The 140,686-nt window shown below is 47.4% G+C and overlaps 7 protein-coding genes across 26 annotated transcripts in view; 3 read left to right on the top strand and 4 right to left on the bottom strand.

Moving 5' to 3' along the window:
• The window catches only part of RNF24 (ring finger protein 24), a 98,057-nt gene extending 88,623 nt beyond the window's left edge, over positions 1–9,434 (top strand). Inside the window, exons 5-7 of one of the 2 annotated variants that reach the window (XR_009048317.1) lie at positions 2,288–2,367; positions 3,071–3,524; positions 7,526–9,434. Coding sequence is in view for 1 of the 2 variants with exons in the window: in XM_057700856.1 (XP_057556839.1) it covers positions 2,288–2,367; positions 3,071–3,209 (219 nt within the window). In the remaining variant the exon portion in view is untranslated. Of the gene's footprint in view, positions 1–2,287; positions 2,368–3,070; positions 3,929–7,525 lie in introns of those variants that run through there. The other variant, XM_057700856.1, reaches the window with a different exon arrangement.
• Positions 9,435–12,712: 3,278 nt separating this feature from the next.
• Positions 12,713–40,718, bottom strand: PANK2 (pantothenate kinase 2). The gene is made up of 8 exons (XM_057704082.1): positions 40,668–40,718; positions 39,373–40,240; positions 26,368–26,720; positions 22,109–22,362; positions 20,882–21,058; positions 18,218–18,341; positions 16,060–16,185; positions 12,713–12,982 (listed from the first exon to the last, which is right to left on the bottom strand). Exons 1-8 carry the CDS (start codon positions 40,716–40,718, stop codon positions 12,932–12,934), a joined length of 2,004 nt encoding a protein of 667 aa, XP_057560065.1. The 3' UTR covers positions 12,713–12,931.
• A 24,152-nt stretch (positions 40,719–64,870) lies between these two features.
• MAVS (mitochondrial antiviral signaling protein) lies at positions 64,871–102,008 on the bottom strand. Of its 10 annotated transcripts, XM_057701971.1 has the most exons (10): positions 101,876–102,008; positions 98,710–98,803; positions 98,032–98,133; positions 87,479–87,598; positions 79,372–79,566; positions 77,926–78,100; positions 76,450–76,622; positions 75,564–75,720; positions 73,174–73,688; positions 64,871–72,311 (listed from the first exon to the last, which is right to left on the bottom strand). In XM_057701971.1, the coding sequence occupies exons 5-10, from the start codon at positions 79,486–79,488 to the stop codon at positions 71,862–71,864; spliced, it is 1,587 nt and encodes a 528-aa protein (XP_057557954.1). In that variant the 5' UTR covers positions 79,489–79,566; positions 87,479–87,598; positions 98,032–98,133; positions 98,710–98,803; positions 101,876–102,008; the 3' UTR covers positions 64,871–71,861. The 10 variants fall into 10 exon arrangements, with proteins under 10 accessions (XP_057557954.1, XP_057557956.1, XP_057557952.1 ...); XM_057701973.1 differs by lacking the exon at positions 98,032–98,133; XM_057701969.1 differs by lacking the exons at positions 87,479–87,598; positions 98,032–98,133; positions 98,710–98,803; positions 101,876–102,008 and adding exons at positions 80,388–80,504; positions 81,447–81,580; positions 82,860–82,874.
• Positions 98,666–104,900, bottom strand: AP5S1 (adaptor related protein complex 5 subunit sigma 1). 2 transcript variants are annotated; one of them, XM_057701977.1, is made up of 4 exons: positions 104,702–104,900; positions 103,548–103,736; positions 101,876–102,228; positions 98,666–98,803 (listed from the first exon to the last, which is right to left on the bottom strand). In XM_057701977.1, the coding sequence occupies exons 1-4, from the start codon at positions 104,713–104,715 to the stop codon at positions 98,721–98,723; spliced, it is 639 nt and encodes a 212-aa protein (XP_057557960.1). In that variant the 5' UTR covers positions 104,716–104,900; the 3' UTR covers positions 98,666–98,720. The 2 variants fall into 2 exon arrangements, with proteins under 2 accessions (XP_057557960.1, XP_057557961.1); XM_057701978.1 differs by lacking the exon at positions 98,666–98,803 and having other exon boundaries at positions 101,139–102,228; positions 104,702–104,896.
• Positions 104,901–112,899: 7,999 nt separating this feature from the next.
• On the bottom strand, positions 112,900–123,137 carry CDC25B (cell division cycle 25B). Of its 6 annotated transcripts, XM_057703118.1 has the most exons (17): positions 122,833–123,137; positions 122,025–122,451; positions 121,178–121,284; positions 120,516–120,567; positions 118,710–118,751; positions 118,490–118,526; positions 118,115–118,237; positions 117,878–118,000; positions 117,554–117,688; positions 117,020–117,100; positions 116,722–116,901; positions 116,448–116,543; positions 115,849–115,911; positions 115,608–115,706; positions 115,260–115,393; positions 114,430–114,541; positions 112,901–114,254 (listed from the first exon to the last, which is right to left on the bottom strand). In XM_057703118.1, exons 2-17 carry the CDS (start codon positions 122,222–122,224, stop codon positions 114,114–114,116), a joined length of 1,725 nt encoding a protein of 574 aa, XP_057559101.1. In that variant the 5' UTR covers positions 122,225–122,451; positions 122,833–123,137; the 3' UTR covers positions 112,901–114,113. The 6 variants fall into 6 exon arrangements, with proteins under 6 accessions (XP_057559102.1, XP_057559103.1, XP_057559104.1 ...); XM_057703119.1 differs by lacking the exon at positions 122,833–123,137 and having other exon boundaries at positions 112,900–114,254; positions 117,878–117,982; positions 122,025–122,742; XM_057703120.1 differs by lacking the exon at positions 122,833–123,137 and having other exon boundaries at positions 112,900–114,254; positions 118,160–118,237; positions 122,025–122,742.
• A 7,148-nt stretch (positions 123,138–130,285) lies between these two features.
• On the top strand, positions 130,286–133,152 carry CENPB (centromere protein B). Its single transcript, XM_057703492.1, has one exon. The coding sequence runs from the start codon at positions 130,505–130,507 to the stop codon at positions 132,326–132,328; it is 1,824 nt and encodes a 607-aa protein (XP_057559475.1). The 5' UTR covers positions 130,286–130,504; the 3' UTR covers positions 132,329–133,152.
• A 1,864-nt stretch (positions 133,153–135,016) lies between these two features.
• SPEF1 (sperm flagellar 1) lies at positions 135,017–139,765 on the top strand. 4 transcript variants are annotated; one of them, XM_057700813.1, is made up of 7 exons: positions 135,017–135,650; positions 136,764–136,875; positions 137,226–137,382; positions 137,557–137,596; positions 138,046–138,169; positions 138,379–138,502; positions 138,603–139,765. In XM_057700813.1, exons 1-7 carry the CDS (start codon positions 135,542–135,544, stop codon positions 138,708–138,710), a joined length of 774 nt encoding a protein of 257 aa, XP_057556796.1. In that variant the 5' UTR covers positions 135,017–135,541; the 3' UTR covers positions 138,711–139,765. The 4 variants fall into 4 exon arrangements, with proteins under 4 accessions (XP_057556796.1, XP_057556798.1, XP_057556795.1 ...); XM_057700815.1 differs by having other exon boundaries at positions 138,004–138,108; XM_057700812.1 differs by having other exon boundaries at positions 138,004–138,169.
• Positions 139,766–140,686: the final 921 nt, after the last annotated feature.

The following is a 140,686-nucleotide window of genomic DNA, read 5'->3' as shown; positions in this document are numbered from 1 at the left end:
GACCACGTTATATGATACCATGTTTCATGATTCCATTTTGAAATAACCAGAATAGTCAAATCCATCAAGACAGGAAGTTGATTAGTGGTTTCTGGGGAGGAGGCGGAGTGGGGAGTGACTGCTTATGGACATGGGCTTTGGGGGCAGGTGATAGAAATGTTCCAGAATTAGTGGCAATGGTTGCACAGCTTTGTGACTATATGGAAAACTGCTGAGTTGTATACTCTACAGGGATGAATGTTATGATGTGTGAATTACATCCCCATTTTTAAAAAGGAATGAAAGAAACAGTCTTGTTGAAATACTGGAAAGTAAAGCTTATTTGCAAAATATGATCTGTAAATTTGTAAAATTAGTTTGACCCGTGAAGGAACTTCTAAGTCAGATGTAAGGCTTTTCTCTTCGGGTGATTGCCCTTGGCTTTTGGTCACCTTTGGCACTTAATGTCAGAATTTATCTTTTTTTTTTCTCAGGTGACTATGGTTTTAGAATTTTTTAAGAAGAACGTAATAGCCATTAATAGTAACTCCATTTGAAAAGCCTACAAATCTAATTTTGGATTCTGGAAAAATAACCAAATAAAAATGAATGACTCCTCCAGTGTCTTGCCCTTTGGTAGGGTCAGCACTGAAGCTCTACAGGGCAGAGCCAGCAGTCCTCACCCTGCTTCAGAAGGCTATGCTGGGAGGGGAGCTGGGTGTGTAAGGCCAGAGGACCCATTCACACAGTGTAGGAGGTGGGAAGATCATCTCCCCTTACAGATGGGAAGCTGAAGCCCAAAAAGATCACCCCAAGGCTGGAACTACTAGTTTCTCATCGTCACCCGCAGCTTCTTCTTAACCTTCCTCCAGAAAACAAAAATGGGCTTGAAAATATTGCTCCCATCACTAAATTTAAACATGAATAAAAACAACTGGTATTGGTAGACTGCCTTACTGCCTCCTCAGGCCTGCCCCCAGCCCGAGCTGATGACAGTCCCAGGCAGGGGGGTGGGGGCACGTAGTGTCCTCTCTCTGCAGATGAAGGAACAGAGCTTGAGAGGCCTCGTGATGGCAGAAGTCACACAGCTTGGATGTCTGAGCCAAGGCCAGCCATCTGTCCTGCCTTTCTTCCTGCTCCCCAGCTGTCTCAGCAGTAATGCCAAATCTGATAAGACAAGTTATCCGTTCTCCTCCTCCTGTGAAGATCTTGTCTGCTCTATACACAAGGCCCTGAGAGCTCCCTGGAGAAGAGTGTTGCAAGACCAACATTCACAGCACTGGCCACGGGGCACCAAGAGCCATGTGTCTTGTCACATAACCTAAGAATACTGGGTTACATGTTAGAGCTTAAGAAACAGGTAACAGGGAGGCAGACCAGCAGTCTGGACAAGAAGTGGTGATGGTTGAATGAGGATCCCTGGAGATGGGTAGGGAAGCAAGCAGGGAGGAGTTCAAGCTTTGGGCGGATGGAAGTGTGACAGACATGGGTCCCCAGCCAGGTCTGGCCACTCACCAACTGCATGGCCTCAGGCAACATGGTTACAGCTCTGAATTTCTGTTTTCCCATCTGTGAAGTGAGTAAATGGGACAATACTTGGTGTCCCTGGGCACTGGTAAGTGCCCAAAAGTAGTGGTTGAAACCCAGCATCTGGGTTTGAAGAAGGCTTCTTTCCAAGCAGTGGAGCCTAGCCACCTGTCAGAGCAGTGCTGGCCCCATCTGCACATTTTCATAAGTTTAAATTCAGTGACTCTTAAATAACTTTTTATATGACAGACACTGACAGAAGGACAGTGCCAAAGTAAGGGGCCCCAGGAACTATAAGAAGCATATTGCTACAGGCTGTGCCACAGTTTATAGTCTCCACATTATGAAAACTGGAGAAAGGAGAGCCCAGGGCCCACCCCAGGGTGCGAGCAGTCCCTTCAGGGGCCCTGCTGCCGAGCAGGCAGAGCATCCCCTGCAGAAAGTCAGCCCCTTGGCGCAGCACGGAAAAGTACCTTATGCTCTGTCTGTCTGCTGAGCATAAACCTAAGTCAGACTCTCCTGATGGACGGAAGTAAAGGAACCTGCCTCTTGCTTTCTGTCTTCTCCCATCTGCCCTCCATCTTGAAGACACGTGACAGGAAGAGCAGGAGACTCTTCTTCAAAAGACCTTGCCCGTTCAAGCCTGTTTCTTTCACTTAAAGAGCTATGGGACATTGGAAGTCATCCCTTCAAATGGCTGGGCCTCAGGGGCCTGCACTTTACGTGGGCCTGGGAGAGGACGTGGCAGGTACTTTGCCTCATCTCTGAATCTGTCTTTCAGCTCTGTGCCGTGTGTCTAGAGGACTTCAAGCCTCGAGATGAGTTGGGGATTTGTCCCTGTAAGCATGCCTTCCACAGAAAGTGAGTATTGGTGTGGAACTGTTTAAGAGGACCTGAGTTAGAGGCACATTGACCAACTCCCCTGTGGGCTTGGGGCAGTGCCAGACAAGCTTGATGGCTTCATGATTGGTTTATAATGGAGAAAGCTGAAAGAACACTGCAGGCTGCCGTGTGCTCGTGTGCGTGTGCGTTGGGGGGGGGGGGGATTACGAGGGATCAGGGTGGTGGAACATGACTACCAAGGCAGGGCTTCAGGCAGAGAGCCAGACAAGCCCACACCTCCTTGGAGCCCAGGCTATACAAGAATTTTAAATCAAAATAAATAAATCTGAATGTAAACAGTAGTGTAGGACCATCTCCTCCCACTTCCTACAGACATATTTAATATTCCCCCTTCTCTTGCAATTTTATGTGTTCTGTATTTCTATTAGAAAACTTTATCTCTCCTCCGTCCCACCACCCTCCTCAGGGTATTTCATTCTTAAGAAGTCATGCATGACTGGGGGTATAGCATGCTGACTGTAGCTTCTTGGAAAATTGGAGTCTCTGGTTCCTCCAAAGGGTGAAATGCATTCTCCACCCAGTGGTAGAACTCTGCAGAACCTGGCTGTTCTCTCCAGTCCCCAGCTCTGGACAACAGATATGTTCAACATGTGAGCACGTGGGCAGGGGCGCCACGAGCACGGGGCTGACATCTTCCTTCTTGTGGTATCTCGTTCTGCAGGTGCCTTATTAAGTGGCTGGAGGTTCGCAAAGTATGTCCACTGTGCAACATGCCAGTTCTGCAACTGGCCCAGTTGCACAGTAAGCAGGACCGTGGACCCCCCCAGGGGCCCCTCCCTGGGGCAGAGAACATTGTATAGCTCATCACAAGGATCAGACGGTTGCAGGATCCGACGTCTGTGTGGAGCCAGGAGGAGCGCAAGCAGTCTCTGTGTTGGCTGCTCTGCCTGGGGCACCAGCTGCCACTTCCTTTGTCTCATAAAGGAAGAACTCTCGGGCCAGCTAGGCTGGGAACCCAGACTTCTGCGTCTTGTGACAACCAAAGTATTCGGACACTACCCCATGCCAAGAGAAGAGGAGTGGATGAGCCTGCGGGTTTGGTTCAAGAAACCTCATGAGGGTCTCTCGCTCACTCCATTACACTCTGTCTCCCAGACACTTATCTCCATATCAAGGTGAATCTTTATCAGCCAGAAGGGAAGATTAACACAAGTGTTAGAGAAGGGAACTGAGGGCAGGTCTTTAAAGCCAACCCCCCCACCCCCACCCTGTGGACACATGAGCTTCTATGCAGACCATGCATGCCTTTGCAGCAGCAAACCCTCCTGGCAGCCCCTGAGCCAAGTAAAAACAGCAGTTACCTCAGCCCAAGCACAACCGGTTGCAGTGCTGGAGGCAGTGCCAACAAGGCTTTTCACCTTACAGTTCCTTTGATAATGCCATCTTGGAACCCAAGGGCTTTGGTTACAACAAAGCAGCAGTACCCGTCGCCACTGGTTCTCCCTCGAGTTCACAACACTTGCTTACCAAATCATCTCAGCTAAAAACATTAGATGTGCTTGGAAAGGTCTGGTCAAAAGCCATTTCCTCTTATTTCCCCCCCCCACCTCACCAGTGAGGCACAGCCAAGCCACCATCACGAGCCCCAGGGGGCCTCTGCGCCCGTGCATCCCTGTGTGACCCGGGGGCCTCAGGGTGCTACCCGCGCCCCCACACATGCAGCATGGTTCCAGCGTAGCTGCTGGTTGTGGCCCACTGCCTCAGCAGGAGGCTGCTGTGAGCCCTCACGTGGCTCCGAAGAGCAGCATCTCTCCGATAAGGGCCAGTGCTCCTGGCCCTGCCGCGCTGAGAGGAGGACACGAACCCCTTGCCTCTCCCCGTCCTCCTCTCTGGGCTCGTCCCTCTTGCCCTGTCTCTACTTCTACTCAAGAGAAAATACCCATCGTTGACTTTTTAACAATTTAAAGCATCCCAAATAAGATCTCTATGTAATTTTGAAGCCAGGGATACACTTGAAATTGTAAATAGTTTCTGGAAGCTCCTGCAGGACTATTCACCATTGGTGTGTGCTTCAGTGTTTGGACTTGGATAACTAATTGAAAGTGTCTTTATAGGAGAGAAATGCATGCTGCTCTTTGGCTCTTTCTGCCCAACTTTTCTAGAAATGACTCAGAGTCCAGCAGGATTCATGACTATTTCATGTTAGCTACGTGAAGCAGCATTGGGTCGGACAGAAAATTCTTTCCCACAGCCCTACTCTCCACCTCCTTCCATCATAAGGGTGGACTCCTCATCAGCAGCTTTGCCTCTCGCCTCCATCCCACAGGTGTGAGTGGGGGCAGTCTCTCACTGGAAATACAGCCTGCGTGATATGGAGGAAGGGTGGAGGAGACTTTGCTACTCTAGCCTTGGCACGACTCCAGGAGTTTATTTTGGAATCCAGCCTCTATCGTGTAAGAATGGGAGAGGGAACCTGTCCTTGGCTCAGGTGGCTGGGATCAGATGAGGAGGAAAATTCCCATTAGCCTAGAAAAGTGCTGGGCAGAATCCAGTTTGGAAAATTACAAATCCAGTTGGTCAGAGTTGGCTGTGCCCTATGTTTGACCTATTCGTGGTATGCCAACTGGACTGCGTCTTTAAACAGGGCAAGGGAAGTGTGGAATATTTTTATATGAAAGCCTTAGTCTGTGTGGCACCCATGAAAAGAACTATTTGTACACTCCCACTTTCACCCTGTTTCTGCATTCTCTATTTGTAGCACAATAGAGTTGAATGCTGCAAAGCCCCCAGTTTACAGTGAAATGTTTTCAGTGACCAGTGTCAGCAGTAGGCTTGCTTCTGGACTAGCCTCATTAATAGCCAGCACTCACCATTTTCATGTAACAGCTTTGGGACAGATGTCGCCTCCTTGTTATGAGGTTCCAATAGGAACAAGAATTTTTCCCTTCAGAGGAGGAATTCTTGTGTTCTGTGCTGCAAATTATTTCATCTCACAGCTTTCGTAGGATTATAGCCTTTCAGTGTGTCAGTACCAAGGAGACAGCCTCACAAAGTCCCTGTATTTATAGGGAGGCAGATTAATTCATCTCACTGTGTCACAGCTAAAGGCAAGTTGGACCAGAGGTTGAAAGCCCATCCATTAGAGGAAAGCTCGAGAATGCTGTGCGCTCTCCACTGGGCACCGTCATGAGTCTGCTTTACCCCATGACCTCAACACTTGTGAACGTGCAGGGCTTTTAAAAACCTGGCTCTTCCACTGAGGTGGGGCTTGACACTAAGTCCCCTCTGCCCCTAGTCACCTTCCCCTCCTTGGCCTGGTGTCCTTCTACTGCAGTATGGCCAGTGTCACCACAGTAGTTATGACTCTTAGCAACACAACGCAGATGTGTTTGCTCCCCACATCCGGGTCCCCCTCCAGGATGTCACTGTGCTGTGCTGCTGTAACTGAGAATGGCCAGGGAATTTACATCCTCCTTTAATTCTGATTAAAATCAGTTTTGTGTGAAGGACAAGGTCAAATCTCCATTCGAATTTTCTTAAGAATGAGTTAAGGATCCCTTATTACTCTTTGATCAGGCTTACATGTCACAGTGAGACCAGTGAGGCTGCCCTGTCCAAATCTATCTCCATGAGTTGTTGTTGACGTCTTGTTAATCTGTAGACACGTGAGGACTCTGGTCTGCTTTGGAGCCACTGGCAGGTGACGTGATTTTTTTAACTTGGTCTTAACGTGTCTTAAGTAGCTCAGAGATTGGGTGTTGTGTGCTGTGGGTTAGTGCAGCAGAACTCAGCCTCAGCTGGACTCCGTGGGTGGGTGAATCATTACCTAGTTGTTCCTAGTGGTACAGCTGAATTCAGCTCGCTTTAGGAACGGAACAAAACCAGCCTGAGTTGATTCCCGGTTGAGTGGGCATAAGACACTAGTTGTCATCTGCCGCTTGTGTTTGCCAGTGATTTGTTCAGGCCTATTCCTAGTAGGTAAGGCCCTAGCCAAGGAACAGGACAAGACAGTAATGGCCAGATGGGAGCAGGCAGCCCATGGGAAAGTCCAGGCTGAGGGATACAGAGGACCTCCCACCACCGTCAAATACCCTGTTCCTGACAAGTCTCAACAACGATCCTTTCCCTAGCGCCTAGCCCCTCAGATCCACCAGAGGGATGACCTCAGGCCCTGTTCCTTTCCACATCCCCATTCCAAAGCCTGTCATCTTCATGGCCTGATCCCACTCTGCTAAGCTACTCCCAACAACTGTAGTAATTCTCTCTCTAAGAGGTTTTCCGGGAATGACGACGTGCACACAGGGAGGCATCCCCAGGGCTCCGGGCAGAAAAGGTGCTCAGGTTGACTGGACTCGCCCCCTTGCCCCTTCTAGCCACGTGCCTTGCAGCGAGGTAGCCTCCCAAAGCCTGTTTCCTTACGCACCCACCCAGGGATGCTGGTAAGGGCATCGCCACCAGCTCTTGTGGGCACTGGCCACCGTGTCTGGAGCCGGGCAAGCAGGCCTGGGGTCACGGGAGCTGGTGCTACCAGGGGGCCACGTGGGGCTCCCCTGTTGTCCCAGCAGAAGCCACCTCAGCGCAGTGCCTCCTGAGATGTAGGGGCTCTCCCCTGGGCCCCAGTCCGCCTGGCTGCCTTCCGTTCCCCCTCCTGATCTTCCTTAGTCACTTCCGTTGCCCACTGCCCGCGGTGCTCCCCAACGTGGTTGCTCAGTGCTGAATACGCCTCAACTTTCTGAATCGGTAATCCCTTCACGTGGCTCACACACTGTAAAGTCAAGTCTTCCTTGCATCCCAAGTTTCTCACCCCTTGAGCACCTGTTAGTCTGTTCCTTGTGGAACCTTCCAGAGATCATTTATGCATGTACAAGCAAGTACACACACACAGTACGTGTGTAGGTATGTGTGTGTGTACATATATACACATACAGTTCACCCTTGAACAACACAGGTTAGGGCACTGACCCCCTGTACAGCCTGTGCGTAACTTTACAGTCAGCCCTCCGTATCCACAGTTGTGCATCTGTGGATTCAACCAACCGTGGATCGTGTAGCATGTATTTACTGAAAACAACCCACGTGTAAGTAGACCTGCTCAGTTCAAACCCATGTTGTTCAAGAAACAACTGTGTGTACATGTATAATTTTTTCTTCTCTTTTTTTACTTATGTAATACCAGACAAGTATATTCAAGGAGCATTCCTAGTCATGTGGGAAGAACCATCCCAGAAGTCAGAATTCTGTCTGTAAAAGGTGAGCCCAGAATTGGGGGATGTTTCTGTAATTACACTCCTTTTGAATAAGGCATATTTTCCACTGATTGCAGCATGAAGAAATTCTAGTTTTCTATACAGATCAAACTACAGTCCTTCCCCGACCCTAACCACAGATGCCCAAATAACAAGAGAGCTCAGCCAGTTCCCAGCCTGAGCCTCTGACAGGACACTCAAGAGCAGGCTCCACAGCCGAAAGTGACAGCACAGTCCAGCTGCCTTTGCAGGGGACCGGACAGGCTGCAGCCGCACCCCAGCCCCCAGCCCAGTTTGAAGTAAGGACCAAGAGCCCAGCAGTGACATCTGGCTACAGCTGTCATGGTTTCTTAGGCAAGCCCATGTCTTTGAGGCAGGAGTTTGAGAAGCAACACTAACTGAAGGCTGAGGCATCCTTCCGTTTTGTGGGGCAGATGTCTCAGATGTTGCTAAGCAAATAGGTGGTCAGCTGCCTCAGAGTTAACAGATATGGCTGTCCATGTTCAAGTTCATGAACCTACTCCTTTTCCCTTGCCACTCTATGCACACACTAAAATGTTCCCACAGAATTTCCTCCTCCCCCATTATTTCCAGTCACAACAGAAATTACCCAACCAACATTTTCTTCTAAAAAAAATTTAAGGTCATTCTTGCCCCTGCATGAGATCAGAGTTAAAAGCCGTTTCCTCCAAGCAGCTCTGTGGGGAGGGACACGGACTTGTGCCTCTGCTTCCTCACCCACCTCCCTGGTAGCCTGCCACCCAGAGCAGCAGCCCAGGGATCCCCTAGATTAAAAGTGCAGCTTGGGCCCCTGACCTGAACTTGGAAGGGAATTGTATGTGAAACTCCACCCTTCTGTCATTTGATGAACCTCTTGCCCTGGGTTAGTCATTTAGGCATTTGAGTAAAGGAGATGAATGTGTCTAAACTCTGGTGAAATCTGCAGTTGAGAACTGGAAAATGCTGGGTCATGTTCCTTTAGTAGATGAGACTAAGGAAGGCTCCCGTGGGCCATGGAATGTGCTTCCATTTGACTGGGAACATGAGGAAAACAGAGGGGCTTGTTCAGTAAATGTCACTATTCCAGTTTAGCTTCAGAGCCTGAACTGTGGTTGCAAGATGCAGAGTTTTATTCCACATTCATGCTAAGTATCAGCACACTTGGCTTACCAACCCAGCACTCACTTCTGTGGCTACAGTATCAGGGCCTCCCTGCTCCAGGGACATGTACCTACAGTGTGGGCCCCACCAGTGTCAAGGGACTTGTCTACACTTCGATGAAGCCCTCGCAGCTCCCTGAGCCAGTGCAAGCCTGGCAGATCTGCGACTCGGGCCAGGTGCACGCCATCCCCCCATCCACCCCTTCCCTCCCAGGCCCTGCTAGAGCAGGAGAGGCAGATGGGGCTAGTGTTAGGAAGTCCTTCCTAGTGACAGCTCAGTCTTCCAAGAGTGTTCCTGAACTGTCATCTCTGGGTCTCTGGACAGATCATTGCCAGAAAGAGGGGATACTAGTCTTGTAGTTTTAAGTTCATTGGGGTTTATTCACTAGATATCGTATAACTCCCTCAAAAAAAAGGTTTATGAAATGCTGAGCCTCAGGTTTCAGACATGTTTGTACACTAAGAATTATGCAGCAGAATATTTTTAAACATTCGCAGTTTTTTTGTAAGCTATATATTTTTGTATATTCAATTGCTATTTTAAAATTTTAATGCATTTTGCTAAGTACTCTTGTTTAAAAAAATAGAACATGCATGTAATTGACTTAAATGTAAATAAAAAGCAGATTTTAAAAATACTTTGTGCTGAGCACGTACACACCCTTTGTCACCCACATCCCTCTTAAGCCCATGTAGCAAGAGCTGAAAAATCAAGGTGAGTGGTTCTGAACAAATGGAAATGGTCACCAGCAGCAGGTGATTGTGATGGAGGAACCCGGCTTGTCTCCTCCGTGGTGGGGGGTGCTGGTCAGGGTTGATGAGTAGAGCACCAGGCCACAGCAAGGGAGAAGGCAGAGAGGCCACCTGGCCTCAACACCGCAGGTGTGGCTGGACATAGTCAAGCAGTCTCCCAAATGTGGACACTAGTGCTCAGGAGGGCTGCAGTGGTGGAACTAGCCCACACCTCACCCCTCTAGCTATATCCCAGGCCTGGAAATACCAACTATTCTGTTGGAGGGAGAAAAAACAGCCCTTGGTCCAAAGCCATCCTGTGACAGCTGTTTCTACTCACCAACCCTCACTAGGACCTCTGCAGCTCAGCTCTGGCCCCATAGCTTCAGGGAAAATGCTCCCCCTCAAGGACATCCATGACCCTGCAACCAAATCTGTGCCACCTCTGAAACCTCCTCTTAAGGCAGGTGCCTGGAAGGCTCTCCCCTCAAGTCTCTGGAGCAACAGGCCCCCTGCGCTAGTCCCCTCTGACCACTCTTCAGTGTTCTTAGCAGCCTTTTCCTTCTCTGGCACCTCTTGTTCTCCCTTGGGATTCAGTAAATTCTCACCTACATTTTACCCACCCATATGCACACCATTCTCAGGTTGTTATCTCCTACCTAAACATCCAGCTGCCTATTTGGCACCAAAACTCAGGCAGCCCAAAACCAAGTCTCCCCAGCAAGCCTAGGTGCCCTCACAGAACCTCCTTCCCCCACTTCCAATCTCCACATCTCTAAACTCAACCCTCTAAAGCATCTCTCTCTACCTGGCCATCCACTGCTCCCATCTTGGTTTGGCCACCTGGACCATGACCACAGCCACTACCACGCCCACTGCCTCTACTGGGGGAGTGTGGGATGGGACCCTCAGGCTACCATTTGGAGGCCAGACTGGAAGGGATAATTGCTGAGATGAGAGAGAGCAGTGGCTTAGACCAGGGTGGTGGCTACGGTGACAGATGGAATTTATATCAATTTGTACATCTCACAAACTGGAGGTAGTTAAGTGGCAGTAAACTGGGAGAGGATGCTGGTAGAGGTTCAGGGGAGAGGATGGAGACATTTCTGTGTAAAGATGGCCTTGGAGATACAGAAGAGAAGGGAAGGGGGAAGAAGGGAAGAGAAGGCAGTCACTGCCTTAGGACTGGAGCTCAGAGGCAAGGGCTGGACCAGACATGCTACCTTGGAAATCAGAGTCAAGGAGCGTGCTGGCGACGGCTTAAGGACATCAAGGACTGAGCCTGAGCGCTGGCAATATCTGGTTGTCTTCAGTGGAGGATAAATTAGCAGAGACAACGTGGCCTAGGAGATAGAAGGAAAAGCAAGAGGGGTCTGCAGTGTTAGAACTGAGGAAGATGAACATGAAATGTCCACTAGATTTAGCAACAAGATTCACTGGGATAAAAAGATGGGCTGAGCACAAAGCACGAAGGGAAAAGTCACAGCGGCCGCCTCTCACGCACAGCAAGTGCTGAGTCCCCATAGGTGGAAGGAACTGCAAGGCAGGGCAGGAACGGGGGCTCTGGCAGGTTCTAGTGGTGTGACTTCGGGCAGGCTCCCCCTCTGTTTAGTTCTGGGGATGACAAGAGCTGCATGACACGACCCACACAGAGAACTGGCACAGCCTCAGGAGCACAGGAAGTGCGGGGAGAGCAGGCGGGAGGAAGCAGGAAGGAGGGTCTGGGGCACGAGGGGCTTGAGAAGCGTGACTATGGTCCCAGTGAGTGGGCGGTGGCAGAGGTGCTGACTCTGGCGACCATGGGGGGCAGTGAAGGCTGCTACGCACATGGCTGGTAGGGGCAGAGGGACAGGACTGGAGGTGACAGCCTGAGGCCAGAAGGAGCAGCAGCAGAGGAGGCTGATTATTGCCACAGGCCAAAATCCCCACCCCTCCAGCTCCGCGGCCTGCACCAGCCAGCAACACCCACAACCCACACATGCCCAGGAAAGTGTGCACAGGCGGGCACCCTTGGGAAATGGCACTGGGCTAACCCCACCCTGGCTGTGCCCTCCCTGCAGGTGGGCGGACCATGACTCTGACAACAGGCAAGCCTCTGCTGCCCCCAGGCTGTGGACCAGGGAGGGGAGCGTGAGGTCAGGGCCCCTCCTACCTCAGCAACCCAACCCCCCTATCCTGCGCCCCTCTGGCCCTCGGAACCTTGCCTCCCATATGTGGACCCCCCAGGCCAGTCTCCCCGCCTGAAGCCAAGGGGCACAAAGAGGCCACAGAGCCTTGGGGTTTCCTTCTCGTTCAAAGGCTGCTTTATACAGACCCTTCATTGCCTTCAACAGGGATGCAGGCATCAAATAATACAAAAAATAAAACACAAATGTCGCTCTATCTCCAAGGAGAAGGCTTTTTTAATTGTTCTGCACAGCAGAAAAAAAAAGGGTTCAAAGTCAACCTCTACCAAGACTCCATCTAGAAACCTCTCTCCTCAAGCAGCCTTTTGAGCCCCCCACATGCAGCCCTTCCACTAGATCCAACTGAGCCAGCCCCTCAGGCAGCTTCCAGCGTGCACAAGGCAGGGAGGAGAACGCAGGAGAGCTGCCCTCCACAAGCTCATCAACGGTCACCTCAATTCCTCCCTTTCTACTAGTCTGAAATAACTAGACTCCCCCCATTCCTTGAAAAGGTGCCAACACCAGCAGCCCTCTGTCTGCTTTTAGTCTTCCAGATGTGCTTTCTCTACTAGCTTACTCACTTCCATCACATCAATAATCCCTCCACTACCCACGGAAATTCTGCCCAGGGGAGAAGTCCTGTCCTTCCAAACAGACCTTCGTTCCCAGGATCTAGTGTAAACAACCTGGAACTGCCCTTCCCAAAGGTGCTTAGTTCTTAAAAGTTACAGGCACAGAATCAACCCACCCAATAAGTTTGCAGAACCTTAAAACATGTTTTCCAGTACATTCACACAACGCTAAATGCACACCAGAGTTAATGCGCAGAAGATGGTCTCCAAGGCCACACTGACAACATTGTGATTAGATTATAATACACTGTATCGACAGCTTGCCTTACATTTAGCAAGTTCAAGAGGACACAAACCACAGCCAGCTGAACGGAACAGCTCTCCCCTGAAGCAGCTGGGCTGAGTGATGCTCGATTTTAAAAATACACAGCAAGTTGAACAAGGCTATACTGGAGAGCAACTTAAACACAGAGAATCCTCGACATGGACATGGTCCACTTTTTTTTTTTTAATATATATCTCCCCTTACTGGTTATTAGTTTGACTGAATTTTAAGGATTTATCTTGATGACTTAGAAAAATACATTTGTCCTTTCTTGCTTTGATTCAGGTAGTACACAATCATAAAACTGAGTAAGTCTCTTAAAAAAACAAAAGTCCACAGATCCCATTGTGGAAGGTTTCAGGAACTCCTGCCCAGGTAACAATCAGGGGATCTTCAATAGCTCAAGGAGTGCTCCAACGGCTCCAAAATAACCCTGAAAAAAAAAAGAGAAAGAAAGAAAAATAAGAGCAATTTTCTTTAGATTTAAATTCCCATAAATATGACTACCAGCATTACAGCCGACACAGCCATTAATTCCTGACACCCATTTTGCTGGGAGCAGGGAAGCTCTGAGGAGCTCCCAGGCAGAGAAGGACACTCTGGCACCAGACCCCGCAATGGCAGCTCCACAAATGATGAGGCCCGGAGCAGTCCAGTTACCGCTGGTAAAGGATGGGACCTGGGCCGTCTCCTGGGGAATGAGGCAGTGAGAAGCAGCAGGGACTGGAGCATTTCCAGACAGCTCTGGAATGAATGGAAGATGAGACATGAAGTGCGACAAAGGAGAAGCAAGGACAGGTCACAGTGGGTGAGGGCCTGGCTGAGCTGGGGGTGGGGAAAGAAGACCAAGAAGTGGGTGGGATGGGTTCAAGACTCGCCTGAAGAAGGGAATGAGGGTGGCAGAGTGGTTGAGATCCTTCCCACGCATCTGGGCACACCACCCCTGAGAACAAGGACACAAGAGCAAGAGAGGTGGAGATCAAGGAAGGGGGCGCCATACAAGATGTGCGACGCTGTGGTGCCCCAGACAGCCAGGCAGCCACACCCAGGAAGTCACCGGCTGTCTGAATCTGGAGCGGGGCAGCATCGGGGCAGCATCGGGGCAGCACTGGCAGAGGCGAGCAGCAGAGGAGTGGACGACAGAACCTTCAGGCAACGTGCAGAGAGGGCTGAGGACAAAGGAGCAACATCTCTGTTGAAGAACAGACGGGGCGGGGGGGAAGGCAGAGGAGTGAGACAGAGAGGCAGTGGCTGACGGAACACAACACTGGACCATCTCCTGAAGTAAGTCATCGAGGTCAAATACAACCAAGACACGACAACCCAAAAAACGAAACCTAAACAAGGATTAAATATAAAAGAAAATGAGACAAAACCCATACTGGCAGAAAGAGAATGCCAGCTGGAATCAGAGAATAATCATACAATGACACAGAATCCATCAAAGTCTCCAAAGGGTGTGATCAGACAGTAAAGCACTGTAAGAAAGAAAGAAGTGACTGAAAAAGGAATATGGGAAGATTCTGAAAGACTTGCTGGGGATTAGAAGAACATATAAGAAGTCTCTGAAATATCATAAATAACTAAAGTTCAGTCTATTTTCCAAGAAAAGCTTCTCCAAAGAACAGGTGGACACACAACAGAGAGGTCTGCCCTTCACTCTTTCTTGGCTTTAAAAATAAGCAGCCCCATGGATGTATTATAAGAGAAAGTCAGAAACTATAGAAAGCACACAGCTGAGCAAGATCAGCCACACTCAGAAACCCCCAATCACAGCCAGAGGCTAGAATTCAAGGGTGTTCACTTTATTTTTTTTTTTAATTTTTTTGGCCACACCACGCAGCATGTGGGAACTTAGTTCCCTGACCAGGATTGAACCCACACCCCCTCCAATGGAAGCATGGAGTCTTCACCACTGGACCACTAGGGAAGTCCCAAGGGTGTCTTTATTATAGTTAGCTATACTCTTTGTTTTATGTGGTTTTCTGTATTTCTGTGTTATTTTACTACAAAAGATGGAGGGATAAAGTTAACCATTATACTGAGTTCCACTGAAGACCCAAAATCTACTGTTTAGTAAAAGACAGAGGTTGTTACAAGCCAAGAAGAATAAGATGAGAACAGTAAACGATGAAAGAGAAAGGGTTGAGAAGAATCTATACAAAGCTTTCACAATGGTAGTCACAACACTGACTTCAGTGTACAGGCAGGAGGATGTTTCATGACTCAGAGAATCTAAAATAATCAGAGTTCCACAAGTACAGAGATCAACACTAGAGCCAGAGGCCTGAACGTAAATGGAAAACACAGAGACACACAGAGCCAACAGGCTAACCAGAGAAGTCAAAATGGGAAAACGAAAACTTCATAAAGAGTTCACGCCATAATTATTATGATATGAAGGCTTAAGTCAAAAAAAAAAAAGTTAACCTAAGAAATCTCCACATTCTGCCTAGATAAAGGTTCAAAGGAGGTAGAAACTCAGCAGGAAGCAAGTTATACTAAGATATAACATTAAACAGGGTTTTTTATTCTAATATTAAGCAAAATAAAACAGGTCAAAGATCACAAAAAGTGAGATGTATATAAAAGGTATAAGAAACTGATAATTCAGTACCAATTTACTAACATAGTAAGATTAGAGGTAAAAAGAAAATTAGATGACTTAAACTTTAAGCTTTTTGATATGGGGAATTAAGCACTTTGGGTTTTAACTGTGAATTTAAGCAACTTAAGAACTGAAAGCAACCTTAAAAGAAAAAGCAATCAGTTTTTATCACTTCAAATCCTACTTTGATTTCTGTCAATTCATAGACACACTATTAAAGTAAATATGCAAATACAATTCTGAAGAGTATTCACGAGAACAGGATCTACAATTCACTTTAACACCTGAAAGAGTCCAACTGCCCCACAACCAAGGCGAGGAAAGAGAAAGTCCCTTCCATAGTTCTGATTCTACTGTTCCTCAAAGTGAAAAACAAAAAGCCACTTTCCAAATAGGACATCAGGTTAAGCAATTCAATTATGCTTTTCCACATAGCCTGCTATGTGTTAAGTTCTTAAGACAGTGTGGCTCTAATCCTGGAATGTTTTTTTACTGATTTAGTTGTTTTTAGAACATACATCTTAAATAACTGGCATATGAACCATAACAATACATAAAAACTGACATCGAAAAATGAAAAAAGAACTCAGTAAAAGCATTTACAAAGTAAGTGCAAACTGCAATGGGGAAAATATAAAGGACAGTTCAGAAAAGAACATGGCATCAGTAACACAGCTGATGGTCATGAAGACTTTCTTCTTTAAAAACTGCTGAAGCTCACAATTAAATTAACCAAATATCTACCTTACATTAAATCGGGTAAGAAACAGCTTTTGAACATGACCAAAGTTAACCCATATTATACAAGTACAGAAACAAGAAGTACTGCTTCAAATTCCAGCGCAGTGTCAACTGCATGCCCTTTAAGAAGGTAACATGTCACAGGAAGTAAGTCTGCTTACCTCGTGTTCCGAAAAAAGTGCTTTCAACTGTCCCTTGGACCAATAATCCAAAGCATAGGCCAAAAGCCGCATGGCGATCGTATTAATTCTCAAGAAATTTCCAACAAATACCACCTGGTTAATGTTCTGAGCACATCAAAAAAAAGGCAATTAGTTTTCATCTTTCTGTTCTCTCTTAAAAACTACCCCAAAGAGAGTACCACATACATAGTTTTTAGCAGCAAGTTGACTGCTGGTCCAAAAAAGTATTTACATTTAATCCAGTTGACCCAGGGCTACTTAAATTTGATCCCCAAACAACTCTAAATCTACTTCAAAGCATGCCAGAAAATGTCGCAGGAGAATACAGATTAGGAAAAAGCATTTAAATTAAACATGACAAACAATAACAATTAAATAAAAAGCTTTATACAGATAAGTAGAAAAATATTAAGACCCAATTCAAAGAAGAAAAGTAACACAAATAGGCAAATTATACAACAAATATCACAAAAAAATTAAACCTCACTAAGTGAGCAAAAAAGTAAAATTTTAGACCCATTAAAAGTTAGCAAAGAACTCCAGATGTTGGCAGCTTCCAAGAGCTTACATACTGCAGAGAAGGAAGAATTTGAACATCAGCAGAAGGAGCTGGAAAAAGTCTGCCACTCCATCATTACCAAACTGCACCAGAGTGCAGGAGGCATGCCAGAAGGAATGCCTGGGGGCTTCCCCAGTGGTGGGGCTCCTCCATCTTGCGGGCCCACCATTGAAAAGGTTGACTAAGCCAACCTAGTATAGACTTAGCACTGTTTCACACAAAACACTGAAGGACCCAAATGTGTAGCAAATTCCAAGCCAGTTTTAAAGTTGAGCTGCTATAGTAAACAACTGGGTATGCTTGATACTTGAATATGTGCACAGAGAAAGGAAATAACATTGCACTTTATAAGTACTATATTGTAAGTGGAAAATGCAATGTCAAATAAAACTGTATTTTAAATTGGCATCATAAAAAAAAAAAAGTTAGCAAAAACAACTAACTGAAATTCTACCCCCAATAATAGTCGAGTTGTGGTAAAACCAATCCATTCATTCACTGCTAAAATAATCTAAACCGGTGCAGCCCTTGTGTAAAGCATCTTGGCAATACCTATCAAGATTCATAAGCATGATATACTTTGGATGAGAAATCTCACTCCTGAATAAGTCTCTTATCAAGCATAAATCCATCCAAGGAATAGCTTCACACTTAAAAATGCTTTACCGCAAAGCTATCACTGTCAAGCAACCAAATGCCCAGGTCTATGTGAATAACTTATGATATAAAAAAATCAAATATACAACCATGCAATTTATAATATTTTAGTAAAAACAAAAAATGCTATGTATACCAACTAAAATATCTTAAAATACATAAGCAGAGGAAAAGGAACGTGCAACGAAGTGTTAAAATACTCAAAGAATTTTAATTTCTTCATGCCGATACAGTGTCTTTTCAGTTAAAAATGAGACAATCCTTTTGTACCTTTTGAGGTTTCCTTTTTTAAGCACATGTCTATAGTATCTATTTAAAAGAATAATTTTAAACAAAAGTGTATCAACAGGGATAAGCTATAAACCTGCACCAACTGGATCCCCAAGGGAAGGCCATTCTTAGTTCTTTCATAGCCCTGTACAATGCTGCTTGACCTGAATGCTACAAGGCAGCACTGTAAAGAAGCTGAAAGCACAAAGACAGCTCTGCTGCAGCGGAGGGGGAGCAGGGTGGGCATTCCTCGGCCCACTCCGTCTTCTCCCAGCTTCAGTGCCTTCCTCTGGAGTCACTCCCAGGGACCCTAGAGCTCAACAGTGAGCGTGGCATCTAGATTCAGCGTCCCCCTCCATCAACACCACCCAACAGGTCCCATCATCTGCAATACTGGCTACGTTCCCTACCTCCCTCGACTTTCCCCTCTGCTTCTAGACAGTAGCAGTGTTTATCTTGAGTAAGAGAAAAAATTCTATTAAGATTAATCTACACATGAAGCATTTTAACTTTGCCAATGAAACAAACTCCACCACTTACGACTACATTTAGGCACGGTTCGGAGAAGACAGACGTTGTATGCAAGGCAGGGCCCACACAGTAAGTTCTGTATTTTCCTCAGAGCAACTAAAGAAATCCATGTCCCCTTACTTCATTAAGGGCACACATTCTTGCTATTGAGCCAATGTTGTTGGTGATGGTGATCAGAGTCGCTCTGGCAAGGTCCTCTTTACTGACAGCCTCTCGCTTCTCCTTGCTCACCATGTTTCCGAAGCTGTGACAAAAAAACATCCCATTGTCAAACCAAAGGCAACACAGCCCAACAGTACTAACGTTACTCTACTAAGATAACAGTAACTTTCAGGGTAACATTGTTCAAATCTTCAAACTTTTCACTACAAAAAAACAGCATTTGCTCAAAGAGAAATGCAACTTCAAGAACTCAAGCTTTTTTTTTTAAATAATAGGACACAGAGAGAATTTCATTGTTTTTTTCCTCAAATTTTTTAAATGAAACTTTATTTATTTATTGGTTTATTTATTTATCTATTTAGGCCACACTGCATGGCTCTTGGGATCTCAGTTCCCCAGCCAGGGATCAAACCCATGGTCCTGCAGTGGAAACTTGGAATCCTAACCAGTGGACCGCTAGGGAATTCCCAGAACTCAAGGATTCTGAATGAGCAAATGGATTTCCCTATGGTTTCCACTGAAATCTAGCTTTGACACCAGTTATCCGCACATTCAGGTGCACTGAAGACACCATGCTGCTTCTGCAACCAGGCTAAGTTCCTGGAAGATTCCTCAATTAGCAATTCACCCCAAACTGCATAGCTGTTCCACTCAGCTGAAAAGTCACATTCACAGCTGGTAAACTGCTTTCTCTGAGCAAAATATATATATATATATGCAACAGAAATGAGAGCCCAAAAATAAACCCATACATTTATGGTCAAGTGATTTTCAAGAAAGGAGCTGAGAGAATTCAATGGGGAAGTAACAGTCTATCCAACAAATGCTGCTGGGACAGCTATATATCCTATACATCCATATGCAAAAGAACGAATTTGAACCTTACCTCACACCATACACAAAAATGAACTCAAAATGGATCACAGACCTAAATGTTACAAAATGCTTAGAAAAAAATACAGAAATAAATCTTCATGATCTTAGGTTAGGCAATGATTTCTTACATGTGACACCGAAAGCACAAGTGATGAAAGAGAAGACAGGTGAGAATGACTTCATCAAAATTTAAAACTTCTATGCTGCAAAGGCCACCATCAAGGAAGTGAAAAGACAATCAACAGACTGAGAGAAAATATTTGCAAATTACATTCCTGATAAAGGAGCTGAACATTTAAGAATTCTTACAATTCGATAATAAAAAGACAAAGAATCGAACTAAAAAAAGAGCAAAGACTTGAACAGACATTTCTTCAAAGAAAATGAGTACATTAAAAGATGTTCAACATCACTGGTCATCAGGGAAATGCAAATCAAAATGAGAGATCCCAAAAAAAACGAAAATGACAAAAAGAAAAAAGAAAAAAAAAAAAAAGAGATCCCTCTACACCTATTAGGGCAATTAAAACCCAAAAGACAGACAATCATAAGTTTTGGCAAGAATACAGAGAAATTTAAACTCTTATATACTGCTTGTGAGATTGTGAAATGGTACAGCCACTTTGGACAATAGTCTGACAGTTCCTCAAAAGATTAAACAGAGTTACCATATGATCCTGCAATTACACCTCCAGGTATATACCCAAGAGAATTAAAAACATATGCCCACACAAAGACTTGTACATGAATGTTTATAGCCCCATTATTCATAATAAACCAAAGAACTGAAACAACCCAAAAGATAACCAACTGATACATAGATAAACGCAATGTTGTACAGCCACACAACAGAATATTATTCAGCAATAAAAAGGAACAAAGTACTGATTCATGCCACGACATGGATGAACACTGAAAATATCATACTAAGTAAAAGAAGCCAGTCACAAAAATTCACATATTGTATGATGCCACGCAGAGAAAGAAAACAGACTAGTGTTTACCAGGGACTGTGGGTGGGGGGATGGGGAGTGACAGCTAATAGATACAAGGTTTCTTTCTGGGATGATGAAAATGTTCCAAATTTGTACCCTGAAGATGGTTGCAAAAGTCTATAAATATACTAGGAACTACTAAATTGCACACTTTAAACAGGTGACTCCATACTTTACCTAGTACATAAAGGTATTTAAAGGGTAAAAGGTATACCCAATACTTAATATTTTATTCCTGTTATTTCTTTTTTTTTAATTGGGGTATAACTGATACACAATGTTGTTAGTTTCAGGTATACAGCAAAGTGAATCTGTTATACAAATACATATATCCACTCTTTTTTAGATTCTCTCCCCATATTACAGAGTATTGACTAGAGATCCCTGTGCTATACAGTAGGTCCTTATTAGTTACCTCTATTTTATATATAGCAGTGTGTATGTGTCAATCCCAATCTTCCAATTTTTCCTTCCCCCCTCCCCTACCCCCCACCCTGAAACCGTAAGTTATTTTCTACATCTGTAACTCTATTTGGTTTTGTAGATAAGTTCATTTGTAGCCTTCTTTTAGATTCCACATATAAGCGATATCATGATATTTGACCCTCTCTGTCTGAACCTCATTCAGTATGAGAATCTCTAGGTCCATCCATGTTGCTGCAAATGGCATTATCTTGTTCTTTTTTATGAATGATAACATTCCACTGTATAGCCTGTATTTCTTAGAGCACACACACACCCCATTCCTTACCTTGAAGCCACAGCCCAGCCTGGCAGTCCAAACCTCTCATAGTCCCCTCCATAAATGTCTCGCACTAGTTTATCCACTTTGGTGCTATCTCCACGTGACGCCATTTCAAGAGCTTCTTCAAATGTGGTACAGCCAGTAAGAAGACAGCAAAGACCAAAAAAAGTTCCTCCTCCAAGGCTGTGATTAAAAACAAACATCGTATTACAATATTTTTCAAAATAAGAATAGGAAGGTAATATTTATGAACCCAAAACCATATTCATGTATCAACCCACTCTTTCCCCATCCCAATCATGCAGATGCCACTAGTAGGAAACAAGTCTGTGAAAAGATAAAAATCAAGTGTCTAACAGACACCGTGAAGATACCATATTCACAAAAGCCAAGCAAATGAAGTGGCAAAACACAGGGCCCACCTCCTTACCCACATCCTCAGTGCAGTCTGCAGGTGCAGACCAGCCCACCAGGGCCGCAGTGGCACCTCTTCCCTTTCTCTCTCCAAGTGCAAGCCCCAAGTCATCCTCATCCAAGCATCTTGTCACCTTGGTTCATCAGGCGCCCTCTACCCCGCTAGAACTCCTCCACGAATGTGTTTTTCTCTCCCAAAATTACTCCTCTCATTCTTTAACTCACACCTGTTCAAAAACTTGCTTATCTCAATCCCTGGCTCCTGTTTTTCCTCAAGTGATCGCCAATTCCTACACCAAAAGGAATTTATTCTCATCTGCCACCTAATCCTCACTTTTCATACTGCCCTCCCAAATCATTTTTCTACTGCTCAGTACCTCAACTTCTGGATCTCACAACATCCCCTGGCCATGTGTATGTGTGTATATACATACATGTAAAATCTAAACCAGTTTCAAAGCTGGAATCTTGCCTTCCCTTCTCCTTATAAATGCTACCTAGTAGCTTTGGTTACTTTACAGTATATGCACACCATACAGTATCTGAGGGCAGGGACCATGGGCTCAATGAGTCTGCTGATGAGATATTTTATGAAACTATGGTAATGAAATCTTCAACAATAGAGATTAAAGAAAAGTAGATCATGAAATTAGAATTTCTAAAGAGAAACAATATTCGCTTGCATAATCCCAGAGAGACATATCTTTCACATAATTTTAACAGGTTCTTAAAGATGTACTTACATGCAATACCTGAAAACTCAGTTTTAAACCATTATGATATCAAGAATAAACAATGACCATTATATAAAAGACCTACCTGGTACCCGTGACTCGCTTGTAATTATCTTTGGAATATACTGCTAAGATGCTAACCCCAGAGCCAATGTTCACCAGTAGCAGAGGGTAAGGATTTTTCAAAGTAAATGGTAACTTCTGACATTTTTCAGCATCAGCAGGGTTTTCAAAGTAATAGCACTGTGATCGTCCATTGAATCCAACTGAGTCAATGTATAAAATTCCCTTTATTAAGCAATCTAGTTCATCAAGTTTGCAAAGCTGAAGATCACCTATCTGTAATGAAATAAAAACGCATTCAGGTTTTTTAACAAGTCAAGCAGAAATAAAAGCTGTTTAACAAGGCACCCCCTACATAAGACAAACCGTAAAAGTGCTCATGAATGTGCGCTATCTGTGCATGCTTTACAGAACACAACTGGAGACAACAAATACAGGGATGGACTGACAAGACAGATTCCCACTCCCACAGACCCAATACACTCCATCTGCAAACCACCGCAGCAGCTGGAGAAATGCGCCAAAAACCCAAGCAGAAAACAAGATGTCTGCTTACAGGGACCATGAGGCAGGAGCACAGCTGAGGTCACAGCCCCATCAGAAAGCAGACTCTAAGACATCTAAATGATGCAAGGACCTGGAAACACATGGCAGGAGTCACATGGGATCTAACATCTACCTTCCAAAGACCATCTTCAAGGCTATAGAGCAGTATCAAAGTGGGCCACGCTTTATTATTAATAACCTGCAGCCAAAGGACTGAAAGTGTCCAATTAGAAAGTAAAATATTTCACTATTTAAACTGGTTATAGCCTCAAAGGATGGGGGGAGTTTAGCAGAATCAATATTTAAAACATTTCTGGGACTTCCCTGGCAGCACAGTGCATAAGACTCTACGCTCCTACTGCAGGGGGCCCGGGTTTGATCCCTGGTCAGGGAACTAGACCCCACATGCATGCTGCAACTAAGAGTTCACATGCTGCAACTAAGGAGCCCTGGAGCCACAACTAAGGCCCAGCACAACCAAAATAAATAAATAAATAAAAATTTTAAAAATTTTAAAACGTTATCAACTTAATTTCATTTAAATAATTAAATGATTAAATTATTACTCATAATATGGAACACTGTACAGCAGTTAAGAATGAAAAGAATCATATATATATATAAAAACACACACATACATATATATACATATATATATACACACACACACACACATTTTATTTTTTTGGCCACACTGCATGGCATGCAGGATCTTAGCTTCCCAACCAGGGATCAAACCCATGCTCTCTGCAGTGGAAGTGCAAAGTCTTCACCTCTGGACCACCAGGGAAGTCCCAAGAATGAAGAGGATCTTTATTCAATTAAGAATTGAGGTGAGAACTCCAAGACATGTTTTTAAGTCAAAAAAAAAACAACACAAAACAAGCTGAGGAATATTTTATAAGATATAATCCAGGGACTTCCCCTGGTGGTGCAGTGGTTAAGAATCCACCTGCCAATGGAGGGGACACGGGTTCGACCCCTGGTCTGGGAAGATCCCACATGCCACGGAGCAACTAAGCCCTTGCGCCGCAATTACTGAAGCTGCACACTGGAGCCCGCAAGCCACAACTACTGAAGCCCAAGTGCCTAGAGCCCATGCTCTGCAACAAGAGAAGCCACCTCAATGAGAAGCTCACACACAACGAAGAGTAGCCTCTGCTCACCACAACTAGAGAAAGCCCACACGCAGCAACAAAGACCCAATGCAGCTGTAAATCAATCTTAAAAAAATATGATCCAATTTGCCTATTTTTAAAACCATGTTTATATGCACATGTATATGTCATACCGTTATGCACAGAAAAACTAAAGAGATACATACACTTTTTTTTTTTAAACTGTGTTTTGTTGTGGTGGGGATTGGGGGGGGCGGTTGCTGCACTGGGTCTTCATTGCTGAGCATGGGCTGTCTCTAGTTGCAGTTAGTGCCCCCACTGAGGTACTCTGACTTCTTATTGCGGTGGCTTCTCTTGTTGCAGAGCACTAGCTCTAGGCACGTGGGCTCAGTAGTTGTGGCATGTGGGCTTAGTTGCTCTGTGGCATGTGGGACCTTCCCGGACCTGTGACTGAACTCAGGTCCCCTGCACTGGCAGGTGGATTCTTAACCACTGCACCACCAGGGAAGTCCGATATATAAACTTTTAACTGTGGTACTTTGGAGAGATGATATAAAGAAACTTTCACTTTTTACTCTATGAACTTCTACCCCATTTGAATGTTACCAGCATATCTAACTACTTAATATACGTGACAAAGATGCCTCAACTCCCTAAAGTATCTATTTCTGTTTACAACCAAGTTTAGCCCTCCAAGTCCTCCCCCTTTAATTCAACTCTCATTTGATTACATTTATACTCAATTTATTTTGATCCAAAGGAGATGGAAGTTAATAGGTAACTTCATTTTAATCCTTAAGTCATCCCTAATTATGAATATTAAGTTATTCTTCTGACAAAACCCAAGCCCTTGAAAATGTACATCTCTGTCCTTATCTCATCTGCTTATGCCCTCCCTGCCATGATGAATTCAATTCTGACTTCCTGACACTTGAATCTCAAGTGCCAGCATTTTCATTTCAAAGCCAAATTGTTTTACACTTGTGGCCTACTGGATTCAAAGCAGTTTTCTGCCACTTTATGTCAAACCAGAATCTCCTTTTATCTTTCCCATAATTCATGTTATCCTGAAGTGTCCTGCTGCGCTTAAATTCCTAATGACTCCCAGCCTAATTGATAGCTCAAGATGACTGAATACATAGGGCATTTCACTAACTCAAGTTACTCATAATGTATGTGTTGCCCCCACAAGCAGACTCGATGCAATGTGAGAAAATCTGATTCACATTAAAAAAGCAACAGGGTAAACTCCATATTTTTAAAAATATTTCACTGTGTTTTATTAAATAATAGTTACTCCCAATGCACAAATAGGATTTGTTAGGCATTTCATTTTCATACAGTTTTCAAGGACAGGGCTGCTGCATACAGATGAGACACAGCCTATGCCTAAAGTCTAAAATCTACTCTGCACCTCTCCTTGGATTACCACACAACACACAACCTCTGGTAACAGCCTGAATGGTTTTCAGACATGTTCCAAAGGCATCTCTACAGGGTCCCACAAATAGAGAAGTTTTCTCCTCTACCTATCAGTTATAATCCAGAGTCCACTACAACTGCAAAGGAGGGAGACCTCCTCTCCTCCTGCTACCTTCCCATTTACTCACAGGTAGAAAAGAAACCACTGAAAACTAACAACCAAGAAAAATTCAAGCAAAGAATATAAAACCCAGTTTTAAAATTCATGTCAATTCTATATCATGGTTATGGTCAGTTATGGGAGAAAGAAGATAGAGGACAAAGAAAGAAAGACAGAGTCACAGCCACACAATGACACACAAGGGGGGAAGAAATGAAAAATAACATAGGCAAAGGCAAAATCTCTGTAATAACATTCTCATTGGTGGCATTAAAAACATAGTCACCGAAGATATTTTAAATCTACACGGCACCCTGAAGGTCAGAGTCTTGGCCAATTCGCCTGTCAGTTCTCCCGTCTACCCCCACATCCACCCTCAAAGGACCTAGCCACAAGGCCTTACACACAGTATTCACTGAATGAAAACAAAATCAAGTGCCCACTGGCACTCCCCCTAATATCCAGACTCCTGTTAACAAGTGTGCAGCTCAGGACACATCAAACAGCATTTGGGGAAAGCAGACTCTGCTGTCAACCACCTCTGAAAAGCCCTGAGGCCTGAAAAACACTGCTTTGGAACACAGTTCCTCGTATTTCGAAACAGTAAAACTGCCAAGAAACAAATGATGAGCATAAGAAAAATTACGTGGTAGATAAGATTAGGAACAATTTTATAACATGAAATGACATTAATCTTTTAAAATTATTTTTCAATCTCATTGTTCAAGACAATGATATTGTTCCTCACAGATAGTTCCTTACTCTGCTTATTACAGCTTTACTATTTTTTCATACTAAAGAACAAAACACTATACTTTTAGTGATTCTGAGTCTCATCAACTCATCTGAATTGGGCAAAAAGTAAACTATACAACAATCTCTAGATGGCAACTTCTATCACTGATATTTAATCCTAATATGACTCAAGAAAATTTAAGTTTCCATTAGAGATGGAAATGATTCCACCACTTGCTATCAGTATTATTTTTAACAATCAGATTACCATAAATTGTATATAAGCTAAAAAATGCATACTGTGAGAAAATCCTGCTCAAATTTGTACGCTCCACCTCCAGTGGCACAAAAGACAGTGTGGAGACTCGAGAAGTTTTTATCTCTGCCCATTTGAATAAAAGCAGGCATGTCATGAGTGGGAAAGCGTATAAAGTGCAGATTGCCTTTGCGTCCACACAGAGTCAGGTCCTTCAGCTCCAGGTGCACGTCCCGAATACCCGTGGACCCATAAGCCACATTGGAGGTCAGGTACTTCCGAATGCTTTTAAGACTTTCCACTTCTTCCTCTTCTTCTTCAGCAGTGATGTCTTTGGGTTCAAAATAAACCAGCTTGACCAGGGTCCCACCAATATCCAAGCCAAACCAAGGAAAAACTAAATGGGGAAGAAAAAAAAGTCAGAACAGCTTTTTTTCTGAAAACTAAATTTACACTTATTAGATTAACAATTTATTTCATACTCTGAGGATTCCGACAACAAACAAAAAGGTTTTTGGGAGAAGAAATTTGATTGTCTGATCTGGAAGCAAATCTTAAAAAAAGAAAAAAAATCACAAAGATCAAAAAGAAAAATATCACAATGTTAAGCTGATCCAACCCTCAGACAAGCCCAAACTGTGCTGTGAAATATTAAAAAACAGCAAAATGACTACTCATTAACCTCAACTATGAAAAAAAGAGATTCAGAATAAAAATCTTCATCCTTCCTCTTGCCTTAAAGAAAAAAGGTTGAGACTTTTCAGAGCTCTGGTTTAGTACCCTAACTAGGGGTAGAGGAAATTCCCAACCCTATGCAACATATAAACTCCATTGGTCAATTTCTCTCAAAACCTGATGTCAATCAATCAATCAGGTTTCAACGGCCATCAAATGGAACAGGTGTTTCAAAGTTAACACCCGTTTCCCAAAAATCCATCACAGAACTTCCCTGGTGGTCCAGTGGTTAAGACTCCTGCGCTTCCAATGCAGGGGACACAGGTTTGATCCCTGGTGGGGGAATTAAGATTCCACATATCGTGCGGCGGAGCCAAAAAAAAAAAAATCCATCCCAAAAAATGGCTGAAGGAGACTGGATCAAGATAAACTACATCAGCTATACATGCCTTCTCCTCCCACCTTAAATCCTAGAAATGAGTAAAGCTATAAATTTACTTATTTTCTAAAATAATTCTGAGAAACAAGAAGAGATACTATCAGCAGAACTAGGCTGATACAGGCAATAGCTATCCAGAACCCTCAAAAGAGAAATGTTATAAAAATTCAGAGCAGCTATGAAGATTCAGGGAGTAGAGGGGTGCTCCATCCAACCTGTCAATGGGGGTGCTGCCATGGGGAAACAAAAGCAGGCTCTGGTGCAGTCATAAGTGATACAGTGGGTTAATACATTTGGCACAACTGAACAGGCCAGCCACTCCCCTCCACCTCCTCCAAAGAGGCAAAGTCTTCACTGAGCACAGGCACTTGAGCCCAAGAATCAATATGGCATCCACGTAGTTGCTATTACCCAGAAGAAGTGGGGAGCCCCCACATCTGGCCATATTTCCCATCTCTCCCCTACAATCCATCCTGACAAGACTGGTAAACTGACACTGTACCCACTGACAGGAGAATAGCAATCCTTAAACCAGAAATAGTCACTTTACAAACCAGAATCCCGAAAAGAGAAATCAATACCACAAAAACAAGAAGCTAATATCCGAAGAAAGAGTTTCAGGAACAAAGACGAAGCTTTAAAAGAATCATAAATATCCTCCAAGGTAAAAGGAGATTTCATCCGTGAAAAATGAATAAGCTGGGCTTCCTAGGTGGCACAGTGGTTAAGAATCTGCCTGCCAATGCAGGGGACACAAGTTCTATCCCTGCTCCAGGAAGATTCCACATGCCGCGAAGCAATTAAGCCCATGCACCACAGCTATTGAGCCCATGTGCTGCAACTACTGAAGCCCACACGCCTAGAGCCCATGCTCTGCAACAAGAGAAGCCACAGCAATGAGGAGCCCACGCGCCACAACGAAGAATAGCCCGCTCTCACTGCAACTAAAGAAAGCCCGCTCTCACTGCAACTAAAGAGCCCGTGCTCCACAACAAGAGAAGCTACCACAATTAGGAGCCTGTGCACCACAATGAAGAGTAGCCCCCAGTGGCCGCAAGTAGAGAAAGCCCGTTTGCAGCAACAAAGACCCCACAGCCAATAAATAAATAAATTTATTTAAAAAAAAAAAAGATTACCAAATGTGATTGTGGCTGCAAGAATATACACACATGATAAAATTACATAGAACTAAACACACATACACCAGAGTTTATCTTAAAGCAGTTAAATCTAAATAAGGTCTGTGAACTGTATCAATGTTAATTTCCTAGTTGGGGGGTCCGGGGCAGAAGCTTTCAAAACTAAAAAGGGGGGGGGGGGGCGCGCGGAAATACACTTAACATAGGTGACTCTCAAAAACAGTGAGTGAAAGCAGCTTTGCACAAAACGCTACATACTACATGAGTCCACGTATATGAAACTCTAGAAAATGCAAGCTAATCATTTCTGCATCTGATAGAAAGCAGATCACTGGCTGGGAGAGAGAGCGAGGGAAGAACTGTACAGGGGCGGGAGAAAACTTTCTGTGATAACCCAAAGCTCAACTGCTGGAGGCACACAAGAGGGGAGCTTCATGGGTGTACACACCTGTCAAAATGCATGGAACTGTACACTTTAAATGGATATATTTTATTGTATGTAAATTATATCCAATAAAGATATTTTTGTAATAGGAAAAGAGGAGAAATACTTATTCCCAAAATAAAGCTCAACAGATACATTTAATAACAAAACAGGCACAGAAAAAACAAATGGAAAAGACAAAACTAAGAAATTCTCCCAAAATGCCTCTTGAGTATGAAAGAAAAGTAGATATGAGGCAGGAGATAAATGGGCCCCAGGCTGAACAGTTTCACCCCTGTGGACAGAAGCTTCATAAAAGCAGGACGATGGAGGAGGCTGGGCCCCGCCCAGATAAGAGATAAAAGACCACGTTTTCCTCATTCTCGAAGTCAAAGAGACCTCCCCAACTACACATGCGCAGAAAGGCTCCTTGGAGGTCAAAAAGGGAAGGGGAGCCACCTCATATTAAGTGATGTCAACTATCCATAGGCCTCTTCGCTAGAATCCATCTTGGCTAACAGATGTGCACGCACACAGGGGAGGACCCTGAGATACACCAAATACGGACTCAGAACCAGGCAAAGCAAGATGACTGGTCACAGAAAACCCAGAAGAAATGTCCCACAAAAGTGATTCAAACCACCACAAGGGTATGACTCTCTCTGAGTTCGCCTGTGTGTCTATCTACACGTAGTGTACTTTTTTTTCTCCTAATAAACACTTCACTTGTTTCACTACTTTCCGTCTTTGTGGGAATTCTTTTCTGCAAAGCTGAAGGCCAGGGCCTTGTCACTGACCACTGGTCTAGTGGCTAGGATTTGGTGCTCTCACCCCCACATCTGACCTCAATCTCTGGCTGGGAACCGAAACCCTGCTTCAAGCCACTGTAGGCCAAGGCTACTCGTGATCAGATATGCAGAACACAGAACCAGAAAGTTCAACACCTATGTTACATGAGTTCTAGAAATTTTCTGGGGGATATAGGAGAGGACATGAATCACTGGATTGAAACAAAATTAGTAAGTGGAGAAAGGGGAGATTTATAGTCACATCCTATTAAAATTTCAGGAAATCCTAAAAACTCCCAAAGGAAAAATGTGAATTCCTTCAAAAATACATAAATCACATAAAGGTAAAATTAGACTTTTCATCAGTAACACAGATGCTAGAAGACAACAGAAAACTAGAATAGTTATAAGGAAAACAATTTGAAACTCATATCCAGCCATATCAGCTTTCAAATGGGAATGCAAGAGAAAGACATTTCTATACATGAAAGATATCAACATTTACTATTCGAAGACCTTGTCTGAAATAATTAGTAGATGCACTCCAATATAATTTTTTAGAGCACCCAAGAAGATATGAGCTATAATAAACAATGACAGGACTTCCTAGGTGGCGCAGTGGTAAGGAACCTGCCTGCCAATGCAGGGGACATGGGTTCGAGCCCTGCTCTGGGAAGATTCCACATGCCACGGAGCAACTAAGCCCGTGCGCCACAACTATTGAGCCTGCACTCTAGAGCCCGTGAGCCACAACTATTGAGCCCATGTGCCGCAACTACTGAAGCCCACGCCTAGGGCCGGTGCTCCACAACAAGCGAAGCCACTACAATGAGGAGCCCGTGCACCACAACAAAGAGTAGCCCCGCTCGCAGCAACTAGAGAAAGCCCGTGTGCAGCAACGAAGACCCAACGCAGCCAATAAATAAATTAAATTAATAAAGTTATAAAAAAATAAATAAAAATAAACAATGATAAGCACAGGAAGCAATACATGCTGACTTTTAAGAAAATAATTTCAACACAGGAAGTCGAAGAGGGAAGAGAAAGCAGAGAGAAGTCAAAACAAGCAGCAGCTCTGTCTTGTTGGGGAACGGAAGATATAGATTCTGATTATTTCTAAACAAGAATAAAGAACTGATGGTTTAAATGTGTTAAAAATTTACAGGTAACTCCAGAAGAAGAGAAAATGAACATATGACCTTCAAACAACTAGCAGGGGGAAAAAAATCAGTTCAAAAACAAAGAGAAAAAGAAGTATGGTAAATACAACACAAAAAAATGACAGGAATGAATGCAAACATATCAGCAGTCACAAATAGGTCAAATTTCTCTTCCAGATTGAAAATTCAATATGCTCAAGCTATATTCAAGCTATACGCTTATATAAAAAGATATACCTAAAAGTAATACAAGTAGACTGAAGTTAAACTGTAAAACATCCACAATGAAGTCCCATCATAAGGAGGAGCTGGATGCTTTAAGATGAAAATGGCATTCAGTCAAAAAAGAGTAAATCAAATCTTAAGCACCTCACTGGAGACTGACAGAGCAACTGACCTACATTTAGGAAACATGATATAGTAAAAGTGGAACCTATGTTTCAAGACCAACATTGCATTCATCAAGGGCTCACATCATAAGAGGTGCCCCTCCAAAAAGCGATCAACCATCCCTGAGGTCACTCATAATTACTGGGTTGGCCAAAAAGTTCCTTCAGGTTTTTCTGTAACATCTTACAACAAACCCAACGAACTTTCTGGCCAACCAATACATGGTCACTGACTAAATCAGTGAGTAGAGTCACTGGCACCATGCTTTGCCACATGTATATAGTTGAATTTGGGTAAGCAAAACAAATGCCTGGACAATGTTACTCCACTCTACCAAGCAAATGTTAACAGAAAGCAAATACAATACTAACAGACTGAAAAAAATTCAAACAAACAAAAAGCATTATAAGGAGACAAAAAGAAACTATGTCATGTGCATGTAAAAGTATAACTGCTATGATGCTGACATATGCTTCAAAAAATGTTAAAAAGGAGAAATTGACAAATCTACAAATCAGCAGAACCTCAAATTCCAAAGAACAAAACCAAACCACATTCATTTTCAACAAAACCTCAAAATAAGAAATTAATACAAGAGACACAAAGGAATCTATCCACCAAGAAATTTTCAAACTCATTTCTATCAACTCTAAGATTGAAGATGAAATCAAAACAAAATCTATTTTTAAATGAATGACAATGAGAACACTATATATCAAAAAGAATAGGATATCTACCCAAGGTGCAACTCAAAGGGAAACTTCTAGACTTAAATGTTTATCAAATGTACTCAAAAAGAAGGAAGCCTGAATAAAAGGGAATGTCATACACAATTTGAAATGCTAGAAAAATAAAACAGACCCAAAATAAGTAGAAGGAAGTTATTAAAGATGAAAGCAAGATATAAATGAAATTAGAAAAACATCATCATGAACGAAGCCACAATAAGAGCCGATTCGTAAAACTCAAGCTTTGAAAAAGCCATTAAAACAGACAAATTTCTGGTAAATGTATCAGTTAAAACAGACAAATTTTTGGTAAGTATATCCAAGAAAAAGAAAGAAGATACAACTTTTCTCAAAAAAAAAAGAAAAGAAAAAAGATCAAAGAAGATGGTACATAACCAGAAACTTTACAAATAAGCCAATTTACAACTTTTGTAACAGTGAATTTAAAATGTACACTAAACAGAGAATTAGCTAGAAAAAAACAGTACAAAAAGTGGCTCAAAAAAACACAGAAATCAAAAGCAATGAAAATTTTTAAAAAGAGATCAAAGGTCTACCACCCAAACAACAACAAAAAAGCACCAGGCCCTAATGGTTTCCACGAAAACCATTAAGAGCTTCTAGGGCACAAAAAAATCTAGAAAGATTCTCAGTCATTCTAACCTCATATCAAAACTAGAAGTGCCTCATATCAAAACTAGAAGTGTCACACAAATGCAAAAATATTAAATTATTAAGTAATAGAATCCAGTTGTGCAATAAGAGTAATCCATCATGGCCAAAGGGATCCTTTGGAACGTGAGAATGGTTTTCACATTAAAATTCCAATTAAGGGGGCTTGCTTACATTAGTACATTGAAAGAGAAAAACCATGACTATCTTAATAAATTCCAAAAAATTAAAATTAAGAGAATTAAGTCAACAGAATAAAAAAAATTTTAATAACTGGGCACACCACAAAAAAATACGAACATGAATAGCTTTTCCTATATTATAAGCAAAACCAAGCAAGAAAACAAGAAAAAATGTTAACATAAAAAAAAACATAAAATATTTAGAAATAAATCTAATACCAAATATCTGTGATCGTTATTAAAATGGTGCACTGAAAGACACAATAGTCGGAAGATATATCATGCTCCAGGAAGGAAAACTCTCCCCCAAATGTCAACTCTCCCCCAAATTAATCTAACAATGTCAATGCAACTCTAAAGAGAACATTATGGCTGACTCCTCAGCAGCCATCCCACCTCAGTCGCAGGGAGAGTCTGGACTTGGGGTTTTTTTGGGTTTTTTGTTTTTCACACAAACAGAAACTCTATTACCAGTGACAAGGGACTAACTCAACCTGGCATGAGTCATGAAGTCTGGCCCTGACTGGAAAAATAAAAAGTTTCTTCACTTCTGAAAGCAACAGTGCTGGATGTGACTGAAGCAAGGAGATTCAATTCCTAGTTTACTACTATTCTTTACCCATCAACTTTAAGATGATGGCAATCTGGTGGAGAGCAAAGAAGAGACACAGCACTCTACCAACAAATATATCTCATCAACAGGATTAGAATCTGAAGTTTTGGACATATCTAAAACCAATCGGGGGCGGGGGGGGGGGCCTTCCCTGGTGGCGCAGTGGTTAAGAATCCACCTACCAATACAGGGGACATGGGTTCCATCCCTGGGCCGGGAAGATCCCATGCGCTGTGGGGCAACTAAGCCTGAGTGCCACAACTACTGAAGCTTGCAAGCCTGGAGCCCATGCTCCGCAACAAGAGAAGCCACCACAATGAGAAGCCTGCACACCACAACGAAGAGCAGCCCCCACTCTCCGCAACTAGAGAAAGCCTGCACAGCAGCAACGAAGACCCAACACACCCAAAAATTTTAAAAAAATTTTAAAATAAATAAAACCAATGGAAGACTGTAATGCTTAAAACAAATGAAGCCTTACTCCCCTTTCCTTAGATTAAAAGGTTGAAACATTAGTTTATGGCTATCATGTTTTAAATGATTATCTATTAACAGCCAAGCACATTACTACATGAGCTTATTCAATGTTTACAATTCAAGGTAATCATCCCACTTTACAGATTAAGAAACTGAAGTGCAGGGACTTCCCTGGTGGTCCAGTAGCTAAGACTACACTCCCAATGCCTGGGTCTGATCCCTGGTCAGGGAATTAGATCCCATATGCCACAATTCCAGAGGCTTCCAATTCTTGTTCAAAACACTATGTGTTTCTGGCAGGAAAAGTCATGGAAAAAAAGGAACTTTTGCTATGCCATCATATTCTGCATACCTCACCAACAGAAGGCCTATTTTATCACTTCTGATTGAGTCTCTCCATTAACTTTCACAGATATTGTAGTCTATTTTCGGCCTTCAGCATATTTCCTGATATATTTCCCCCAAGGTACTCCGTCTAGATAATGTACACTTGACTTAGGACACATTTCTAGAAAGAATTTAAACTTCTCACAGATTTATGTAAAATCATCATTAGCACACTGTCTCATAATAGGTCTCAACAACTGAATGCTTTCCAATGAGAAATATATGGTTTATAAAAGTGTGCTCAGTTTTCCAACACTATGAACTACATCTTTACCAGACCGCATGTGGTTAAGATACTGCAAACCCAAATCCCTATGCTGATCTAGACAGCAATTTTTGCCCTCATGTTAAAAGACAGACCTCGGTACTTCTCTAGTGGTCCAGTGGTTAAGACTGTGCTCCCAATTCAGGGGACCCTGATTTGATCCTTGGTCAGGGAACAAGATCCCGCATTCCGCAACTAAAGAGCTCACATGCCACAACTAAAAAGAGCTTGCACTCAACAATGAAGATACTGCGTACCACAACTAAGACGAAGCACAGCCAAATAAACAATTTTTTTTTAAAAAGAGAGACCTCAATAAATATTCCCAAAATTGTATTCTTATAAGTATCTGGTCCCTGAATTAAACTATCTACTGTAAAACCAGCAGACAATAATAAATTATACATTCAAGAAATACAAACATACAAAACTTAATAGACTACTAAAAACCACAAGATAGCTTTCACTTTTGGAAAGCAACCTTTAAGCCATTATAAAGAGTTTTCACATCCTAGTTCACCTTGCTGACAAAAATTGAGAAAGAACATTACTTGAGAAAGAACAGTGCCTGAAGATAAAGATATCCCAAGTTATGAACCTGAAAAGTGCTCACAAGTTTATAAATTTAAGCCCAAGGAACCTCACTGCTCTTTTAAATGACCAAAGGAGCGTCCTAGGTGGCGCAGTGGTTAAGAACCTGCCTGCCAATGCAGGGGACTCAGGTTCGATCTGTGCCCCAGGAAGATGCCACATGCCACAGAGCAACTAAGCCCGTGCGCCACAACTATTGAGCCTTCACTCTAGAGCCCGTGAGCCACAACTATTGAGCCCGTGTGCTGCAATTCAGCTGTATCACTGCCTGACAAGGTACTCTCAAACAGCCTACAGTCTATTATCTTGTTCCTCATCTCTCTCCTTTTAACATGTGTGTAAGCAAAATATTCTTTATAACATACATCCCCCTTCTTAATCATGGTTTCCCCAGATAAATAGAGGGCAGGGATGCCAACACTCAACAATCATTATCTAAATGCACAATTCATACATGGGCCCCTAAAATAACCTACTGTAATTTTTACAAGCTGCATAATTATATTATTTTTAGGTTGTGCTTAATGTTTTATATTTGTTATTCATCAAAGAAGAGGGCCCATGTTTACTTTTATTTCACTTAGGTTTAAAGTTGATAAAATAAGATGTTAAAAAGCATCCTCTCCAGGACTTCCTGATGGCACAGTGGCTAAGACTCCATGCTCTGAATGCAGGAGGCCCAGGTTCGATCCCTGGCCAGGGAACTAGATTCCACATGCATGCTACAACTAAAAGTTTGCATGCCACAACTAAAAGTCTGCATGCCACAACTAAAAGTCTGCATGCCACAACTAAAAGTTTGCATGCCACCACAAAGGAGCCCACCTGCTACAACTAAGACCCCGCAAAACCAAATAAATGAATATTAAAAAAAAAAAAAGGCATCCTCTCCTATCCTGTCCCTCAAAAATGGGTTACAAAGCAATAGAAATCTAACTTTTTTCCTGAGCTCCCAGTGGGCGGCCCTTCCTAATTACCTAACTAAACAACTGCACCTGATAAAAGGCAGCCTCCCAGGGCCCCAGCAGCAGTTGCATTCTGGCAACACTGATGCTCCAGTAAATACCAAAGAGAAGCTAACTATATTCTCGATTAGTATTATCAAGCTACAAACAAAAGTTTTATTTTCTAGACGAATGGAGGTTAAGGACATTTCATAACTGGCATGAGTCCAAAATCTGTATGTCCGAAGCTTTCCCTGGAGTGCTAAAACATGCTTGGGAGTCACCTTCAAAGATCCAGCTCATCCCCCCACAGCGCCACGAAGCACTGTGATCCCAGAGTTCTCACACCTCCTGCACATCTGGGGCCCTAGGTTAAAATATATGTTCTCTTGTCACATGCATGTAATGTATGTTCTCTTGTTACATTTGTCAAAATTGTACATTTTACTGTATGTAATTATGCCTCAAAATTTTTTTAAAATTAAAAGATGTCTTCAGGGACTTCCCTGGTGGCGCAGTGGTTAAGAATCCACCTGCCAATGCAGGGGACATGGGTTCGAGCCCTGGTCCGGGACGATCCCACATGCCATGGAGAAACTAAGCCCACGTGCCACAACTACAGAGCCTTTGCGCCACAACAATTGAGCCCACGTGCCACAACTACTAAAGCCCACAAGCCTGGAGCCTGTGCTCCACAACAAGAGAGGCTACTGCAATGAGAAGACCACAACTGCAACAAAGAATAGACCCTGCTCACCACAACTAGAGAAGAGCCCTCGTGCAGCAACGAAGACCTAACGCAGCCAATAAATAAAAATTTTTTTTAATGATTCCTTAAAAAAAAAAAAAAGATGTTTTCAGACCCCTCTACAGATCTGAGGGTTTTTTTTTTTAAGCTTCTGAGTGATTCCACAGGAGAACCACTGCTTTGGATTACATCGCATGTACCTTCCAACACAGGGAAAATCAAGAAACACTGGGTCTGAAATCAGACACCTACAATGAAAACAGAGCTCTGTTACTAACTCACTATATGCCCTTGGACAAAGGGAAAATTTCACTGAGCCTGTTTCCTAATCTGGAAGCTGAGGGTAACAAATACCCACCTCAGAGAATAACTGCAAGACTTAAAAGAAATCCTTATAAAGTATTTGACACAGTGTCTAACATAAACATGTAGGCATTGTTACCATCATTAGCATCTTTGTTTCCATCACTTTAAACCAACCTTTATTTGGTATTTCTCTCAGATCTACAAGACATACTCCAGTTAATCTAAAACTTTTGAAGAACTTCTTACACACGCCTCGCGGCATCCCTAATGACTATGACGTATTAAGTCTGAGACAGGGACAGGTTTGGGAATCACGCTGCTCTGGGGAACAAATGTGGCAAAACACGACCATAATCAGAGCCACAATTCTAACATAAAATAAACAGCTCCTTCTAGTTTCCAATGACAATTAGTCTCCTACCTTTAGATACATAATGTAATGACATCAGAATGAGGTTTTCTAACAAAGGAAAGGGGGCACCAACCCAACTCTCCTAATAAAAAATACAAACATTTAATTTTTACTGAATTCCCTCAAAGTTAAAACCAAAGTATATTCTTGGAGGGATCAGCAGTCAATACACTGCCTCTCCACCTAACAGGTGCACCCCTGGACAGTACAAAAAGAACAAATAGGAGGAAAAACAATACCTTGCTTATTTCTTTAGGTCTCAATATCTGAGAGATGGCTTTTCATGACTTTTGTAAGGACTAAATAAAGCTCTCAGAAGAGTACAAGAAAAAAAATTTTTTAAGAGTGCCTGACTTGTGGCCAACACCAAATTACAATACTTAGAATCTTTGCAGCCAGTGGTCACAAACAGATGGCTACATGGCTGTGATTCTTATTTGCTGAATCTCTGGAATTTACATCCATCTCTAAATGAGACAGTACAAAACCATGAAGGAACTAATGTTTTGCATCGCTTAAAAATCAGGTGCTTCTCAAAACACGAACCAGGCTCTAAAAATGGTATAGGTTGAGAGCGGATCATCTCTTTTCCAAATCTCTTTCAAGAACATAGTTAGAAACAAAAGAATTGAAAACTCTCAAACTTTTCATAGCAGAATAGGGATGCATTTAATATTTAATCATCCAAAAAACAATAAAAAGCAACTGGGTTGTTGGGCTAAGGCACAAGACTATCCAGTAAAGACCTCACACTCATCCTGCCACTTTCTCACTCTCATAATCTGCACTAAAACAAGCTGATTTCCTGAAATAGGAACCTACCAACAACAACCAAAAAAAGTATAACTACATGTAAAATGTTATTATATCGTAAAGCTCACATTACAGTATCAAGACAGTGGATACTTCCAAAAGCTGCAATGGCTGCTTGAAAGAGGACCCGAACTGAAGACCTGTAAAAAGAAAAAAATATCTGGACTAGATCACAACGCAGGAAAAGAAACTTGATAATAAAACGGAAAAGCCAATTCTCTGGGAAGAGCATGTGCAACTGCCGAGGCGAGATTCAGGAAGATGTCGTTTTCCCTCAAAAGAAAAAGGCTTAATGCCCAGAATGCTACAGCACTGAATCGTGAGTACCAGCAAAGAGATGCAAGGAAAACAGAGGCGATATCTGGGTGAGAAATGACCCGAATTCTCACGGGAAGAAAAGCAGTCAAAGCTTGGTGCACAGAACACAGAACCCAGTTTTAGGCTTGCAGTAACTCAACCATTTTCCCTGAGCCGCAAATCTCCAAATAAAAAGGATGCAACGTGTTGAAGAGCAGCTCTTTGCACATCCACGCAAGACAAGACACTGAGGATTCAAACCACTTGGGGGAGGGGAGATGGCGATGAAAATGAGTCAAAAGAAACCTTCCCGAGGGAAAAAAAAAACCAAGCGACTCTCGGCTAATGAATGCACAAGGTGCTACGAACCGGGAGGAAAGGTCCTGGGGAAGGGCGCTCCCCTCGGACAACCGAGAAGCAGCAGCGCGACCCACTGTACGCGAGGGCCGGACGGGGCCGAACCCGGAGCCTCCTCCGGGCGCCAGCCCACGCACCCACCCGGGACCACCGTGCGGGGGCACTGTCTCCGCGCGGGAAAAACGGCGGCCGGGCCGGAAGGGGGCAGGGAGAGACGCGAGGGCGCCCAGCCAGGCACTTACGCGGCCGCTTCTTCCTGAGGCTTTCGACGCGCTGACGGGAGGCCGAGGTAGCGCCGCCGTAAGAGCCGGGCCGGTCCCGCCTTACGCTCTCCGCCGAGGCCGAGGCCCCGACGGCGGGAGCCGACGCGCTGTTCGCCCGGCGCCGCAGTGGCTCCCGCCGCCGCCCATCGGGGCCGCCGGGCGCCGGCTCCCAAGCCGACGAGGTGGAGGTGGCGGAGGCCCTGCCGTGGCGCTCCATGGGCGCGCCGAGCCGGCCCGCTCCCATCCGCAGCAGCCACCGCTGCCGCCCGAGCCAGCCCCCCAGCTCCGATCCCCTCGTCGCCTCCTCCGCGGCAAACCAGCCAGAGCAGAACGGCAACCTCGGCAGGCCGCCTCTTCCGTTGCGCCAACGCGCAGCAAGCCAATCCGAGCAGGCTGGGGGCGGCCCGAAGGCCTCGTGTCCAATCGGCTGCCTGACTCGAGGCGGATCGACCGCGCCTCCGTCCAATGAAAGGCGCCCAGGACAGGGCGGGGGGAGGACGGCGGGGGAGGGGATCCGGGCTGGGCGGAGGAGGAGAAGGCAGTGTTGCCGAGCAGAGAGCGATGGCGGCACCGCCCAATGGACGCGTGGGTGGAGGGGCCCGCGCCCCTTTCCACCCTCCGCACCCTCTTGCCGGGGCGCACAGCTCGGCTCTCCCGGCCCCAGAACTCTCCCGGGAGCCGCCTCGCGCCCCTGAACCCCGCCCCGCTGCTGCGTCCCGTCGTCTCCCGGCTCGCGCCCTCCTCCAGCCCAGCAGTGTCCCGCAGGGTCTGGTCGCCAGTCGTTGGCAAACAGAAGGGCTTGAACCGCGGCTGAACTTAGCTTTTGTTCCTCGACCTGATTCCACTGCTGCCGTCAAGGCCACCCGTCCTTCGCGCTCTGTTTGACCGCCACCCCCTCCCCCCGCACTGCCACTGGCGTGTTTGGGCTAAGCCCCCTCCATTCCTCCTGCGTTAGAGAAATGTTCCCAGTATCAGAAGGAATGAAAGGACTGGGGTTGGTCTCCATGGCAACTGGAAGGAAGAGGTGGGTTATAAATCCTTCGCCACCCTCCTGTAGTGAAGGAGGGGGGTGTGGGAGCCGGAAAGTAGGGTTGGCTTTTGGAAGGAGAGTCTGGACCCCCTTTCTGTGTGGTGCACTGGAGGACATAGGATTTAGTGGCCGCCTTGGGGACTGGGTTGTTGGGGATTTTGTTTGGTTGGTTTTTGTTTTTTAAATCATCACCTTTTGGGGGGGGGGGTGAGAACATGGTCACCTCCAGCCCTGAGATACTGACCTTAGATACCAAAGGTCCATCAAAGCGTCTCTTCTCCCATAGGTTTCCCATGCCTGGAATGATCCACGGCTCTGTTCCCTCAAGGCACTCCCTCACTCCGTCCAGTTTAGCGGATTGTGGGTTTATCTCGCTCGCTAATTATTTCATAAGTGCCTCACCTGAGAAACGGTAATGCCCCTTATGTTCTTCACCTTTCCTGTAATGACGGCTAATAGCAGGCTGAACAAGAAAGATGAGCTTCTGTCTTGCTTGTTGAATAGAATTACCATGCTCACCCAAAATTGGCTCCCCTCGCTGTAGGAATAACTCTGGAAACCCTATTTCCTAACTCAGGAAATTCTGTCTCCTGCAGGAAGCCATCCCAGAGGGATCCTACAAGAACCGAGAAAACCTATAGCTACTTTTCTAAATCTAAGTGCCCATCATTGCCTACGTTTCTGCCTCCCCCAATAAAAAAAAAAATATATATATATATATATATGGTTCTCCTTGACCTGAGGGACCTTCCATCCAGGTCTGTGAGCTCCGATAGATCATCCTGAAGAATCAAGAATCATCATCACCTGAGACTGCCAAGACGAACCCCAACATCCAAACAACACTTGAAATATGTGTAGCTTTTCTTTTTTACAGTGTATAGTGTCTTTACATGTCCCGTAATCCTCCCAGCAACATTTGGATGGTAAGGCAACTTATCCAGCGGCATACAGCTTGAAAAATGACACCTGGATTCCTGAGAAGTTTAACTGCTCTCTGCCTCATAAGCAAAAGGTACAGATTCAGTGAAATTCCAGTGAATTAGTGGAAGGCTTTTTCTCCTCTTAAATACATACACATGTCTTCACTCTCTATTGTGAACTTGCAGTCTGTGGCTATCATTAAAGTTTATCCAAAATAACAAGTGAAGCATATACTGATGGCAATTAGGCAAGATGTTTATAATCCTAAGTCAAAAATGCGAATAAATTGAGCAAAAGAAGCCATACGTGAAAGAATACATACCATATGATTCCACTTATATGAAGTTCAACATTAATAAATGATGTTAGGGGGACTTTCCTGGTGGTCCAGTGGCTAAGACTGTGCACTCCCAATGCAGGAAGGCCAGGTTCAACCCCTGGTCAGGAAACTGGATCCCATATGCAGCAACAAAGACCGGTCTCAGCCAAATACATAAATAATTAATTAAAAATAAGTAAATGAGGGGCTTCCTAGGTGGCGCAGTGGTTAAGAATCCACCTGCCAATGCAGAGGACAAGGGTTCAATCCCTGCTCCAGGAAGATCCCACATGACACAGAGCAGCTAAGCCCGTGCACCACAACTACTGAGCCTGCACTCTAGAGCCCGTGCTCCACAACAAGAGAAGAAACCACAATGAGGAGCCTGTGCACCGCAATGAAGAGTAGCCCCCGCTCGCCACAACTAGAGACAGCCTGTGTGCAGCAACAAAGACACAAAGCAGCCAATAAATTAAAAGGTTTATTTTTTAAATAAATAAGTGATGTCAGGGACTTCCCTGGGGGTCCAGTGGTTAGGACTCTCTGCATCCACTGCACAGGGCCCGGGGTCAGTCCCTGGTCGGAGAACTAAGATGATCCCTCAAGCTGTGTGGGGCAGCCAAAAAAAAATAAAAATAAAAATAAATGATGTTAGAAGTCAGGATACTGGTTGCTTTGCAGGGATGGGGAGAGAGTAGTAGGCAGAACATACCAGATAGGCTTCTAAAAGGCTGGTAATGTTTGGTTTCTTTGGTCTGAGTGGTGGTTTGTACATGAGTGTGTTCACTTTGTAACATTTCATCAAGATGTTCACTTTTCTATATGTGTATTATATCTAAGTAAAACTTACTTTAAAAAAAAGAAATCGAAGATTTGCCTTGGAGCAAAGTAAATCCATGATTAAGCTTAGATTTTTTTTTTTAAACGAAAATAGCGAATAAGAGGTGCCCTTTCTCTGTAATTATTATTATAGTTTATTATATCGGGAGACCATTATTAGGTTCTCTATCAGTTCTCTCAGTTATTTACCGCTGGGGAGACACCAGTATTCTGGCGTATACACCAGAATAAGAAGCACAGGGTCATGGTAATCCTGTTGCTTCAGAAGAACTAACCAAATTCTAAAGTAATGACTCGGAAATTTAGAGCCATTTCAGCGACAAGACATTATACAGAACACACATCTACCATATTAGTTGCCTATTATTAAGTAAAATAACCCCAAAACTTCGTGGCTTAAAACAGTAATAAATATATATTATCTCAGTTTCTGTGCATTAAGGATTTGGGAGTGACTTAGCTGCCTGGTTCTGCCTCGGGGTCTTTCATTTGAGGGCATGATGGGCTACAGGATCCACTTCCAACAAGGTTTACTCACAAGGCTGGCGTTGGCAGGAGGCCTCAGCTCCCACAACACAGGCCTCTCCATAGGGTTGCCTACGTGTCCTCACAGCATAGCAGCTAGCTTCTCCCAGAGCTAGTGATCCAAGAGAAAACAAGGTAGAAGTTGCAATATCTTAAGATCTAGCCTGGTAAGTCATACTCCATCATTTCTGCAACATTCTACTTAAAACACAAAACAGCCCTATTCAACATGGGTTGGTACTACATAAGGATAAGAATATCAGGAGGGAAAGAGTCATTGGAAACCATCTTGGAGCCCACAGTCTGCCTTCTGGTCCCTAATAAGTCACATCCTCTAAGTACTTTCCAAGAGCCAGGGGACAGACCCTCTTTGAGTTTCCACTGAGTTTTCTTGCAGCTAAAGTACAGCATCATTGGAAAGTAAAAAGGAAAGTATGATCACAAGCACATCAAGCCACAAAAGTTTATAGACTGAGTTCTGTCTCCTTTCATTGGGCTCCATTGCTGCCAGGGAAATGAAAAGTGTAGATCAGGCCCCTTTCAAGCACAAGGCGTTTTTTCAGAGTATAATGCTGTGGGGAGTTTGCAAAAACCTTGTCTACTGTCTTTCCCAAAGGACAAAGATATGTAGAACGTGAAGTTCCTAAGCTTCTAGACATTATTCTAAGGCCTGCCCCTGGAGTCTACTACTGAAGAGGGATAGAGATCCTAGATGTGAAAGATCCTATCCCTTCTCAAGTATTTTTTTTTTAATTTTTTAAAAATCTTTATTTTATTTATTTAGACTGTGTTGGGTCTTCACTGCTGTGCATGCTTTCTCTAGTTGCAGAGAGCAGGGGCTACTCTTCATTGAGGTGCACAGGCTTCTCAGTGAGGTGGCTTCTCTTGTTGCAGACCACAGGCTCCAGGAGCACAGGCTTCCGTAGTTGTGGCGCACAGGCCTAGCTGCTCCACAGCATGTGGGATCTCCCCGGACCAGGGCTGGAACCTGTGTCCCCTGCATTGGCAGGAAGATTCTTGTTATTTATTTATTTATTTATTTATTTATTTATTTATTTATTTATTTTATTGGCTGTGTTGGGTCTTTTTTTGCTGTGTGCGGGCTTTCTTTAGTTGCGGTGAATGGGAGCTACTCTTCGTTGTGGTGCGCTGGCTCCTCATCTCCATGGCTTCTCTTGTTGGCAGGCAGATTCTTAACCACTGTACCACCAGGAAAGTCCTCCTTCCCAAGTATTGAAAGGGTTGAAATTTTCTCCTAGTTTTCAAGCCCAAGGCCTACCTTATCTTTGAGTAAATGTCTCTGATCTGGATACTATTACTAGATACCACTAATAGTTTAGCACTTTAATAGTTGTTAGAAAAGCAATCTATGCGCAAATAAGTTTGAGAAATTTGAGTAAAGTTAAGTACAACTTCTTAAAGCTTTTAATATGCTGAAGGGCATGACAAATCTCCAGGAGGAACCTGGGGTATGTAGCTATCTTCCAAATGTAATTGACCATGGAAACATCCTTTTACAGAATTTATTCCTCAGACACACTTTGAGAAAATCATCTCTGGGTATGAAAACCACTTGCATTTCTGTTATATTAAAGGTAATGAAGATCTAGTTCTTTCCATTTTGAAAGCTTGATTATGTCTAATATTATTTTCGCTCCCAAATACACCCATGTAAAAGCATCTGGTTTCTGAAAACAAGTTTGTCCTCTTTTCTCAAACAGTTCTACTTTCCTTAATTCTATTAATGATACTGCCATTTCTATTGCCCTAACTTCATTCTTTCCTCTTATTTTCCTTTTTCCTTGAATCCATCAGTGTTCAATAGAAATAATGCAAATCAGGTGTGTGATTTAAAATTTCTAGAGAATTCCCTGGCAGTCCAGTGGTTAGGACTCTGTGCTTTCACTTCAGACGGTGCCCGGGGTGGGGGGGAAAGGGGGGAGGGTTCAATCCCTGGTTGGGGAACTAACATCCAAGCAAGCTGAACGTCCCCCGCCCCCACTCCCCCCCAAACAGTAGAATTTCTAATAGTCACATTTTTTTAAGTAAAAAGAAACAGGTTAGAGACTTCCCTGGTGGTCCAGTGGTTAAGACTTCACCTTCCAATGCAGGGGGTACAGGTTCAATCCCTGATCCCGGAGCTAGGATCCCACATGCCTCATGGCCAAAAAAACCAAAACATGAGACAGAAGCAATATTGTAACAAATTCAATAAAGACGTCTTAAAAAATGGTCCACATTAAAAAAAAAAAACACAGGCTAAATTCATTTTAATATTATATTTTATTTAATCCAATGTATCCCAAATATTATCATTTCAACATGTGGCACTAAAAGTGGTCAATAGCCGCAGGGCCTAGTGGCTATCATATCAGACAGAAACTCTAATCAGTGATTTATTTCAGTTACCTCGTAAATGTTTGTTCTGCTTCTAGTTTTTCCACTCTCCCAGCCCACTGGACAGTTAACCTTACTAAACCATTTTGCTGTTTATAATCTCTACTCTGTTTCAAAGGTTTTGGTGGCTTCTTGGCTTACAGAATAAAGTCCAAACAGCTTAATATCCAAGGAGCCCCACCACTTGGCATCTTTCCACTTTTCCTCATTTCTTCCCATGTGCTTGTGTAACATGTAGCAAAAGAAATCTCACAGTTCTCCAGACGGATGGACTTTGATCTTATCCAGCTCTAAGGCTTGGCTCAACTTGCATGAAATTCCTTCCCACAGTATTTCTGCTTATCAAAATCCAACCAAAATTTCACCGCTTAGCCCAAATGATACTTCCTTCTTAAAGTAGTCATTGATTACCACAATTGTCTATGAATTTCTGATCTTTTACATCATATCACTCTTTTTTTTTTTTTTGCTTAAAAAAAACTTTTTATTTTGAACTAATTTTCGACTTACAGAAAAGTTGTGTAGCAGGGCAGAGCTAAATCAGACTCCATGTTGGATCTGATCTTTGACTTTAAACTTTGCTTCTCATTGCTCTTGTTATTATAATCATACATAATGGCCTGCCTCAGGAAACCCTGCCCCTCTGCTGTTCTGCTCACAGGGAGACAATCTGACCCTGCCCACCTATGAATGGCTGCAAGAAAGATTAACACATCCCCTCAAGGAGGTTAGTCATTCTAGGAGATGTTTTGCAAGACTGATGGCCCTTTTACTTAACTTCCCCATCACCTCTCCCTCTCTCTCAGATTCTATAAAAGAAACTGGCATCCAGACCGTGATAAGATGGTTTTTCAGAGACACTAGTCTGCCATCTTCTCCATCTGCCGACTTTCCAAATAAAGTTGTATTCCTTGCCTCAACACCTTGTCTCTGATTTATTGGCCTGTCAGGCGGCAAGCAGAGCGAGCCTGGACTCAGTAAGAGTTGCAGGAATAATACAGAGACAGTTTCCATATATCCCCACTCAGCCGCTCCTGATGTCAACATCCTGCACAACCAGAGTATAAGAATCAAAATAAGAAAATAACTTTTATACAATAGTATTAACTAAATGACAAAGCTTATTCAAATAGACAAAACTAGAAATAATAAAAAGCGAAATATCTCAAATTTTAAACTAATGATGAAGAGATATATCACTCTTAGTGGCATTTATCACATAATTCCTTGTCTTAAAATTTTTGGTGTACATAATAATCCCAGCTAGATTATGAGAACAACTAAAATAAGAGTTTGCATCTTCATATTCCGTACGGTGCCTGTCACAGAGTAATACACACACACACACACACACACAAATGTGTCTATAAATAAATGATTACAGTGGCAATAGCAACTTTGGGATCCTTTAAAACACTAACATCAGGCTTCCCTGGTGGTGCAGTGGTTAAGAACCTGCCTGCCAATGCAGTGGACACGGGTTCAAGCCCTGGTCCAGGAAGATCCCACATTCCAAGGAGCAACTAAGCCTGTGAACCACAACTACAGAGCCCACATGTCACAACTACTGAAGCCCACACGCCTAGAGCTTATGCTCTGCAACAAGAGAAGCCACAGCAATGAGAAGCCCATGCACCACAATAAAGAGTAGCCCCCACTCGCCACAACTAGAGAAAGCTTGCGTACAGCAACAAAGACCCAATGCAGCCAAAGTAAATAAAATAAAATAAAAATAAATAAATAAAATTTTTAAAAATAAATAAAATACTAACATTTTTGTACTGGACAACATTTGGTATTTTCCTAGTTTACAACCATCCCCTCTTCTCCAAGAAATCCCCCTACTCATCTATTGATTAGGCCCCAACTACCAAGTTTGTACTTCATAATCCCACTGTAACAGGGAAGAGCCAAATCTGACTCCATGTTGGATCTGTATCTTTTGCCTTGCTTTTTGTTGCTTTTGTTATTATAATCACTAAAAGGATGCTGTCTATAGCTGTAAGCATACATAACGGCCTGCCACAGGGAACCCTGCCCCTCTGCCTGACTATTAAACTAAATGGCCTTTGTTCAGCTCACAGGAAGACATTCTGACCCAGCCCATCTGTGAATGCCTGCAGAAAAGAAGAAATTAACACATCCCCTCCCCAATGTGGGCCAAGGGAGGAAATATTTTGAAAGACTAACGGCCTTTTTACTTTACTTCCTCACTGCCTCTCCTTCTCTGTTCTATAAAAGAAACTGGCACCCAGACCCCGATAAGACGGTCGTCTGGGACGCTAGTCTGCCATCTTCTTGGATGCCCAGCTTTCCAAATAAAGTCTTTATCACTTGTCTCAACACCTTGTCTCCCTAACATTGGCCTGTCATGCGGCAAGCAGACCTAGCTGCATTTCGGTAACACCACCACCTTGGAATGGGGACTCCTGAACGTGTGATGCCATATGCCCCATGCAGGCAAAGGAGCAGAGAAATCCAGTCTGCAGAGAAACCCAAGAATAAACAGATGCATAAAGCAAAACAGAAAAACAGAGTGCTTTTCCAGCTCTCCCAGTCCTGCCTATTTCCATCCTTTCCGGGATTAAATACATTCTGTTACCAAGTCCAAGCTCGCTCTGCTCACCACCCAACAGGCCAATGAATTGGAGACGAGGTGTTGAGGCAAGGAATACGACTTTATTTGGAAAGCCAGCAGATCAAGAAGATGGCAGACTAGCGTTTCCAAAAAATCATCTTATTGGCTCTGGATGCCAGTTTCCTTTATAGAATCAGAGAGGGAGAGGCAGTGGGGAAGTAAAGTAAAAGCAGAGAGGGGACTTCCTAGGTGGCACAGTAGTTAAGAATCCACCTGCCAATACAGGGGACACGGGTTTGATCCCTGCGCCAGGAAGATCCCACATGCCTCGGAGCAACTAAGCCCATGTGCCACAACTATTGAGCCTGTGCTCTAGAGCCTGTGAACCACAACTGTTGAGGCTGTGTGCTGCAACTACTGAAGCCCACATGCCTAGAGCCCGTGCTCCGCAACAAGAGAAGCCACAGCACTGAGGAGCCCACGCACCACAATGAAGAGTAGCCCCTGCTTACCACAACTAGAGGAAGCCCATGAACAGCAACGAAGACCCAATGCAGCCAATAAATAAATAAATTTATTTAAAAAAAAATAGGCAGAGAGGCGGTGAGGAAGTAAAGTAAAGAGAGTCATCAGTTTTGAACTTCTTTTCTGCAGCCATTCACAGGTGGGCAGGCTTCCCAAAAGCAATTAAAAGCAAAGGTTAAAACCAAAGAAACAGATTGAACATGGAGTCCAATTTAGCTCTTCCCTGTTATAATCCCTGTCTTTTGGTTCTTTCCTGTTTCAAAGACACTTCTAAATTCACCCCACACCCCTCTTTTTTCTTAATCTAGCTTGCATTGTCTTCTGTTTCTTGGAACCAGAGCTTTAAAACAATAATGATGGAGACCAAGCCTTCATTACTAAGGCCACTTATCCTGTCTTCTCCCAAGATCTAACATCCTGATTTATAGATTTCCTACTCTAAAGGCTAAGGATCCATCTCTGAAGGATCCTTAAATTTCAGGTAGCTAAAGAGGCTAAAATGAACAAAGGAAGAATTATCTACCTTATTTTGGCAAATGGAATTTTCTGCAGAATTTTCTCTATTATGCTCCTCTCTCAGAATCCCTACCATTGGTCATAGTCACGGAAAGAGAACACCAATCTATGTTAATGAAAGTCATTTTACTGAAATACTGTTTGTATTACTAAGTACCCTCATACTTTGACCTAAACGAGTGGCTTATAAACTATTATGAACAGGTCATTATGGGACTTATACCAGTGAATAGATGAAGATGCTTTGTTACTAGTCATTAAGGTTTGCAGGTTAGCTGAGTGCTACTCAAATTCCTCAGATATTTTTTTACTTTAAGTAGGGCAGACATCTGCCAGTCAATCTTCTTCATCCAATTAACTATCACAGCCAAAGCAGTTTTGCTTTACTCTTCCCTACCTCAGGGCCTTTGTATCCTGTATTCTTCCTGCCTGGAAAGCCCCTTCCCCCACCCCAGCCCAACCACCTTCATCCTTCACTCCTTTAGCCCTTTTCATGCAGAGATCTTAGCTTCAATGTTCTTTCTCAAAGAATCCCCTCGCCACCACCCTCTCTAAGTAGGTATTGCTTTCCCTCCCTGCCCATTCTTCATTTCTTTTTTTCACTTCCTCTCTACTCTAATTGCATTTTCATCAAATTTATTGAGGTATAATTTATATAATAAAATGCATCCATTTTAAGTGCACAGTTTGATACATTTTGATAAGTGTAGCCATCATCACCACAATCAAAAACTTTTTCATCATCCCAAAGATTCCCTTGTACCCCTTCCCAAGCTTTCCCCACCCCTGGCCCCAGGCAGCCACTGACCTGATTTCCATCTCTATGGGTTATATTTGCCTTTTTCAGGGTTTTATATAAATGGCATCATTCAGTGTATATTCTTTTGAGTCTAAATTCTTTTTCTCAGCATAATGTTTTTGAGGTGCATCCATGTTGTTGGTATATCAGTAGTTTGTTCATTTTTATTGCTCCCATTATATAGAAATAGCTTACTTTATTTGTCTCTTCACCAGCTGGTGGACGTTTGGGTTGTTTCCAGCTGTTGGCTATTGTGAACAAAACTGCTAGGAAATTTGTGTACATCTTTTTGTGTACATATGATTTCAACCCTAGGAATGGGTCACATGGTAAATGCTTATAAAAAACTTTCCCTTGGGAATTCCCTGGCGGTCCAGTGATTAGGACTCCGCATTCTCACTGCCAAGGGCCTGGGTTCAGTCCTTGGTCAGGGAACTGAGGTCCCACAAGCCGTGAAGCCAAAAAAAAAAAGAAACTTTCCTTCATTTATTCTTCACTATAGCTTCCAGTAACTTCCACCCCTTTTTACTGCATACTTGTTTATTTTTCCGTTTCACACCCACTCTCCACTAGACTGCAATTCCATGAGGCAGGGACCCTGTGTCACTGGTTTGTCATTGTGCCCCAAGGGCCTAGCACACGTGCTCTTAATAAACATGCTTGCCTGTCTGAACAGAGGAAAAATCAGATTGGCCCCTACCTGAAATGTTTTGAATTTGAAATTAAAGATCTCCAAATGAGGGGCTTCCTAGGTGGCGCAGTGGTTAAGAATCCGCCTGCCAATGCAGAGGTCACGGGTTCGATCCCAGCTCCAGGAAGATCCCACATGCTGCGGAGCAACTAAGCCCGTGTGCCAAAAAAAAAAAAAAAAAAGATCTCCAAATGAATGAGGCCTTAACGATAAACTCCAAAGGAATCGAAGAATTTGCAAACGAAAAAAAATCTCTTCTGAAACACCTATCAATACTCAAGGATGGAGAATGAGTCGTGACCTACCTCTTCTGAAGACCACAAAAGTCAGAGCACCTGAGGTTCTGGGAAGCTAAAGAACAAACCTGACAGACTCAGCCTTTGAGCTCCTATCTTGTGCACAACTATCCCATGGCACTGGGCCTGGCCCTAAGCATGGCCAGAAAAGGCAGCTGCCCATGTGGTACAAGGTAAGGATACTTCCTTCCCCATCGCAGGAGGAATGTGTTATCTGATTGGTAAACTGGAAAGAAGGAACTGGGCATGTTTGGCTGGGCCCTAACTCCCTCCCTTGTGGGTGTCATGGGCTTGTGGGGTGTGTGCTTTCTGTTCTGCTACCCGCCACCTAGTAAGAGCTCAGCCCCTGTGGGGACGAGGGGAAGGCCTGAAGTATCCAGAACCACTGTGAACATGTGGACAAGACTGTCAAAATCAAGGCTGGAGCACTCCGCCGTAGACCTAAAACCATATTCTTCAACCAGCTTCAGGAGTTTAGAAAGACGGTACTTGGATCACTCTCTGACTCCTGTCTCTGTCTCCTAGGAAAATAGAAAGGAGTATGGTGCTTTGGGCTCATAAATTCAACATTCTCTGTTCTTCTTCGTACTGTTTCTGGGGCTTACCTCAAGGAGAAGAGCAGCTGGGTTGTAAACATTTTGAGAGAAAGAGCTGTGACTTTATCATCCATGTTTACTCTCTCCCAGCCCAATAGATATGTGGTTGGCACACAGTGGGCCATCAAACATAAAAGTAGAACCAACTCCAGATAAGGTCATTGGGGCAGAGCTGTAACATGGCACCAGATGGCTTGCAATTAGAAGTCACCTGATGCCAATCAACTCCTGTGCAGGCGCCAGCTTGATGAGGAGCAGGTTAGTGATATTAGAAGAATCCCTCAGGACAAGCAGGCTTCTGGGACAGTAGCTAGCACCCCAAGGCTGCACCCAGGAATCACCTGGGGAGCTTTGGGGAAAAAAAGATAGCCAGGCTACATCACAGAAAAATGAAGTTGGCATCTCTAGGTGTGGGACCCAGGCATCTGTAGTGTTTAATACTCCCCAGGTGATTCCAGTGTGTAGTCAAGGTTGACAGCCAGTGTTCCAGACTGGCTTTGCTTTGGCATAATTAGTAATTTGTAAGAAATGAAGAATCTCAGCCCTCACCCCCAGACCTACCTTATCTCCATTTTTAGCAAAAGCCCCAGGTGATTCACACATGCTTTAAAGTTTGAGACACACTAGTTTAGAATATATGCTTTGGAGTCAGTCGAAATTTTTCTAATCCTGGCTGCACCAGCTGAGTGATTTGGGGCAAGCTGCTTCACCTAGCTAAACCTCATTTGAATAAACTATGACAGGTCTAAATAACGGAAAGCTATGCAGCCATCAAAAGGAATCTGTAATATTTTTATATACTATGGAGTGACTCCTACAATATTTTAACTGAAAAAAAGCAAAAATATAAACATATATTGTCTGTGTTAATAGAAAATAAAAACTTTTTAAATGGGCTTTGGAGGATAATTAAATCAGATACATAGAGCAGTTAGTATTGTTTCTGGCACATAGTAAGTGCTTAACAAATATCAGCTATTGTTATTCCTTTGGTTACTCTCTGGTAGCTCAGAGAAATGACATAGGGGCCATGGCTCTGTGGTTTAGGCGAAACGATTTGGGAAGTTATGTTATTAGGACGCAATAAAAATGTGGGCTCCTTAACATTTTATCCTGGAAAAGATCAAAACTGTAGAAAAGTCAAGTATCACGAACCCTCACTTCTGCTCATACAACTTCGACAACAGCCAATTCAGAGTTTCTTGTGTCATCTTTGCCCCCACCCCTTCTATGCCTGCGTGGATTATTTGAAGTAATCCCAGACATATCACTTTATTATAAATTCTCTGATTCTTTTTTTGGATTTGTTTGTTTGCTTGTTTTTGTTTTTGTTTTGGGCCATTCCTCATGGCTTACATGATCTTAGTTCCTCAATCAGGGATAGAACCCAGGCCCTGGCAGTGAAAGCACCGAGTCCTAACCACTAGACCACCAGGGAATTCCCTCATCATAAATACTCTAAAGGATAAAGACTCTTTTTTTTTTAACACTCTCACAGAACCATTATGACACGAAAAATTGTCAATCTTTTTTAACAATTGTTTTGTTCAAATTAGTTTCCAAAGGTCAACATATTGCATTTGATTGCTTTGTCTCTTAAATCTTTTTTAACCTATAGGTTTCTCCTCTATTTTTCTTTTCAACTTATTTATTGAAGAAACCACACCTCCTAGAATAATGGATATAAAATCAAAAATAAACAAATGGGACCTCATGAAACTTAAAAGCTTTTGCACAGTGAAAGAAACCATAAACAAGACAAGAAGACAACCCTCAGAATGGGAGAAAATATTTGCCAAGGAAGCAACTGACAAAGCATTAATCTCCAAAATACACAAGCAGCTCATGCAGCTTCATACCAAAAAAGCAAATAACCCAATCCGCAAATGGGCAGAAGACCTAAATAGACATTTCTCCAAAAAAGAGATGCAGATGGCTAGCAAACACATGAAAAGATGCTCAACATCACTAATCATTAGAGAAATGCAAGTCAAAGCCACAATGAGGTATCACCTCACACCAATCAGAATGGCCATCATCAAAAAATCTAGAAAGAATAATAAATGCTGGAGAGGGTGTGGAGAAAAGTGAATCCTCCTGCACTGTTGGTGGGAATGTAAATTGGTACAGCCACTGTGGAAAACAGTATGGAGGCTCCTTAAAAAACTAAAAATAGAACTACCATATGACCCAGCAATCCCACTACCCAGCATATACCCTGAGAAAACCATAATCCAAAAAGAAACATGTACCACAATGTTCACTACAGCACTGTTTACCATAGCCAGGACATGGAAGCAACCTAAATGCCCATCAACAGATGAATGGATAAGGAAGATGTGGCATATATATACAATGGAATATTACTCAGCCATAAAAAGGAACAAAACTGAGTTATTTGTAGTGAGGTGGATGGACTTAGAGTCTGTCATACAGAGTAAAGTAAGCCAGAAAGAGAAAATCAATTATCATATGCTAATTCGTATATATGGAATCTAAAAAAATGGTACTGATGAACCCAGTGACAGGGCAAGAATAAAGATGCAGATGTAGAGAATGGACTTGAGGACACGGGGTGGGGGGGGGGCAAAGGGGAAGCTGGGACAAAGGGAGAGAGTAGCATTGACATATATACACTACCAAATGTAAAATAGATAGCTAGTGGGAAGCTGCTGCATAACACAGGGAGATCAACTCAATGATGGGCGATGACTTAGAGGGCTGGGATAGGGAAGGTGGAAAAGAGTCATGGGAGGGAAGGTATATAGGGGTATATGTGTAGATGCAGCTGATTCACTTTGTTGTACAGCAAAAACTGGCACAACAGTGTAAAGCAATCATATTCCAATAAAGGGCTTAAAAAAAAAGAAACCAGGTTGCTTGTCTGAAGAGTTTCCACATTCAGGATTTTGATGACTGCATTTTCGTAATTTAACCTGTTCTTCTGTCCCCCATATTTCTTGTAATCTGATAGTTACAGCTAGAGGTTTGATTAGATTCAGGTTTGCTTTCTTTAAAATAATTGTTCATAACGCTCTTGCACTGTTGGTGGGAATGTAAATTGATACAGCCGCTATGGAGAACAGTGTGGAGGTTCCTTGCAAAACTAAAAATAGAACTACCGTATGACCCAGCAATTCCACCGCTGGGCATATACCCAGAGAACACCATAATTCAAAAAAGACACATGCACTCCAATGTTCATTGCAGCACTATTTACAGTAGCCAGGACATGGAAGCAACCTAAATGTCCATCAACAGATGAATGGATAAAAAAGATGTGGGACATATATACAATGGAATATTACTCAGCTATAAAAAGCAATGAAACTGGGACATTTGTAGAGACATGGATGGACCTAGAGACTGTCATACAGAGTGAAGTGAGTCAGAAAGAGAAAAACAAATATCGTATATTAACGCATATATGTGGAATATAGAAAAATGGTACAAATCAACTGGTTTGCAAGGCAGAAATAGAAACACAGATATAGACGACAAACATATGGACACCAAGTGGGGAAAGCAGGGAGGGTTGGGGGGTAATGAATTGGGAGATTGGGATACCAAATTGTACACTCTAAATATATGCAGTTTATTGTATGTTAAAAAATAATGATGATAATAATTGCTCATAGGTGGTGCTATTTACTTCCTATTCATCTCATCAGGAGAACAGGAAAATCCTAGTTCGTGGCATTACTTACTTGCATTACTACCTCTTGTTTTTCACATAAATTTATTTATTTATTTATTTAGACTGCGTTATGTCTTCGTTGCTGCGTGCAGGCTTTCTCTAGTTGCAGAGAGCAGGGGCTACTCTTTGCTGTGGTATGCAGGCTTATCATTGCAGCGGCTTCTCTTGTTGCAGAGCACGGGCTCTAGGCGCTCAGGCTTCAGTAGTTGTGGCGCACAGGCTTAGTTGCTCCGCAGCATGTGGGATCTTCCCAGCCCAGGGCTCAACCCCGAGTCCCCTGCAGTGGCAGGCAGATTCTTAACCACTGCACAACCAGGGAAGTCCTACTATCTCTTTTTGATTGGTCAGTTGGTTTAGGGGTCATCAGACTGATCCATCCATTATGAAGTTCTCCATCCCAGCTTTTCACCTGCTGGTTTTACCTATCACCTGTTGTTAATATTGCCTAGTGGTAATATATAAATTATTTCATTAAAAGCTCCAAAATTGTGATATTCTAATTCTGTTTTCTCCTCTGCACTTAATTAAGTGGAATTATAAAGAAGAATCTTCCCTTATCAACTCTTTGGTATTCTGAAGTACAATTTATATAGAGGGACTTCCCACATGTAGCAGAACAATTAAGCCCATGTGCCACAACTACTGAGCCTGCAAGCCACAACTATTGAGCCCATGTGCTGCAACTACTGAAGCCTGAGCACCTAGAGCCCATGCTCCGCAGCAAGAGAAGCCACCGCTATGAGAAGCCTGAGCACCGCAACACAGAGTAGCCCCCTCTAGACACAACTAGAGAAAGCCCGTGTGCAGCAACAAAGACCCAACGCAGCCAAAATAAATAAATAAATATTTAAAAAATAAACACACAAAAAAACAACTTATATAGAAAAGGTAGAATTGATTCTTTCTTTTTATTGACCAGTTTTCAGAATGAGATGGTTTCCTAGCATCCCCTAGAGATGACCAATGAATTATTTTCTTTTAAGTGTTATTACGAATTTATGCATTTTTTAAATGTATTTAATGAATTTCAACACATTAGAGTCACTCTTCCTTTTGAGTTCAAGTTGTCCCACATTCGGCCAATGGAAGCCCTTTTGATTGATTCCTTGGTCATTTAAACATGACCCTAGTAGTCAAACAGCTTCCTTGCTCCTTGATGTGACAAGAAGTTCCAGCCTCAACTCTATAAATTTCTAGTCCAAATCTTGAATCAGCCATTTCTCCAAGGAATAATTGTTCCTTTCAGTGGGAAATGGTATTTAAAGGCTGCAATTTGGATAACAGGAGTGCTCATTGCTACTGGGTTTGTTGCAGGAAAGTGGACCCCTTCCAGGGTCCGAGAGTGGGCTCTTGACTAACACTTGGAAATGAATTGTCCGAGGAGACACACAAAGCAAGAGAAGTTATTGGAAAGGGGCGCCCAGGCAGAGAGCTGGAGGGTAAGGGGAACCCAGGAGGGCTGTTCTGCCATGTGGCTCACAGTCTCGGGTTTTATGATGATTGGATTAGTGTCCAGGTTGTCTCTGGCCAATCATTCTGATTCAGGGTCATTCCTGGTGGCACGCACATCTCTCAGCCAAGATGGATTCCAGTGAGAAGGATTCTGGGAGGACATATGGACTGGTGTCTCCTATCTCATTTTGACCTTTCCCGAATTCTTCCGGTTGATGGTGACTTGTTAGCTCCGTGTTCCTTATCAGGACCTCCTGTTTAAGATAACTTATGCAAGTTGTTACTATTGGAATGGCCAGGGTGGGCGGTATCAGTCAGTGGTTCCCCTAACAGTTGTTGATAGTGGCTAGGCTCTCTTGATGGATAGAGCTAGAAAACAAATTTTTAAAGAGAAAAATATATCATGGATTTATGCTAATTTCCATTCATTTTTAAAGTAACAGAGTTTTTACTTAACTTCTTTTATCTTAACCTGAAAATCTAAGGACTTAACAACACTCACTACTTATTTGCTTTATCATTAAATATGTAGATAACTTCAGAATAAAAATATCAGTATTACCAACAATGTGATTACCAAATACAGTTTAAGACTTTTCTGCGGTTCCTTTTGTCGTTAAGGATGTGTTGCACTAGGGATGAAAAATCAAATTGTGATTTAAGGTCATTTGAAATAATTTCCTTCTGTGTCATTCAGCCCAACAGCTCAGTACACAATTGAGTCCATTTTTTCCCATTTTGATTCAATTTTTAGAGATTTTAAATTTTTCTTGCTTGTTCTAATGAAAGAAGCTACCATGTTGTGTGCCGCCCTATGGAGCAATCCACGTGGCAAGGGACTGAGGGCAGCCTCTGACCAATAGCCAACAAGGAAGTGCAGCCCTCAGAGCAACAATTTAATGAGGAACTCAGACTTCCCTGGTGGTCCCGTGGTTAAGACTCTGCACTCCCAATGCAGGGTGCCTGGGTTCAATCCCTGGTCAGGGACCTAGATCCCACACGCTGCAACTAAAGATCCCGCACGTGGCAATGAAGATCCTGCCTGCTGCAACTAAGATCCAGCAGGGCCAAATAAATGAAAAAAAAAAAAAAAAAAAAAAAGAGGAACTAAATCCTGCAACAACCAAGTGAGTGAGCTTGGGAGTAGATCCTCCCTAAACTGAGCCTTGAGATAGCTGCAGCCCTGGCTGACACCTTGATTTCAGCCTGTGAGAGACCCTGAGCCAGAGGACCCAGGAAACCTGCACCTGACATCTTAACCCCGAGGGACTTCCCTGGTGGCGTAGTGGTTAAGAATCTGCCTGCCAATGCAGGGGACCTGGGTTTGATCCCTGCTCTGAGATGATCCCACATGCTGTGGAGCAACTAAGCCCGTGTGCCACAACTACTGAGCGCGCATGCCACAAGCCTGCAGGCCTAGAGCCTGTGCTCTGCAACAAGAGAAGCCACCGCAATGAGAAGACTGAGCACCACAAAGAGAAGCCCCCGCTCACTGCAGCTAGAGAAACCCCAGGCAGCAGTGAAGACCCAATGCAGCCAATAAATAAATAAATAAATAAATAAATAAATTAATTAAAAAAAGAGAAAAAGAAATCTTAACCTAGAGAAATTGAGATACTAAATGCGCTGTTTCAAGTTATTGTTTTGGAATAATTCTCCTTCAGCCTTAGTTAATGGATATATCTCCATAGGGGTTGTGTTACACTCAACTGTTAGATGACTGTAGCGAAAGTAGAGTGCTGCTTAATCAATTAATGATGAGGTCAACTGATGAGGTCAGTTGACCAATGGTCTTGAGTAGAATTGTGTGGGGCTCTGGCTTTGCCCTGTTCTCCATTTCATTAGTGATTTCGTGGCTCATCCTGCACATGGTGGGGAAAAATTCAGAACCAGAAGGTCCTCAACCAGCTGAAACAATGACCCATTTGTTTGGATTGTTGCAGGAACTAAATTCAGTTCAACAAAGACCCATTAAGCTTGGCAAGAACAGTTTGTGGAGCACTACAGGGAGCTGCTGTAGACGTGGCCGGAGGCCAGAAGGCCCTGCACCCCGCTGCGATGAAAAGGACCTCAGAGAGCATCTCCAGCCCCCGGCCAAGCATGGCGTTAAGTCAGGGCTATCAGATGGCACAGAAGTGCATAGAGAGAGGCGGGGAATGATGTGTATCAACCCCACTAAAAAGGAAACAGGATTGAAAGGGCTTGACAGACATCAATTGTTGCTCTTTGCCCTTAGTCAAAAAAGTCTCCTTAGAGAAGCAGTGATTCAAGACACCACCTGCTTTTTTTTTACAACCTGCTTTTAACAAGGTCCCCAGAGGATTATTTGTAGCTCTACTGAAGTTTGAGAAACTCTGACCTATATAGCTCTGTATAATTTGGATTTTTTTTTTAATTTCACTTTGTTTTAAATTGAAATATAGTTGATTTACAATGTTGTGTTAATTCTGCTGTAGAGCAAAGTGACTCAGTTATACACATACATACAGTCTTTGTCATGTTCTTTTCCATTATGCTTTGTCCCAGGATATTGAATACAGTACCCTGTGCTATAGAGTAGGCCCTTGTTGTGTATCCATTCTAGATGTAATAGTTTGCATCTACCAACCCCAAGCCCCCAGTCCACCCCTCCTCCACACCCCCTGCCCCGTGGCAACCACAAGTCTATTCTCTGTCTCTGAGTCTGTTTCATATACAGGTTCTTTTGTGCCGTATTTTAGATTCCACATGTAGGTGATATCATATGGTATTTGTCTTTCTCCTTCTGACTTACTTCACTTAGTATGATAACCTCTCATTGTGGAATTTTTTTTTTTAATTTATTTTTTATTTACTTATTTTTTGGTCGTGCCATGTGGCTTATAGGATCTTAGTTCCCTGACCAGGGACTGAATCCAGGCCATGGCAGTGAAAGCCTGGGATGCTAACCACTAGGCAACCAGGGAACTCTCTAGAATTTTAATTTTTTACAGTGAGCACATATTCATGTATTACCTGTATAATTAAAAGATGATTTAAAGAGACTAGATTATAAGGAAGGTGAAAATTCTGAGGGGAGACTGACCCCCCCTGGACTAGGTGGGAAGGAAGGAGTCCCCTGAGCCAGGCCAGAAGGTGACGGCCAGCTACATGTGGGGAAGTGAAGAGCTTGTCACTGAGAGCAGAGAGACTCCTGAAATTGAAGGCAGGAGGGAAAAGGGGGAGGGGTCCCGAACAAGCCCCCTCAGGTTGAAAGTTCTGTTTACATTCACAGCAGGAGCCTCACTGGCCAGGGTAGATCCTCAGAACTGTGGGCTGAATAAAGGAAATGTTAAAGGATCCTAAGTTCTAGAAGTAATAATAGCAGAATTACTGCAAACGTGCTTCATGGACTTACAATTCTAAGGACCTCATGCCGACAGCAAGTAGAGAAAGAAGCAATTCTTTCAGCAATTACCACAGTTTTTCTCTTTCCCGGTTCCTTTGGACAGGCCTCCTGCAAGAAGCTGATTTCCAGCTGCATGTGATAATGAAAGGATTTTTCTTTCTTCTTATATTAAATACAAGCAAATTGATTAAACAGGAGACAGTGTCTGATGGCCAGGAAATCAGCGATTCAGACAGTATGGCAATGGCACCTGGGATGGGGAAGGAGGACATGGGAGGGGAGGAAGCTGATACAGCCCATCCGTGCCAAGGACACTCAAGGGCTGATGGAATTGAGCTCTGGAGGAAGAAGGATTTGATATCACCTGGTCCAGCCTCACAGTTTATGGGTCCAGGAAGGAAAGGGATGTCAGAAGTTGGCTGTGGACCCAGAACTAGAGCTGGGGCTCCTTCCCTTCTTCACCTTTCTCACCCCTCCCATTTTCTCTCCCCACCTCCACCCTTCTGGCTGCTGCCCCCACCCCCCCGCCTCCCTTTTGTCTCTGAGTACCCTTTTCAGCATGTATCTCTGACTTCAATAAAAAGCTGTGGGGTGGGGGGGCGGTATTTTGGTTTTATTGCTGTTTTTATAGAAACAGCACTGAGTAGCAAAAGGAAGATATTCAGAGTAAGTTTTTAAAATGCAGGCAGGAAGATGAGAATTTACTCTGAAGAATGTGAAGTAAGCCATGAGCATTTAGGAAGGCTAATAAGTAAGAGGGGTCTATTCAAAGAAAGCTTCCAACAGAAGCTGGGCTTTAAGCCAGGCCTTAAAGAAAAAAACAACTTTAGTGGGTGCAGTAGCTAAGCAATGACTTGCAGCAGAGCCCTCTAGCCATTGGCCTTATCCTCACAGGCAGCACCACTGACCCCAGGGAGGGATGGGGAGGTGAATGAAGTATGTATGTGCCCGCTCCCATTTCAGCAGTGGAGGCCCCTCTCAAGAGCCCATATCCTTCCCTCTCAGAGACTGAATATACAGAAGGACAGTGGTCAGACCAAATATGACGTTAGAACTCTCTGCAGTAACCAGCCTGGAAACCCAAACCACAACCTCTGCAGCAGTCATCACAGAATGATAGGTCTTGGTTAATGTGTGCCAGTTTCTTCCCAGTCCTCAACCACCTCTTCCCTCTCTTCCAACTCACAGAAAGTCAAATATACTCCCCAACCAATCACATAAGTTGCCCCTCTTCTAGTTAGCCAGCCTCCAGTGTCCCAGGCAACCTCCAGTCACAACACATCAGAAGCCTTCCCTTTCTTTTATTCACCATGATGTTTTCCCCAGCCCCTGCCTGCCTTTGATCCCCTCCCTGCCAAATGCAAGTGATGGTGGCTGCTCTCACAAGCTCAGAACAAACAGCCTCTGTTTGTTCTCATTTGAGTGACCTTGCTTCATCTCCAAATCTCTAATAGCGAGTGTGGACACAAACTGAACGTACTTGTGAAACTGACACCCAAATCAAAGGTAACCAGGCCAACTTTCAATGCCATAGATCAGTTTTGCTTATCTCTGTACTTTTTATATGAATAGAATCACACAGTCAACACTTTTGTGTGTGTACTTTCTTTTTCTCAACATCATGTCTGTGCAATATATCCACGTTGTGTGTAGCGATATTTTCATTCATACTCACTGTACACTAATGTATTCTACTGCATGACTTTACCCCAACTTATATATCCATTCTACTATGGGTAGACCTTTGGGTTGATTCCAGCTTGGGGCTATTACAAATGGGGCAGTTAGACATATTCTTGCACATATCTTGGTAGACGTGAGCTCTTGTTTCTGTCATGTACATACCCAGGACTGGAATTGCTGGGTCATAGGTTATACATGTGTTCCACTTCAGTAGATACTGCCAATTTTCCAACAGGGTTTTACTAACTTACATTCATCCTGAAGTTTGAGAGTTTCAGTTGCTCTGTATTTCCATCAACACTTGATCTTGTCAGACACTGTCATTTTAGCTTTTCTGGTAGGTGTCTTCATAAATTTACACTTAATATTTTTCATGTTCCCTAGAGGCTCTAAGTTTTACTGTTTTCCTGGATTTCGTTGTTATAATTGTTAATGGTACATGACTGATCACAGCAACACTTTTCTCTCCCCCCCCACCCCCCTCCCATGCTTTTGGACACTCTTTTGGACCACTCACAATTATACCGGAGACAACGGGTGACAGAGGGGGCACTTAAGGTGGGCTCTTTGCTTTATTATTGTGTGTCTCCAAGGCCTATCCCCATACTCTGCACTCGGCGCAAAATAAATATTTTTTAAATTAATTTATTTATTGGCTGCATTGGGTCTTTGTTGCTGCCCACAGGCTTTCCCTAGTTGTGGGGAGCGGGGGCTACTCTTCAGTGCGGTGTGCGGGCTTCTCACTCTGGTGGCTTCTCTTGTTGTGGGGCATGGGCTCTAGGCAAGCGAGCTTCAGTAGTTGTGGCTCGTGGGCTCAGTAGTTGTGACTTGCGGGCTCTAGAGCACAGGCTCAGTAGTTGTGGCACACGGGCTTATTTGCTCTGTGGCATGTGGGATCTTCCCAGAGCAGGGATCAAACCCGTGTCCCTGCACTGGCAGGCTGAATCTTAACCACTGAGCCACGAGGGAAGTCCCCAAAATAAATATTTGTTGTATAAATACATGAAAAAAATGACATGAAAGCTTATTTGTCTCCACCATACTTTGTGAGTCATTCCCAAGCAATGGAAGATATACAGGTGTCTTACTCACTTTAGGCTTCAGACCTGGCACAGGGCAATTCTTTAACAAACAATATCTGCTAAACCAAACTGGCCTCCAGAGGACTGGCCTTTTAGGCTTGTGCCCGCTGCCTCACCTCATGAAGCTTCAGGTCATTGAGCCTGGGCACACACATGATGCTATATCCATATTGTCACAACATCCCTGAGACTATATTAATTATATAGCGCACGTTATTACACTATTATAGCAGGTGGCAGATCTTGGCACCCTGGGCAGAGACGTGATGGTGTGAAATCTCACTTTCAATGGGGGTCCTAGGCTGCAGACGCCTGATCAGCTGTGGGTCGTGTTGCCATGCAAACAGAAGTGATTTTTCTTTTTCCTCTTGAGAGCAAGGAAAACAAAGAGAATGTCAAACAGGCTACAGGAGAAAGATAACCTGGCCTGAAAGAGTGAATCATTCCTTGTTTTACTTTAGCTGTCACTAATCTGTAGGTACTAGATATTTACTTCACAAAGCTAACCCCTTGATACTTTGTGTCAGTTACATCCTGCCTCTCACTGGGTAACCTTATTTACAACTTGGAAGCTGCATTTCATATGACCATTGTAACAAAATCATTCCTATAGTTTGTTTTGCATTTCAGAAAGGAGGTCCCCAGCCGACAAATCATAGTCAAACACAATCAACAAACTGCCAGGCAAACGGACAATCAACAAACTGCTAGACCCCAGTCACTGGGTGGCCTCATGCCAGCCATGACTGTTTTGAAATGTTGCACAGGAAAAAAAGAATAATGCAAAGGAAAAAGAATGCAACACCTCCACCACCTTGATCCTTATCACATACGCCAGACTGCAAGCCCCACATATCTTCCCTGACTCCCAAGGTGGGGGGGACACAGTTCTTGAGGAGCTAGCCTGTTGTGTCTTCCCTTTACCTGGCAAAGAAAAATAAAGCCATCTCTCTCTTCCTCCAAAATCTCTGTCTCCATATTTCTACTAGGCTTCGGTGCACCCAGGAGCCGTTATTACGGCAACAAAATGGGGGCTCGACCGGGATCTGCTCGTGGGCAGGAGGCCCTGCAGGGCCCCTTGGCTTGCTCGGAAGCTCGGGGATGTCCCTCCACGCCAGCCGCCTCTCTTTGGGAGAGCGGAGGGTTGGAGGGTATCTCGGAGACCAGATGGCCAGGGACTCCCTGCCACAGGGCCATGCCCCAGCACACCCCACCAGCCAACTCGGCTGTGGAACTCCGAGGCCACGGTGGAGAACAGGCGAGAGGCTGAGCTAGCAGCTGCCGAGGCTTCTTTTGCCTTGAGGACACCTTCTCTTCTCTTATCCGCCTTGGCCTAGACTTCCACTCCGAGAAACATTAAATATTGAAGGACTAGAGAGATGGTGTTTGGATGTCGCGACGCACCCGTCAGCACTAGGTGAATCTCTTGGAGTGCCCTCCTGACTTTTGACCACCCCTGGGAACTTCGGTTCGAATTTGTGGAATTCTCTAATTTGGGGATTTCCCTGCAAAGGGTAATCCTGATGTGGAACTCTCCTTGCAAAGGGAAGTTCTGATGTGGAATTCTCCCTGCAAAGGGAAATTTTGATGTAAGGCGCCTCATTGGGGCTACAGTCCAGGTCGAGTGGGACACGGAAGTCACGTTGGGCAGGTTTCCACCATATGTTTCTCTCTTTTTTTTTTAACACTTTATGTGTATGCGTGACTTCTAGCTGACGAGGTGAAGGTTTATGTTTTGATTTGAGCATGCTAACACCTAAGGCCTGTTATCAACTGCTTGAGCAAAAATGGGAAGCGCTTTCTCTAAGATTCCACCCCCATCTGGGAGTCTCTTGGGAAAAAGTTTTCAACCTATAGCTATGGTCCTATGACAAAAAGAAATATGATTTTTTTGACACTGGGTGGCCACAATATTCTTTAGACTCTGGACAAAACTAGTTAAAATAGCTCTAGTTGGCTTAAAGAAAAGTAAGCGCTTACAAATCAATTCTAAATACAAGAGAAATTAAGCTAAATATATTTCAGGTTCACGTGAACTGAGAAATATTCAGTATTAAATTAATATCTGGTATTAATGTTTAAGTTTGTTAATTAATATAGACATGTTTTTAAAGTTAGCAACATTAAATTATAATATTGTGCCTAGGTTTAATATAAGCTATTTGTTGCAAATTCGTCAGCAAGGGAAGTAACTCCAGGCGAAGAAACTTTTAAGGAAAGAATATACAAATGAGGTAAGAGTTTTAGGTAAACTTTTTAGGAATAATTATGTTTTATGGTTTAAGAATGTCTACCTAAGAATAATCTCTTCAACAACTTAAAATTTAGAGTTAGGCTAAATCAAGTTAAGTGATGGAAGCTTATTGAATAGCTAGGTCACCTCCTAATAAAATAAGACACTGAAACATTAATTACTGAACATTGGCTTCCTTTTACAGATAAACAAAAGCTTTAGAACTATTAATGAATGTCTTTGGTGCCACACTAAGATATTTCCTATAAGAAAGAACATTTGTCAAGAAATTATTACTGGTATATATATTCTCCAATCTACAGAACACTAAATGTAAAGGACAGTTTATAATCACTTACTTCTTAGTTTTCACAAGAAATTAAGGTTTTAAGAGATGAAGATTCTAATTTAAACATGCAACTAAAGCTAATAGAAATAATAAAGGAAACATTCCAGTATACAGTAGGAAAGTAGAATGTACGTTTTCAGTAAAGAAGGTATGCGGAATGGAATTACATGTTATTAAGGGAAAAGGAAGTAAGTCTGACTTACAGGTGGCTATTTCTGAATGGGAAAATAAAGTGGTTATAGAAAGTGAGGAAAGTTTTGTGGAAAGTGGACCCTGAAAAGAACTTTATGGGTGGTCAAGACTGACGAAGTTTAAACTGAATGTAATTGAGTAAATGAATTTTTTTAAATAAATTTATTTCATTTTATTTATTGGCTGCATTGGGTCTCCATTGTTGCACGTGGGCTTTCTCTAGTTGCGGTGAGTGGGGGCTACTCTTTGTTGTGATGTGCAGGCTTCTCGTTGTGTGGCTTCTCTTGTTGTGGAGCACAGGCTCTAGGTGCTCAGGCTTCAGTAGTTGTGGCTCTCGGGCTCTGGAGCACAGGCTCAGTAGTTGTGGCGCACAGGCTTTGTTGCTCCACGGCATGTGGGATCTTCCCGGAGCAGGGATCAAACCCATGTCCCCTGCATTGGCAGGCGGATTCTTAACTACTGCGCCACCAGGGAAGTCCTGAGTAAATGAATTTTAAAAGTAAGTGGGTGCAAAACTTGAATTTGGCTTTTCTCTTTCTTAAGAGGACAGAATTTCTTAAAATGTTGAACTGCCCTTGATAACAGATTCTAAGTTTCTCTACCTTTTATGTGATCCGTTCTATATTTGCCTTTGAAATCTTTTATTGTTACTTTGGCTAAGCAAATTATTTTCTTCAGTGACCTGTGATCCTGTCTGACTGAGTGTTCTAAACTCTTTTGATATTATATGGTAATTGTTTACTAATATAAATACTCTAGAAATTATATGGAATTCCTAAAATTTAAAATGTCCCGGTAAGACATTATCAGTCATAGTACTATTATCTGAAAGTGCTGTATGTCACAAGAGTAACCAAGTTACTTTATCAATTTTATTCTAATCAGATTTTAACATGCCTTAAGTATTTTGTTATTATAGACAGTTATGATTTCACTCTGATGCCTTTACAAAAATACTGCCTCTTCAAGATTTATAGAAAGGACTTTCTAAGATTAAGTTGAAATTAATTAGGTAAATAAATTTTGTTCTTAACAATAAGCTGGTTCCAGGCTAAAATTTGGGTTTTTCTCTCTTTGAAAAAAAAAAAAAAGGTTTTCTTAAAATGCTACTTTTCATAACAGACTGTGTTACCTTGCCTTTAAGTAATTTATATTTGCTTTTAAGATCTTTCGTTACTTTGGTTAAGTGAATAAGTAGTATTTCACAATGATCTATGAAGAATATGGCATGAGTAGATAAGATTCCTAATGCTTCTACAAGAATTAACCCCTTATTGTGAGACTTTTGCCATCCTGATGTCCTTAAAGCATGGCAACATTCTACTCCTAAATCAGGGAATTTAAAATGGGTAAACAATAGCTGTAAAGTAAACAATCAGGGCTATAGGAAGTCCAAGACGGCCGCCTGGCTTTCTCCTGGCTCCCTGACAAACCTCATTTTTAATTTTTATGGGTGAAAGCCTCTTCTGGCTACAGGGCTGATGCCCTCACAATGAGAAGAAAATGGCTAAAAAATTGTATTTTCCACTTGGGATATGCCTTTTACAATTTCCAGTGATCAAGGTACCTACTTCACTGGACTTAGAACAAAAGTTAATTACATGGGATTAAATGAGATCATTTTTGTGACTTTTATTTGACATATTGCTGGCTTTTAATCTTTGAGGGTTTTTTTTCAGGTATAAAGAAGCTTTTCTCCTCAAGCTACTTATGGTTTACAACAATTGGATTATTTACACCTATGGGTAAAATTTGAACATTTATCTTTCTCTGTACCTGCTCCCTCCTGAGAATGGAAAATTCTTAGGTTTCCAGCAGCTTTCCCAGCTCCTCTATGCTGGAGATGATGAAGTCATACTAAAGGTCATCAGTCTAGTTACACTAAAAGATAAAGATTGGTACAGAACAGACTAAGTCAGATATTAGGCTGCACCTAATGGAAGTTCTTGACTTAAATTCTTACTTATGACCTTACTAAAGCTGTTAGCTATATTGTTTTCTATATGGCATGTTTTACAAAACTGTTGTTTCTTACATTATGAAATGTGTGACTGAGCCTCTAATAAAATGATGATATATAGTTCTATATGAGATCAGTGATGGTAATAGTGTAACTCTAGACATGGGAAGATGTAACAAGAGGGAATATTTTCCTGGAACATAAGAGACTATAGTAAGACAGGCATCCAGAGAATTCTGCTGCAAGAAAGGCCTAGTCCAGTAACAGCACATTGAGTGGCCTGTCAACAAAACTCTTCTCCAGACCTAGGAATGAGCATTCCTAGCACCGTGGGTGCACAGAGGAGCTGTTATTATGGCAACAGTCATGGGCACAGAGAACATCCAACTCTGGGGCTCAGGGGCCAGAGCTTCCCCTGCATTGTCCCCTCAGGTCCTCCCTCCCTCCCAGTCTTTTTTTTTTTTTCTTAATTAATTAATTAATTTAATTGGCTGTGTTGGGTCTTTTCTTGCTGTGCGCGGGCCTTCTTTGGTTGTGCTGAGTGGGTGCTACTCTTCCTTGTGGTGCATGGGCTCTTCATTGCCATGGCGGACCACGGGCTCTAGGCGTGTGGGCTTCAGTATTTGCAGCACACGGGCTCAACAGTTGTGGCTCACGGGCTCTAAAGCACAGGCTCAATAGTTGTGGCACACAGGTTTTCTTGTTCCGCGGCATGTGGGATCTTCCTGGAGCAGGGATTGAACCCGTGTCCCCTGCATTGGTAGGCGGATTCTTAACCAATGCGCCACCTACGAAGCCCCCTCCCTCCCAGTCTTGCAGAGCAGCTGTAAATTAGGTCAGAATTGTATCCTTTTCCCAGGGTCATTGTGAGGATTAAACAAGTCAATACACGGAAGGCCAGCACCTGGCACCCAACAAGGTATGGGGTATGTGGTAGCCCTTCCGAGTCCTGCTTTATTAACAGCAACAGCAGCAGGAGTGGGGAATGCTGTGGGACCAAGCCCTGCGTGTGAACTTCATGGCCCTGGGCTATGGGAAAAGAGCAGAGAGGGGAGCACGTGACTTTCATCCTTACAGAGTTCTCTCTTCCAGCACAGGTTAGCCCAGGGGCCCTGCTTCCCCTGAAGGTGGGAGTGGATTGCGTTCCTGGGCCATCAGCTTCACAATAGCACGTTGGTAGAAAGCAAGGGAGCTCAAGGCCTGAATGACTCCATTCCTAGGAGACTCCTCATAATAGTAGGAGACATGCTATGACATTTGAATCTGGCCAAGAATGGGACTTTCCTCCTGCTGGAAGGGCTCTGTCAGAGCCTAAACAAGACCCTTTGTGTGATGGGGCAAACTACCACTGAACATACCCGTCAATCATCACCTCTCGGGGACAGGAGCAGTAGCCAGACACCTCCGAGGAGCTTGTCAGTGAAGGAACCGCCTCTGGTTCTCTCCTCCTAAGACAGGGAACCAGTGCTGCTCACGCTCTGAACTGGTTCAAGAGGGATGGCACCCACTGAAGCCAAGAAACCAAGAGGGGAATGACTTGGAAGAAAAAAAGAGGGCCTTTGCCACGAAATCTTCCTGTCTCAAGTCTTTCCCTTGACTTTCTGAACTTTTCACTTTCTGACTTACAAAAAGAACCTGTACAGAAAAGGGGGAATCAGGCAAGGATGAACTAGACTGTCCACGAGTCCATAATGATTGAAGCTGGATAACGGGCATACGGAGGGGAGAAGTAATTATTCTAGGTTCTATACTTCTGTGTGTGCTTAAAAGTTTTCCATAATAATAAAATTTCTTAAACAAAGCTATGACTAATCCAAGGCCTGAAAGAATAAAGGGCATCTTGCTGATCTTTGACTAGAAATTCCCCCAAATTAATGAAATCTGAGCACATCCAGTCAGGGAAACAAGGTGAGAGTGTGGTATTGGTCTGGCTTCAGTTGGGTCATCAAGCAGAGTCAGCAGGTATTTCCCAGGGGAAGAGAAGCAGTGGTGGTTCTTGGGCTTTGAAGAAAATGTTTCAACAGAAGAGAGAAAAGATGGAGAAGGATTTATATGCAGGTATCTTGGCTACTGCTGAGTCTGCCCTTAAGCGCTTCATATGGCACAGGGCCCTGTGGCCCCACCCCAGCCTTTACCCCGAGGTGAAGGGTACTTTCCCATCTCCAGGGACAGGTGACTAGGCCCACCTCTCGGGGCAGAGGTCCTCCCTCCCCTCCTTGGTCCTTTCTCCCTCCCTCCACATCGTCCAGGCCGTGGTGGTGAGCGTAACCTGCCTGGGTTTCCCTCCTACAGCTGAAACCACACTCCAAACCCAGGACTCCTGAGAGCTGACCCATCTCATTAATTACCCCAAGCCCTCTCCTGGCCACAGGCCAATTCCCAATCCTGCTTCAAGTTGGCATCTTAGTGACAAAGCCCAAAACAGGAATGCTGTTCAATGCAGACCATGTCAGGGCTTCTGGGCAGCATCATTTAACAGTGTCAGGACTGTCCCTGAATGCTTCCTACACACCTTACCCAAAGGTCTCTCCTGCTTGGCTGGTCACTGTGCTTGAAATTCTACCATTTAAGTAGGATTCTTTGGTCTACAAACTGCTTTCCTGAGACACTCTTTCCCAAAGCTGCCTTGGGAGGGTAACATATTAAAACCAGTACCTGTTCATGCACCGTTCACTGAGCTGGGTGGGAGGAAGGAGCACAAGGGGCTGGTTACGAGCAAGGGTGATGGGCAGTGGTTGCAGACAGACTTGGGCAGGGACTACTCCTGGCTTCAGGGTACAGGTGGTTGGATGTGGAGAGAGGGTTGAAGAGAAGTTCAGAGGTAGAAGTAGAGGTCACTAGGTTGCTGAAGTCCCCTAGGGCAGTGTACAGAAAGGCTGTAGCAGCTAAAGCAGAGTGCAGGAGCCTGCAGACTCACAGCTTGGGAGTGGGCCACAGTGACCCCAACCCCTGATGTCTCCCCAGGGCTCTAGTCCCTGTCCCTTGCAGTAGCTCTTGAGGCTCCAGTGCCTGGCCCTTGTCCAGCAACAGCTACCAGGAAAGAACCCACAAGGATATCCCTCGATCTATCTGGCTGCTGGCGGGCACCCTAGCCTCCACCTTGCACAGGTGCCCCAGTGGACATGCCTCCCTCCTCACTCCCCAGCCATTCCCCAGTGCACGGAATAAAGGAACAAATATGAAAGCGGCATAGGCGGTAAGGTCTGGGTCTGCTTCTAAAAGGGCAGCCAAGTGCTCCAGTCCCTTCACATGTGAACAGTGATAATACCATGTATCCAACTCTTAGTAAGTGAAATGCCAGGAACCATTCTAAGATTTATATAAACTCATTTGATCCTCACAACACTAGGACATGTATATATCTAAAATTTTACTGTTCATTCCCATTTTACAGGAGAGAAAACTGAGGCACAGAGAGGTCAGCAGCTTGCCCAAGCACAAAGTTAGTAAGAGACAGAGCAGGATGCAGGCTTAGGCCACCCTACACTGCAGCGGTGCATGCTTACCCACCGGGCACTCTGCCTCTCATGCCCTCATCTCTACCAGGCTGGGCAGGGAGAGGTGAGAGAAGCATTTAGCGGCCACCTGCTCTGGACCAGGTACTTGACAAACACCTGTATGCTTCAGTCTCAGGAGAACTCAGTGAAGGATGAGCCACGATCCTCACTGTCCACATGGGTAAGCAAGACCAGAGAAGGCTGATGATCTGTTAAGGCCACACAGCCCAGGAAGGTGTGGAGCTGAAATCCAAACCTTGGCCTGAGCTCTGCCCTGCAGGTGCTCCCTCTCCAACCCCTACAGGAAGCTGAAGAGAATAGACAGCAGGATGAGGAGGCTGGAGAGGGGCTCTTTAGGTGGTCCTCAGGCCTACCACCTGATCAGGCTTCCCAAGGGTCCATGGGAATCTCCGGACCTCCTCCCTATCCTTGCGTGGCAGGGGAGGGGAATCAGAGAGGCAGGGGACTAAGTCCTGGGGCAATAGCCTGAGGCTGGGCCACTGGGGGCTGAAGCGATGTCCCGTGGGGTCCCTACACCACCCACTGGCTGCCAGGGACCAGGGCAGGATGGCGGATGTTTCTGACCCCCTGTGTTCTCCAGCGGCACCTCCTGATCCTTGAACTTGGGTAAAGAGGGATAAGGCCTAGACGGGGCACCTCCTCCAGAGGATAAGGGCAACAACCAGATGGCCAGGTGGGCGAGGTCTGGAGCACCCAGGGCAGCCCAGGGCCCAGAAAGCCAAGAATGGGGGGGGGAGCCACCAAGGGCACAAGCTGGGGTGGAAATGCTGCTTCCCCTCTGACCCGGCCTCTGCCAGCCCCAGTAAGGGTCAAGGATGGCGGGACAGCTGAACTCAGTGGCTTCGGCAGATGTGCCATGGGAAAGGGAGCAGACACGTGGTAGGGAGAGTCCAGGAGCTTCACTGGAGCGGGCGCCGCCGGTACAGTGTGGCCAGGAGAGCAGCTAGGAGCATCCCGGCCATGGCCACCCCGAGCCAAGGAGCCCAGGGTACGGTCCAGGCCGTCGGTATCTCCTCCACCTCCTCCTCCTCCCCACATCCCGGGGTGGTGTGTGTCCCAGGGCTGCTCCCCAGGAGGGGGGTGTCGGGGTCCTCGTGGATCCTAATGGTGTCCTCCGACACGTACTCGTTCTCCTCCGGGGCGTTGTCAGGCCCTGCACCCAGGGAGTCACTGTGGCTGATGGCGAGGTCCTCAGAGCAGCCCGAGAATGGCTGGCTGTCCACCCGGGAGAGCAGCCTGCCCGGCTTGCTCAGCTCCAGCTCTGAGCCCCAGCAGTCAGAGCTGCTATCTGGCCGGAGCGAGGTGCCTCCAGTGGCAGCGCCTGTGGGCGCTGGAGGTGCTGGAGTCTCCTAAGAAAGAAAGGAGACACTGGAGGGACTGCGGAGGGTGGGGGACAGGCCGGGTTGGGTAGCCCCATGCCCAGAACAGGCCAGCCCCTCAATTCCCAGCCCATAGGGCCATGAGGCAACTCTCTCTTGGGGACTCAACGCATTGATGGTGAAGGAGGACAGTGGGGGAGGAGGGGACCAAGGCCCCGCAAAAGCATCAGTGGTGACCTCTTCCAGGGCTGCTCACTGGCCTGTGAGCTCACTCCCACCCCAGAAAGCCCTTGGTCATGTGTGGCCCCATCTACTCTGACATTTTGCCTGGGCTTGATGGCCATGAAGCAGCCACAGAGTCAGAGGCTGGGCCAGGCACCCACGGGGTCCCATGGACTTGGTTCCTCCAGGCAGACAGCAGCAGTAGGGTTAGACGTGCAGGCTCAGAGCAGGCAACTGTGGAGGCTGCTGGGTCAGAGCTGCATGGGCTGGGACTGCAGTTTGTAAAACCCTGGTCATAGCGGGACAGGTCAGATATCCCGGTGGTGAAGAGCAAGGCATTGAGGCAAACAGGCTACCCTGCTCTACCCCTCAATGTTTCCTCATCTGCAAAATAGCACTGCTGACCTTCAAAGGGAGCTATGAGCTCTAAATGAGTTAATGTGACAAGTGGAAGTTGCCCAGCAAGCCTGACCTTCCCGAAGCATCCACACTTAAGTCCTCGAAAGCACATGGTGTTAGGTCTATATGAGGCTGGGTCTCAGCTGTCCCTAAGCGCTCAAAAGAAACCCTGGACCAGCCTAGGCTGGAGACAGAATGGAGACTGGAAAGGGTCCAAGGACAGGGCTGCGGGGAGAGGCCTGGGTCACTGTTAGGAGGGGCGAGGACTCACCTCCTCAAGTCTGTTGCTGCTCCTGATGGTGGGCCCTGTGTTGGCAGGCACCTTGCTGGGCACCGTGTGTGTAGGTTTCCTGGGGTCAGGCACCACGCTAGTAGGCACTTTGGGTGGCACTCTGCCAGAACGCGCTGAGTTGATGGGCAGTTTGGATGGTGCTAGACTGGTGAGCGCATTAGTGGGCGTTGCGCCAGGGGGCTTCAAGCTGGTGGGCACCTTGGAAGGCACTGTGCTGCCAAATGCTGAGCTGGTGGGTACCTTGGAGGGCACTGTGCTGGCAGTCACAGAGTTGGTGGGCACCCCTGCCCCACGGGAGCAGATGGTACCTTCCGCCTGGTCACCAGCACCTCCTGCAGAGGCCAAGCCAGTGGAGGAGGAGGAGGTGCCAATAGATGGAGCTGCCACTGGGGGTCCAGGCAAGCGGCTTGCTCTGGAGGTAGAACGGGCCAAGGGCTGGAAGGAGACAGTCGGGGACACAGGCCCATGGGGTGATGTGAAACTAGAGGCCACGCCTGCAGGTGGGGAAACAAAATGAGAAACACAAACCCACAGGAGTGTTATCCTAAAATCAAAGTGGCCTTGGCATCAGAGGGCTGGAGAAGGGTCCCTCTGCCCCAGCTCACACCATCCCTATTGCATCCAAGCCTCCCTACCTCCTACCCACAGAGGAGTCTCCACAGTCCCTTTGGTTCCCAGGGCTGAAGGCCCAATGGTTGCAGATAAATCCTTGGTCCTGTCCCTCCTTGGTCCCTGACCTGTTCTCTCACAAGAGCAAAATGATCCCTCCCTCTAAGGGTCTAGGAGCTTGAAAATCATTATTAAATTTCCTCTCTGCTTTTTCTTCTCCTGCCTGGGACACCCCCCTTTCGTCTGCCTCTTCCATCCTCTCCTTAGACTAGTGGAATCCTGGATGTTTCTCCCACTGCCATCTTTCCTCTCAGCACGAACTATCCTAGGCCAGGGTAAGGGGCAGCAGGATGGCTCAAGCAGAAGAGCTCACACCAGTCATGTGGCACCAGAGGCCCCGTCAGCCCGTGTGTGTAAATCCTCTAGGAGGCCTAAGGGCTGGGGGGTACAGGGACAAAGCTACGCCTGGGAGGAAGGCCTGAACTGGGGGAAGCAGGAGGGAGCAGACTGTGACAGTCCCTAGAGCCAGTTACGTAAGCCTTCGCCATGGAACTCTGAGAACACACGTGCCAGGCCCTACAGCTGAGAGATGTCAGGAGTGATTCTGATGTCCACCACTCCCCTCCCCAAAGCTACCACCACAGAATCTCATGGACCCCTGTCCATACTGAACTCAAAAGTGCCCTCTGCCTCCCCAGTCCACAAAGCATTTCTTGGAAAGATGTTTCACAGCAAGCTGACATTGCAAAGTGCAAAAGGATGCTTGGGGTAGAGTTTGGTGTGACAGGAGCATGGGACACTAAGCTGGCTTCTCTGAGCCTTTAACTGCTCATGTGCCTTGTGACTGTTCCGTGGGCACTGGGGGCTGCCTGGGCACCACTGGAACACAGTCTGGGAAACAGTGGTGCAGAGATGCCAGCCTGAGAGATCAGAGTAGATAGCACCATCCTTCTGAGAGCTCTGATGTGAGGGTCCAGGCCCTTAGATGATGAAGAACATGGGGGCTGAAAAGGGTTCGTGACTCACTGGGAGCTAGAAACCCCTTCGGGGTAGGGCGGTGCTCCCTGCCAACAGCTGGCCCAGCCCTGCACTCTCCTTGCTCTGTCCTCCAGCTCCTGGTGGATCCCCACATGGTCCCTTCAGAAGAGGGCAGACATGGCCCTAATTCACTCCTCCCACCCGTATCACACCCTCTGCAATGTGATCTTGTCAGTCCTCTCATCTAGGGATGGAGTCTATTTTTCTACTCCTTTATGCTAGGCTGGCCTTGTAACTTGCTTTGTCCCACAGAAAGAGGCAGGAGAAAAACTGTGCCAGTTTTGAGCCTATACCCCAGGAGCCCTCTCTCCCGCTCTCAGAACTCTGCTCAGGTATATGAAACAGGCTTGTCTGCTGGAAGGTAAGAGACTCATGGAAGAGAACTGAGGGGCCCCAGCCAACAGCTGTAAACAGCGTATGTGTACAGTAACGTGTATACAAGAGGGAATTCAGCCCAGCTGAGCCAGCCCAAATCGCTGCCCCACACAATTATCAGCTGAGGAAATAGTCACATTTTAAGCTACTAAATTTGGGGACTGTATGTTACAAAGCAAATGCTAACCAACATGCTCTCTGACGAACTGGGTTGTTCCCCGGGGAGAACTCACTTCCCTGGGGAATACCACCTTTGTCTCCTGCCCAAGAAAACCTGAGGGGCAACTCTAACCCTTACCCGCACTGGGAGGTCAGAAAGGCCCTGTAACTTCGGAGTCTATGCATACCTGCTGTGTGGGTACTGCCTGGTTTTGTGTCTTCCTCCTGATGTCCACTGGAGGTCAGAGGGCTGAGGGCCACCGTGTCAGACAAGGGCTCCAGGGGGCCACCTAGCCTCTTCCGGACAGCCGCGGAGCTGGGTGGCTGTGGGGCTTTCTCTGAACTCTGCAAGAGGGAACATATGATGCTTCTCCCAGGAGCTGGCAAAGGGCAGCTTATGCTTGGGGCAGCTCCTACAGACCACAGCCCACACATGGAGCACAGGACCAAGGAAGCCCTTGCCTTGGCTTTGGTCACTGCTAGAACGTCTGTCTACGGGTGACTTGGAACCCACCTCACAGAAAATCATCCCATGGCGGGGGTTTGGGGGGAGGGTCTCTATGCATCTGTCTGGTCCTAAAGAAAGGCTGCCCCTCTTTGGGGCCACGGCACAGACCCCTTTCTCAGGCTTCAGGTTCATGATTTGGTGTCTGTGGAATGCCTCACTGCCCACTCATATCCCAACAGAATCAATCATCTTAACCCCCAAAAGTGACTTTACAGCTCCAACCATCCACCCCTCACCCTATCACCTCCTGCTGTCTCAGTCCCCCTCATCGGGTCATCCCCTGACCCCCTGACCCAGCTCAACATCTCACATGGACCACTGCAAAGACTTCAGAACGGTGACCTCACATCTGGTTGATGACAGAGGGGTGGGCGCTGCCACAGAGCAGTGCAGACCTGGCTGGCTGCCTGGGAGCTGGTCTGGGGCAGCCCCACGGTGGGGGGGCCCTGGGGTTCTGAGCAGAGACTGGGCACGCTTTGTGGGGGGCTTCTGGAAGGCTGGGTGAGGAGAAGTGGGCAGACAGGAACACATAAGCAGGAGGCTCAAGGCAGACTGTGAGGACGCACCTCTCCCGGGGGCGCTGCTGGCTGGGTATCCTGGACAGGCAGAGGGTAACTCGGCGCGTCCCCGCTGTAGCTGTTGCAGGGGACGCTGGGGGCCGCAGCAGGGATGGAGGGCCCTGGAAGCCCAGCAGGAACTGACGGAGGCTCCAGTGGGGCCGGGGGGTGGTTTGGATTCCCTGAAGGACAAAGATATGATGATGTCAAGGCGGACCTGGGGTACTCGTAGTGACAGACGAGGCCTGGGTGCTCCCAGGCCCCCATGTCCGTGGCTATCGGTCCCCACAGCATCAACATCTATCCTGACGTGGCAGGTACTCCTCAGAGGAGACCAGCTTCACTAAGTGGGAGGCAGGCATCGGGGGGAGAGTGGAGACCGAGAGGAGAAGGAGAGGCAGGAGGAACCGTGGGGGAGGGGAGGGGGTGGGGGGCACCTCACAGGCCTCTCACCACCCAGACCGTATCAACAGTCACCCCTTCCCCAGGCATTCTGGGACACAGTGGCCTTCTCCTCCCCATCGTGGGTGGCTTTTACCACTAACTGACCCCTGACCTGAAGCTACCTCCTCAGCCCCTCCCCTTTGCACCCAGCACCCACACCTGGCCCTACCCAGCTGTTTGCATCTGGGGGAAATCACTGTTAATCTCCACAAATGAAGAGATAAGTGAGGGAGAGAGGGAAGGAGGGAGAGAGAGAAAAAGAAAGGCAACCATGGGGATATTTTAAGTCTGTAAATCTAAGCAGGGTCTCAGGAATTATCTCTAGTCTGAAATATAAACAGGGCTGCTATGAGTGTTCTTCCTGCCTCAGTCCCTGAGACCCTGGCCTCAGCAGACTCCCCCCCCCGCCCCGCCCCCGAGTATCTGGCCTGGCAGGGAGCATGAAGAAGGCACTGAGGGATAGCTGGGCGGCTGCGGGGGTGGGGTACGCGAGGCTAGGAGGCTCTAGGGGAAACCAGGGGGAAGGCGAAGAGAGGAGGGGAAAGGAAGGAAGGAGCCCACGAGGAAGAAAGAAGAGACAGTGAAAGGAGCGGGAGAGAAGAGATGAGCAGACGGGGGGAAGGCGAACTGAGGGAGAGGAGACAGGAGGAGGTGAGAAAAGGGTGGGAGGCAAACATCACAGCCACAAAAATTAGAAGAGGCTCCATGTGCCGAGCACATGGAAGGTGCCCAGCCCCGACTGAGCACTCAAGCTGCCACTGTCCCATGGTATCCACAGCAGCCCTGCAAGGCCAATGTTGCCATTAGCCCCATTTTACAGAGAAGAAGACTGAGACGCAGGGAATGAAGGAGCTTGGCCAAAGGGTTAATAAAGATTAATAAGTGGCTAAGCAGGGATCTACACTCAGGCTTGTCCACCGCCCAGGAGTGATGGGAGGGAGGGTGACAGAGGAAGACAGCAGATATGGGGTGAGGGGAGAGGGAGAGTGGAGGCCAGGGAATCAGACAAAGGTTCCAGAAGGGACAGGGCAGGAGGCTCACGTGGCAGGTTGCTCTGGTAGACACTGGCCACTTCATCAGCGAGACCAAACAGTTCACAGGCCCTCAGTGCCCCGATGAAGGAATGCACCCAGCCGTTCCTCCGCCGAAGGCTACTGAAGAGATCCCAGAGGGTGTTCTGGTTCCCCCAGCGCTCAAAGGAAGCCCGCAGTCGGTCCTGAAAGACACAGCCCCGTCGCCCAGGTCAAGTCGGGTAGCCCTGATCCTGCCCCACTCTGGAGGGGATAGCTGCAGGTGGAGGTACCTAGAAAGTCAGAAGATGGAGGCAACCATCTGAAACCGGGTCAGAGCCCAGGACAAGGCCAGAGTTTGAGCCCAAGTTTAAAGGCCCAGGAAATAGGCCTGTGTCCCAGGCTCTCTGCTCAGGGCTTTGCGTGAATTAGCTTATTTAAGGTTAGTATCACCCCTACTCTACTGATGAGGAAACTGAGGCTTAGCACACACAAACAAGCGACCAGACAGCAGAAACAAAACCCACAGAAAACATTCACTGCAGGACTAAATGGCAAGGTATTCCCACAAACACCAAAATGCAAGAGGGAGTAGCCAGACCCCGCCAGGGACAAACTCACATACCACCGGCACCTGCGTGCAGGAAGCAGAGGGAGGCCCTGGGGTTCAATCTGGGGACAACTAAAACCAGGAGGGGCCGGGCTCACTTCTCTAGGGGCCCACAGCAAGTGCTGAGGGGGCTGGCACAGCTTGGCTCCCAAGGTCTCTCAAAGCTGAGCCCCAGGCTCCCTGCCAGGATGGGTCCTGTGACTAGGAGAATGGAATTGAAACTAAGCAGGAACAAGGGCAAAAGAGATAAAAGAAAAAGAAGGTTCCGGGCTTCCCTAGCAGCACAGTGGTTAAGAATCTGCCTGCCAGTGCAGGAGATACGGGTTAGATCCCTGGCCCGCAGAGCATCTAAGCCCGTGCACCACAACTACTGAGCCTGTGCTCTAGAGCCCGTGAGCCACAACTATTGAGCCCAAGTGCCACAACGACTGAAGCCTGTGCACCTAGAGCCCGTGCTCTGCAACAAGAGAAGCCAGCACAATGAGAAGCCTGCGCACCACAACGAAGAGTAGCCCATGCTCACTGCAACTAGAGAAAGCCTGGGCGCAGCACTGAAGACCCAAAGCAGCCAGTAAATAAATAAATATTAAAAAAAGAAAAAAAAAGGAAGGTTCCGATGAAAGTGGGCAAGAGGCCCCAAGCCCAGAAATCTCAGTGCCATGTTTTGGAGCACTATACCAAAATGATACAAGAGAGAGTGCAGTGAGGTTGGAAAGTGAGCCACACTTCATGCTGAAAGTTAGAAAACTGTCAAGGATGGGAAGCAGGATACAGACAACAGAGAAGGAGTTGGTCCTGCCTTGGGAGAAGCTCTGAATTCTACAGCCCTGCCCGCAGTCAGTGCCTGGTGGTCACACCCTGGCTCACCTGGTCACTTGTTGTGAGGCAGGACAGGTAAGGCAGAATCTCCAGAACATGAATATTGCAAAAATTGCTGTGATGCCTGCGGATATATTCGTAAGTCTTTTCCTCGGCAAGCGTCATCTCTGTCTGGGTTCTGACGTGGCAGAGGGGCTCTTCAAGGGCCCATGAAGGGTGGATGGACTGAGAGAGGAAAAAAGACTGGAAGAAAACAGACAACACACGGCAACAGAGTTGGGAGTGGGGCTGGACAAAACGCAATTCTCTTCTTTTTCAACTCTTTGGAATTTTTGCTTTTTTCTTTAGTCATCCTATTTTATTATCGCCTGAGTGTCTCAGAGGCCCTGAATGAATTTGCTTAAAAACAAATCAATACAACAAACAAACAAACAAAAAACAGATCTAGAAGACCTAGGGCCCATTTCTGCCCTGCAGGCTGGTGTTGAGGAGAGCTCTGGCTCCCGCCCCATTGTCCCCAGGTCTGAATGTGCCCCTAGCTGCTCATAGCAAGAGGGCACCACCTAGAAGTGCTCCTTCTTTGGAGTATACTGAGGGGGAAGGGGAGGAGAGGGAGGGGGAGGGGGAGGAGAAGGAGGGAGGGAGAAGGGTTAGGAGGGAGAGGGTGGGGAGGAAGAGAAGACACCCAACATAATAATAATTGGATCTAACCTAGTCTTACTGTGAAGAAAATGAAGTACCAAGGAATTAAAAGGGCTTGCTAGTTAGTAGAAGAGCAAAGAACTGAGGTCTTCAGGACCTGGGATCAGGTTCTTCCCAGAACCTAACTGCTGGGCCACCGTTACATTAAAGCTTGCTACATAACATATTTTCAGGGTAGGAGGCCGAGTTCCACTTCTGGGTGTGACCCCAGGCAGGTTATCAGACTTTTCCAGGCTTGTCCTCACCCCTAAAATGGCTCAGAGTGGTTGTTTTGACAATACAGTAGTTCAGCCCTATAAGCCTGAAATTTAGACGTGCCCCCAATACAATCAATTGCTGTGGGTTGCTTATGTAGCACTTACCGCAATTTTCAATTATAGATCTGTTTGTTTGCTTGTTTCTTATTTGCCTTTCTCATGGGAGAGAGCTGCAGGGAATAAGACAGACAAGACCTCTGCCATCATCCAATTTACATTCTACTGGAATGGGACAGATCACAAATTAGTAAACATACATAAATAAGAATTCCAGATAATAATAAAGGTTATAGAGAAAATAAAGCTCTGGTGAGAGAGAGCCCCTGAAGAAGGGCATGCTGCTTGAACTGGGACAGGGAGGGAAGCCTTTCTGAATTGACATTTGAGCTGAACTCAAATGTAAGAAGATCAGTGTTTTAGGCAGAGGGCACAGCAAGTGAGAAGTCCTAAGGTGGGAACACGCTTGGCATATTTGAAGAATAAACAGTAGATCTGAGTTGTTCAGGTTTAGAAAGCTAGGGTGAGGAGCAGAGATCAAGGTCAAGGAGGTTGGGAAGGGCCACTAATGTAGGGCATTATAGGAAAAGACTTTGGGTTTTATTTGGAGTGAAACAGGGAGCCATTGGAGGGTTCTGAGCCAGAAAGGGAGAGGATTTACGTTAAAGACCTCTGTGGTGGTTGTGAGGACCCTGGACTGTGGAGAGGGCGGCATGGAAGCAGGGAGACAAGGCAGGAGGCCACAGCAGGGAATACGTGATGGGTATGGCCAGGATGGTGACCATGGAGGTGGCAAGAGGTGACTGGATTCCTGGTATCTTGTGGATACGGGAGGTGAAGGAGAGAGAAGAATCAAGGATGACTCCTTAGGCACTAGATGGATGGAGGGTGCCACTTAGCAAGCCAGAGAGTCTGGGGGAAGCAGTGGTGCAGAGAGGACTCCAGAGCTCCATTTTGAACAAGTGAAGCTTGAGATGCTGTTGGAAGTCCAGAGTTTTTCAGGGAGGCAAGTGGGCAGAGAAGAGAGGGGCAGACTAGCATAGAAACATGGGTGTCAAGCTTGGGTGGGACCTCTAAGAGACAGTGCTGCAGAGCAGAGGGAGCCCAGAAGATGCTGAGGCCACCAGTTCCTTGCCACAAGGGAAATGGGGCAACAGTCCTGCCTACCTGCTGCCCACCGGCCTCACAGCCACGTGCCGCATGACTTGCTTTGCAAACACCAGGTGCTGCATTCCCGGTGGGGTGAGTACCAATGACAGAGGTCAAGGGGATCAGGGAGGTGGGGTGGGGGTCCTCTGAGCCTTCAGCAGATGAGTAAAGAACAATTCTGTGGCGGCGAACAGATCCCTCCTTCCCTCCCATGGGATCCAGGCAAGTACCAGGAGAGAGTCAAGTGATAACATTTTTCCGCATTCCAGCCTCAGCCCTTGAGGCATAGAGTTTGGGGAGTATAGGTGTATGCAATGGTCCAACCAAAAAGAAAGGAAGCCCATATCTGTTCACATTTATTGAGGGTCTACTATAGGCAGGCACATCCTAATATTCTTTCTTTTAATTCCTGCCACGACCCCAAGAGATGCCAAGGTGCACAGCTGACCAGTGGCCTAACAGGATTTGAACCCAGGACTTGCTGCCTTGTTGCAGCTCACCAAACACCTTGCAGAGCACAGAGACCGTGTGGCAAGTGAGACTCACACAGCCGCCTGACTTCAAGCCCCGGGAGGGGCCAAGGCCCCGGCCTGTGAGGGGGTTCGCTGGGTGAAAGTGTGCCTGGGAAGATGCAATATTTAGCCCCTTCTCTTGTGAGAAATGGAGGCCTCTCGGACAGGTTCTGAGGACATTCTAACTCTGCCCTCCACAACAGCCCGGTTCCGCAGTCCTTCCAGACGTTTCTGCGCCTTCAAGCGAAGGATGTCGGTGCTGTTTTTTCCAGTGTTTTCCAGGCACCTCCTGCCGGGTTCAGGGAAGGCGGGCGGCGAAGCGCTGCGGCCCGCCGTGGCTGGCGGAGCTCCGACCCGACTGCCCGCGAGGCTCAGAGCTCCCGGCGCGCCACCCTCCCGGAAGGGGCGGGGCCTCGCGGCCTCCCCTCCGATCCCTGAATTCCCGGGCCTGACCCGGGTCCGAGAAGGGCCGGGAGGCTGTCGTGAGCAAGTGTCACCACCGAGAACAGCCAAGGCCCAGGGGAGGGCGGCGGTCCGCGACCCCCAAAAGCGCGGCCGCCAGAGACTGACGCAGCCTGACAAGGCCTCGCCTGGGGGTCACCCAGGGCCTGCAGGCAGCTGGAGGGCCTCGGTAGCCCGCGCCCCGTCTCCTCCCGGCCCAACCCCAACTCCCGCCGAGCAGACGCTCACGCCACCCACCTCCCGAGCCCCCGGTGCTGGACCCGGCGCACGGAGCTCTCGCTGCCCCGAACCCCTCCGTGCGTTAGGGCCCGCTCTTCCCGGCTCCCCGCGCGCCCAAGCCTCGTGTGCCCCGGCGGACTCCGAGTCCCTCTCGGCTCCTGCGCCGCGGGCCACCTTCCCAAAAGGCGTCCGTGCGTCCTGAGTCCGGAGGACCGAGCTCCCAGGGCAGCGACCTTACCTCGGGCAGCGACGGCCCGGCCACCTGCCTAAGGTCACGGACGGCCCGGAACCCTCTGGGGCGAGGAGGGAGGGGCGGGGCCGGCGCCGCGCGGCCATTGGCCAGACGGCGGGGCGGAGCGCTGGGGCTTCGCGGAGCGCTGGGGCTTCGCGGAGCGCTGGGGCTTCGCGGAGCGCTGGGGCTTCGCGGAGCGCTGGGGCTTCGCGGAGCGCTGGGGCTTCGCGGAGCGCTGGGGCCGGCCGGCGCCCACCGTCCGCACTTGGCCTCGCTTTGAGCGCCTGGAGGCGCGGGACGCGCGCGGGCGACTGCCCTGGGTTCCTACTGCGTGCTTCGTCTCGAGCAACTTCCAGGGGAAGTCCACGGTCTGGCTAGAAACCAGGTAGAAACCGTGGCGGGCTCGGTCCCGACGCTTCCCACGCGAAGCTACCCCTCCTCCCGCCGACTAATTTGAGAGATGAGGGTCTATATGTCCTTCGCTCCTGGACGCCCAGGGCCTAGCACACAGTCAGCGCTCAGTGAGCGTCGGGTGTCACGTAGAGTTCACAAGGGTAGAGTGCCCAGCCAGGCGACGCACATTCTGGGCCTGAGGAGGCAGGATCGGGGCTGTAGGTGTATGCAGGGCAGGGGCGCCAAGGTTGGCTCGCGCGGCACGCAGGGTGTGGGCCTTGAGTGCTGCGAAGGAAAGACCTCTCTGCTCAGTGATTTAGGGCGGTACCTCAGGGCAATGCTCGTCTACCGCCTCGCCCTTCCTCTGCTGGGCCAGAGGCCAGCAATTACTGAGTGCCCACTGTGTTCCAGGTACAGACTTAAAGTCTTATACCTTAGGGTCCATTAAATATTCTCAAAATAACCAGGTAGAGGTTTATTTTTTCCTCTTTTAAAGAGAGATTAAACGATTTGGGAAAATGTTTGGCAATTCTTAAGTTAAATATATGCCAACGCTATCACCCAGCAACCGCTCCTGGTTGACCTATGAGTCCACCTGGAAACATGCACAATAGATAATGTTCATATTGGCTTTATTCACAATAGGCAAACTCTGGAAACAACCCAAAAGTCCATCAACAGAATGGAGAGACAAACTGTGGTGTATACACAGTAGTGAAAAACAAGAGTAGAAAAACTGTTGATACACACAACATGGATGAATCTTACCAGGATAAATAGACACCATGGCTGTTCCCATGGGAAATGTTCCCAGTCACAAAGTAAGCTTCAAAAACAGGCAAAACTGGGCTTCCCTGGTGACTCAGTGGTTAAGAATCTGCCTGCCAATGCAGGGGACATGAGTTTGATCCCTGATCCAGGAAGATTCCCACGTGCTGTGGAGCAACTAAGCCTGTGTGCCACAACTAAGCCTGTGTGCCACAACTATTGAGCCTGCGCTTTAGAGCCTGTGAGCCACAACTATTGAGCCCATGTGCCGCAACTACTGAAGCCCACGCACCTAGAGCCTGTGCTCTGCAACAAGAGAAGCCATGGCAATCAGGAGCCCACACACTACAACGAAGAGGAGCCCATGCTCAGCACAACTAGAGAAAGCCCGTGTGCAGCAAAGAAGACCCAATACAGCCAATAAATAAATAATAAATAAATAAATAAATAAATAAAACTGGCAAAACTCCTCTATATAAACAGAAATCACATCACTGGCTACCTCTGGGGGATGGTGAGTGGTTGGGTACAAGAGAGCCTTCTGGAGTGATGGAAGTGTTCAATATCTTGACGTGGGTGCTGGGTACCTGGGCTTGCACATATGTAAAAATGCATCAGCTGTACACTTAAGATTGTTACACTTTATAGGGACTTCCCTGGTGGTCCAGTGGCTAAGACTTCACCTTCCAATGCAGGGGGTGCAGGTTCGATCCCTGAGGAGCTAAAATTCCACATGCCTCACAGCCAAAAAAAAAGCCAAAACATAGAACAGAAGCAATGTTTTGACAAGTTCAATAGACTTTAAAAAAAAAAAGTCTACATCAAAAAAAATTTCAAAAAAAAGATTGTTACATTTTATACTGCAACTTTAAAAAGACAGACAGACAACTGAGGGCTAAGAGGTTCAGCTGAGGTCTGGAGGCTGGGAAGTCCAAGATCAAGGTGCCAACAGATTAGGTGTCTGGTAAGGGCTGTCTTCCTGGTTCACAGATGCCAGTCATCTCACTGTGTCCTCAGATGGCAGAAGGAGCAAGGGAGCTCTCTTAAAAGAGCACTAATTCTATTCATGAGGGCTTCACCCTTATAACCTAATTACCTCCCAAAGACCCTACCTCCAAATACCATCACATTGGGGATTAGTTTTCAATATATGAAGGGGGTGACGTGGACATAAACATTCAGTCTATAGCAAATATCAACCATTAGCATGGCTACTATAGAACAAACAAAATGATGTGTCAGCAAGGATATGGAGAAATTGAACCCTTATATATTTATAGTGGGAACGTGAAATGGTGCAGCTGCTATGGAAAACAGTATGGCAGTTCCTAAAAAAAGTAAAAACAGAATTACAATATGATCTAGCAGTTCAACTTCCAGATATACACCCAAAGGAATGAAAGCAGGGGCTCAAACAGTACACCCACGTTCATAGCAGCATTATTCACAATAGCCAAAAGGTAGAAGCAACCAATTCCTTAAAAAGGAAGAAAATTCTAACACATGCTATAACATGGATGAACTTTGACGGCACTATGCTAAGTGAAATAAGCCAGTCACAAAAGAACAACTGTATGACTCCACTTCCATGAGTTATCTAGAGTAGTCAAATTCAGAGTCAAAAGTACAGTGGTGGTTGCCAGGGGCTTGAGGCAATCGAGAATGAAGAGTTAGTGTCTACTGGGTAGAGAGTTTCAGCTGGGAAAGAAGAAAAAGTTCTGGAATGGATGATGGTAATGAATGCACAATGATGTAAATGTACTTAATGCCACAGAACTCTACAATTAAAAGTGGTTAAAATAGTAAATTTTACATTATGTATATTTTGCCACAATAAAAATCCAGGTCTAGGTGGTTCCCTGCCACCTTTCTTCAGGGAACCAAAGGAGGGCCCAACATCATATCTATGGTATTCTTGTTAAAACTCATAATCTGAAGTGAATCACGAGGAAACACTAAAACTCAAAATAAGGAACATTCAACAGCTGTCCTATACAATTCAGTAGCCACTTGTCACACAGCTATTTCATTAAAATTAAATAAAATGTAAAATTCAGTTCCTCAGCCCCACTAGTCACATTTCAAATGCTATTTCCATGTGGCTAATGACTATCGTATTGGACAGCACAGATATAGAGTACTTCTATCATCACAGAAAGTTCTATTGGCCAGTTTTAGGGCTTTTTTTTAAGTTGTATTGGACAGCACTGATCTATAGAATAACTCTTCAAAAATGTGAAGGCCGGACTTCCCTGGTGGCGCAGTGGTTAAGAATCTGCCTGCCAATGCAGGGGACATGGGTTCGATCCCTGGTCTGGAAAGATCCCACATGCTACGGAGCAACTAAGCCCGTGCGCCACAACTACTGAGCCTACGCTCTAGAGCTCGTGAGCCACAACTATTGAAGCCCGTGCGCCTAGAGCCCGTGCTCCACAACAAGAGAAGCCACTGCAATAAGAAGCCCTTGCACTGGAACAAAGAGTAGCCCTGCTCTCCACAACTAGAGAAAGCTTGTGTGCAGCAATGAAGACTCAATGCAGCCAATAAATAAATAAATGTATATTAAAAAAAAAGTGTTAGCAGTGAAAAAAAAAATGTGAAGGCCATGAAAGACATGGAAAGACTGAGGAACTGCTCCAGATTAAAGGAGAATAAAGAAACATAACTAAAAGCAATGTGGGATTCTGGGTTGGACCCTGAAACTGAAAAAGGACATCATTGGGACAAATGATGAACTCTTACGAAGGCCTTTGGATTAGTTAATACTCTATTACGGTTAATTTTCTGATTTTGGTTATTGTACTGTGGCTACATAAGATGTAAACATTTGTATCATTTTTGCAACTGTTTTTAAGCCTGAAATTATTTCAAAATGAAAAATTTTAAGTGAAATAAAATTTAAAAATCATCTTTTGACTCATCTTGCTATTTATATTGTCTTTTACCGTTGATTGCATCCCACCCTATTTCATGAATAGAAGTTATTGATCATTGTTCATTTATTAAGGGAAGGGCAAATCCAGAGAGTGATCTATAACCCCAGGTCACGCCCCCACTCCATTGAGGTCCTTGGAGTTCCCCTCCCCAGTAAAGTTCATCCCCAGGCACGTGGCCCATGTGTCCAGGGCAGTGCTCCAAGGAGGGCTATGGCTCACATGTTATGACAACAACCACCAGCTCACATTTCCCTGCAGAGAGCAAAGTCAGGCCCAAAGACAGGGCCCAAGGGCCCCAAAAAGGAGCATGTCCTCATGTCTAAATCCCTTCAGGGGACTCTCCAAACAGAAAAATAAAATACAATCCCTGCCTTTACAACCTCATTTCAAATAAGCTTTTAAACTGTTATTCTTCATTTTATTTTTTCACACTGTCAATTTTATTATAAAAAAATTAACACATGCTTATATAGTTAGTATGGGGAAAAACAGAAATGTTTGATGAAGAAAACCAAAATTCATACTTACAACGCCACCACCCAGAAAAACCTGCTGGTGGATACTCTGGTGTCTTTTCTTCCAGTATTGTCTCTTCTACAATACTGATTTCTGAGTCCTCTGGCTTCCTGGAATCACTCTTGCCTTGCCCTGCCACACGGGAAAGACAGAAAAGGGTCTAGTAATGAGTCCACCTAACCTCTCAGGGGTCTCAGAAGGAAGGGGCTTGGTCTATGTCAGCTCATGGGTCAGTTCCCTGCTGCAGCCAGCTCCTCTGGGGCTGTCCAGCCTCCTATGGGCAGTGTGGCCTCATCAACCTCAGGACATTGTGTTGCTCTTCACCTGCCACTCAGGGGCTGCCATCTTGCCCTTCCTTTCTGAGAACTACTGACATATAAGTTGCTTGGCAACAGACGTTTACTTGGAGTTTGGGGGAAAACAGGCAAATGAGTGCATGAGTAGGACATGCCTTCAAAGTTAGATATTAGAATTCCTAAAATTCACACACCTCCCCCAACACAGAAGGCCATTCTCTGGTCACATCCCTCCAAGACCCCAGCTTCCTGCCACACTTCTCGGTGCCGGACTTGCTTTCAGGCCCTCTTGCTGTCTCTTTTCCTAGGGCCCCTCCCCCAGGATCTGGAGTTCAGTGCAGAAAACAGACATCATTGTAGGATTTTGTGCGTGAAAGGGTTTTTTTTCTTGAAGCATAATTTACATTTCGTGAAATACATCAATCTTAACTGGGCAACTTGATTAATTTTTATCCAAGTAAATACCTGTGTAACCAGCTCCTAGATCAAGATCTAGAATATTTCCATCTCCCCAGAAATTTCCCTTGTACTGCTTTATCAATTTCCACCCTCAATCACTATTCTGATTCCATCCCCATAGTTTAGTTTTGCCTGTTCTTCAATTTAACATAAATGGAATCATATGATACATACTGTTTTATCTCTGGCATCTTTCACACAATGTTTCTGACATCCATCTATGTTGTTCTGTGTGTTGGGAATTTGTTCTCTTTCATTGCTGAGCAGTATTCCATTATATGAATATATCACAATTTGTTTACTTATCCTACTTTTAATGGAATATTTAGGCTTTTCTGGGTTTAGGCTATCAGGAATAAAGCTGCTATGAACATTCACATGTAAGTCTTTTTGTGGAGTTATGCGTTCATTTAAAAATTGCTACACAATAGGGTAGGGTATGTTTAGCTTTATTAGAAGCTTCCAAACAATTCTCCAAAGTGGTAGCAGCACTTAAACTACCAGCAGCAAGTATATCAATGTATCCAGGTGCTCTACTACAGTCCTCTTCTTCACCAACACTTGACATAGCCCGTTTTTTCACAGGAAGGAATTTCATACAAGGGATTAATTGGTGCAAAATGGGGGGGGGAGGGGGGAGGACTTCCCTGGTGGCGCAGTGGTTAAGAATCCACCTGCCAATGCAGGGGACATGGGTTTGATCCCTGTCCCAGGAAAATCCCACATGCCACAGAGCAACTAAGCCCGTGTACCACAACTAATGAGCCCATGTGCCGCAACTATTGACGTCTGCGTGTCTAGAGCCCATGCTCCACAACAGGAGAAGTCACCACAATGAGGAGCCCGAGCACCGCAATGAAGAGGAGCCCCTGCCTCCCCCGCCACAACTAAAGAAAGCCTGTGTGCAGCAATGAAGACCCAACACAGCCAATAAATGAATAAATAATTTTTTAAAATTCTAAAAAAAATGATGAGGGGGCTGGAGGAGCAGCAGTCAGAAGGCTGCCACTGGAGTGACTGAGTTCAAGCATGTCACCATAACCATGGTCGGAAGTGAGACGGCCACTGCTGCCACCCCCAGCTCCACATGGCTGTCAACATCTGGTTAATGCAGGAATATGCTGAGTCTGGCTACTGAGACTGGCTCTAGACTCTCGCATCTTTGTGTCCTTGCTGTCAGCGTAAGTGACAGCAGGAAGATGGTTGCTGCCCCCCACTCCCCAATCTCTGGTGGGGCATCTGTTAGACCTTAATATCCAGAAGAATCCGGGAGGGACTTCCCAGGCAGTTCAGTGGTTAAGATTCTGCACTCCCACGGCAGGGGGCACAGGTGCAATCCCTGGTCATGGTGCAAAGACCCCACATGCTGCACAGCGTGGCCAAAAAAAAAAAAAAAAAAAAGAATCTGGGGAATGCAGTTTCTTGTTTTCTATCCTCTGCCCAATATAGGAAAGCACTCTATAAAGAGAGGGAGCCAGTTATATCAGTTGGCTTTTGCTGAGTAAAAAAGCTACCCCCAAATGTAACATTAAAATAGCAACCACTGGGGGTGGGGAGGGCAAAGGGGAAGCTGGGACAAAGTGAGAGAGTAGCACTGACATATATACACTACCAAATGTAAAACAGATAGCTAGTGGGAAGTTCCTGCATAACATAGGGAGATCAATTTGATGCTGGGTGATGACTTGAGAGGGCCAGGATAGGGAGGGTGGGAGGGAGTTTCAGGAGGGAGGGGATATGGGGATATATGTATAAATACAGCTGATTCACTTTGATGTACCTCAAAAACTGGTACAAGAGCGTAAAGCAATTATATTCCAATAAAGAGCTTTAAAAAAAAATAGCAACCACTTATTTAGCTCACAATTCTGTGGCTTGGTGATCTGGGGCTGGCCTTAGCTAGGTAGTTCTCATGTTATCTGAGCTCACCCCTGACTTTGCAGTCGGTTGCCAATTCTGTTGGGAACTGCCTGGCCTAGGGTGGGCTCAGCTGAGATGGATCATCTCTGCTCCACGTGGTCTCTCATTCTTCAGCAGGCCAGCCTAGGCTTGTTTTCACGATGGCTAGGAAGGTTTCCGAGAGAGCAAACTGCTCTCTAGGCCTAGGCTCCAAACGGCACATCATTTCTGCCACATTCTATTGACCAAAGCAAGTCACAAGGCTAGCCCAGCTTCAAGGGGAGTGGAAACAGACCACCTCACCCAGAAGGTGATGTAAAGCCACGTTGCAAGGGTGTGAATAAACAGTGGGGTGAAAAGTCAGAGTAACCTACCGCACTAGTCCACAGCCTCCTGCCATGCCTCCCACTTCTGGAACTAGCCAGCAAATCCCAAGTACCCAGATCCTTTTTTTGGGCAAAGCAAAAAGTTTCCCTGTACCTTCCCTTTTCTGTCCCTGTATTTTATCCTGTTTCTTATTAGTTTCCTTAGCTTTATTTTCTCAGTCGTCTAATTAATTTTTAATGTAAGGAAAAACATTTTTATGAGAACTTATTATCTGTTCTTCCTGGTTTTGCTTTATGGATGTGATATATTCCTGATCTAATTACTGAGAAGAGTAATTAGAAAGCCTTCTTAAAAAAAAAAAAAAAACTTTTATGTTCCCTACAAAGTTTTCCTCTGAAACAATTTCATACTGTTTATTTAGTTTCTCTTTTACATTGTAGGCTTTCTCCATATGTCTGGTGAACTTTGTTCACATTAAGTGTGAGGCAATAAAAAGCATGGAAGTTCTGTGCACTTCCACTGGTTGGCTTGCTTTTGAAGGGGCCAGATGGGGACTGGCCTGTGGAAGAGCCCTACAGGCCAGAGCACGAGGTTCTGACACACGGGGCTGTTCTGTTTCCTTAGAACATGAGCACTTAACTTGGTTTGGGCCAGTGACTTCTTGGGCTGTCTGGTAAAGTCCACAGGCCAGAAGAACGTTTTTAAAGGCATTTAAAGATACACAGGGTTACAAAGAAACAAAACAAAACAAAACAAAAACCAATATTGAAATACATTAAAATATTAAACAAATGTTTCAGTAGATAAAATATGTAAGTAGTGTCAGGCATACATGATAATCTGAGGTATCTCTAGCAACTCTACCACTAATACGAAAACACCCGTAATTTCTTTTGGTGACCAAGTCTCAGACCCTGCTAATCGCATTGACATTTGTAGCCGACATTTTAAAAGGAAGGAAATTACAAAGGGCACAGTTTTGGGAAGGGGTAATAGATATGTTCATTATCTTGACTGTGGTGTTTGTTCCATGGGTATATACATATGTCAAATCTCATCAAATTGTACATTTTAAATATGTGTAGTGTTTAGGAAATAAGGAATCCTACCAACAGAAAGACCTTTACGCACCAACACAGAGGAGAAAGAAAACACTATTATTGAAAATGTAATCACTTTAAAACATGCAGGTACTTCACAAGATACTACAAAGTCTGGACAGTATTTCACACATTTTATATAATAAAGTAGAACACAGAACAATTAAAACTTAATTTCAGTTAGTAATTAGTGAAAAAGATGCATTTTTTTCCCATCTGAATTGCAGAACCCCAGGAATTCTATCCATGGATCCCTTGAAAGTCTGTGGCTTCCAGGTCCCATCATTGCCTCAGTAATGCCCTGACGCTAACAATTTTTTCCTGATTCAGGATCCAACTTGTGATCACCCATTGCCTTGAGCTGTCATGTTTCTTTGCTCTCCTTCAATTTGAAGCAGTTCCTCACCCTTTCACCCTTGGTCTCATCCTCCTGATCACATTCAGGTTAAACATTGTTAACTCTCAGAAGTGACACCATGTCCCTCCTGCACATCAGGAGGCACAGGATGTCCATTTTGTCCCATTACTGGGGATGTTCACTTTGATCACTTTTTAAAAATTAATTAATTTAGGCTGCATCGGGTCTTTTTTTTTTAAGATTTATTTTTTTATTTACTTATTTATTTTTGGCTGCGCTGTGTCTTCGTTGCTGCACACAAGCTTTCTCTAGCTGTGGGGAGCACGGGCTCCTCTTTGTTGCGGTGCGCAGGCTTCTCAGTGCAGTGGCTTCTCTTGTTGCGGAGCACAGGCTCTAGGCGCATAGGTTTCAGCAGTTGCCTCACATGGGCTCAGCAACTGTGGCTCGCAGACTCTACAGCGCAGGCTCATTAACTGTAGCCCACAGACTTAGTTGCTCTGCAGCATGTGGGATCTTCCCAGATCAGGGCTCAAACCCATGTTCCTGCATTGGCAGGTGGATTCTTAACCACTGCGCCACCAGGGAAGTCTGCTGCTTCAGGTCCTGGTTGCAGCATGCAGGATCTTCGTTGAGGCATGCATGATCTTTCATTGCGGCGTGCATGGGCTCTTCACTGTAGCACACGGGCTTCTCTCTAGCTGTGGTGTGCAGGTTTTCTCTCTTTAGTTGTGGCGAACGGGCTCCAGAGTGCAGTTTGCAGCACACAGGCTCTCTAGTTGAGGCACACAAGCTCAGTAATTGTGGTGCACATGGGCTTAGTTGCCCCACGGTACATGGGATCTTAGATCCCCAACCAGGGATCAAACCCACATCCCCTGCATTGGGTGGCGGATTTTTTTACCACTGGACCACCAGGGAAGTCCCTACTTTGAGCACTTGATAAAGGGGGTGCCCTCCAGTTTCTCCACTGTAGATTTACTATTTCCCCATTTGTAACTAATAAGTAATTCACGGAAAGGCTACATAAAAATCCTGTTCCACATCAATTTTTCACTAACTGGCTTTAGCATCTCAGTATAGTTTACAGATCTTCTTTGTATAGATAGCGTATTTCTAACTATGTCGGATCCCAGGTGTTTTATATTTGTTCTCTTTATCCTGAATGAGATCTTGACTTTCATTGTATTTACCAACTCATGATTCACGGACATAGGAAAGTTATTTTTACTTACCATTTGTGTTATCAACCACCTACCTTAGGAACTCTCAGGATCAGAGAAGGCTCCTCTTGCCCATGACTTACTTTGTTTCCATCACATGGATATTAAGTATCAATCGCAAACAATGCCCAGATAGTAAATGCTCTGCTCCCAGCTCTAGCTGAAGGTGGAGTCTCTGCTAGTCCAAAGACTTATCGGCCCTCAAGCTGGTGTGTCTGGTATAACTAGGGTGGACAAAGCCATCTCCAGGTGACTTTTAGGAAAAGCAGAAGCTCTGACCACTTTTTTACTCACTTTTCCTAGGGACAGAACTCATAGGCCTGTAGTAACAGTCAATCATAACTTATCTCTTTCAGAACACTGAGGGAAAAAATCATTCCTATTCATTAATAGAAATGTGAAAGTAAGCCAGTATAACTTCTGAACACAGGGGGCCTTGTAGCAGGTAACTTGCAGATGCTACATGATGTTTCCTTTGCTGTAACAAGCAGCTTATCATCTGGGAAAGGGACTTGTGATACTGGGCAGTATCAACCTTGAGAGAGAACACAGTCTACTGTTTCCATCTGCTTCCCAGAACAAAGAAAAAGTTGTTACATGTTGCAGAATCCCTTGCTGCAAGGGACTTCTATAAACCACCTATTCATGCATTCACTTATTCAATATGAATTCATTCATTTCATAATGTAGAAAACAAGAGATATGATATAAACCCTCTTGGAGGTTATAACCTGATGGGAAAAAGAAACAACTATAAAACACACAAACACGTATAATGGCCGTTGGGTGAAGAAAGCTATTAAAAATTACTACAGGGACTTCCCTGGCGGCCCAGTGGTTACGACTCCGCACTTCCACTTCAGGGGGCTTGGGTTCAATTCCCAGTCAGGGAACTAAGAGGCCATACAGCGCACGGTGTGGCCAAAAAAAAAAAAAAAAAAGATACATGCAGCTTAATATCAAAAAAGCAAATAATCCAATCCACAAACAGGCAGAAGACCTAAACAGACATTTCTCCAAAGAAGACATGCAGATGGTCAACAAACACATGAAAAGATGCTCAACATCACTAATCAATAGAGAAATGCAAGTCAAAGCCACAATGAGATATCACCTCACACTGCTTAGAATGGCCATCATCAAAAAATCTAGAAAGAATAAATGCTGGAGAGGATACGGAAAAAAGGGAACTCTTCTGCACTGCTGGTGAGAATGTAAGCTGGTACAGCCACTATGGAAAACAGTTTGGAGGTTCCTTAAAAAACTAAAAATGGGACTACCATATGATCCAGTAATCCCACTACTGGGCATATACCCAGAGAAAACCATAATCCAAAAAGAAACATGTATCATAATGTTCACTGCAGCACTATTTACAATAGCCAGGACATAGAAGCAACCTAAATCCCATCAACAGATGAATGAATAAAGAAGATGTGGCATATATATACAATGGCATATTACTCAGCCATAAAAAGGAATGAAACGGAGCTACATGTAATGAGGTGGATAGACCTAGAGTCTGTCATACAGAGTGAAGTAAGCCAGAAAGAGAAAAACAAATACCATATGCTAACTTGTATATATAGAATCTAAAAAAATGGTACTGATGAACCCAGTGACAGGGCAAGAATAAGCATGCAGATGTAGAGAATGGACTTGAGGACATGGGGTTGGGGGGGGTGCAAAGGGGAAGCTGGGACAAAGTCAGAAAGTAACACAGACATAGATACACGACCAAATGTAAAATAGATAGCTAGTGGGAAGCTGCTGTATAACAAAGGGAGATCAACTTGATGATGGGTGATGCTTTAGAGGGCCAGGACAGGGAGGGTGGGAGGGAGTCGCGCGAGGGAGGGGATGTGGGGATATATGTATAAATACAGCTGAATGACTTTGGTGTACCTCAAAAACTGGTACAAGAGTGTAAAGCAATTATATTCCAATAAAGAGCTTAAAAATAAAGGTCTTAGAAAACAAAAAAAAAAATTGAAAAATTAAAAAAAAAGATGCAATAACGGAGTGTACTTAATGTCACTAAATTGTACACTTAAAAAATGGTTAAAATGGGGACTTCCCTGGTGGCACAGTGGTTAAGAATATCTGCCTGCCAGTGCAGGGGACACGGGTTCAATCCCTGTTCCAGGAAGATCCCACATGCCGTGGAGCAACAAAGCCCGTGCGCCACAACTACTGAGCCTGTGCTCCAGAGCCCACGAGCCACAACTACTGAAGCCTGCATACCCAGAGCCCATGCTCCACAACAAGAGAAGCCACCGCAATGAGAACCCTGTGCACTGCAACAAAGAGTAGCCCCCACTCACCACAACTAGAAAAAGCCCAAGTGCAGCAACAAAGACCCAATACGGCCAAAAAGAAATATAAATAAATAAAAATAAAATTTAAAAATATATAAAATCTTGAGAAGGCATTTGAATTTACTTTCACCAAAATTATAAAAAAAAAAAAAGACTGAAAATAGAAGAATTAATAAGCACCCTTAAAGAGGTACACAGAAACCAAATAAAAGCAGAAGGAAGGAGTTTATGAAAATAAAAGCAGAGGGACTTCCCTGGTGGCGCAGCGGTTAAGAATCCACCTGCCAATGCAGGGGACACGGATTTGATCCCTGGTCCGGGAAGATCTCGCGTGCTGTGGAGCAACTAAGCTCATGTGCCACAACTACTGAGCCTGTGCTCTAGAGCCTGCAAGCCACACCTACTGAGCCCGAGTACTGCAACTACTGAAGCCCGAGTGCCTAGAGCCCATGCTCCGCAACAAGAGAGAAGCCACTGCCATGAGAAGCCTGCACACTGCAACGAAGAGTAGCCCCCACTCGCTGCAACTAGAGAAAGTCCATGCACAGCAACGAAGACCCAGCACAGCCTAAATAAATAAATAAATAAATATAAAAGCATAAATTAATGAGTTAATGCTTTTTTTCTTAAGTTAAATGATTATTATTTAGATGCTCATTTTATAATTCTAAGCTCTTTTTTTATAAATGTGAAGTATTACACACTAATTTTTAGTTTGCTAAATGAACTACAATATATCCACACAATGGATAAGAATAAAAAAAGAATCAGAATGCTATGTACTGCTATAAAAAGATCTCCAGGATACACTGCTGAATGAAACAAACAAGTGCAGAATCCTATATATAGTAGGCAACCTATTGTGTTAGAAATCAGTGTGGGCAGGAAGTAGAATAAAAACACATGTACAAAAAAAAAGAACCACATGTACATATTTGCTTATATTTGTATAAAGAGAGATAGATATGTAGGAAACCTAGAAAGCTACTATCCAACAGGGCGGGGGTGGGGGGTGGGGGGTGGGGGGGGTGGACCAGGTAGATGAGGACGAAGGCAGGACCAAGTTTCCCAGTAAAAACATTTTTATCATTTTGAGTTCTAAATTAAGTTACCTACTTACAAAATAAAACTTAATTTTAAAAATAACCATTTTAAAGAAATTAACAGAACATTGTAAAGCAACTATACTCCAATAAAAATTAATTTAAATAAATAAGTGAATAAATTTATAAATAAATAAATAAATAAAAATTCAAGGCTGGTCCAAATGGGTTCATTGGTAGTCTGCAAGACATTTAGGGAAGAAAATATACCAATTGCTAAAATCTTTTCCTGAAGATACAAAAGCAGAGGAAACACTTCCTAACTCATTCTATGAGTCCAGCATTACCATAATACCAAAACCAGACAAAGGCATGCAAGAAAAGAAAGCTGCATTCATGAACACAGGTGCAAAAGTCCTCAACAAGATATTAGCAAATAGAATCCAACAATGTATAAAGAATTATACACCGTGACCAAGTGGGATTTATCCCAGGTGTGCAAGGCTGGCTCAGCATTTGAAAATTAATTAATGGCATCACATCAACAGACGGAAGAAGAAAGATCACACAATCATACCAATAGATACAAGAAAAATATTTTACAAAATCCAACATCCATCCATGATTAAAAAAACTCTCAGCAGACTAGAAATAGCAAACCCAATAAAGAACATTGCAAAACGTATAGGAAACATCATACTTCATGGTGAGAAATTAGAACCTTTTCCACTAAGATCAGGAACAAAGCAAGGATGTCCCATTTCACCACTCCTTTTCAACACTGTACTGGAAGTCCTAATTAAAGCAATAAGACAAAAAAAAGAAATGAGAAAAGTGAATTGGGAAGAAATACAACTACATCTGTCAGCAGATGACATGATTGTAGAAAATCTAAAAGAATCAATTAAAATAATTCTTAGAACTAATAAACAATCATAGCAAAGTTGCAGGATATAAGGTTAATACTCAGAAGTCATTCACTTTCCTCTATACCAATAACGAACACGTGGAATTTGAAACTAAAAACACATTACCGGGACTTCCCTGGTGGTCCAGCAGTAAAGAATCCACCTTCCAATGCAGGGCCATGGGTTCGATCCCCGGTGAGGGGACTAAGATCCTACATGCCTCGGGGCAACTACGCCCATGCACCACAACTACTGAGCCCAGATGCCTCAACTAGAGAGCCCGCATGCCACAAACTACAGAACCCACGTGCTCTGAAGCCTGCATGCCACAACTAGAGAGAAGTCTGCGCCCCGCAGCAAAGAGCCTGTGTGCCACAATGAAGATCCCATGCGCTGCAACTAAGACCCAATGCAGCCAAAAATAAATAAATAAAATAAATATTTTAAAAAAATACATTACCTTTGATGTCTAATCTGTATCTATAATGTACCCTAGCAATTGCACATACTTTTGATAGTACAATTGTACATTTGTATACCTGTAATGTAAATGTGGAGAAGTCTGAATCAACGTAAACATGTTTTTTGGTAAGAAAAGAAAATTAGCCAGCCCTATGCATTCAGTGTATATTCATACCTTTTATGGTCGTAGCATATAGTGCTGTATATTGTAAATTGTAGTTTCAACCAGAAGTAATGTTTTTTTTTCTTTTGAAGGAATAAATGTTCTTTATACAGCCTAATTTTCAAAAAGAAAAAAATAGATTGGTTTTATTTGTCACTTAGATAGTAGCAAGATCCTTTCTAAATGTTATTCAAGATGATTCAGTTCACACTAGTGGGTTTTGGTTTTTTTTTTTAATCCTAAAAAAGTAATGTTTTCCTTATTTTGTGACAGAATGATGTGCAAAGTTCAGCCCCACCCTAACTTTGCTTATAATCAGAGCCCCTCTCACCTTGTAAAGTGTGAATTGCCCTTCCTTTTTGTACAGAAGATGAACTGTATTTTGCATTTTGTCTACTTGTAAGTGAATGTAACATACTGTCAATTTTCCTCATTTGAATATAGAATTGTAACACTACACAGTGTACATTTCCAGAGCCTTGTGTATATTCCCAATGAACTTTTCTGCAAGCACACTTGTAACCATAGTGTATAATTAATAAACCTGGGTATGCTTACGCCTGGGCAACTATATTTTGTAACTCTTGTGTAGATTGTCTCTAAACAATGTGTGATCTTTATTTTGAAAAATACAGAACTTTGGAATCTGAAAACAAAACAAAAACAAAAACAAACAAACAAAAACATTACCATTGCAGTCACTATGGAAAACAGCATGGAGGTTCCTCAAATACTAAAAACAGAGTTGCCATATGATCCAGCAATCCCACTCCTGGGCATATATCTGGAAAAGAGGAAAACTATAATCTGAAAAGATACATGCACCCCAATGTTCATAGCAGCACTATTTGTAATAGCCAAGACACGGATGCAACCTAAATGTCCATCAACAGATGAATGGATAAAGAAGATGTAGTATATGTACACAATGGAATACTACTCAGCCATAATAAAGAAGGAAATAATGCCATTTGCAGCAACTTGGATGGACCTAGAGATTATCATACTAAGTGAAGTAAGTCAGAAAGAGAAAGACAAGTACCATACGATATAAATTATATGTGACATCTAAAATATGACACAAATAAAGTTATTTACAAATCAGAAACAGACTCACCGACACAGAGAACTGACTTGTGGTTCCCAAGAGGGAGGTGGGTGGGGGAGGGATAAATTAGGACTTTGAGATTAGCAGATACAAACTATTATATATAAAATAGATAAACAGCAAGGTGCTACTGTATAGGACAGGGAACTATATTCAATATCCTGTAATAAGGCATAATGGAAAAGAATATGTATATATGTATAACTGAACCACTTTGCTATGTACCAGAAACTAATGCAACATTGTAATACTAATAAAAAATGCATCACCATTTACATGAACACCTCCCAAAACGAAATACTTAGGTATAAATCTAACAAAATATGTACAAGATCTCCTTGAGGAAAACTATAAAACTCTGATGAAAGAATAAAAGAACCAAATAAGTGGCGAGATATTCCCTGTTCATGGATAGAAGACTCAATATTGTCAAGATGTCAGTTCTGCCCAACTTCACCTTCATGTAGTCAATGTATTCCCAGTCAAAATCCTAGCAAGTCATCTTATACCATGCATAGCACCTAGCAGAGTGTTAGGTCCAAGGCAGGCTCAATGAAAGCGAAGCAAGCATAAGAAGCTGTGGTGGAAACCCGGCTCAGATGTACTAGGGCAAAAGTGGGAATACACAGAAAGGGCACTGGGCAAACTCACATGATTAAGGAAACTCAGGCACTAACTGGGCATCTGGAACAACAGAAACGAGGGGCTCACTGGCCTCAGGGAAGGATCTCAGTCTCTGCCATTCTCTGTGTATCGGTTTCCTCCACTTGATGGGAACCAAGACCACGAGCCTCACCTAACTGCAACTTCCCACTGCTTCTAGCGGAACATCCTCTTCCTCAAGTTCAGTTTGAAAAATAGGCAGAAAGGTTTCAGACCCGCCAAGCTTGAGCTTTGCAACCAAAGCCAAAGGGGCCTGTTCTTGTGAGAATACAGCCACTCCACCAGGAGCACCAGCCTGGAGTGAGGGGAGGAGCAGCCCAGGAGAACAGACTTTATAAGGCAGGGCTGTCCCACTGGGGGCCTCTGGGACATTTCTAGTGATATAGCTTGCCACAGATACAGACTGAGGTCCCTTTAGCACTTCAAGGTCAGAGAGTGATTTGTGGCACCCTAGGATGGAGAAAGTGGCCTTGTCCAATAGTGATGGAAGGCATGGCACAGCTGATGGCCTTGGCTGCAGAATTGGAAGGACAAAACTCTAATCATAAGTGCTGCATTCCAAGTGAGTGTAGGTGGGTCCTCCCTGGGTGCCAAAGGGCAATCGATACTTGGCAATCATGAGACCAGGCCCACACCTGCACATTGACCACCTAGGAGGCAGCCTCTTCTGCCCATGCAAGAAAGCCATACCTCACACGTCACAAGTAAATCGTGAAAACAGATGTAACTGAGGTTTCATCCAATTGAATCGTAAACCATCACTAGGAGCTACTGAGTAAAGACTCCCTAACAGCAGTTGGGTGCCCCACGCATAACCTTTTGGGTCTGACCATGGTGCAGGCAGGCCCAAGGGCTTTTTGTGGGGACAGAAAGAACCAGGGAATTTGCCCTGGGACCAATTCACAATCAGATGGAAGGGGGTTCCAGACAAACACCCACAATCCTTCACCCCTCAGAAGAGGTCATTCAGATGGGACTATTGTGCACTGGCCCCTGGAGCCACTTAGTGCACTTAGCTCCCTACCTACCCTTGATAACATACCTGTATGGTCTGCCTCCCCTTCCAGTGCTTCCTGGGATCATCTCCAACATAACTGCTTGTACCTAATCCTTGTCTCAGGGTCTGCTTCTCAAGGATCCACACCAACCCACCACATTTTGGTAGAGGAAGCAAATGCTACCATCCAAAGGAGACATATAAGGAGACAGAGGTGACGAGGGGGACGAGTGGTGGAGACCTCCCAAGAAGCCTCTTGGGGACATACTTAACCACAAAGGCTCAGACACGCAGCTCACGGTGACGGGAGCAGACGTGCATTAATCAAACTCACAGAAACAGAGGGTGAAATCACACACTCGGTGCTTTTAATTCAAAATGAGAATGACATCAGACCTCTTGCACCCACCTGACACCACCTTCTCTCCCCGCAGACCAAGTAAGCCCATGATTATCTCACAGCTGCCGGTGGGCATGGGCTGGGCCCAAAAGGAGCTATGGAGCCTCTCTGCTGAACAACTCACACCTCCGTGAACTGTGGTGAGGCTGGACACCGAGCAGGCCCTCACCCAAAAAACCCAGCTCCCCGAGCCTCGCAGTCTCAGAGAATCCTTTTGCACTGACATGACTGTGGGTTTGAACGAAGAAAGTGGGCTGAGTTCCAAGCAGCTGTTCCTTACTGCCCCAGCACAAGCAGCTGGTGGACTGTTTGGGGCTGGCTGGCAGGGATGGGAGAAAGTGGGGTCAAGGACAAACAGGGCTGGCCCGCTGCAGCAGTCTGAATAAGTCACGAGGCAGCTCCAGGCACAGGATGCTCTGTGATTCCTCCCCTCCACCCTCTCCCTGGCCCCCGTTTCTGGCAGTCTGTCCCATGCATTTGTCCTGGGTGTGGCAGCACACCAGAGCTGGGACCAGGATGGGAAGGAGGCAGATGCCAAATTTTACCTGGCTGTGTATCCATCCATCCCCATCCTCCCACCTGGCCCTCTTTGGGAGTCCCATTCCGGTGAGGGGTCAGCGGGGGCAGGCAGCAATGAATTCTTTCTCTAGACCATGGACAAACTGGTCATTGAGGAAAAGCAGCTGACCGTGGGGCAGGAAGCAGGCGAGGATGCCCTCAATGCGGTCAGCCCGCAGCAGGAGGTTGGCACCGGGGACCAGCAGCCGGAGGTGGTCAAGAAGAAGTCGGACCAGCAGCCGAAGTGTGTTCTCCGCCAGCAGCAGGTTCTCATGAGCATTCAGCACTAGGACAAAGCCTAATGAGAGCATGCCTAGCCACACTACTGTCCGAGGCTCCTGGAAAGGGTCCCCTGCTGTCAGGCGGAAGGCCCCACATGGGGCCTCATGCAGGGGCACTGGGTCATCTGAGGACTGGGGCTGCAGGTCCACGACGGGCCGGCCGCACGCCTGCTGCTGCAGCTGGCACATGGACTCCACCTGCCTGCAGAGAATAGGTAGGTCACTGACCTGTCATCCTCAGGATGACCCTTAGAGCTGGAAGCTGCCATTATCCCCACAAATAAATGTAGAAACCAAGCCCCGGAGAGACTAAGTGAAGTGACCTGCCCAGGGCCACAGAGCACAGGGCATGAGCCCAGATAGGAATCCAGACTCCAGCCTCCAGGCCTTGAACCATTTCACTCCATGTGGCCAAGAGAAGGCAGATTCTGAACATAGCTCCTTGAGCTGGGAAAGGGCACCAGGGGAAGAAGATCCCACCCCTACCTGCTTCACAGAAGCCTCCTCAACATCTCAACAAGAGATGAGAAGCAGAGTTAAAAACTATGTCCAACCCAGGCTGTCCAACCTCTCCACCCTCACCTCATCCTGCAGCCCTCTCCAAATAAAAAAGAAAAATCTTCCACTTGGATATTCAGGTTTTTGAAATCACTCTCTGATCTCTCATGAACCACCTCCCAATTTGGGCCATGTACAGGCTGCTCTTAAAGACATCTCTTTGGTTTTCTGTGCCACATAAGGGGGAGGAGGCCCAGCAGAACAAAGAGATAACAAGAGGCTGGCCCAGGGTTGCCCCAGAGTGTTAATCCCCCCCGCCCAAAATGCGGAGGGGCCAGGAGATTCTGGCACCTGCTGGTTCAGTCTGGGCTGGGAGGGGAAGGTCCAAGGCCAGCCACCTCATCTAGAACAGTGTTTCCCAACTGTACCCTATGGATCCCAGGCTTTTGGGAGGCTCTTGGTGCAGATTCCCATAAACCACATTCTCTCTCCTCCTGAGAGATTCACAAAGCTTAAAGGCACACTAAGGGCCCTGAAAAGTCCTACACAGCAAAGCTTGTTTAATCTATACTTCTTACACTCAAATCCCAGCTCTTTCACTTTCTAGCTGCATGACCTTAGGTTAAATTCCTTTAACTCTCTGTAGCTCAGTTTACTCATCTGTAAGGTTGGGATAATGTACCTACCTCAAAAGATTGTTTCAAAGATAAAACGAGTTCATATACACGAAATGCTCAGAACGTAAAATACTTAGTATATACATGCTCAATAAATGTTAACTACACAAAATTAAAATAAATGCTAACTACATATAATAATGATGGTGATGATGATAGCATTATTATTTCTTTAACCTTTTTTCATGTAATACTTGTTGACAACTGTGGAAGACTCTTTGAAAGCACTACTTTAAAACTTTCTCTCTGCTTTAGTCCTCCTGTTTCTCTGTTCCCCCTCAGAAAAACTATCATTTTCGCTGTGTGTTCAATGAAGGCCTGGGGCTGGGCTGGACTGTGTAGTTACCTGGCCACGGCCAAAATCTGCTCCTTTCGGAGAAGCCTGTCCCTCTCAGCACCGTGTGGCTGTGGGTCATTGGGTGAATTCTCAGCACCAAAGAAGCAGGAGTAGAGCACTCGGCAAAAGCCGTCCTCAGCCTTTGAGGCCCGCAAGGTGTGGATGAGGAAGGCATGGACCATGGCTCTGGGATGGATGCTACAAGGAAGCCAGAGACCTCAGTGAGATGAGTGTAAAACCCCACCAGGGGAGGCAACCACAGAAAGGGTCTGACCTAGCTAGGTCTGGGAGCCTGTCTGGAGGCTGGTATAGCTGGTCACTGGTCCTTCTCAGTCACCCAACACACATGCCCAGCCTCTGAATAACAGCATCTGGTCAGTACCACCTCTGCCCATAACAGAGTCTAGTGGCTAAGATATCTCAGACAGCCCCAAAGCTAAATCTACAAACAACTGGCCAAGAATCTTTTTTTTTTTTTTTAAACATACAATAAACTGCATATATTTAGAGCGTACAATTTGGTATTTTTTTTCTTATTAGTAACGTATATATGGCAATCCCAATCTCCCAGTTCATTCCCCCTGGCCAAGAATCTTGAAAAATGTCAGTCATCAGAGTCCAGGGACACTGGGGAGCTCTCCACACTGAAGGAGGCCAGAGAGACGGCACAACCGAATGCAACCTGCGATCCTGTATAGGAACCCCGGCAGAGAAAAACGTAGTTTCGATAATGGACACTATCAGCACAACCGGAAGCATTTAAATATGGATTACAGGTTAGATAGCAATCTTGCTCAATGTTACCTGATTCTGAATGTAGGACAATGTCCTTGTTTTCAGAAAACACACACGGAAGTACTTCTAACTATAGAGGTAAAGGGGCCTACCTGCAACTAACTTATTTGGAAAATTAAATACACAGGAGTTCTTTAAAAGAACAGCCTTGAAATTTTCTGTAAATTAAGATCATGTCAAAATGAAGACCACGAAATAGTAATAATGGTGTCCGATGGGCTCAGTGACCAGTCCGGGGCTGAAAGGCAGCGTGTAGACAGTAAGCAGATATCTGTAGTTACGAGTAAACAAAGCGTCAGTTTAAACTGGTTAAACAGGACATTTCGCGAACGCGCGTTGAAACCCAGAGTCCGCAGACCCGGGCTGACCTTGTGCACGCCATCAGCCTTCGCCACCGCGTCCCCTCCTGCCCCCAGAGAGAAATGGTAGCGCCCAAGACCCCTTACGTCACTGCTTCGCGCAGCCCTGTGGCGCAGTGCACTTGGGGGATTGTAGTTCCTTGCTCCAGGTAGCCAAGCCTGAGGGGCGGGGTGGGGGGAACCCCGAACTGAGTGTGCCCTGCAACCCCGGGCCGCTGTCCTTGAGGCGTGGCACTCACCTTTTCTTCCGTGCCCACGGACTTCTACTAACTGGCCACTTCCCTCAGCTGAAAAAGGAGAAATGGCGGTCGCGCGTCACCTGGGCGCCTGCGCACGTCAGCAGCGGGCGCGCGCCCGAGCGTGACGCGCTCAGGGTGGGCGGGGCCTGAAGTGCCGAGCGGTGCTGAAGGCGTGGAGCTTGGGCGGCCTTCCGACGCCTGGGGCTCTGGCGACTTTCACCGTCGGACCAAAGGCCCCTTGCTCCACGTTCACGGCGTGGCCCGCGCGGTCACTCGCTGACTGGGTGCGCGGGGGTTCCCACTGGAAGCCCCGAACCAGGCCATTCTCCCCGGCGGCCGCGAGGGGGCGTAGCGACCCGGCGCCTGGCCCTGCCGGAAGAGGCGGGGTCTGAAGGTGCAGGGCGGGGATCTCAAACTGGCCAATGAGCCTGGGAATCGCGGGGCTGCCTGTTAAAATTCAGGTTGCTGGGCTTTAGCCCCGGGAATGGAGGCTTGGGGGGAAACATGTATATTTCCGTAGTTGGCGGGGAGGGCTTTTGGGTTGTGGGTTCCTGCGGTGGGTTAAGACTAGGGCTCGGTTTGGAGTGGAACGATGAAAACTCTGGTCCCAATCCTGTCACCAGCCATGCGTCCCTGGCAGGTCAGTCACTTTGCTGGGCCCCAGTGAAGCCCATAGGATTTAGTAGGCTGATTAGTTTTTCCTTTCACACTGCCATCTCTAACAAGCTCTTTCCTTGCCCCCTCTTTGGGGGAGGCCATCAAAAGTATAGCGAAAGGACTGGTACCTTACTCCTGAAAGGGCCACTGCCAGGCGCTTCCCAATTGGAGTCTTGGCCCAAAGGTGTCTGGGGTCCTGCGAGACTTGTCTGGGCCTCGTTATGTGCCCTGGGCGCCCCGGCCCCCCATCTCCCCACATAATCCTTTTACTTCTTGGCATGTGAACTGCTGCAACCTCCTCAGATGTGTTCTGTGCCTCAGAACCCCACCCTGGCTGTTCCCTTGGCCTGGCCTGCCCTTTCCTCCCCTTTATTAGCCCTTGAAAAGGTACTCAGACCAAAACGTAGGGGAAGCCTTCCTGCTGGACTGCATTAGCGTTGGGCTCTCCCCTTTATACCACCTGTGAGGGTCTGTCTATGGTGCTGATGTCCCCATTGGGGTACACCTGGCTGTGGCGCCCAGTTTCACTCCCCACGGCCATGCACAAGGCAATCCTGGAGGCAGCTCAAACACACTTCTTGGTGACTGAAGAAAGAAGGGTAGGGCAGCTCAGGCAGGGACCCTGGAATGCAGTCTGGGCCTCTCTGGCCATAGGACATGGGCAGAGGGGCAGTGAAGGAATGCTAGAGGAGGTGGCCTGCGAGCTGACTAGAGCATGTGGGCATTCTGACCACAGGTGAAACACATAACTGTATTTGTAGGTGGAGGGGCAGGCCCAGAGACCGTGGGGCCTCAGCCACAAGGCTGGGGTGATGTTGGCTCAGTTTCTGGTCCCTATCACTCTCAGGCAGGACTCATGTCTGCCACCTGATTACAGCAAAGAGCTGGCAGAGGGCTCTGGTTGCTGGAACACAGTATTCTGGCCTCTGTGCACTCTTCAGGCAGTGAGTCCACTCCAGGTCCCAGGCTGCTGGGGAGGCCGGCCTAGTGTGAGGTACACAGGAGATAGCAGTGGGAAGCTGGCCTGAGCCTCCGGAGGTCAGTGGGGGACCCAGATGGAGGTAGTGTCCAGATAAGTGGGGCAGACTCAGATGCCATTCCCAAATTTTGGCAGCCCTCAGCCAACTTGTGTCCTCAAGGTCAAAGCAGCCTGCTGGGGACAGTGAGGCAGGAAGGAGCCTGGGTCCCCCGAGACGCTGCAGAGCCTTCTTGCTGAATGAGGAGCACATACTGGGTTCACCAAAAAGAAAAGTTTGTTCGGGTTTTTCCATAAGATGTCATGAGAAAAACCCAAACAAACTTTTTGGCCAACCCAATGTATGTGTTTTGTTAAACTGCTGTGTGGGGTTTCTCTTAAATGTAGCCTAACTCGAATGAGTTAAGTGAGGCAGCACACGAAGTGGGCAGAGTGGAATGTGACATGTAGCCGGCACTCAATAAATAAATGTTGACAAGTATTAGTGCAGAGAGGCCTTGGTCAGTCCTGGAAGGCAGGTGGGGCCTTCTGGTCTGGTGGCAGCTCAGAGGCAGGAGGATGGACAAGCTGAACTTCTGCTTCCTGGCATGTGCATGTTCGTGTGTGCCAGGCTTTTGTAGCAGTTACCCTAGAAATTGTGAGATGTGGGTTTGTGGGTACAGTGTATGTGTGTGTGTGTGTGTGATAGAGACAGGAGAGAAGAAGAAAAATGAAGCACTACATTTCAGTATCCTGTAATAAACTGCAACGGAAAAGAATATGAATAAGAATATATATTTTATATATATAAAGGAATCACTGCTGTCACCAGAAACTAACACAACACTAACACAATCGTACTTAAAAAAAAACAAACAAATATAGCACTACAAAAAAATTAGAGGAGCTTCAAGGAAGCAGCTGGCTGCATTTGAGGCCTGGCCCACCTGCCTAGCTGGGACCACGGGCCACACCTTCCCCTCATTTCCCCTCCCCCTCCTCTGGCTGTGCCCTTCACCCCTGTCCCCAGCTCTGCTCTTCTCAGTGGTCCTCCAGGTTGGGGGGGTTGCCTGAAGCCCCTCACACTGACCCCTTCCCCACACTCCCATGCTGCATTGCTTTCTACCCGTTTCAGGGTGAGGCCTGCCCCACAGTGGCAGGCAGCCTGGTGTTTGCCCCGCCCATCTCCCTTGATGCCCACCACCAGGATGCACGTGGTGACTGGTGCTGACTCAATTTGGACAGCAGTTTCCATTCCCCACTCACCCAAGCCACCATAGGGTCCTGAATCACTGATGGGCAGCCTGGCTTGGGAAGCTCTGCTGCTTCTCCCAGACATCAGGACCCACCCTCAGGTCCTGCTGATGCCTCCAGGGACAGGGAGCTCACCCCCCAAAGACAGCCCCATTGGTTTTTTTTTTTAATAAATTTATTTATTTATTTATTTTATTTATTTATTGGCTGTGTTGGGTCTTCGTTGCTGCACTCGGGCTTTCTCTAGTTGCTGTGAGCAGGGGCTACTCTTCATTGTGGTACACAGGCTCCTCATTGTAGTGGCTTCTCTTGTTGTGGAGCGTGGGCCCTAGGCTTCAGTAGTTGTGGCACATGGGCTCAGTAGGTGTGGCTCACGGGCTCTAGAGCACAGCCTCAATAGTTGTGGCGCACAGGCTTAGTTACTCCGTGGCATGTGGAATCTTCCCAGGGCAGGGCTCGCACCCGTGTCCCCTGCATTGGCAGGTGGGTTCTTTACCACTGCGCCACCTAGGAAGTCCGCCCCATTGGTTTTTGACAGTTGGAATCCCTTATCAATGATCTTTACAAACCCTGAGCCCTCAGGCCAGACCAGTTGAGCCACCACCTACTTCTGGATGAGGGGAGGGCATTTATATGGAATCTGCCAGCCCCAGGCAGTGGATTTTTTAAATGTCTGTTGAGAATGTTTAGCCATTTCTCAAATTGTAGAGGAGGAAACTAAGAGGAAGAGGAAATCTGCTTTACTGAGAGTCCAGGTGGGCGGAGATTGAGTGGATCTGGTTGCCCTAGAATAAAGGAGACCAAAGCAGGGCAAGCCTTATACTTGCATCCCCCTCCACCTCCCTGGGCCATCTCAGAGATGGCTTGCCTTGTGTGGGTCACCAGCCAGCTTCCTCCTCCTCTGTCTGCACCAACCCCCGTCCACAGCCTCCTAGCTGCTACTCTGGTGCAGTAGGACACCAGTCTCCTACACAGAGCTGCTGGGCCTTTTGCTTTGTAACCCATCACCCAGGGGCATGTCGATGTGCAGAAAGGGGCCAGACCCTCGGGTATGAGGGTCTGGCCCCTTTCTTTTAATTAAATGTTTTTATTGTTTGTTTTCGTTTGTTTGGTTTTGGGTTTTTTGCCTGCGTGGCGTGTGGGATCTTAGTTCCCCAACTGGGGTTCGAAGCCGTGCCCCCTGCATTGGAAGTGCAAAGTCTTAACCACTGGATTGCCAGGGAGGTCCCTAATTAAATGTTTTTAGGCTTATCCTTTTTACCTGTCTGGTTTTGTGATCCCCACATTGGCTCTAAGTAATAACAGCCATAGCAGACTCCTGTATGGCACTTGATGCAGGCAGCCCCTGTTCTTAGTGCTTTACATACACCAACTCATTTGCTCCAATCCACAAGCCTTTGAAGGAGAGGCTTTACAATCTCCATTTTGCAGATGAGGAAACTGAGGCACTGAGATCAAGTAACTCCTGATATGAACCACGTACTGAGTGAGATGTGCATGTCCACAAATTTCAGCCTGTTTCATCCCCTCCCTTGTGTGTCCCCCTTCTCCCCCATCCCTTCAGGGTCACCCCAGAGACTGTCGGCCCATACCCTCAGCTCCCAAAGGCCTTAACCCCAGCCCTACTTACCGGCTATAATCCAACCTCGAGAGCTCCCTTCCCACCCCGCTTGGGTGATCTCCTTCCCCAGTATTCCCAATCCCAACCCAGGAGGCCTCCTCCCTAAGCCCTCCCCTCAGGGAGTCCCAGGCCCCATGTCTTGGCTGGGCTCCAGGAGGACTAGGCAGTGCGTGACTCATCCTTTCAAACGGCCGCTCTTCCTGCAGGGCGGAGAGCCAGGAGGCCCCACGAGGCAGCGCAGGCCCAGCCACGTGAGGCCCCTTCCCCTCCCGCTGCCCCAGGCCCAGCTGACTCAGAGCCTGGCAGCTGCGGCCACCGGCCCTCCCAGGGGTGTGTGTGCTGATGTGGGCTGGGCGGGGAGGGGAGGAGGCAATCCTAGCTGAGCTGCTCAGCACCCACACAGATTCCCATGTGGGCTGGGTGGGAATGCGTCTTAGCTTCTGTCCCATAACCAACTGTCTACTTTGAACAATAGGCTGAATAACTTCACATCATCCAACATTCTCTCAAGGCTTGAATTTCAAGGCTGCAGAACAGCAACTTCTCCATCATTGCTCAATTTCCCTCTTCTGATTGTTTCCAGATTCCACATGGCTATAGACCTCCTTGTCTAAACACCCTTCATTTCTGTACCACCCACAGTTTTATTGCTTCTGGAAAGTAGGGTGCCTGTGTGTTCAATTCCAGGGATATTTTTTAAGGGACTTCCCTGGTGGCGCAGTGGTTAAGAATCTGCCTGCCAATGCAGGGGACACGGGTTCAACCCCTGGTTGGGGAAGATCCCACATGCCGCGGAGCAACTAAGCCCGTGTGCCACAACTATTGAGCCTGCACTTTACAGCCCGTGAGCCACAACTATTGAGCCCATGTGCTGCAACTACTGAAGCCCACGCGCCTAGAGCCCATGCTCCTCAGCAAGAGAAGCCACGGCAATGAGGAGCCCACACACCACAACAAAGAGTAGCCCCCAGTCACAGCAAAAAGGACCCAACACAGCCAATAAAATAAATTAAAAAAAATAAAAAATAAAAAAGAATAAACTATTGCTAAAAGAAACACGATGGATCTCAAAATCATTATGCTGAGTGAAAAAAGCCAGACACAAAAGAGTATGATTTCATCTATATGAAGCTCAAGAGCAGGCAAAACTGATCTACCACGACAGAGGTCAAACTAGTGGTGACTCCAGAGTGTGGGTAACTGGGAGGGAGCAGGAGGGAGCTTCCTGGGATGCTATAAATGTTAACATCTTGAACTGTGTGATGCCTCCTCACATCTGTGCCCTATGCTTAAGATGTGTACCCTTGAGGAAGTGTCAATCTTTCCCCGATATAAAATGAAAACATTTTTTAAATTGTCAGGGTATCTGGTGAGCAAATCCAATGATGCCCAGCGCCCAGTGATGCCTCCTGACTTGGCCAGGCCTGGCACAGTCTCCTTACGTGAGCCCTGCCCTGCGCATCTCTTTAACCACGTGAGTCAGTTGCACGTGGCTGCTCCCAACTCCTGCCCCGCCTTGGCCCAAGCAAAACAACCTTTAAAACTGGCTGGCAGCCCAGGATTGCAAACTGCTTTCCTGCCTGATCCACTCCTCTCTATGAGCATCCAGGAGTAAAGGTATAGCTTCTCTTCCTGGTGGAACAGGGGGTTGCAGCACCTCTGCCCCGTCCCCTGAAACTCCCGGGGGCCGGGCAGTCTTGGCCCAACCCGAACTGGAGAGGTGCCCCGTCTACCGGGCCCAGGCCGACACCTCCCTCAAGGTAGATGTTAGCACCAAGGCCCTCTCTCAGGGAAGTTTCTTCCTCGCTTGACCAGGGTCCCTTCCCTACCTTCCTCTTCTCTTTCCCCTGCAAAATGAGCTGAATACTGACCTGATGTGCTTAGGAGACACTACATAAAAGTGTCTGGAGCAGACTAAGTGACAACAGCTATGACTCTAATGGGTTATGAGCAGGGCAGATGTGGTCACAGCCGTCAGCACCTGGTACACAGTCTAGACAGTGTTAGACAGTCAGCACCCATTGTTTTCTCCTCTCCATGTGGCCCCATCCAGATGGATAGAGTGGTAAGAGGACTCTCAGAGCAGAAGCCAGGCAGCCTAGTCCCACTCCCTCAGCACTCCAGGCCAGAGGTGGAAGGTGAGGAGTGGGAGAGTCCTGGACCGCTGGAATACCTGCTGTGTGATCTGGGGCAAGCGAGTGCCCTCTGAGCATCCAGCTGCCTTCCTCCTCCTAAAACCAGACCACTTGAGCGCTCAGGGTGGTGCAGGCAAGTCTCAGCATAACTGTGCCCAGGGCTCACTCTCCCTTCTCTCCACTTCTCCCTCTTTCTCAGGGGTCTGCACAGATATTTTCCCTTTTCTGGGGCAAATGCCCTCACCCAAATAAAGCTGGCCTTGGTGTCAGCTGCCTGCTTAGTGGAGGGGGCTTCTGGAAGCTTCAGAGTTCTTCCTGCGTAGAAGTCCAGCCCTCCCAGATACCGCCCCTCCCACCGTTGTGCCCTTGCAGGAGGCTCTAGACCAAGAGTGAAGACTAAGCCTTGGAGCATAAGAAACTTGGGGTCAGGGTGGGGTGGGGGAGTGGGGTGGAGGGAACAAGCTAGAGACAGGGTAAGTGTCCTTCAGACTCAGCCTGGGGATCTGAAGTCCCTTATTATTGCTCTGGCAAGAAATAGCCTGTTTTCCCATCTGCAAAATGGAGCAAATAATCATGGCAAGGTTGATGAACGTTGACAGAAAGTGGTAATGACGCCTGACGTGTTGTGTGCACTCTGTATCAGGCAGCGTCTTCATTGCACATTTGCAAAGGAGTCCCTATGATCACAGCTCATATTTAGGGGAGAGTCATTTGCTATGGTATTCCGAGGGGGTCTCCGGACACACCTAGGTTTGGCCTGGGACTGGCTCTCCCAGATTGGCCCTTTCCCACTCTCTTGATCTTGAACTTGGCACCTCCTAGGTGATGGAATCTCTGCTGGGCGCTGGGGATACCGAAAGCAAAGTCATTTCCCTGCTAGGGCAAGCAGGCTTCTGGGAGGAATTAACATTTGAAATGGAATCTTAAAAGAGGAATAACAGATTGGGGAGAACATTCCTGAGGATAACACAGCAGAGGCAAAGACAAGGAAATGTGAACAGCAACTCTGGAGGATTCGATTCAGCAAGAGGTAAGGAATGAGGCTGGGGAGGGCCTAGATCCTAAAGGGCTATGAGACTTTGAAGTTTCTCTGAGGGCAGTGGTGAGCCACCGACAGTTCTAGAGAACTGATGGCATCACTCTTGCCTTCTCAGTGCAGAGTTTAGGAAGGGTGAGCCCAGAAGTGCTTGAGCAGCCAGATGAGGGAAATGGGGAGGTTGAATCCAAAATCTTGGCAAGACTTGGGAAGAGGGTATGAGGCCACCACCCCAGGAGTCTTCCAGCCCCAATCCCCTGACTTGCCCCTGCCGTATTCCACCATCAGGGTCTGCCACAGGCTTATCAAGTGCTCCACAGGACACAGTGCTGCTTACTCTACTTGCTCAGTGCTTTATTGAACCAAGACCCTATCAGATGACTCATCAGGGCCTTCAAGAAGCCCTGCCCATTTCCTGAGATTCAGAATCCAGAGGTGGCTGGCCTTGGTTTAGCTGCTTCCATGACATTTCCTTTTGAGTATCTCCAAACCTTAAAAGTCTAACGATTTTGTCCACACAGACAGGCACACGTATACTCCTGCCGCAGGCTGTCACACTCACTGGAACGCTTTCAACTCAGCAGTCTGTGGACAAGGCATTGTGCACCCATGACCATCTGTCCACATACCAACCATCCTCTCTGCCATCCGTCCAGCTGTCCATCCAGGACAAGACAGCAGCGAGTTCTGACACGGGTTCAGGCCCCAGGGTTCATAGCAGTGAGGGCTGGACTTCCAGTGGGCTCAGGATGCAGCCTTAGCCCTCGCTCAAGGGCCTCTGCAGATGATAACATCCCTTTCTGAGGCAACAGAAGCCAGGGCCAGGTGGGTTAGGAATGTCTGAGTCTTTAACCCCAACTGGACAGGGGGAACATAAACCTTAGCCTGTGACTATCCTGAGATGGGCAAAAAAAAAAAAAAAGACAAACCAAGCATACAGATAACACTGAAACAGGAAAGAGTAAGAGCTCATGTCTGTGCGGGAGGTGTTCATATGGAAGGACAGGAAAGAGGGACAGAGAAAGGGCAACATGGTGCATACATACAGGAGTGCTGCTGAGGACCTGGGGCACAGTGCTGACTCCTAGGGCTGGGAAGAGCACATCTGCGGCCCATCCTAGGGGGCTGTAGCTTTCTCTCCGCCTCATACGTACAAACAAAGCCCACAGAAAAAAGGGGGCTTTTCTGGATACAGGAAGACAAAGTGTTAACCCAGACAAGGAAGAAGAAAAACCCAAAAGGCTCCTGCTAGGCACAAAATACTTCCTTTGAGCTAGACTTAATCCAATTTCACTAAGTCAGCAGGCTGGGTTCTTCCAGGGGTCCCAGGGGTGGGGGTGGGGGAGTTACCAGGATATGGAGTATGACTGGAGTGAGACAGGGGATCAGGGCTGGGGCAGACAGACAGGACACCCTCCCCACCTTTCCCCTGGCAACGGCAGACCCTCAGCCCTGTAGGCCACCGGGCAGCTGACGCCCAGGCCACACGAAACAAGGAAGGCCGGTGGGACCGTTGCCGGCCCTTCACTGGTCCTGCAGGCGGCTGCAGAGCTCCCGCCGGCTCCGCTCGCCAGCCCAGCTGCGTGTCTTGAGGCGGAAGGTCTTCAGCTCATCCTTGAAGGCCTCATGGTTCATGGGCCGGTAGTCCTGAGGCTCACAAAAGGTCTAGGGTGAGACGAGACAGGTCAATCGATATGGGAAAATGGGTAACTTCGGTGGGGGGGGCGGGGTTGGGGACCCAGTCATCCCTTCTCCTTCTTCTAGGGCTACTGCCTGGTCGAGCCCTTTCCCTGTAGGCCAACCCTCCCACAGCGGCTGTAGCCACCCCCACTGGTCGTACCGGGTGCTGTGGGAAGAACTCCTTGTAGCCGCCTTTAAGGATATACATCTCAGGATAGTAGAGGCTGGGGTAGTCGTTGGAGGCTCTGTCCCGTTCCCTGATGAAACGACACCTGGAACCAGCAGAGCCATGGGGTCAGAGCTGGGTGTGCAGTGGGGTGTACCTCAGGGGACCTGGTCCCCACGCCCACCCCTTTGAGGGCCTCGGGGAACCACAGAAGGCTTGAGTGCAGGAATCTCAGCCACAAGAACACTTTTAGATCAGTCTGGCTAACTGGGTACAGAAGAGGTTGGGGAGATAGAAGGGAGTAATCAAGGGGGCTCTGTGTCCAGAAGACAGTTGCACGATCTCTATCAGAGACATTTCTCCTGGGCTGGGAAAGGCGAGGCAGAAAGGAGAGAACTGGACAAAGTTCAAGAGATAGGCTCAGAAGGTCTAGGGCTAGGCTTGATGAGGAGGAGATGGAGAGAGGAAAGGACAGTTGAACTCCGGAGGGGTCAACGTTATTGAGGACTGGGACAAGACCCTTGGATTTTAAGGACACTGATGGAGACTTAGAATTAGGTTTTGTGGGGGTGGCAGCAATGGACAGCAGGTAGGTGGGAGGCCTGATGTGAAGGACAGTGGGAGGGAGACAGGAGGAGGGTGCAACGAACAGGGAAGTGAGGATGAGGTCTGCTCCCAGGTATCAGGGGAGACAAGAGGTCCAGGCCAAGGAGGGGCCAGGGCTGGGCTTGGGCTTCTTGGCCATTGGCTGGCTCCAGCGCCCGCAAACCGGGGCAAGGAAGGTCAGAAGCAGCACTAGCTGACTGGGCTGGGCTGGGACTCACATGCGGGGGCCCCGCTCAGATGAAAATTCACAGTGGAAAATGAGGATGATCCTCTTGTCCAGGCTACAGGGTGTGATGGGGCTCTGTAGCAGGAAGGTCTCGGCATCCCGTTCCAGAGGCAGGTTCACAGCAGTCTGCCAGAGGAGCCAGAGGTCAGGTCACAGCCCTAGGCCTGGGCAGGAGACCCTGCCCTATGCGGTCCCCATCTTTCAGATGAGTGACCCCACCTCTTGAGGGGCAGAATCCTACCCCATGAGAGGGTGCACCCACCCCCTACCAATTCATCCTCCGGGTAGAGGAAGGACAAAACTGGGTGTCTTCAGGGCCTCTCCCATCACCCTGCCTCACCTTGATGTGCCCGCCTTCATACTCGTAGGGGTACCTGCAGTCCACAATCACAAACCTCTCCACGATATTGCTGAACTTGCCTGTCAGCAGGGCCACCATCTGTAGGAGGCCACGGAGGTGGGTTCCAGCAGTTCAGTCTGGCAGTCAGGGGCTGACCCAGGGGTCATAGGCTGACCCCAGGGGAGGTTAACAGGCAAACACAAGTCCCAAATGTAGCATAAAATAGCTTATCCCTGCATACCGTTTCTGGTGAGATGTACTTGAGGTCTTGGTGCTTTCCATCCACAGTCTGTAGGAGGAAGGCCTGAAGAGAAAAGGAGAGAGAACGGAGAGAGAAAGTGAGATCGGTAAGACTAGGAACCTGGGAACGATGGGAGTTTTTTCCTCCCCCCCAAGCCCAAAGGCCACACCTGCTTTGACTTTCCAATTCAGCTCTGGTTCCCATAGCAACCAAGAGGTGCCTCTAGGGTCTGATCCCCAGGGAACAATCTTCCAAGGGGAGATGAGGATGGGGAGCAGAAGAGATGAACCCCCCCATGCCTCCTGCCCCCGTGCGTTGCCAAGCAAGCCCCAGGATGAGGCCCAAGGAGGCTCCAAGCAAGACGCTGAGGTTTGGAAAAGTTTTCCAAGGTTGAGACACCACTGATGCCCTGGACAGATCTGAGGTAGAGTCAGGAGATTGAGGAGAGCCAGAGAGAGGAGTCTAGACGAGAATAAATAAGATGCAAAGGACAAAGCAAGGGGCCTCCGGGGAGGGAGAGAGTTGCAGAAGCAGCTGCTGGGCTCAAGGGCCACAGTCAGGAAGGGATGGAGCCTCCTGAGGGGTCCCACTGTTGGTACCTTGGAGTAATCCCCGATCAGCTCTCGGTGGTCACTGTCCAGGATGTTCTCAATCTCGTCATGACACAAGGACTTCGAGCGGAGAACGCGGGCTTTCTGTAAGGCAGGCAGCAGCCAGGGTCAGGGGTGAGGTGGCCCCTCAGTGCCCCATTTGGCTAGTACCCCCCTTCCCTGCACCCTGCCCTCTGCCACAAACCCAGCTGAGAAGGGCTTGCAGGGTGGCCTCGGAGGGTGGCAGCCTAGCCCAGTCCCGCCCCAGGAGAAGGGCGCTCACGGGTTCCTCAGCCTCCCGCTGCTCCTCCTCTGGAGGGGTCCCGCTCCTTCTCCGCTTGTTCTGGACGGGCAGGTCCCTGTCCTGGGGCCGCTCCAGCCTCTTGAGGATGGGCCGGATCACGCTGCAGGGCATGGACGGAGAGCGGAAGAGCCGCTGGCACTTGCTGTACACGATGAGGTCCTGGCAGAGGCGGCAGGTCCAGGGTCAGAGTTCCCAGCCCCTGCTCTCAACCCCAAATCCCACCTGGAGGGAAGGGTCCCACCCCTCCAAGCTCTGAGGGGTCTCTCCCGAGGCTCACCTGCTCCTCTTCCTTTTCTGAGGTCCTGACCAGCGGGGCACTAATGAGGCTCTCCATGCCTGGGGGGACTACGTTATCCTCCTGAGGCCAAGTCAGCAAGGGTGTGGTTACACTCGCAGGCACAGGTCCAACCCCTAAGGCCCCAGTCCTCCAGGACAGCCTTCCCAGTTCTCCCAGCCACCTCCAGGCCAGCAGCCCTCCCTGGCCCTGCTCACACCTCCACACAGGGCAGCCCCCCAGAACCAGGAAGTTGCATGCCCCACTCGCTGCAGGGGCTTGCACAGAACTGTGAGAAGTGTGGCTATGCAGGAGGACCAGGCTTCCCTCCGCCCTGCCCATCCGCCCTTCAACTGCAGCACCAGCCACCTCCTCTTCTCTGATTGGCCAGAGGTCAGGCTGTGACTCGGTTACCTCCAATTCTTCTTCTGACATTGAAATGAGGTCATAGTCTTGCTGAAGGAGCTCAGCGCTTTCCTCTTTGAGGAGATCCCAGGGAGGGAGAGGTAGGGTGCCTGAAAGGGCAAGGCTGCTTACCTTTAAGTCACTCTCCAGCATATCCACAAATCCATCATCTTCCTCGGCACCCCCCTTGGTGGGGGTCAGGGAGAAGCGGCATTGGGCCAGGGGAGTCAGTTCCTCTACTTCCATCTTCCGCTCAGGGGTGAGACACTGTATGGGTGACAAACAGACACAGATGACTCAGGGGTAGGGACGTGAGGCAGTCCCCACCCCAACCTTCTGAGAAAACTTTCCCAGTGCCTCAGGGCTCAGGATCACCCTCAAGTCCCCCAGGCTGCCTTCACAGGCACCTGCCCTGCGTGCATGCCCGTCCTGCACGGGCCAGCTCTCCTGGCATACCATCAGGTCGGGAGCTGAGCTGGGCCTCTGGGCAAAGGCTTCTCTGCGGCTGGCCCACTCAGCCAGAGCTTGGGTGTGGCTGGGATGTGTGGGCTTCCCCGGCATCTTGAAGACAAATCCATCCTGTGAGCAGTACAGCGAGTAGAGCGGGGGTGCGTGATCAAATGCCAGAGAACCACCCCAGCAAGCCCCCTTCTCTCCCTGGAGTGCTCCCACTCTGGCCTTCCAGAAGCGCACATTCTCTTTGTCCTCCCCAGAGCTGCGGGCTGCACGGCCACATGCCTCACTCTTCCTCCAGGTGCCGGGCGCTTGGGAGTTGGTGATGTTCCGTAGCACAGGGCTGTGGCCCAGAAGCCTCCCCTAGAGCCAGGAGGGCAGCAGGTACAGAAGGCTGCGTCCTTCTGGTGTCAGCCCAGGCCCTACCTCCTCCCATCCCTCCTCCAACTCCCCCAGTTCCCCCGTCCACCTCCAAAGCCCGAGCTCCCACAACCAGACAAGGGACACCCGACTGCTTCAAGTCCACCCTCTGGGAGCTGACCCCTGGTCCCTCCTGCCCCTCCACAATCCTGGCCAGCAGGCCGAGCCTCCCGATGGGCCTCACAGGACACTCACCGGCAAGGATTGGAAGCGTCGGATGGTGAACTGCTCACTGCAGGAGGAAACAGGGACAGCTCAGGGCTGAAGAGTTGGGCCATGACAGAGAGCATTCAGGGTGCCCTCCACCACAGAGCCCTGTGCACCCCCATGGGAGGACCTGGGAAAGCTCCCTCCCCGAGCCCACGCCACCCACATGGAGCAGGGGAGCCTGCGTGAGGAAGGTTCGAGCACTTACTTTCGAATAACTCGGCTGGCTGCCTGGATGGCCTGTTCAAACCTAAGAGAGAGAAGGGTCCATGCAACCCAGCTCCCCTCACAGCCCATCACCCACCCCCAGCATTAGGTCCTGAATCCACAAGGGCGGGGGCCAGGGCTCAGTCCAGGGGAAAGAAGAGGTAGGAAGAATGCAGACTCTCAGGGGGCCCAGGTACAGGGGAAGGGGCAGATGAGAGGCAGCCTGGGATTTTAAAGGCTGCCCTGAATGGAAGAGGCCTGGAGAATGGTTCTGACAGAGACAACTGGAGTAGGTCGCAGGGTGGCTAAGGAGTTACCAAGGCAACGGTCTCACCAGCTTGCCCACAGGCCTTCCACCTGTATGCAAATCACCTCAGCAGGGCCATATGGCTGCCAGGAAAGGCATCCATCCATCCATCCCATGACAACAGGCCTTGTCCTGACAATGTGGGTGTCTCCAAGGCCTGGATGCCAGCAAGGCTGGGCTTCCCTGCTCTTGTGTGGGACTGTCCTGGCTCCTCCAGGACAGGGGCCTGGTTTAGTTACCCCTGGATCAGCTCCAGGCTGCCATGCCAGACCCCCCAGTGACAAATGTGCAGGGTCACAACCTCTCCTCCCTCCTGTGGAATTTTCCAGGACCCAGCCTCTGTCCCACGCCCTCCCCCTGCCTTAGAAGAGGCCAGCAGGCAAAGAATTCCAGCAGATGTTCCTTCTGAGGCTAGCTATGTTACCAGAGACCACCTGCCAGGCGGGGCTTTTGTGTATCTATGTGTACACACACACACTTCTTTCTGTAACCGTCAAAGCAGGTGCATTGCGGCGGGGAGGGGTGGGTGGGGGGAGGGAACTGAGGGCTAAAGTGTCAGGGGGATGCCCCACCCTGGGGGGGTGTGTGTGTGTGTGTGGCTGTGCTCAGCCAACCTGGCATCAGGATGACCAATTTAATTGGCTTGGTTTTCAATCTGCACCTGGGCCCTGGGGGCAAAGCAGGAACAGCCCGGTGTTATCATGAAAACCCAACCTGCAGTCCCCACACCGCCACCCAATGCTCTCCCCATTTCCTGTTTATGAGCAAACCTGCAGCCCAGCCCAGTCTGATCAAAGGCAATGGGAGGAAAGACAGCCACTGCCCTAAACCCAAAGCCATAGTCCCTCAGCCCAGGCGGGGATGCCCAGCTGTTCCCAGTAACGCCTGACAGCTGCTCTCCCTTCTAGGGCCTGAACAGCTGGATGGGAACAGCTGTGCTCTGGAAGGTACCACTCATGCCCCACAACCAAGAAGCAGGCAACTGTGGTGAGCGGAGCCCACCAACTTCTCCACTCCCCCTCACAAAGGGCCTGGTCCAGGGGTTGGCCAGAGGGTCAAATGTCACTGAAACCAGAGGTTACGGAGAGGATGGCCAAGGCCCAAACCAGCTTGCAGCAGCTGTTTTGTTTGGCCTAAAGTAAATTAAAAACTTTGAATTAGTTGGAGCATATTTTAAAATTGTGATAGTTCACAGAAAAAAAATATGTGTACAGGCAGAAAGAATACATACTAGACCTGTATTCCCACAAGTGGCTCCCTGTGGCCACTGTTCCTGCCACCCTGGCCCTGAATCCACTCTAAGCTGCTCCCACGAGAGCAGACCGTTCCATGAGACAAGGAGCAGAATTCCAGGACATGGGAAGGTCAATCAGTGTCCCCATATGGGGAGCCAGAGAGGTCTGTCTGCTCTTCCAGGCTTCCCAGTGAGTTTAGGGTAGAACTGAGATTCCCAAGGCAGGTTCCCCCTCCGTGATAGCGTGGTCCCTCTTCTCTACTCACGTCTGCTCTGCCACCTGGGGGTCCATAGGGCTGGGGGAGTCCATGCACAGACCTGGTGGACAGAGTGCCTTGGTTTGAAAGTGGTGGCATTTCCTGCACACTTCCCCCACCATGTCCCAACGCTATCCCAGAAGGGAAAAAAAAAATCTGTTTTTCTTTTAGGTCATTAAAAAATGAAACAAAACCCACCCATGGACCACAAGGCCTGGCACACTGCCAAATCACACAGGGCTCCACTCCCTGTTTACTGTGGAAACGCCTCCCTATAGGCTTTAAACCAAAACGCCGCTAAGCATTTTTCTTGAACTGGTTTAAAATAATTTGTTCTAGAAGAGATAACAGCTTTTTAAAGGAAAAAGTTAAAGCCAAGGCAAGTGACTGTTATAAAATAACAGACTTTTTAGCCCTAATGCCTCCCAGGTGGGGCTGTGGTTCAGAACTTTGGCGCCTGGTTTTAAAGAGGTAAGATCTCATCTCCCGCAGAGAACCCCGCCCAGCACCCTCCTGGCTCACTCAGTGCTGGGTGTGGCAAGCCCCACCAGAAGTGGGCAGGGGGAGGCTGCTGGGCCCACCAGGTTGCGGTAAGGGTGTTAGTCTGGTCAGTAGGGAAGTGGGGAGGCTCAGGCAGCCCCCCAAACTCCCCTGGCACCCCTGGGCCTCACCTGCATCAGAAGATTCAGAGGACTCAGACGACAGGGAGGATTCAGACGCCCGACGGGACAGGGATAGGCATGTGAGCAGGTTGCCTACCTGACTCTTTGGGGTCTCGCTGGGAAGGGAGCAGGGACCCAGGGAAGGAGAAAGGTAAATGTGGGGCTCAAGGGCTTGGCTGCCCATGTTCCCACCAGCCACCCACCTCTGAAGGGCCCATCCAGCCTCTGCACTGTCCCAGGGAGGTGATGGCATCAAGGGCCTACCCTCTTCTCAGGCCTTCTACAGAGGCCCTAAGTGTCTTCTCTTTGTTGATTGATTTAAGGTTCTCCTAGGTGCAGGGGAAGGTGAACCCAGAGCAAGGCGGCAGCCTGGAGGAGGTGGGCTGCAACCATCCTGGGGGATTGTGGGGCAGCAGACAGCCCTGGAAGGGCCAAGACTTTGGTCTTTATTGCTCCAAGGATGACCCAGCCTGGAGCTGCAGGCTTGCTCAGGGGGCAAGACCAGAGCTGAACCTCTCAACCCCAGGAAAGAACAGGGGGCGGAGGAAACAGGGCTACCCTCAAGTTCCCCCTCCGGGCCCAGGATCCCCTGCCTGGGGCAAAATGGTGGAGATTTGGGCCGAGATTAGGGAGGCAGCATGGTGGAGGTGGGGAAGAGGGTCTCCAGAGGCTTCTGCGGGCCAAGAACAAGTCACCTGGAGGGTGTGAGCGGCTCAGCCCTAGTCCCGGGCCCCTGAAGCAGGCTCTGCCCCGCACGCCTCCCCATTTGGCACCCATGCCGGGTTCCCAAGAGGCCCGGGACCAAATCCTAGTGCGAGCCTCTCACCCCACACCCAGCATCCTTGGGGCGCCCTACCTGCCAAGCCCGGCGAGGTCGTGCATGGTCTTGGTGAGGGTGCTGACCGGCGAAGAAGCGGCCGCACGCTCCGGAGACCCCAGGAAGCCATGAGCCCCCAGCCGGAGGCCCCGGAGGTGGCCGGGACGCTGGGCGCCACCGCGCACGCCGGCCGGACTGAGAGCGGAGCCCACCGCGGGCTCCGTCTGGGGCAGCTCCATCGCGGTAGGGCGGGAGCGCCGGGCGAAGGGCGATCAACAGACACCGGGCACAGCTGGCCGGGACGAGGTAGGGAGCCGGCCCGGGGTGGAGGGGAAGGGAGGGAGGAAGAGCAACGGGGCCGGAGCGAGGGAGGAGAGGGAAGCGGGGAGGGTGGGGAGGGGAGGAGGGACGCGGGGACCGGCCACCAGCCCGGGAAGCCTCTAGCAGAAGCTGCCACCTCCACCTCCTTATATATTCGAAAAATAACAGCGGCCGCGCCGCCGGACGGCACCAATGGGGGCGCAGGTCAGAAGAGAGGCGGGACCAAGGGCGGGGCCCGTGTGGGGGAAGGCGCAGAGGCTGGACCTGCCCGGCCTCGCCCAGTTCCAGGCTTTGGGTGGGGTGGAGGAATTAGGGTTTCTCCTACGCGCCTAGCACTCCCTTGCAAGCCAGGGTTCGAGGAGCCTGGCTTCCCAAATTCCGCTTCTCAGTATGTGGTTTGGAGCTACACCTCCTCCCCCGCCCCCGCCCCCCCCCCCCCCCCCACCGCCAGCGAAGAGGGCCTCAGAGGATGCAACAACCCCCTAAGGTAGCCTAAGAGGGACCCCCGCCGTATAACATCACTTACAAGCACCGGCTGGCACCGTGAGAGCCTGCATTCCAGAAGTCTGCCGAATACCCCTGTGCTGTGCGCTGTGTGTTAACCATTCCACTTCACAGACGGGGACGTTGAGGCGTAGAGAAGTTCACTAACTCGTTCAAGGTTACATGGTTGTGCAGATGGTGGAGCTGAGATTCACCCCAGGCGCCTCTACTCCCTCAGCTTCCCTGACCCTACGACTGGCAGCTCAGAGCAGGCCCCAAAGCATAATTCCCACGGGGAGCTCCCAGTGCAGGAGGTGGACCCGCGGTGGGTGCTGACACGTAACTGATGGGTGCTTGCGTAACTGATGTGTTCCCACAGGGTCCAGCCCCAGAGGAGGCTCTAGTGATTGGTCTAGCCATGAGTTTTGGCGGTGAGGGCCAAAGAGGGTGTCAGCAACCTCAGAACCCTGTTATGGAATTGTCTTATGCCCATTGACCATTTGGCTAATGTGGTGCCAATGTTTAATCGGTGTTTTTTGATCAGGGAGGCTGAATTTGTCCCTAGTTTTAACTGAGGATCTTCTAATTATCTGATCACCTCCTGGGGAGCCCGCTTTCCTGGACTGTGGTGGGAAAGCTGCACCAAGAAGTGAGTGGGCGGTAAGCTGCTTTTGCACCGCATCTCCCTGGGGAGAGGTGGCCTCCGGCTTGTCCCGTTGCAGCTGGGGAATGCTGGAGCTGTGGCCTTGAGCTCCTTCCCCTGCAGCCCCAATCCTTCAGGCTAAGGAGTAGTGGGTGTGGGTGTGGGTAGGGGTGGGGGTGGCAGAAGGGAGGGCCTGGCGGTGGGGGGTTGGTTGGGACCGGAGACATGTGGAAGAGGGAATGGGAAGATCCCAATCCCATCTGAGAGGGGTGAGGAGGGTGGGGACGTGACAAAAGTAGGTCTCCCACCCCACACAAATCTTCAGGGCCCCTCCCCAGAGGCAGTCACTACTATAATTTGTTGCATATTCTTCTGGAGTTAGTCTAAACAGTCCTAGCCAATAGAAACAAAGTAGGAGGCACGAATACGAGCCACATGTTTACATTTACATTTAAAATTTTGTAGTAGCCACATTTTAAAAAGTTAAAAAAAAATGAAACTTTAATATTTTGGGGGGGGATTTTATTTTATTTTTTAAGTTTATTTCTTTTATTTTTGGTTGTATTGGGTCTTGGTTGCTGTACAAGGGCTTTCTCTAGGTGTGGCAAGCGGGGGCTACTCTTTGTTGCGATGCCTGGGCTTCTCATTGCAGTGGCTTCTCTTATTGAGAAGCACAAGGATCTAGGCGCGTGGACTTCAGTTGTTGGGGCACGTGGGCTCAGTAATTGTGGCTCTAGAGCACAGGCTCAGTAGCTGTGGCGCACAGGCTTAGTTGCTCCGTGGCATGTGGGATCTTCCCAGACCAGGGCTCAAATCTATGTCCCCTGCATTGGTAGGCGGATTCTCAACCACTGCACCACCAGGGAAGCCCGAAACTTTAATATTTTATTTAATCTAATATATTTTAAAAGTTATTTCAACATGTTATCAATATAAAAATTGTTAATGGGATGTTTTACATACTTTTTTTTTGGTACCAAGCCTTCAAAGTCCAACGTGCATTTTACACACACACAGCAGATCTCTGTTAGGACTTGCTACATTTCAGGTGCTCAATAGCCACATGGGATCAGTGGCTACCATAGTGCACAGTGCATGTCTACATATTTAATATGTATGACCATATTTTTATAAATATACAAACAGTATATGAAACAATGTTTTATACCTTGCTTTCTTTTATTTGAAGATATATTTACTCAACTCTATGATGCTGAAAATTTACTAGCTTTTTTTCTTTAAATATTTATTTATTTATTTATTTTATTTTTGGCTGCGTTGGCTCTTCATTGAGGTACATGGGCTCTCTAGTTGTGGCTCACGGGCTTGGTTGCCCATGTGGCATGTGGGATCTTAGTTCCCCGACCAGGGATTGGACCTGTGTCCCCTGCATTGGAAAGCAGATTCTTAACCACTGGACCACCAGGAAAGTCCCCATTTATTAGCTTTAAAATGATGCAACAGATATGCATGGAATGAATTCCTAAAGAGAAACTGCTGGAAGGAATGGGCTTTATTTATTGAAATCTCTTTTTCCCTTTCCTGAATCTCATTTTCTCAATCTGACCGAGTTATTGAAAAACAGGGACCAAGTCATTTACCTCTCCTCAGCACTTCAAATAGGCCCAAGCCCAAGGTTGATCTCTAACCCCAATATCCTACTTCTAGAGATTTCTCTTAAGAAGATGATAGGGCTTCCCTGGTAGCACAGTGGTTAAGAATCCACCTGCCAATGCAGGGGACACGGGTTTGAGTCCTGGTCCAGGAAGATCCTACATGCCATGGAGCAACTAAGTTCGTGCGCCACAACCACTAAGCCTGCGCTCTAGAGCCCGCAAGCCACAACTAATGAGCCCATGCTCCACAACTACTGAAGCCCATGCACCTACAGCCCATGCTCTGCATCAAGAGGGGCCACCGCAATGAGAAGCCTGCGCACCACAATGAAGAGTAGCCCCTGCTCTCCCTCTCCCCAACTAGAAAAAGCCCGTGTGCAGCAGTGAAGACCCAACGCAGCCGATAAATAAAAAAAATTAATTAAGAACAAAAACATGATAAAAGTATACACAGATGTATGTTCATAATAACAATGAAAAACGGAGAGCAAGCTGAGTGTCCTTCAATAGGAGGCTAGACAATGAGGGTGGTTCCTCTATACTGTACAATACCTGAAGCATTTAAAGAGAACAGGCATTGGGAGGGTGGGGATGCCTGGCATGTGGCAGGCCCAATAAGAATTGCTGATTATTGAATGACATTAGGATCTTGGAAAATGACCTTTTGGAGAAAGGGTTCCTAGAGCAAATGAGTTGTTTGTTTTGTTTTTTTATAAATTTATTTATTTAGTTATTGGGTTTATTTTTTTATTGGCTGTGTTGGGTCTTCATTGCTGCACATGGGTTTTCTCTAGTTGCTGTGAGCAGGGGCTACTCTTCATTGTGGTGCGTGGGCTCCTCATTGCAGTGGCTTCTCTTGTTGAGGAGCATGGGCTCTAGGCGTGTAGTCTTCAGTTGTTGCAGCACATGGGCTCAATAGTTGTGGCGCACGGGCTTTGTTGCTTCATGGCATGTGGTATCTTCCTGGGGCAGGGCTCAAACCCGTGTCCCCTGCATTGGCAGGCAGATTCTTAACCACTGCGCCACCTAGGAAGTCCAAGTAAATCAGTTTTGAAACTCATTGATGTAGATATTTATTGACATGAGAAGATATTTACAACACAGGCTAAAAAATAGTATTCCAAGCTTGGTCCCATTAAAAACAACATGCACGGGACTTCCCAGGTGGTCCAGTGGTAAAGAATCCACCTTCCAATGCAGGGGATGCAGATTCGATCCCTGGTCAGGGAACTAAGATCCCACATGCTACAACTACTGAGCTCACCCACCTCAACTAGAGAGCCTGTGTGCCACAAACTACAGAGCCCACGTGCTCTGGAACCTGTGCACCACAACTACACAGCCCACGCGCCCTGGAGCCTGCATGCCACAACTAGAGAGAAGCCCGCGTGTTGCAACAAAAGATCCTGCATGCCTCAACGAGGATCCCACGTGCCGCAACTAAGACCCAACACAGCCAAAAATGAATAAAATGTTAAAAGCAACAACAACAACAATATGCACAGGGGATTTCCCTGTTAGTCCAGTGGCTAAGAGTCCACACTCCCAGTGCAGGGGGCCTGGGTTCAGTTGCTGGTCAAAGAGCTAGATCCCACATGCTGCAACTCAAGAGTTTGCATGCTGCAACTAAAAGACGCCTGTGCCACAACTAAGACCCGGCACAGCCAAATAAATAAATAAATATTTTTTAAAGAATTATTTAAAAAATATGCACAGATAAATATCCTACAAGGGTAGGATACTTGGTACAAGGGTATTCTCTGAGTGATGGAATTAATGGTGATTAAATGGTTTTTTCTTTTTTTAAAATTTATTTTATTTATTTATTGGCTGCGTTGGGTCTTTGTTGCTGCTCGCAGGCTTTCTCTAGTTGCAGAGAGCAGGGGCTGCTATTCCTTGTGGTGCGTGGGCTTCTCATTGAGGTGCCTTCTCTTGTGAAGCATGGGGTCTAGGTGCGCTGGCTTCAGTAGTTGTGGCACATAGGCTCAATAGTTGTGGCTCGCAGGCTCTAGACAGGCTCAGGAGTCATGGCACTCGGGCTTAGTTGCTTCATGGCATGTGAGATCTTCCTGGACCAGGGTTCAAACCCATGTCCCCTGCACTGGCAGGTGGATTCTTAACCACTGCACCACCAGGGAAGCCCTGATTAAATGGTTTTATCATAAAACTTTTCTGTATTTTAAAATACAGGTATAATTTTTAGATTAATTAAAAGAACATGATCTCCATCTGGCAGTTTCCTAAATGATTAAACATAGAGTTACCTTGTGACCCAACAGTTTCACTTGTAGGTATATACTCAAGAGAAATGAAAACATATGTCCTTGCAAATAAGTGTTTATAGCAGTTTATATTTATGATTACCAAAAGGTAGAAACAACCCAGATGTCCACCAACTGACAAATGAATAAGCAAACTGTCATATATCTGTACAACAGAATAGTATTCAGCCATAAAAAAAGAATGAAGTAGTGATAGATGCTACTTCATGGATGAATCTTGAAACATGAAGCTAAGTGAAAGAAACCAGTCATAAAAGACACATATTATTCTATTCATATGAAATGTTCAGAATAGGGAAATCTATAGACAGAAAGTAAATTAGTGGTTGCTTAGGGCTGGGGAAGGGGCAGGGAGTAGAGAGGGAGATGACAGCTAAAGGGTATGGGATTTCTTTATGCAGTGATAAAAACGTGCCATCTTTCCAATTCTCCACTCTAGGGAAGTCCACAGTTCACCTTCCCTTTGTTTGGCCCAGGCTGTGCAAAGCTGCCCACCAGGCCTATACCCATTCCACTTACCGCATCACTATTCTTTGTGTCTCTCTGAAAACTTCCCATTTTCCTTTTCATTTTATCTTATTACTTTTTTTAATTTTTGGCCACACCACACAGCATGTGGGATCTTAGTTCTCTGACCAGGGATGGAACCCACGCTCCCTGTAGTGGAAGCATGGAGTCTTAACCACAGGACCGCCAAGGAAGCCCTCCTTTTCATTTTAAAGAGCCTGTACTACTACTACTGAAGAAAACTTGGAAAATTCAGCAAAGTAGAAAAAAAAAATCTCACCCATAGTCATTTCACCCAAACAACCATTGACTATAAGTCAGGATGGGTGAGGAGGCAACAGGACATACGTGCACGTGGATGAAACTTCCAAAACCGTAGACTTGGTTTCCTGAGGGTTTGTGGGGAAAAGTCCTCAGCCAGGTGGCCCTACATTTACTTCTGCACAGGGATCTCACACCCATTATGGGCCAAGCACTGATTTGGCTCCTGCAGGAAAAATTCTCCCAAGTTTTCTTCTGAACACTGTGATTGGAAGGATATTTTTAATGTCTTGAGGTGGGCGGGGAAGGGGGAGAAGCCCTCTGTAAGTAAGACACAAAATCCAGAAGCAATAAAAGAAAAAACTGACAGACCTTCCTACTTAAAGATGAAAAACTCATATCTGAGATTCCCTAGGCTAAGTTAAAGGACAGTGAGAGACTGGGAAAAAATATTTGCAATATACTTAAAGATTTTATGTTTAGCACATGTGAAGAGTTCCTAAAAATTAACAAAAGAGAAACAACGGCAAAAGATATGACCAGAAAAGTCTCAGGCTTCAAACGGCCAATACACATATGAAAAGAGAAATGCACACTAAAACAGCAATGAGTTATACTTTCTTCCTTTGGCTTCCAGAACAGCATATGAGCTTGAATTTCCTCCTACTGCTTCAGCTGTTCCTCCCAAGTTTCTTGTTAGTCCTCTCTTGAGTCCTTAACCTTGGAGAACCCAGGGCACTGACCTCTTTTCTTCTTTGTCTATGCCCATTTCCTTGAAGCCTCATCCTGCCCTAGATCCTCAGCCTGTCCCCCTAGGTCACAGCCTTCCTCTCTGCCTACTCCTCATGCTACTTTAAGATTAAAAAAAGGACTTCCTAGGTGGTGCAGTGGTAAGAATCTGTGTGCCAGTGCAAGGGACATGGGTTCAATCCCTGCCCTAGGAAGATACCACATGCCACAGAGTAACTAAGCCCATGTGCCACAACTATTGAGCCTGTGCTCTAGAGCCCGCAAGCCACAACTATTGAGCCCATGAACCACAACTACTGAAGCCCATGCGCCTAGAGCCTGTGCTCTGCAGCAAGAGAAGCCACCGCAATGAGAAGCCTGCACACCACAATGAAGAGTAGCCCCTGCTCTCCCTCTCCCCAACTAGAGAAAGCCCGTGTGCAGCAATAAAGACCCAACACAGCCAATAAATAAATACATACATAAATAAATTTATTTAAAAAAAGATTAAAAAAAAACCCAACAACACTTTTCATTGTTTTAAGAATTTGTCATTTTTATGTGTTTGGTGGAGGAAGCGATTTCAGGGATTTGTATGTATGTACACTTATGTACATAAATGACACTATTTCTGTAGGTGCAAACACAAACATTTATGGCTAAATGCCTGGAACAGCACAGAAAGTGACACACCGAGATGTTATCAGTGTTTATCTATAAACTGTGGGAATATCATCAGATTTAAAAGTATAGTGTTGTTCATAGAAATAATCTAAATGTGTAACAATAGGCGTCATCAATTAGTGTTCAAGCATAATTGGAACAATATACAACCATTAAAAAATCTTTTGGCAGTACTTTATCAGTAAGGCAATACTCTCATCACTTGATGCCAGGTACAACAGCGGGAGATGCCAATACACAGTCTATACCATCTGATGCCAGTCTTGTGTGACACAGTTTTAAAAAGAAAACTGCATGCCTCTAGAGAAAAGACTGGAAGGAAATGTATCCAAATGTGGCCTGCGCCTCTCTCCAGGTCTTGGGGTGAAAGGTGCTTTTTACTTTACGGTATTTTTCAGTTTCCGCCAAAAAACGTGGGTTATTTTTACCTTAATGAAATAAAAAAGACAAAACACAGTTGCTGTTCTTTATAAGCAGCAAGTCGCTGCCCACCCGGCGCCAAGGCCCGGCCCCGCGCGCCTGCCCGCACGGTGGCCGCCGGGTCACCGGCCGCCCGAGCGCCGGCCCCTCCAGCAGGCCGAAGCGCCCCCGCGCGGTCTGTCCGGAGCGGCGGGGAGGGGGGTGGGCGCAGAGGGCTGGGGGCGGCGCCGGGCGTCCCCGCGCTTCCCGCGAGATCCCGCTCCGCCCGCTCCGCCCTGCTCGCCGCGCTCCCAGCTCCCCGCGCCGCGGCACTTCCTGCCTTCCGCTCCCGCGCCGCCCGCCTTCGCCCGCGCCCGCCGCCTGCCGCCAGCTGCCCGGCGCCGCGCCCGCCGGCGCCCCCCGAAGGTGCCCCCGGCCCGGCCGGGTCGCCGCCCCGCCCGCCGCTCCGCGAGCCGCTTTGTCTCGGGCGGGGCGCGCGGGAGAGGCCGCCAGGTGCCCCCCGCCGCGGGCCCGGGCCCCCCGCCCCGGGGCGGCGGCGGTGGCGCCGGGCCCCGGGGCGGGGGGCGCGCCGGGATGGGCCCCAAGCGGCGGCAGCTGACGTTCCGGGAGAAGTCGCGGATCATCCAGGAGGTGGAGGAGAACCCGGACCTGCGCAAGGGCGAGATCGCGCGGCGCTTCAACATCCCGCCGTCCACGCTGAGCACCATCCTGAAGAACAAGCGCGCCATCCTGGCGTCGGAGCGCAAGTACGGTGTTGCCTCCACCTGCCGCAAGACCAACAAGCTGTCCCCTTACGACAAGCTCGAGGGGCTGCTCATCGCCTGGTTCCAGCAGATTCGCGCCGCTGGCCTGCCGGTCAAGGGCATCATCCTCAAGGAGAAGGCTCTGCGTATAGCCGAGGAGCTGGGCATGGACGATTTCACTGCCTCCAACGGCTGGCTGGACCGCTTCCGGCGGCGCCACGGTGTGGTGTCCTGCAGCGGCGTGGCCCGCGCCCGGTCGCGCAGCGCTGCCCCCCGGCCCCCAGCGGCGCCCTCCAGCCCGCCCGCGGTGCCCTCGGAGGGCAGCGGTGGGGGTACCACAGGCTGGCGCGCTCGGGAGGAGCAGCCGCCGTCGGTGGCCGAGGGCTACGCCTCCCAGGACGTGTTCAGCGCCACTGAGACCAGTCTGTGGTACGACTTCCTGCCCGACCAGGCCGCGGGGCTGTGCGGCGGTGATGGACGGGCACGCAGGGCCACCCAGCGCCTGAGTGTCCTGCTGTGCGCCAACGCCGACGGCAGTGAGAAGCTGCCCCCACTTGTAGCCGGCAAGTCGGCCAAGCCCCGTGCAGGCCAAGCCGGCCTGCCCTGCGACTACACCGCTAACTCTAAGGGTGGTGTCACCACCCAGGCCCTGGCCAAGTACCTGAAGGCCCTGGACACTCGCATGGCTGCAGAATCTCGCCGAGTCCTGCTGCTGGCTGGCCGCCTGGCTGCCCAGTCCTTGGATACCTCGGGCCTGCGGCATGTGCAGCTCGCCTTCTTCCCGCCAGGCACCGTGCAGCCGCTGGAGCGTGGAGTGGTCCAACAGGTGAAGGGCCACTACCGCCAGGCTATGCTGCTCAAGGCCATGGCAGCGCTAGAAGGCCAGGATCGCTCAGGCCTGCAGCTGGGCCTCATGGAGGCCCTGCATTTTGTTGCTGCGGCCTGGCAGGCTGTGGAACCTTCGGACATAGCTGCCTGCTTTCGTGAGGCTGGCTTTGGGGGTGGCCCTAATGCTACCATCACTACTGCCCTCAAGAGCGAGGGGGAGGAAGAGGAGGAGGAGGAGGAAGAGGAAGAGGAGGAAGAGGAGGAGGAGGAGGAGGAGGGTGAAGGGGAGGAGGAGGAGGAGGAGGAAGATGGTGAGGAAGAGGAGGAAGCCGGGGAAGGAGAGGAGCTGGGGGAGGAAGAGGAGGGTGAAGAGGAGGGTGATGTGGATGACAGTGATGAAGAGGAGGAGGAGGAAGAGGAGGAGAGCTCCTCTGAGGGCTTGGAGGCTGAGGACTGGGCCCAGGGAGTAGTGGAGGCTGGTGGCAGCTTCGGGGGTTACGGTGCCCAGGAGGAGGCCCAGTGCCCTACCCTCCATTTCCTGGAAGGTGAGGAGGACTCTGAGTCAGACAGTGAGGAAGAAGAGGAAGATGACGATGAGGAGGATGAAGATGATGAAGATGAGGAGGAGGATGGTGATGAGGTGCCTGTACCCAGCTTCGGGGAGGCCATGGCTTACTTTGCTATGGTCAAGAGGTACCTCACCTCCTTCCCCATTGACGACCGTGTGCAAAGCCACATCCTCCACTTGGAACATGACCTGGTCCACGTGACCAGGAAGAACCATGCCAGGCAGGCAGGAGTTCGGGGTCTTGGACATCAAAGCTGAGCCACTGGGCCTAGCCATGCCCCCAACCCGGACGTGGCAGCACCAGCCCAGGGCAGAGGACTCTCTGGGCAGCTGCGGTGGATGGAGCCAGAGTGGGGAGCCCCAGATCCTTTAGTGAGGTCCTCCCGGTCTTGTGACAGGCCCAGTCACCTCTGAAGGGCCTGGGGCTGGTGTCAGCCTCACTGCCTGCTTATTGCCTCTTTCTCAGAATCCTCTTTCCTCCCCATTTGCCCCTGGGCTTGGGGGACCAGGTGGGGAGGGCGGGGAGCTGTCCGGTGCTACCACACCGTGCCATCAGTGAGGCCACAGTAGCAGCCAGGGATGGACCCTGGAAGCTCCTGGCCAGAGAGTGCCTCTCCCCTCTGCCATCCACACCAGGTCTTTGGTGGGGGGGACCCCAAAGCCATTCTGGGAAGGGCTCCAGAGAAAAGTCCAGCCTTGGGCTCCACAAGGCTGGCAGCGCCACATCCCTGCCCCGAGGCCGCCTTGAGAAGCACAGTCTAACCGCAGGCTCCTGGGCCTGCCTCTGCCTGCTTCCCCACTTCCCCAGCCCTTTCCTCTGGCCCAGTCCATGCTACTTTGGCCCTTGGTTTTCTTTCCAGATTGGAGGTTCTCAAGAGGCCCTCCAGAGGAGTGATAATAGTCACTTCCCTTGTGGGCAGCTGCAGGCCCCATGCCTCTCCTCCCTCTCTGGCAGGGCCCTATCCTGGGTAGGGGGCCTGGGGCTGGGCCCAGAGTCCAGCCGCCCAGCTGCTCCTTTCCCAGTCTGAATTCAATAAATCTGTCCACCCCCCTTTTGTGGGAGTGGACATTTTAACAGCCAAGGGTGCATCCTTCATGGTCTGGGCTTGCGTCTGTCTTGGGGACACTTTCCCGTTTTCCTTTGGTCCTTGCTCTGGTGGGACAAATGTTGAGAAAGTGGCTACAGCCCAGGCCCTGACCAGGGTGAGAGGCAACATCTATATCTAAATGTTGCCTAGGCTTGGGGGAGGAGGGGTCTTCAATGCATCTGCCTGGGGGTGGGTTTGAGGAAGTTGGGCCTTGCACTGCTTTGGGGTTAGAAGCTTTGGGTCCGTTGGCTGGGACAGGAGGGAGGGAGCCAACAGTCCCTGGAGGACCCAATTAAACTAGGCACCTGGGAGCTAGGCTTATCAAGGCCCATTAAAGAAGATTCTTGCAGGAGAGGGGCCAGAGGGCAGAAAGAGAGGAGTGTTGGGGCAGCTCCTGTGGTCAGGTTGGAGTTTGTAGGGGCATACAGGACATCCCTTGTATGATGCCTCAAGAGGGAGTCCTCTAGGCCTTTCAGTGATTGATTGACATCTCCAATCCTGAGTAGCTATCCTTGGAAACAGTGGCAGGGTGGAGGTGAAATTACTGGGGAGACATTGCACCCCCAAGAGGTTGAGGATGTTAGCCACTCCCTGTGTGGTGCCCTCTGGAGGGCCCCCCCCATCCAAAGGTGCGGACAAGCCCCTCTGCTGATCCTAGCCCCCTTTTCTCTTCAGGGCCAGCTCACCCCTCCCACGTCCCTCCCATTGAGGCCCTTAGGTCCCAGTGGTTCCAGTGAGGGGAGGGCCTGAGCTTGAGCAGGCTGGCAGCTCTGGGCCCCAAACCGGTTTTCCCACCTCTGTTGAGGCTGGCACACCACCCCTGTGGTTCCCTGCCCCCACCTTCTTGCAGTTCCTCCTCTCCCCACCCTGGAATGTTGGCGGGAGCGGAGGTGGGTGGGTGGGGGCAGTTATCCAAGTCATCTTTTTAAAAAAGAGGGTGGAGTGACTGTTCCACACTTCCCCTTCTGTAGCTCTGACACTCAGGGATTCCCTTCAGGCCTTGAAGACTTCAGAACTAAGTGAAAGCAAAAAGCAGTGGGGATTCCCACCCCCGACCCCGGCCCCCATCCAGTCCCCATCTGAGCCCTGGAGGATGAGACAAGGAAGCCCAGCCTACCCCCTAGCCTGCTCTGGAGTAAATAGGTGGGAGCAGTAGCCTTCTCCCCAGGTGCCCCTGGCCAACCCAAGTCCCTCACCTGGAATACCAACAAGGCAAATACTTCCATTTGTCTCCTGCTGAAACTGAGATCATCTCATTAATCATAACACAAACTGACATTAATAGGGCTCTTGCTGTGTGCCAGGCTCAGTGCTAAGCACTTTAGGTGCTCGCAAAGCCCCTGTGAGGTAGGTAAAACCATCAGAAAACACACAGAAAAGTTCAGTAATGTGCCCAAAGCCAAACCACTAGTCTGGCAGAAACAAGCTCCCCGGGCTGACTGTAGAAGTGCCCCTTTACTAAGGAATTCCTAACCCTAACCATATTCCTAAAGAACTGGTTACTGACTCAGTTTCTAACCCATGGAAGAATAGCTCTTGGAGATGAGGGATGTGGAAGTGTCTACAGGAGCTTCAAGAGGGATATATAACTCCTGTTCCCCAGCTCCCAAATACAGGTCTGTAAATATCCTTCCCGTTCTCCCTATTACTCCTTTGGGACAGTAGGTGAGAACCATCCCCATTTCACGAAGGAGGAAATAGGGTTAAGGATTTAAATGACCTGCACAAGACACCGGCCTTGAGCTCTGGTATTCTCCCTGGAAATGTGGGTTACATATTAAATGCCTCACCAAGGGCACTACCGGGGGTGGGGTGGGGTGGGGGGCAGTGGTGTGGTGGGACCTGGCAAGGAGGCACTGTCACACAGCCTACCACAGAGTCCAGATGTGAAGCAGCCGGTGACTAACAATGGACCCCAGATAAAGCTGACAAACACTGGGATGCTGTCTTCACTTGGGACTGATTGCTAAAGGACCCTGGAGGGGGAATCTTTGTCCTGGGGATATTGATACAGGGGTTCTGGAGGCCTGGTTGGCTTTGGAAGTTCCTACAGTGGGCCAGTGTCTGGTCAGCAGTTGGCAGAGATGATTTCTTTTTGGGAGGCAGGGAAAACAAACCGCCTTCTCAAAGCTGGGGCCTGAAAGTTGGTAGCGGGAGGGGGAAAACTACAACTCCCAGAAGCCCCTGCTCCCCAGCGAGTCGAGTATGGTTGTCATGGTTTCAGAAAACAATATGGCTGCTCCCATCTGGGACGCGAGTCTGGGTTAGAGAGGCAGAGGAGGATCTGGGCGGCGGGAGTGGCAAGAGAGAAGCTCTTGAGGGGTCGTGAGACTGGGCCTGGACCCCGCACAGCTGGAATGGCCTGACCTTTCTGAGGGCTCCAATGGCGGGCAGCGTGGACGAGGAAGCGCTGCACCAACTCTACCTGTGGGTAGACAACATCCCTCTGTCCCGGCCCAAGCGAAATCTCTCCCGGGACTTCAGTGACGGAGGTGTGCGCTCCAGCGTGTGTGTGTGTGTGTGTGTGTGTGTGTGTGTGTCCGCGCGCGCGCCTGGGTGTATCCTGTATGTTCTTGCGTGTCTACTCGTTCTGTCCTTTATGTACGGGTGTACGGGGTCTGTGTGCATACATGTCTCTTTGTGCTTGTGTGCTGTGTGCTTGTTGCGGCGGGGGTGGGGGTGGGTTGGTGGGCGGGGTGTCTGACTATCTCCTAGGACTTCAATTGTGGACGTGTGCATCTGTGGGAATGTGGGCATGCGTGTATTATGTATACATGTTCTGTCCTTTATGCATGTGGGGGGTGTGTGTGTGTGAATCTGTGACTCTCTCCTGGGAATTTAATGACTAGGATGTGTCTCTGTGTATGTATGTGTGCATGTGTGTGTGCGTGTGCGTGCTTATTCCTGTATTCTATATGTCTGTCTTGTGGAAGTCTGAGCATGTGTTTGTTCATATGTGTGTTGACATATTCTGTCCTGTATGTATGAGTGGAGGTGTTGTGTGCATGTTTCTTTGTGATTGTGTAGGTGTCTGTGTATTGAAGACTCTCTCCTGGGATTTTAATGACAGAAGTGTGCGTTTCTCTGTGTGTATATTGGTGCATATGTGACACTTGGTGCTTCTGTGTGTGTGTGTTGGTGACTGTCTCTTGTAACTCCAGTGATGGAAGTATGTGTCTGTGTATGTGTTTCCGCATCTCTGTGTCACTGTGTGTGTGTGTGTATGTGTGTGTGTGTGTGTGTGCGCGCGCGTGTGTATTTATGTCAATTCCTAGGGTGAGGCCCTGGGCTCCTGAAGCCTTCTCTTGGAGACTCATTCTCTAATAGAGGACCAGAGACCTTAGTTTTCATATGCCCTGAGTTAATGGCAAAGGATTGCAGCTTCTCTGGGATATGCTGGAATTTTCATCTCTGGCTGATCACTGATCTTGCTTTCTTATCGCTCCTCCATATCATCCTTACCCCTTTCCACATCTCCACCTCTCCGCCTGGCCCCACCACTCTGCCACCCCTGATTCTCCCACTCCACCCATTCCTTCTCCCTCCCCCTTCTTCCTTACCCATCTCTACACCTTCCATGTCTGTTCCCTCTGCCTCTCTCTCAGTCCTGGTCGCAGAGGTCATCAAGTTTTACTTCCCCAAGATGGTGGAGATGCACAATTATGTCCCTGCCAACTCTCTCCAGCAGAAGCTGAGCAACTGGGGTCACCTGAACAGGTAACAGAATACCTGCGCTCACTAGTGAAATCTCCAGCCCCTACCCTGGAATCCCAGGAAGGGCTGCTCAGCCCCTCCCCCTCCTATGGTCTCCACAGTCTAGGCTCCTGGCTTGGGTGGGGAGGCACAATGCAGACAGAATCTGTCTGGTAACAAAATCAAGGGACTCTTCTTTTGGGGAGGTGACGAGGACCCTTGAGACATACAAGCACTGGGCTCAGGTTGGGTGCCCTTCCATTCCCCCAGGACTGTGCAGTGAAGGGCTGCAACTGCTGCACCCCCTTCCTTCCCCACACCCCTCACTTCATCCCCCGGGACCCAGTCCACCATCTCTGTGTCTGCCTGGCCAGGAAGGTGCTGAACAAGTTGAACTTCTCTGTGCCGGAGGATGTGATGCGCAAGATCGCACAGTGCGCCCCGGGTGTGGTGGAGCTGGTGCTCATTCCCCTGAGGCAGCGCCTGGAGGAGCGGCAGAGGCGCAGGAAGCAGGGCACCGGCTCCTTACAGGTGCCATCCCACTCCAGCTTCTTGCATTGCTCTGGGGGAGTTTCCCAGGCAACAGAAAGCTCTGCCTCAGTGATAAGTGGGGCAGAAGGGTGCCTGATTAAAGGGAGCCTGGCGGGGTGGGTTCCTTGGGGTTGGTCAGCCTGAGCTCACAGCAGACCCTGGGGGTTCTTTCAGGAGCTGGCTCCCCAGGATGGCACTGACTACATGGATGTGGGTAAAGTGGCCTTTACTTTTCTTCCCTCCCAGGAGGAGCTTTCCTCCTGTCCTTCCTTCCTGTGGGGGAAGGGGTGGGGATGTGGGGAGGTGGAAGACAAGAAAATCGGGCTCCATCAGAATTACTCCTACACTTTAAAAAAATATATATTTATTTGTTTATTTGTTTATTGGCTGCATTGGGTCTTAGTTGTGGCACTTGGGATCTTCGTTGTGGCACGCAGGATCCTCTGCTGCGGTGCACGGGCTCTTCTTATGGCACGCAGGCTTCTCTCTAGTTGTGTGCACGGGCTCCAGAGCATGGCTCCAGAGCACGTGGGCTCTGTAGTTGCAGCATACGGGCTCTCTAGTTGTGGCCCACTTGCTCAGTAGTTGTGGTGCGCAGGCTCAGGGCATGTGGGATCTCAGTTCCCCCACCAGGGATCAAACCCATGTCCCCTGCATTGGAAGGCGGATTCTTAACGACTGGACCAGAAGTCCCCAGGGGTTACTCCTGCACTTGCCTTGTCTCAGGTTTGTCCCAGAAGGCCCGAGGGGAAGGTGCCCCAGACTCCCAGGGAGGGGAGCAGCTCAGGTAAGGAATCTGGGAGCTCCTGACCTCACCAAGCCTGGTACTCTCCCTATGCAGGCTAGGAGGTGAGGGTGAGGGTTGTACCTGGAAAGGTAGGGAAGTCAGGGACGGGTAGGGGAGGATGGGGGGAGGGAAGGCCTGGTAGAGGGACACTGGAAGGGTGAGGGTGGGGCCTGAGATCCAAGCCTGAGCTAAGCTGCTTCTCACTCCAGGGGGAGCCGGCTGCGTGTGCCCCGGCCTCCGGGGTATAACCAGGCGCTGCAGGGCGACCCGAGCTTCCTCCTCCAGATTGCTGAAAAGGAGCAGGAGCTATTGGCCTCGCAGGAGACCGTGCAGGTGAGGGCGCACTGGGAAAGCGCTGGAGGATTGGGGCCTGGAAAGACAGGGGTAGGGGGCAGCGGGCAGCTGGGCTTGACCTGTGTGTGGCTCGACCCAGGTCCTGCAGATGAAGGTGAGACGCTTGGAGCACCTGCTCCAGCTCAAGAACGTGCGCATTGAAGACCTCTCCCGGCGGCTCCAGCAGGCGGAGCGTAAGCAGCGGTGAGCCAGCTGCTCCAGTGAGCCTCCTGGGACACAAGTGCCACCCCCACCCCCCCCCCCCGCCTTTGGGGTGTGAGTGAGCGTGGGGGGAGGTGGGACAGGAACCCTCCAAGCGGAGCCCCAGGACTGAGCCACCTCCTTCCACTGCATCCGGATCAGGAGAATGGGCCATTTTCCAGAACCTAGAAGCCACATGCAGAGACCTGGCATGCACCCCAAAGAAGTGCCTGACACCAGGAGCTCCGCCTTGGTGCTCCCTGTGCTGGGCCATGGGGGGTGGTCCCCCAGCTCAGTCCATACCCCTAGAACCAGGTCCCCGCCCAGCTCTGATGACAGTGGTGTCTCCATCCACCCTAGTCCTATGTACCCTGGGCCAAAGGGGAAGCTGCCCCAGAGAGCTGAGGGGCTTCCTTACCCCTCCTGGGCACTCACCTGGGACCCAGTTGGAGGCTGGAGAGCACAGCAGCTGAAGAGAAAAAGGGGTGAGGAGTGAGCTTAGCCAGGAGTGGGGAAGACATGGGCTGTGCCTATTCCAGCTGCCCTCCTCTCCCATGGGGTATGTTGAGAATGTTGGGGGACATGGGTCTGGGTTGCCCCCATTAAAGGTATGTTCTCCTTCCTGTGCCTGCCTTCCGTTCTCTGAGGGCAGTGAGCTCCTGTCCCCCTTGTGCTACCCCCCACCCCTTAAGCGCAAGAGCCTTGTGGGTAGCTGGGCCCTCAAGTGGCCACTGCTTGGTAGCTTGATGATACCACCAGGAGTTAGGTCTTGTGCACTAGGACAGCCTGACTTCTAACTCTGACCTTACACTGACCCCCAAACCTACTCTCACAGTGTCCTCCAACCCTGCCCAAACCCAACCACAAACCCAGGCTTCAGATTCTCCCCAAATGTAGCCACATAGCCACCATCAACCCTGCTTATGGACTCACCTCTAAATCTGTCCGCTGTATGACTCCCAGCCCTGCCCACAGACTGACCCCAAGTTCTATGGACCAAGGCCAAGCTTGACTCCCAACCCTGACCAAGATACCATGGCCTGGATTGGGATACCAAATTGTACACTCTAAATATATGCAGTTTATTGTATGTTAACTGTGTCTCAATAAAAGTTCTATAAAAAATAAATAAATAAATATATGCAGTTTATTGTAAAAAATAAAAAATAAAAAATAAAAAAAAATTGAGCTATTAAATTAAAAACAAAAAAAAGACACCATGGCCTTGGTGTGACCCTAACTCTGATCATCTACTGACTGCCAGTAACACTGAACGTTTGAAAATCCTGAGACCCCACAATTCTATTCCTAGGCATATACACAGCACATCCAGGGGAAACTTAAGCTCCTGTGTTCTGGGACACATGTACTGCCAATGTTCATAGCAACACTCCTTGAAATAGCAGAACTGAATAGAACTTGTATTAGTTATCTACTACAAACCTAGTGGCTTAAAACAGTACACGTTTATTATTTCATATTTTCTGTGGGTCAGGAGTCCAGGCATGGCTTAGTTGGATTCTCTGTTTCTGGGTATCTCACAAAGCTGCAACCAAAGTGTTGGACAAAGCTGTGGTCTCACTTGAAGTCTCAACTGGGGAAGGACCGACTTCCAAGTTCCCTTTGTTGTTGACAGTTAAGTTCCTTGTGGGTTGATGGACTGAGGGTTTGTTTTTTGCTGGTTATTGGCTGGTGGCTGCCCCTATTTCATTGCCATGTGGCCATCTCCAGTATGGTAGTTTACTTCATCAAAGCCAGCAAGGGAGTTAATGGAGTCTTCTAGCAAGATGGAAGTTACAATGTTATCTAATGTAATCACAGAAGTGACATCCATCACATTTGTGGTATTCCATTTATTAAAAGTAAGTCATTAGTAAGTCATTCTATTTATTAAAAGTAAGTCTCCTCACATTCAAGGGGAGAGGTACACATGGGTGTGAATACCAGGAGGCCGGGATAACTGGGAGCTATTTTAGAAGCTGG

This window comes from Hippopotamus amphibius, chromosome 12 (genome assembly GCF_030028045.1).
Source record: "Hippopotamus amphibius kiboko isolate mHipAmp2 chromosome 12, mHipAmp2.hap2, whole genome shotgun sequence".
NCBI lineage: Eukaryota > Metazoa > Chordata > Mammalia > Artiodactyla > Hippopotamidae > Hippopotamus > Hippopotamus amphibius.
This window is presented reverse-complemented; position numbering and strand designations above follow the sequence as displayed.

Coding starts and splice junctions, on each gene's coding strand:
- CDC25B (XM_057703118.1), bottom strand. CDS start 122,224: ATGGAGCTGCCCCAGACGGAGCCCGCGGTGGGCTCCGCTCTCAGTCCG. Junction 121,285..122,024: donor GACCTCGCCGGGCTTGGCAG/GTAGGGCGCCCC, acceptor CTCCCTTCCCAG/CGAGACCCCAAAGAGTCAGG. Junction 117,689..117,877: donor GCTCAGCTCCCGACCTGATG/GTATGCCAGGAG, acceptor TCACCCATACAG/TGTCTCACCCCTGAGCGGAA.
- AP5S1 (XM_057701977.1), bottom strand. Junction 102,229..103,547: donor CAGATTTTGGCCGTGGCCAG/GTAACTACACAG, acceptor TATTCTCTGCAG/GCAGGTGGAGTCCATGTGCC. Junction 98,804..101,875: donor CGCCTGCTTCCTGCCCCACG/GTCAGCTGCTTT, acceptor CCTCTTTTCCAG/ATATATGCCCAGGAGTGGGA.
- SPEF1 (XM_057700812.1), top strand. CDS start 135,542: ATGGCGGGCAGCGTGGACGAGGAAGCGCTGCACCAACTCTACCTGTGG. Junction 137,383..137,556: donor AGGGCACCGGCTCCTTACAG/GTGCCATCCCAC, acceptor GGGTTCTTTCAG/GAGCTGGCTCCCCAGGATGG. Junction 137,597..138,003: donor CACTGACTACATGGATGTGG/GTAAAGTGGCCT, acceptor GTGGGATCTCAG/TTCCCCCACCAGGGATCAAA.
- CENPB (XM_057703492.1), top strand. CDS start 130,505: ATGGGCCCCAAGCGGCGGCAGCTGACGTTCCGGGAGAAGTCGCGGATC.
- PANK2 (XM_057704082.1), bottom strand. CDS start 40,718: ATGGGAAACCTATGGGAGAAGAGACGCTTTGATGGACCTTTGGTATCT. Junction 26,721..39,372: donor CCTCAGGAAGAAGCGGCCGC/GTAAGTGCCTGG, acceptor TTCCCCATTTAG/TTTTTCCTTGGTTTGGCTTG. Junction 21,059..22,108: donor AAGCGAGTCACGGGTACCAG/GTAGGTCTTTTA, acceptor TTTTAATCACAG/CCTTGGAGGAGGAACTTTTT.
- MAVS (XM_057701971.1), bottom strand. CDS start 79,488: ATGACGCTTGCCGAGGAAAAGACTTACGAATATATCCGCAGGCATCAC. Junction 75,721..76,449: donor CAGCAGCGCCCCCGGGAGAG/GTGCGTCCTCAC, acceptor TCCCTCTTGCAG/AGTTCAGAGAAAGCCCCACA. Junction 72,312..73,173: donor GCAGCAACAGACTTGAGGAG/GTGAGTCCTCGC, acceptor TTTCTTTCTTAG/GAGACTCCAGCACCTCCAGC.